This window comes from Eleutherodactylus coqui, chromosome 11 (assembly GCF_035609145.1).
Source record: "Eleutherodactylus coqui strain aEleCoq1 chromosome 11, aEleCoq1.hap1, whole genome shotgun sequence".
Lineage (NCBI taxonomy): Eukaryota > Metazoa > Chordata > Amphibia > Anura > Eleutherodactylidae > Eleutherodactylus > Eleutherodactylus coqui.
In genome coordinates, this window is record NC_089847.1 from 37,137,744 (window position 1) to 37,281,922 (window position 144,179).

The 144,179-nt window shown below is 46.1% G+C and overlaps 4 protein-coding genes across 5 annotated transcripts; 2 read left to right on the plus strand and 2 right to left on the minus strand.

Annotated features, from left to right (window-relative positions):
* Positions 1 to 6,949: 6,949 nt before the first annotated feature.
* On the minus strand, positions 6,950 to 20,050 carry NUDT21 (nudix hydrolase 21). Its single transcript, XM_066583835.1, has 7 exons — positions 19,803 to 20,050; positions 16,993 to 17,193; positions 16,752 to 16,815; positions 13,073 to 13,162; positions 12,908 to 12,983; positions 10,789 to 10,903; positions 6,950 to 7,199 (listed from the first exon to the last, which is right to left on the minus strand). The coding sequence occupies exons 1-7, from the start codon at positions 19,916 to 19,918 to the stop codon at positions 7,178 to 7,180; spliced, it is 684 nt and encodes a 227-aa protein (XP_066439932.1). The 5' UTR covers positions 19,919 to 20,050; the 3' UTR covers positions 6,950 to 7,177.
* A 30-nt stretch (positions 20,051 to 20,080) lies between these two features.
* Positions 20,081 to 51,004, plus strand: OGFOD1 (2-oxoglutarate and iron dependent oxygenase domain containing 1). The gene is made up of 13 exons (XM_066583834.1): positions 20,081 to 20,281; positions 24,379 to 24,524; positions 26,149 to 26,195; positions 26,786 to 26,886; positions 28,558 to 28,674; positions 36,636 to 36,727; positions 46,931 to 47,059; positions 47,142 to 47,255; positions 47,631 to 47,710; positions 47,785 to 48,020; positions 49,064 to 49,192; positions 49,420 to 49,478; positions 50,573 to 51,004. The coding sequence occupies exons 1-13, from the start codon at positions 20,128 to 20,130 to the stop codon at positions 50,732 to 50,734; spliced, it is 1,566 nt and encodes a 521-aa protein (XP_066439931.1). The 5' UTR covers positions 20,081 to 20,127; the 3' UTR covers positions 50,735 to 51,004.
* A 3,490-nt stretch (positions 51,005 to 54,494) lies between these two features.
* Positions 54,495 to 102,987, minus strand: BBS2 (Bardet-Biedl syndrome 2). Of its 2 annotated transcripts, none has more exons than XM_066583837.1 (18): positions 102,929 to 102,987; positions 96,396 to 96,520; positions 95,175 to 95,402; positions 93,098 to 93,223; positions 90,919 to 90,981; positions 89,605 to 89,682; positions 82,246 to 82,350; positions 81,333 to 81,419; positions 79,260 to 79,395; positions 73,630 to 73,769; positions 73,401 to 73,548; positions 70,526 to 70,697; positions 69,210 to 69,339; positions 62,126 to 62,257; positions 61,903 to 62,040; positions 58,472 to 58,584; positions 56,838 to 56,986; positions 54,495 to 55,802 (listed from the first exon to the last, which is right to left on the minus strand). In XM_066583837.1, the coding sequence occupies exons 2-18, from the start codon at positions 96,510 to 96,512 to the stop codon at positions 55,696 to 55,698; spliced, it is 2,169 nt and encodes a 722-aa protein (XP_066439934.1). In that variant the 5' UTR covers positions 96,513 to 96,520; positions 102,929 to 102,987; the 3' UTR covers positions 54,495 to 55,695. The 2 variants fall into 2 exon arrangements, with proteins under 2 accessions (XP_066439934.1, XP_066439933.1); XM_066583836.1 differs by lacking the exon at positions 102,929 to 102,987 and adding an exon at positions 98,201 to 98,297.
* A 21,764-nt stretch (positions 102,988 to 124,751) lies between these two features.
* On the plus strand, positions 124,752 to 127,869 carry LOC136582663 (metallothionein-like). The gene is made up of 3 exons (XM_066583841.1): positions 124,752 to 124,899; positions 125,186 to 125,251; positions 127,642 to 127,869. The coding sequence occupies exons 1-3, from the start codon at positions 124,869 to 124,871 to the stop codon at positions 127,731 to 127,733; spliced, it is 189 nt and encodes a 62-aa protein (XP_066439938.1). The 5' UTR covers positions 124,752 to 124,868; the 3' UTR covers positions 127,734 to 127,869.
* The last annotated feature ends 16,310 nt before the right edge of the window (positions 127,870 to 144,179 follow it).

Here is a 144,179-nt window from a genome sequence, read left to right on the forward strand (position 1 = left end):
AGCCACATTACCCCCCCTAACAGTGTCATGCAGCCATATTACCCCCTAACAGTGTCATCCAGCCACATTACCCCCTAACAGTGTCATCCAGCCACATTACCCCCTAACAGTGTCATCCAGCCACATTACCCCCTAACAGTGTCATCCAGCCACATTACCCCCCTAACAGTGTCATCCAGCCACATTACCCCCTAACAGTGTCATGCAGCCACATTATCCCTCTATCAATGCCATCCAACTACATTACCCTCCCTAACAGTGTCATCCAGCCACATTACCCCCTAACAGTGTCATCCCACCACATTACTCCCTAACAGTGTCATCCCACCACATTATCCCTCTATCAGTGCCATCCAACTACATTACCCCCTAACAGTGTCATGCAGCCACATTACCCCCTAACAGTGTCATCCAGCCACATTACCCCCCTAACAGTGTCATCCAGCCACATTACCCCCCCTAACAGTGTCATGCAGCCATATTACCCCCTAACAGTGTCATCCAGCCACATTACCCCCTAACAGTGTCATGCAGCCACATTACCCCCTAACTGTGTCTTCCAGCCACATTACCCCCTAACAGTGTCATGCAGCCACATTACCCCCTAACTGTGTCTTCCAGCCACATTACCCCCTAACAGTGTCACCCAGCCACATTACCCCCTAACAGTGTCTTCCAGCCACATTACCCCCTAACAGTGTCATCCAGCCACATTACCCCCTAACAGTGTCACCCAGCCACATTACCCCCCCTAACAGTGTCACCCAGCCACATTACCCCAACTGTCCCAAATTGACACACAAGCCGTGAGTCAATTAAAATAAGCTCATCACACCCGTCAGTGACAAGTGACCGTCTTATTGATTATTGCTGTAAGAAAACTGTTTTCCTACACAACAAAATGAAAAACTGACAAAAACATCAAAAACGTATAGTGAAGGTAAATGGCAAAGGATTCTAGATGTTACATATGCTGACTGCCAATGGCAACAAAAGGAGGCGCTACACCTCATATAGATTCTGGGCGGTCAGGTTCCTGAACTCCTACTCCACTACAGATAATCCATTGTGACAGTAGTTGTCGGACAGCCTGCTTATATCTCGGTAATCAGATAATGGCACTTGTAAAATGCAGTAATTTGAAGAGGGGGATGTGCCGGGGTGTAGACTATAAAAATATTCATTAAGATGCCGAGGTGGATAAGATTACGTGTTACACAAGACTCTAGAATGAGTCCCATCAACATGTCTACAGCGGCTAGAACACCCTATACTTCACATTAACTGGAGACGGCACAGACGTCTAATTGGACTGCCCTGCATTATAATGCTAAGCTCCATCCTGCAATGTGGAACCGTATTATGGCGTACGTGATCCATTCAGCAAACACTCTCTGATGAATGGCGCCTGCCTTCTGTTGACCGTGTTATTGGACAACTGCTGAGAAAGTTGAAAAAAATTAAAGAGATTTTTTAAGGATTAGAATAACACTCCAGTGAATTGCAGTACCGCACCCAACCCGTGGGAGGTGTGGCATCGCTTTTTGGAAGAAAACAACCATGTTTTTAGAATTCTGGATACCACCTTAAAATTAGCTTTTCAGCTTTGCCACCTTTTATGGAACTTCTTTTGGGGTTGTCCCACTTTTAGAGGTTTTGCTGCAGGAAGCAGACAGCTCTGTACATTGCGCAGTGTTCGGGTTGCATTCACTTCAATAGGACTCCACCTGCAGTACCAACCCAGGCCACTGCGCAATGTATAGCGCTGTCCTGCGGCAAAACAGCAAAAAATGGGAAGCCTTTAGCATCAACTCTACAGTCAGCCCATCTAATCCCTTTTCGTGGCTGGGCTCACACCAGAATTAGTAGTTTCTGTTTGGCATATTCCGTTTATGCCTTTGGGGTGCAAATTAATGCATAAATGCAGGTGTGTTCATAAGACCCCATAAAAAAGGTCACAATGTACCCCACTACACCGAAAGCTTGGTCAAATGTGTTACACCTTTATTAAAAATTAACATCCACCTCTCCACCTTTACAGTAGCCTCTAGGTGCATTTACGTAAAAAAAAATGCCCAGGTTTTTTTTTTCAAGTTCTCTCAAAGCAGATGGACACTTTTCATATTTTCTGACCTGACATTCTAGTTTGTCCCAAAGATGTTCAGTAGGGTTCAGGTCAGACTCTGTGCCACCGGTCCAATCATGGAACATCCATATCCTCAAACCAATACAAACCAGCATTGGACTTGTGACAAGGTACGTTGTCTTTTTGGAAGTATGGCTGACCATTCCCAGAGTATTGCCACATTGTCAGCAGCACATTATTGGCTAGCATGTCAGGGTATGCCAGTCAATGGAAGCCGTCTGATCCGTGGCGATCCCAAAATATCAATTTCGAAATCTCTGCAAAAATCTCTGCACTGCACGCCGGCTGAGACACTCACCACGGATCCAGACAGGTGAGGATAGGGTCTCTGGCCGGCATCGGGTCCGATTCCACTGCGAGATTTCGCAGTCAGAATCCAACCCAGCCCTGGGCATTAGGCCTTTGAGTGAACTTGCCAGAAGTTTGCAGGATGAATGGAGGAAAATACCAACTGAAGTATACGAGGGGCTGCTGATAAGTCTTTGGCTTTGTGTTCTTTTTTTGTTTCTATGGTAACGAATGTTACATCACATGAAAGCCTTATGTGTCTAATATATGTTATCAAAATGTTGTGTTTGTAGCTTATGGCAACAGTGATCTCGGCACGCCAGAAAACAAAATGGCGGAGTCTACGGCGATATTCACAGCAAATGAGAGCAGAGGAGTGATAAAATTCTTGTTTCTGCAAGGAAAGTCCGCGAAGGATATTCATGGTGATATGTCGCAGACATTGGGGGATCAATACCCTTCATATTCTACAGTTAAGACCTGGATTGCAAAATTTAAAAAGGGCCACTTCAGCACCAATGATGAGGAACCTCATACTGGAGGATGGGCGAATTTCAGCTAAGGGAATAGCAGACATCATGGGGATTTCTGGTGAACGTGTTTGTGTCATTATCCATGAACATCTGAACATGAAGAAGCTATCTGCAAAGTGGGTCCCCAAATGTTTGACAACAGATCAGAAAAGCATGCGAGTGAAACCTTCCTGGTCCATTTGTCAGCGTTTCTGGACTGATAAGAACTTCCTGGATCGACCGGCCACTATGGATGAGACCTGGATTGATTTGTATGACCCTGAAACCAAGGAGCAGTCAAAAGGGTGGAGGCACAGTGGTTCTCCTCGCCCAAAGAAGGTCAGCCACTAAGGTGATGGCGTCTGTGTTCTGGGATAAGGAGGGCGCGCTGCTAGTGGACGACCTTCAAAATAGTTCCACCATCAATGAAAGGTATAACATTGAACGTTTGGACCAATTGAAGGCAGCTCTGAAGGCCAAAAGGTGCGGCAAGCTGTCCAAAGGAATCTTGTTCCTGCAAGACAACGCCTCCTCTCACACTGCACAAGCGAAACTGGTGGTGGAGCTAGGCTTCCAGCTGGTTGACCCCCCACCTTATTCACCAGATCTAGCTCCCTCCGACTATCATCTGTTTCCAAACCTGAAGAAACACCTCAAGGGTACTAAATTTCACACCATTTCTGATGCCATGGCTGCTACGGATGACTGGTTTGAGGCACAAACAAAATCCTACTTTTTGCAAGGCTAACAGAACTTGGAGTACCGATGTAAGAAGTGTGTTGGCATCAGTGGAGAGAATGTGGAATAAATGTAACGTTTCATCTTCCTATCTCAAGCCAAAGACTTATCAGCAGTCCCTTGTATTAAATTTTAGTAGAAAGTATATCACAGAGAGTATCCAACATCATTAGGGCCAAAAGAGCCCCACTAAGTATTACCATATGGAAATAAGTACTTCTTTTTTTTTTTTTTATAAATTCTTTATTTATTGCATGAACATATACTTTTACAGTCATGTTGTCGTTTTCGGAAATCCGAGTAAGTCTATCTGCACATCAATTCTAGTAACTGTAGATTTGGAAAGAGAAATTTTTGAAATATATCCGGACTATAATAATTTTGAACACTTGAAGACTGCTTAGTGGTCTTCTTGAATAATCATCTGGAACATTTTTTTTACCAAATACAACTGGGTTGTCTTATATTGAACCAGATGAACCGGTTTATCTAATAGACTCACAGGACACATGAGGGTTAGACGCTTGGGGGGGGGGGGGGGGGGAGTTGAGGGAGAATAGAGAAGGCGAGAAAAAAGAAAGAGAAAGAAGGCGAAAAAGAAAAAAAAAGCAATTCCCCTTGTGGGGGGGGAACGACTAATGAGGAGATCGGGTTATAACGGGAGGGGCCAGGGGGGACGAGATATGTATGTGGACTTGTAGTTAGTTCAGGTGGGTTGGGGGCTGAGTAACGAACGGTATTCTTCTCAGTCTTGGAACTCTATCCAGTGATACCAAGTTTTCTCAAACTTTTCTTGCGTACCCTTAAGTGTTGCAGATAGGTCCTCCATCTCCATGATCCAATAAGTACTACTTCTGATTCTTACTTAGATGTCCAATTACTTTCGGTAGGATAGTGTACACAAGATGCTGTATAATCGACTGATGAGTTGTTGGGTGGATTAGTATAGAGAAATACTGTGTTTAAAAAGAATTACTTTCAGTCACGGCCTGCCTATTGATAAAGGGGGCTTCTACAGGAACAATGATAGATTTGCTAGTTATTCATGGTGGAAGAGTCCTATACTTGCCCAACTATAATCAACGTGGATGTCCAGGACTACAAGGTGGAGCACTGACCACATCACACCTCCTCTTCTGCTATACATTAGCTTCTTCTACAATAAGAGAAGACCTGGCTTGTGTACATAGGAGAAAGCAAGAGAATGATCATTAACAAGAGGACTTTTTTGGGGGGGGGGGGGGGGTAGTATGAATGTCCAATCAGATAAGACATTCTGAAGAAACGCTTCATGTGGTCATCAGGAGTCACCATGATGATTGAGCACTTTCTCGCGCCAAGTCACTCGTTCTTGTACCAGCAACAATTATTTAGGCCAATCTGAGTTGGGTGAATGATTACGTTTGCCGACACACGCTACACGTTCCAGAACTCCATGTTCCATCCAGAATTTTCTATGTGATTGCGAAACAAATTAAGCAGTTGTAGACTCTAACAATGTAATGAATGATTCAGATACCTTTGTGGAACTTGGGGTTAACATGAGTGCTCTGCTGCTTCTGCAACTCCCATATACTTGAATGGAGGGCCCTGCACATCTGCATGACACAGTAACATATGTTAAATACTACTTTGGATTGCTCAGGTGTCCAATTTCTTATGGTAGGATAGTGTAATTGAAATCTACTCCAGAACAGTTCTTCACCGGGAGAAAAGTTATTTAAGTCTTTTATTTTTCTTTTGTACATTAAAGTCTTCTTTAGTGTATTCCGTGACCAAATAAATTGTTAGGTGATCACCATGTATAGAGATACTATAGCATCTCCTATGTATTTTGGTTAGTGAGCTGCTGTATAAATACACCACATCTCCATGCCAAGCTCAAATTTGCACAGGAATATATGGGGTATTCCCATGTCAACTCATCATGGCTGAGATAAGAATATCCCCCTGTACACCACTGCCTGGATGGTCAAAATTATAGACACAGCTTAGCAGGCTGTGCTACCGTGCCCGTTACTCCCGACCACCCCCAGGATGGCGTCAGGGGAGTTTAAGTCATCAAGATAGGTATGGACCCACCTCTAGCAGACGTTTGTCCATATGTTATAAAAGTCCAAGATGGGAACACGCTTGGTTGTGCCAAAATATAAAGATATCCCCTAACAGCAACTTTATAATCAGCAGGAGCCTAATCACTGGGATCTCTACTGATCCTCAGAACAGGGGTCCCAATAGTCCCCACGTGAAAGAAGCAGAGGAGCTGACACTCCATTCATTTCAATGACAGCAGTGAGATTGCCAAGCATTTGTACTTGCTAATTTCTGGTGCCATTATTGAAATGGAAATTGTGCAATGGGCTCTTTCGGACCCCTAATCTCAGGGCGAGTGAGGGTCCCAGCAGTCAGACCCCTACTGATCATAAAGTTATCCACAGCATAGGGAATAACGTCACATCTTGACACAACCCCTTTACATCTTTAGTATAAAACCCATGCAGGATGAAGAGGAAAAAGTGCAGAAACCAATAAGGGCGCGTTCACATCTATGTGGAAGCCTCCAGCGCAGATCTGGAAGATATCCGAGACAAAATAGCGCAGCATGCTATGCCATCTTGTCCAAAGTCGTACAGCCCCAAGGACAGAGCTGAACGGTGAAAATGTCCCAAGACACAGATGTGAATAGGGTCTAAGAGCGCAAGTTGAAATATATAAGACATGGCAATGCTTGTTAATGTGCTGCGTCAGTGTGCAGTCCAATGCGAATTGCACCCAAAGTTCCTCAAGCGCAACTCCCACCTATGGCTATGGTAGTGTGCACCTTGCCTTATTCTGATTGCTAGATTTAGAGTTAGGAAGGATTTTTTTCCCCTCATATGAGGCAAAATTGGCCCTTTGCCTTCCTCTGGCTCCGCACTGTAGTATTATAGGGCGGACTTGATGGACCTGTTTTTTCAGCCTTGAACTCTGTATGTACCGCACTGCAAGTGTGGAGGCTACTTGGAGACATCATACAGCAGGCCTCATATGGCGCAGCAGTATGCAGTCCTAAGCTCTCGCTCACAACCTGAAGGTTGCAGGTTCAATCTCCGCTTGGCTCAGGTAGCCAGCTCAAGGTTGACTCATCCTTCCGAGGTCAGTAAAATGAGTACCCAGCTTACCTGAAAGTGCTGCGGAATAAGTTGGTGCTCTACAAATAACAAGTCCCTTAACACCCCCCCCCCCCTTTCGAGGGATAATCATATTGGTAACAAACTGACAGGCAGAGGAAAAAAAAAATCTTTTAATTGTGTAAGAAAACCAAAAGGAACATGAAAAAATAAAAGCAGTAACACATCTTGCTGCGGTGTTTGTCGGCACAGTCTATCTATAGTGACGGCAACAAGTCAGGTAAACTTCAGAGGAAAGATCAATACGCCACAGTTCCCACATTATAAAGCTGTTCTCACAGAGACCGCTTCACCCCCACATCGTTATCCCAGACATCACACAATCAGTTGTAGATAAAGTTGAACCTGCGGAAGAGATGAGACATTAATATGGGACAGAATGCTACAGGATTTCCTCCATCACAAATTAGAGAGAGACAGAAAATTGATGGCAGAAGACCCCTTGGCCCATCAAGGCTGTCCTTGGATTCATTCCTGATGATTTTTCTTTAGGCCTCATTTTCTTTAGGAAAATCAGATCCGCTGCGAATTTGTAGCGCGGATTTGGGCTGCGGATGCACTGTAATTGTCTTTTATTTTTCACCTTCGAGTGATCAATGTATTCCTATGGGGCGCGGATCCGCATGCGGGAAAAACGCTGCGGATTTTAATTCTTATTTTCCCCGTGGACATAAGGCCTTAGGATAGATCTAGGTTTATCCCAGCAGCTGGAATTCATGTATTGTTGATTTTTCAATCACATCTGCTGGAAGTTTGTTCCGAGCATCTACTACTCTTTCAGTAAAAAAGAAAATACATTTCCTGAACAGTGAGAGCCCAACCGCTGGGACCTCCAGCAATCCTGAGAACAGGGCTTCCAAAGGTCCCCACGTGAAAGGAGCACAGGATTCGAGTGTGCGCCAACACTCCATTCATTTCAATGACAGCATTCAAGAATGCCAAGCCTTGTACTTTATGTTGCCTCTGATGTTTTCCAAATAATCTCAGATTGAGCCCCCTTGTTCAGCTTCCTGATAAATCCCCTCCCCTCCTGAACCTTATACATACCGTTACCATACATAAATCTTTCTATCATGTCCCCTTCTCTGCAACGGTAACATAATTTTATATTATATTAATTTAGTTTTTTTTTTCTTCATCATGTCCTCCTCTCCCTCCTGTAACATATATAAAGGTTTCCATCATGCCTCCCCTCTCTCCTCCTGTAACATATATAAAGGTTTCCATCATGTTCTCCTTTTTCTTCTCCTGTAATATAAATATATATATATATAAAGGTTTCCATCATGTCTCCCCTCTCTCCTCCTGTAACATATATAAAGGTTTCCATCATGTTCTCCTTTTTCTTCTCCTGTAATATAAATATATATATATATATAAAGGTTTCCATCATGTCTCCCTCTCCCTTCTCTCCTCCTGTAAAATATACAAAGGTTTCCATCATGTCCCCCTCTTCCTTCTCTCCTCCTGTAACATATACAAAGGTTTCCATCATGTCCCCCTCTTCCTTCTCTCCTCCTGTAACATATACAAAGGTTTCCATCATGTCCCCCTCTTCCTTCTCTCCTCCTGTAACATATATAAAGGTTTCCATCATGCCTCCCCTCTCTCCTCCTGTAACATATATAAAGGTTTCCATCATGTTCTCCTTTTTCTTCTCCTGTAATATATATATATATATATATATATATATATAAAGGTTTCCATCATGTCTCCCTCTCCCTTCTCTCCTCCTGTAACATATACAAAGGTTTCCATCATGTCCCCCTCTTCCTTCTCTCCTCCTGTAACATATACAAAGGTTTCCATCATGTCCCCCTCTTCCTTCTCTCCTCCTGTAACATATATAAAGGTTTCCATCATGCCTCCCCTCTCTCCTCCTGTAACATATATAAAGGTTTCCATCATGTTCTCCTTTTTCTTCTCCTGTAATATAAATATATATATATATATATATAAAGGTTTCCATCATGTCTCCCTCTCCCTTCTCTCCTCCTGTAACATATACAAAGGTTTCCATCATGTCCCCCTCTTCCTTCTCTCCTCCTGTAACATATACAAAGGTTTCCATCATGTCCCCCTCTTCCTTCTCTCCTCCTGTAACATATACAAAGGTTTCCATCATGTCCGACTCTCCCGTCTCTCCTCCTGTAACATATATAAAGGTTTCCATCATGTCCTTCTCTCCCCTCTCTCCTCCTGTAACATATATAAGGGTTTCCATCATGTCTCCCCTCTCTCCTCCTGTAACATATATAAAGGTTTCCATCATGTCTCCCCTCTCTCCTCCTGTAACATATATAAAGGTCTCCACCATGTCCCCTTCTCCCGTCTCTCCTCCTGGAACATATATAAAGGGTTCCACTATGTTCCCATCTCTCTTCTCTCCTCCTGTAACATATATAAAGATTTCCATCATGTCCCCCTCTCCCCTCTCTCCTCCTGTAACATATATAAAGGTCTCCACCATGTCCCCTTCTCCCGTCTCTCCTCCTGGAACATATATAAAGGGTTCCACTATGTTCCCATCTCTCTTCTCTCCTCCTGTAACATATATAAAGATTTCCATCATGTCCTCCTCTCCCCTCTCTCCTCCTGTAACATATATAAGGGTTTCCATCATGTCTCCCCTCTCTCCTCCTGTAACATATATAAAGGTCTCCACCATGTCCTCCTCTCCCTCCTCTCTTCCTGTAACATATGTAAAGGTTTCCATCAGGTCCTCCTCTCCTCCTGTAACATATGTAAAGGTTTCCATCAGGTCCTCCTTTCCCGCCTTCCACCCTGTAACATATATAAAGATTTCGAATCATGTCTTCCCTCTCCCTTCTTTCGTCATGTAACATATATAAAAGGTTTCCATCATGTCCTTCTCCCTTCTCTCCTCCAGGCCGCGCAAATTAAGTTTTTTTTTTTAAGTCTTTCCTTGTTCTTGAGACTTTCCACTGTAGCTGTAGACCGTCTTTGGACTTGTTGTTTTAGCACTGTCTTTCTGTAGTTGAGGTCTGCAGAACTGAACATAGTATTCCATATGTGGTCTTATCAGAGCATTACACAGCAGGATCACAATCTCCCTCTTTCTAGTGGTTATACTTTTAGCTATGCAGTGTAGCATCCTACTTGGTTTCTCTGCTGCCAAAGAGAGACCACAAGTGCAGCTTATTCATACTAAGGGTTGTGAGCAGCCCCTGCAGGAGGTATGTGGTATTACATATGGTGCCCATTCAAATGAATGTCATACAGTACATGGTCATGTATTATAAGTGTATTTAAAGGGGTATTCTCATCTCAGACAAACATGGTTGAGATGGAAATACAGCCTCATACAATGTAGCCACTGATTTCCGTAACTCACTTAAATCCGAATGGGAGTTACAGAAACAGCATATGGCGGGGAGCTACATGGTTTCTGTAATGCCCATTCCGCTTCATAGAAGCTACACAAACAGCATAGAACAGCCAGTCTAGTTGTTTCTGTACTCCCAGCCACAACAGTGAGTTAGGTGAATCCTGATGTGGGTCCCGCATCTGTCAGACATTTATGGCATTTCATGTGGATATGCCATAATAAGTCTGAGGTGGGAGAACCTCTTTAATATTAGATAATGATGTACGTATTTAAACCATATAAAAGTAGAAGTACACTTAAGGGCGTATTCATACTGGCAAATTTTCAGTCTGCATGCTGTCCGTGTATTCCACAGGCAACCAATGCACATATTACAGCCCATAAGGCTATGTATACCAGCAATTTGTCACATGTGTAAAAAAAAAAAAAAGTGGCTTCATATCCTATTCTAGTGTGTTTTCACAGCCAGGAATAGGACATGCAAAGTCCACTGTCCATGGGGATCAGACAGTACACAAACAGGTGTCCATATGCTGCAAGACTGGGCGTATCATGCATATGTCCGCCCAAATAAGGCTAAATTACCTGCTGAGAAGCTGTGGGAGGCTGGAAATGATGGGTCCGTAACCAGGGGCATTGTCATATAATTCAAACAAAGGGGCAGCAACAAGTTTGTAATTTTTTGGAACTGCAAATAGTGCTAAAAGACAACAAAAAGAAAACATTATTAGTAAATCACTTTCCACTTACATCTCTTCTTACTGATGTATGCAGGGGTATAAGGAAAAGGCAAGCAAATGGACTGGACTAAAGAAACCTAAAATGTATAGACTTTTCAGACTAGACCACTGACATCATACACTCCGGATACAGAGCATCCAGCCATGCCCAGTCCCATGTGTGACCACTCCAGTCCTGCGCTGGTCGTGTGGTCCTAATAGGACATACACGTGGGGGTTGCCCGCATGAGATAACCACTTTAAAGCTTTGGATTGTTTAATGCTTTCTACTTGGGAGATTTTACAGAACCTTAAAATGACATATCAGTAGATTACATCAAGGGTGCGAAGCTCTGACCAACAAGCAGCCAGACCGCTCTCATAGTCATGACTTGTCAGGAATCATAAAGGGTTAGTTGCCTCATACAAGCCTTCCATGATCAAATAGTTAAGAGTTCTGGAAAAATTGGTTTAGAACCAAAAGAGTGATCATTTAATAAGCAGTGGGACATCATCAGTCAGGATACCAGAGGGGCTCCGGACTTATCAACTCACACTGAGATGTCAAGTAGATGGATCAGTTAAAGTGGATCTAACTTTCCACAATAAGCTGCCACGTGTAAATGAGGAATAACACGCTTTCTACCTATTATATGACTTGTAGCCTGTATTTTCCTTCTGCAGGGTGTTTATCTGATTCTCAGTCCTCTCAGGACCGGTTGGGGGAGCCTGGCTGCTGTGTTGTGTTCTATATAGACTACAAACAGAGCACTGCAGATCCTGCTCTGCCTATAACACCACATAAAATCCTGTTTCAGTCCAGTGTACAAAAAGTGTGACCAGCAGAGATATGATTTATGTAGCTATTTTTTTATGCATGTATTCATTTCATTTTTCACGTGTGGGGAAAAGAAAAAAAAACAAGAACGCTTCGTTGATTTAATGCGTAAATTAGCAGTAAATACCTATGTGTCATGTATATTCACTGCACATTTGCGCAATCCCATTGGCTTTAATAGGCTATGTTAGTCCGCAATACAGACAGAAATGGAACATGCTACAATTTTTTTCATGCACATGAAAAACCTATGTCTGAATACCCTAATGCAAATCCATGGGGTTTCAGCTCTCTGTATTACGTGCGTAATGGTGTGCACAAATACATCTGTGTGAATGACCCCCTTAAGGCCGCCTGCAGACGAGCGGTTCAGATCCGGGAGCGAGGAGTCTCGCCGCGGGACCCGACCTGAGCGCCTGCAGGGACGAGTGCGTATTCACCCGCGCCCTGGGCTCTTTCATGTGCCGGCTGCCGGCGCATGTGCAGACCGGAGCCGGCGGCAGGTGAATGGCGTTCCTGTGAGGGGCTCTGCGAGCCCTGCACAGAAATAGGACATGCCGCAGTTTGTTTGCCGCGCGAGATTTCGCGCGGCCATCTGCATAGGATTGCGTAAGTTAACACAATCCTATGCAGGCTTTGAGTGGGGGAAATCTCGCCGCGGGATTTCCGCCTGTGTGCAGGCGGCCTAAGAGTGATATTTCAGCACAAAAACACCATTTTAGGTAAATAAAGCAAACAACAGTTTGTTAGTTATCACACTGACTATCATAAAGCACAAAATGTTGGAACAGTAGGTGACCAGTTGAAAAACTGAGGAGTTGCAGCTGCGAACACAGCAAACACAAATCTATACTAATCTAATCATGTAAATAGAAAAAAACAGTAAGAAAAGTAATAAGTAATAAATGAGTGAAACGCTGAAGGAACTTATGTGTATTAACTGCATCAGAAACAGCTGTGTAGGAGGCTTAAAACTTGGTGAGAAACAGCCAAACTCTGCTACAAAGGTGATGTTGTGGAAGACAGTTTCAAGTCACAGGTCATACGCCACGGCAAACTGTGCACAGCAACAAGACACAAAGTTGTTATACTGCAATAACACGGTCTCTCCTAGGCAAAGATTTCAAAGCTGACTGGGGGTTCTCACCTTTTTCCTGAAGTTGCACCAGGAACAACTTCTTATGTTCTTTTGGTTTTGTAATATGTGCAGGAATATATGGATACTGTGAATACAAGTGGATATGATAAGCTGATAGACAAAACGTGATATTATATCAGCCTTTATAGCTTAAGCTAGACTCTAAGGACAAACCTGTGGCGGTTCAAAGTTTGGCCTCCACCAGTTACCAATGCAGTCATCAATGACCCAGTCCTGCTGAACCCCGTCCTGACGGCCAAGAATCTGCAGAACGAATAATATAGGCTTCAGGATTACATTTGTCAGCATATTTTGTACGTGCCGTTTTATAAAGTTTGACATATAATAGAAACAGAAATCCACGGAGGTCTCCAACAATCACTGTAACACAGAGGCAAACACACTTGGGAAACACTCAGCCGCCACCAAAGGGGCCCAGCACTCAGCCGCCACTGGTACTGGTGTATCTGGTCTCCACCGGATGTATGGGTGGAGAGGTGGGTTGGGCGGCCTGTCATACATGGGACGCCTAGGTAATGCCCATAGTTGATGATTGGTTGCCGTTGACACACCTAAACACAGAAACATGTATTCGTTGTCCTCTGCTCACGGCCCCGCTGTGCGTGTATGTGCCTTGCGCTGCCAACCCCGCTCTCCACTCGCACAGTGTCATCCCTCCTGACACTGCAAACACTGCTATCACACTCCATGCTTGCGCTCACCGCGTGCATACATCCGGCCCTCGGTGTGGGCCAGCCAGGGCTTTTCCGCCTACTGTGTGGTGCAGTAGGTGGAAGAGCAGCAGGGACAGCGGGCAGGAAAGAAGATGTGCAGCCGGCGGCAGAGACAGTGAGAGCCATGCAAGCACAACATATGGGAGGACGACGCTGGAGACAATGACTGCCAGCCCACGGTCGCATATGGGAGGCCGACGGAAGGTCTCATGGCAGCACAGCCGCAAAAACAGACCCACAGGCTCATAAACCGCAGAAGGTAGGAGCACAGGGACACGTACAGTACAGCCGGTAGGTGACATGGGCGTCTGTTAAGGTCAATAGTGGCAACGCAGGTGACAGAAAAAAAAAGTAGTGCTCCGCAGCACAGCTGGGGGGACAGCCTGGAAAGCGTCCCCCATTCATCAGTCTTCCCGTCGGCCTCCACAGAGTGCTGGCAGCTGGAAGTATGTTCCCGACCGGACAGGAATGCAGTCAATCGTCAGCTAGGGGCCTGGCGGGCGTTCCCTCTTGCTAAGAGCTGTCAAACCCCTAGCTTACGGTGTCGACAATATACACCCGTATCATCCCCGCCAATGGGGCCCAGCGGTCAGTCGCCGCCAATGGGGCCCAGCGGTCAGTCGCCGCCAATGGGGCCCAGCGGTCAGTCGCCGCCAATGGGGCCCAGAGGTCAGTCGCCGCCAATGGGGCCCAGAGGTCAGTCGCCGCCAATGGGGCCCAGAGGTCAGTCGCCGCCAATGGGGCCCAGAGGTCAGTCGCCGCCAATGGGGCCCAGAGGTCAGTCGCCGCCAATGGGGCCCAGCACGGTGGGGATTGTTGACATTTGGGCTTCCCCATTAATTTAAACCAGGGGTGCACAACGTTTTGTAGTCTGAGGACCACATTTCCATACTGAACCACTTCCAAGGAAGGCAGTGGTATTCCCATCTGAGACATTTATGGTATATCCTAAGTATATGTCATGATAAAATCACAGCACGTTCCACTTCCAGGACTCCCACCTATTTGGAGAATGGGTGTCACCTTTCCCCCAATCAGCACTCCAGAGAGGAAACAATGCCTGTGGCTCTCTCTATTGTAGAGAATGGATGTCGAGGTATTGGCCTGGCCTTTTATAAGTCCTATAAACTACAATGGAGAGAGCTGCATGTATATACAATGCCTCTAGCTCATATACACAATTCTGGAGTGTCAAACGGATCAAGAGTCTTTATTCTCCTAATATACATAGGAAACCAGACATGGCTACACAGTGCACCATTTAGTACTTGTCCTAATATATAGGGGACCCAGACATGGCTACACAGTGCACCCTTAGCACTTGTCCTAATATATAGGAGACCCAGACATGGCTACACAGGACATCCTTAGTACTTGTCCTAATATATAGGGGACCCAGACATGGCTACACAGTGCACCATTTAGTACTTGTCCTAATATATAGGGGACCCAGACATGGCTACACAGTGCACCCTTAGCACTTGTCCTAATATGTAGGGGACCCAGACATGGCTACACAGTGCACCCTTAGCACTTGTCCTAATATATAGGAGACCCAGACATGACTACACAGTGCACCCTTAGTACTTGTCCTAATATATAGGGGACCCAGACATGGCTACACAGTGCACCCTTAGTACTTGTCCTAATATATAGGGGATCAGACATGACTACACAGTGCACCCTTAGCACTTGTCCTAATATACAGGAGACCCAAACATGGCTACACAGTGCACCCTTAGCACTTGTCCTAATATATAGGAGACCCAAACATGGCTACACAGTGCACCCTTAGCACTTGTCCTAATATGTAGGGGACCCAGACATGGCTACACAGTGCACCGTTAGTACTTGTCCTAATATGTAGGGGACCCAGACATGGCTACACAGGACATCCTTAGTACTTGTCCTAATATATAGGGACCCAGACATGACGACACAGTGAACCCTTAGTACTTGTCCTAATATATAGGGGACCCAGACATGGCTACACAGTGCACCCTTAGTACTTGTCCTAATATGTAGGGGACCCAGACATGGCTACACAGGACATCCTTAGTACTTGTCCTAATATATAGGGGACCTAGACATGGCTACACAGTGCACCCTTAGCACTTGTCCTAATATGTAGGGGACCCAGACATGGCTACACAGGGCACCCTTAGTACTTGTCCTAATATATAGGGACCCAGACATGACTACACAGTGAACCCTTAGTACTTGTCCTAATATATAGGGGATCAAACATGACTACACAGTGCACCCTTAGTACTATCCTATTATATAGGGGACCCATATATGGCTACACAGTGCACCCTTAGTGCTTGTTCGAATATATAGGAGACCCAGACATGGCTACACCGTGCACCCTTAGTACTTGTCACAATATATAGGAGACCCAGAGATGATTACACAGGTCACCCTTAGTACTTGTCCTAATATATAGGGGCCCAGACATGGCTACACAGTGCACCCTTAGTACTTGTCCTAATATGTAGGGGACTCAGACATGGCTACACAGTGCACCCTTAGTGCTTGTTCGAATATATAGGAGACCCAGACATGACTACACAGGGCACCCTTAGTACTTGTCCTAATATATAGGGACCCAGACATGGCTACACAGTGCACCCTTAGTACTTGTCCTAATATATAGGGGACCAGACATGGCTACACAGTGCACCCTTAGTACTTGTCCTAATTTATAGACCAGACATGGCTACACAGGGCACCCTTAGTACTTGTCCTAATATATAGGGGACCCAGACATGGCTACACATTGCACTCTGAAAACGACAGGTACATTTTAAAGGAAAGCCTGTTTTAGTAAATACTTGTATTCAACATATTGGATCTCGCTTTTTTTTTTTTGTGCGTCCACCGATTTACCCCTTCCGGCCCTGGGATATCCTCCTGAGGATAGGTCATCAGTACTAAAAGGGGCTAAATGATCTGAATACACCTTTAATGGGTCTCCCAGCCGTCAATCTCCCACCAATCAAATTGTTAATCTCTGAAAAGGGGATAACTTTCAATCTTGGCCCAACCCCTTTAAATATTGAGAAAATCTCAACCACCAACATCAATGCATTTGGTAAGAAATAGAAATACATACATACCTCGGTCATCAGGCGCTTTAACCCTTCTACCTCGTCCTCTCCAGGGTTTAGTTCTCCCCCGGGCCTGGTGAGAAAGTTAATAAATTCAAATTTAAAAAGATGCAAAAAAAGGGGCAACTGCACTGCTGCACCCATTATTCTAGATGTCGCCCCGCACTGTTATACAGGTGACATATAGGAGACGGCACAGACTACTTATAAAGTGTATGTATAGGACAAGCGCCCTGGAGAATCAGCTTACAGTTTGAAGAAGGTGGTCCCCAGCTGCAGTAACAGAACGTGGGGTAGTCTGTGCTCATGTACGATCAGGACGCCCTCCACCGTGCGCCTCATCCCGATCTTATCAAACTCCTCCCGCATCCGCTGGAACCGTGCCGCCACGGAGCTATCCTTCTCATACAGCGGCTCCTTGGTGCCAAACGTGTAGTTAGTCAGTGGATACCTGGAAACAGAAGGTAAATGGGATCACTCGGTGTCCCGTGGACAGGAAGTTCTCTCTGCACTTTGTTAAAGGGGTTATCATACCAAACCAAGTCATCTTCCATCATCCTATCTGATTGGTGGGAGCGACTGCTGGGACCATCAACAACTCTGAAGGTCCCTGAATGAATGGAGCAGAGGTTAAACATGCATGCTGCTATATTCATTCCGGGGCATCGGGACAGCCGTTTTCAGAATCGCTGAGGTCAGACCCCCACCAATCATATACTTATCCCTTTCCTGTGGAGAGAGCGAAACCGCTTTAGTATAGCGCATAACTTATCCTGTACAGTTGAATTACAGACTGCATTATAGTCCAGAGCTGCACTCCCTGTTCTACAGTATTCTGAGCTAGTATTTCCCAGCATTCCCTGCTTGCTCAGTGTCTTCAGAGTTCTTAGGGCTCTCTAACGCGAGCGTTTTCTGCAGGCGTATCTCTCGTGCGGGGGCACGCAGCTGTGTGTAATGCATTGTGTACCGACAAGTCCCCATACACTACCTTGGCTTGTATTTGCGCGTAATACGTGCCAAGATAGTGCATGTTACGGGGTTGTGATGAGACACTCCCATAGCAAATAATGGGCAATTTTTGAAGAGGAAGAAATAAATAAAAATTGATTTTATATATATCTCAAATCACACAAAAATGGGACACGCAGCGATTTTTCAAACTTAGACTATTAGTCAGCGAAAAACTGTTAAAGTTGAATGGGTTCTTGTCCCGTCAAGTTGTTTCCATCATGCAATAGGACATAATGTACGCGGTAAAAAGGAAAAAAAACAAAAAAAAACAATGCAGCCTGAGGCCTCATTCACCCGGCATAATTTTGCTGCAGATTTGCGCACGGATTCCGCAACACCCTAGCATTCTATTAAACGCTATGAAAGTTCACGGCGCAGATGTTTCCGCACACGTATTTCCACATTGTGCTAAAATAAAACGGATATTGTCAATTCTTGGTGTGGAAACCCCACAGAGATTTACCGCATCGACTAGCGCTAAAGCCGTGTGCGGATCCATACGAAAATCAGCGGCAGATCTGAGGTTCGGCGTTCTGCCACAGATTAAACGGTCAGATGCGTGTCAGAACAATCCAACTGGTTAAGGCCTGTATGATGGAGGCCTAAGGATACCGAAGGAGAAATCACACCATAGTAGCTAGTCACGTTGTTCCAGCTCACTAAATGATGCGACTAGTCAGTGACGATCGCTCTTATCAACAGCGAGGCGTTAAGCTTTGAACGACTGCTTGCTCACAATGGAGGCAGCCGTCCAGAAGAGATCTTCGCCGCACTCCACCTGCAATTAGCGAATGACTATCGCTCCGGTATGAAAACACAAGAACAATAGTCGTCGCATCTGGAAGTGCCCGGTCTACCTGATGACTGGGGCTCCGACTGATACTGAGCAGCGGCTGCACAACCGCACTGCAGCTCCATCCACTTCAATGTGGCCTCCAAAGACAGCGGCATGCAAGTGCTCAGCTAGCTCCGTTGGTCCCATTGACGTGGATGAAGCTGTAGAGTGGCTGTGCTGCCACTTTTCGATCGTTGCAGGTCGCTCCTGACCATCATTTCCCAGATCAGTTGAAGGCCGCCTGCACAAAAGTGAATTTGCATTGCGGAATCTGAAGCGGGCGTCCGCCTTCAGATTCCGCAGCAAACGCCGCCCATAGCATGCTATGGCAAAACGCAACTTCCTTTACACGAACGGAAAACGAGTGCAATGCTGCGATTCTGTGCATCCTCCATCCTGCTAACCTTCCGTGATCATCATTACGGAAGAGTCATGAGATTTGCGTCATCGCCATAGCGACGGCGTGGCACAATCTGTGCATCGCATGTGTACCGGCCAGCACATCCGCAGCACAGATTATGAAGCCGGCGGACAAGTACGCGGGGGTCACCGGACGTTCACAGGGTCGATTCCGCTGCAGGAATCCCCCCAAATGCAAAATCCGACCCGGCCGTGTGCCGTAATCGGGTAGTTGGGGTACTTCCAGACGGACGGCTGTTGCTTTTGTGCTTTCATATAGGAGTGATAGTTGTTCACAGTGGAACGCTGCTGACCATCATTCCCGGGATCGCTGGTCATCAGACCCCACCGATCAGCTACTCCCATGACTTAAAGGGGTATTCCAGGCATTTACTGTTGTTGACCCATAGGATAAGTAGTTGATCATCTGAAGTCCCCTACTTGGGATCGTCCCCGATCCTCTGCCACTGCCGCAGAGCCAGATGTCCACCTTAGTGGTTAGTGCAGTAAGTGTAATAGAAAGGCATCACCCCCATTGAAATTAACGGGAGCAATGCCCTCCATTACACTTCCAGCCCTGACCACCAATGCGAATGTCCATCACCACTGCACTGAGAGCAGGCCGTAGAATCAGCTGATCGGCAGACCCCTGACGACCTATCCTGAGGATGTCATTAACATTAAATGCCCAGAATATCCTTTAATTTCATGGGACCTCCCCCTTTATCTAATTCACGACAAACAATCATTTTCCTGGACTTCTGCTGCTGCAGACGTTCTATCAGCACCAGTATCAGCATGCAGTAGGTGCTCACAGGTTTATGGTCCTCTCCAGGGTCAGGGGTTTGGTCTGCGGCAGGTACTTGTTCCCGAACTGATTGACTCCTCTCGGCCACCCAGTCTGGGAGCGGTTGGGAGGAATCACCGACATGCTGCGTCCCCCGGTGCCGATCCTGCAACTGCGAAATCTCCGCCAAAACGATTTACTGAGCGCTATGGAGAAAGACAACGGGAGCGAGGAAAGCAAATCGCCCCACTTCCGGTTACGACAGGAAGTGACGTCATAGCTCCGCGCCGCCGTCGCCGAGGATCATGGGAATTGTAGTTCTGGTGTAGGTAAAGTTGCAGTGAGTGGGGAAAATGAGCGAAAAGCGGAGACACACCGCAGAGAGAAATAGAGGAAGCAAGAAGGGCAGGCGGGAGGTGAAGGCCGAGTTGTCCGCTGCTCTGGGGGTGCAGGCTGGGCGTGAGGAGGCCCGGAGAGCCTGGGAGAAGAGGCAGGCCGCCCGGTGTGGTGAGTGCGGACACGTGCGCTGCTGTCAGTCTCGGCACTACTGGAGTTCTGTGCGCTGCGTGGCAGATGGATGGAACGTTCGAAAAGGAAATCTATCTTGGTTGCCCCTAGCAACCAATCAAAGAGCAGCTTTCATTTCTTATTCTGCTGAGGGAAAGTGAAAGCTGCGCTGTGATTGGTTGCTATGGGTAACACAGACAATATTCCTCTTAGACAGTTTCATAAACCTGGCCAGATGTTTCAGAATGTGCGCGGTCAGTGACGGCGGGGACAGTGTAATAATGGCGACTTCACGCAGGACGTATTCACTGCGCTGGGAAATCTGCATCTGATCCACCTCTAGATAATGCGGATCTGCCCGGGTATCCACTTCTGCATCACACGGGTTGACATCTGTTACCAAAATCCACAGCTTGAGGCTCCTTCACACTTCCGATCGCGATATCGTCACAGCAAATCGCGATATCGTCACAGAATCACAGCAAAATCAAAGTTGTGTTCAGGCAATTTAAGCGCTGGTGGTGCTATTTTTTTTTTGTGCAGAATTGGGCATCGCTGCCACCCGGGATTATCTCACACGGTAACATCGCTCGTTTCTCATGTTAAAAATGCATTGCACGAAAATCGCAAGTTCGTGCGCTGCGATAAAAAGGAGGCTCCATAGGGCTAGAAAAAAGACGCGATTTTTATTTTTTGATGCAACGTCGCATGAGTGAAAACACTGTAATCTGAAGGAAACCACTGAAAATCATTAGTTTCATAGTTCTGCATTTTCATCACTCTCTCATTGCGCAATTTTATCTCAAGTGCGAAGGCAGCCTAAGGCCCAATGTCCACGGGCGCATTTGTTTTGCGGGACCCGCACGAGGCACCCGCAAATCAAGCCGCCCATAGGCCTCCTTCCCTCGAACGGATTTCCGCAGCGTAATTCACGGTGGAAATCCGCTGCGTTGCCCGCAGCTATTAGGTTCTATTGAACCTAATAGCTCAGTGCTCTCGGTGCGGAATTCCGCACCGTGAATTCACCCGTCCTCACCCGCGGCATGCTCTATTTGCCGCGGGTGTACGCGCGGACAGCTTCCATTGCAGTCAATGGAAACCGTCCGTTCACGCTGTCTTCCGCTGTAGCACAGCGGAAGATAGCTGAAAAAGGCTTCCCCGGCCACCGACGCCGCGTCATATGACACGGCCGCGAGCATCATGTGACACGGTGAGCGTGTCACATGACACGGCGGAGGTGGGCGGGGAAGCGTCATGCGGGAGCAAAGACGCCGGATCCGCAGGTAAGTATGGGATCTCCTGGGGGGCGCCGTGACGGGCACCGCCGCGGAATTTCGCGGCGGAGCCCGTCACGGCCGTGTGCAGCCAGCCATAGGGATGCATTAGCATCCGCAAAATAATTAAAAGCATGCAGAAGTAATTTTTTTCCCCAGCGTGTGGATCGCACGCACAAGAGAAAATCGCAGAAGCATCCATTTTTCTGCGGATCCCACACTATCGACTTCCATTGAAGTCAATGGAAGCAGTCCGATCCACGGCACACCCCGGCTGACACTGTGGACGCGAATCCGCGGGAAAGCAGGAGTTAAAAAAAAAAAAGTACGGCCTCAGATTTCCATCATCCGGGCTGTAAAGTCTGCAGGATTTGTCGCAGCATTTAGAGTACAAGGTATGCGGACCGGATCTAAAACCATCTCATCCGGCAGAGAAGTTCTGTGGGGAATCGGCAGCGTATGCGCTAAACCCCGCAGCTTGTAAATCCACGACACGTGTATTCGCTGCAGCGACACAAAGACCTCTTCATTGTCACTTTTTATATAAAGATCATCATCATTTTCCAACCTTAAACCCGTTAGTGAATGCCCTATAGCGTTCTTACATCCTGCAGATGTGCGGCTCATCGGGGCCGTTAACCCTTTAAGGCTGCCTGTCCACGGGTGTTGTGGTATCCTGTGGGGCATCTCCGCCGCGGGAGTCGCCGCCGGGGAGCAGGAGCCAGCTGATTAATTTCTGCCGGGGAGAATCGAGGCAATTCGCAACACGTTGCGCTTTGCCAGCCGCGAGCAGAGAATCGCTATGATTTTCCGCTCGTGGACAGGGGGAGGGGCTTCAGATGGGATACATTTTCTAGATGTAGTAGAGGTGAAGGTGCACAGGACAACGCTACAATTATTTCACCTCTTAAGGACCAAATGTAATAAATATACGACGCTTGGTACTGTGCTTTAATCCCGGCCGATGGCAGAAGAAAAGCGTGGGATTAAAGCCTCTGCTGCTGCAGTCGAGCAGGATGGGTCCTCAGCTGTCACACACAGCCGAGGACCCGGAGGAGAAGGAAGAAGTGGTTTTTAACCAATTCTCCTTTACCGGGTACATAGCTGCACATTATTAGCTAAGAGCTTAGAGCTTACATGTTACCAGGAACGTTACTGGGAAGTAGACTCCTCTAAACCAGCAACTCGGAACCGTGCTAAGACAGAGTATCTTCTCCAGTAGACCGCCAGGCATGACACCTCCTCATCCTGTCACTAGAGCTTCCAATTTGACTTGAGAAAATGGGACCTTTTTCTACTATTCTAATACAGATGATCACATGTCTGCGCTCCAAAGTCTCCCAGACAGAAATGTCAGCACATCTCTGACATGAAGATCAGACCTACAGTATATTGTATCAGAGCCGCACATTATTGTAGAAGTCAGAAGTATTCGCTCCTCCTTGTTGTATGCAAACTTGAAATGCCTCTTCCAGCTATAAGCTCATTCTTCTACCCAAGATAAGATATGTCTTAAGAGTCCGCAGACATTCAGCATGTCGCTGTGTGTGCAGACACCAATAAATCCCTCTTCCCAGACATGGTTATTTATCTGTCCTGAACAAATGACGGGGCAAAAGCCATGTCTGAAGTAATTACACTCAGTTATATACCTAACGGAAGGAATAAAAATGGAATTGTATCTAAATAATCATACATTCAGTATTTTTACTGACATGCCCCTGTTACAGCAGAGCAGCTGGGTCCTTGCAGACCCTGATCAGCTCTATTAAGGGTGCATTCAGACGACTGTATATCGGCCGGGTACTCACGCCTGGCCGATATACCGCGTCTCTCTCTGCAGGGGGAGGAGGCTGGAAGAGCCGGAAGCAGTGCTCTGAGCTCCCACCCCCTCTCCGCCCCTCTGCACTATTTGCAATGAGAGGAGGCAGAACGGGACGGGGCTAAGTTCTGGGAATTGGCTCCACCCCCGTCCCACCTCTCCTCATTGAAAATAGTGCAAGGAGGTGGAGAGGGGGCGGGAGCTCAGAGCACTGCTCCCGGCTCTTCCAGCCTCCTCCCCCTGCAGAGAGAGACGCCGTATATTGGCTGGGCGTGAAAACCCAGCCGATATATGGTCGTCTGAATGCACCCTAAGGCCCATTTAGACACAACGATTATCACCCAAAAGATGTCTTTTGAGCGATAATCGTTGTCATTTACAGCGCAAGATGATCGCTCAAACATTGAGCGATCACCTTGGGCTCCAGCTGTTCCCTGCTCCAAGCGCCCAGCAGTGATACAGCCGAGTGCTCTGAGCGGAGGATGCAGAGGACAAGCAGGGTGTCCCCGCATGTCTTCTGCATCCAGCTGTTATACAGCCCGGCGCTCCGAGCGGGGTATGGAGAACAGAGCTGGACCGCTCTGTTCTTCATACCCAGTCTGTCATCAGGGAGCGGGATACAGCTGAAACACTAGTATCAGCTGTATCCCGCTGTGAATCCCTAATAAGCCTCATCGTTGTCTTACAGCACGTTGAAAGACAACGATGAGCGACGGCTTAACAAAAACTGCACGATGTCAGTGCAATTACACACAACGATTATCGCTCAAAAGACGGTTTTGAGCGATAATCGTTGTGTCTAAATGGACCTTAGGGTGCATTCAGACGACGGATGCTACAGTGGGAAAGTGTGAAATAAAACAGCCTGCTCCTTAAGGGGTTAAACCTCATTTACATGGATGACCTGTACCGACTCCAGGGGTCACAAGAGCCCACTAATCCGTATATGGTGGATATCTAATGGATATACGGTATAATCTTGTCTTTCTGTTCCCTCGCAGGATCCGTTATTTTGGACTTCGCCCCCTTCCAGCATTGTGTTATCCACTCCTTCATTGAAGACTCCACATTCCTTGATGGGCTGAAGGAAGAATTACTGGCCTTGCGCTTCCATGAGAAATCCAATGATCTGTACAAATTCCAACAGGTACAGCAGGCGGCCTGTACATTGTGTGATGGGTTTACCCACCTGTTACTTTCCTTCTATTACTTTACTTATATCTTCTGTTGTTTAGGGAATACTGCCACCACATGGCCAAACCTGATATTACAATAGCCTTTTACTTTCCTTTCCCACAGTAATGATTCCCTAAGGTTGGCATCACATGACCGGATTCCTAATGCAGAATCCGTGCTCGGACAATCCGCAGCAAATCGCACACATTGAAAGGCATGTACTTTAAATTTTTTGCTCACACTTGAGGATACGAATTGCGTATTCCACAAGCGGAGGAAAAATAGCGGCATGCTCTATTTTGCTGTAGACCCCACGTGGACAGCCTGCATTGAAGTCGATGGAGGCTGTCCAACCCGCAGCCTATACGCAATTAATATTATGTATGGGCTGCGGGGACCCGTGTCATCGCCTAGCGGCGGCGCAGTAGGTACAGACATGAAAGAAGAAAAAAGTCTGTACTGCGCATGACTGTCTGCGAGCCGCCATGGTCATCTGCAACGCAAGGTCCACGTGAAGCCGGCCTAAGGGTATGATTACACATTGAGGAGTAAATCGACGGCATTTACGCAAATTTACAAAATGTGCAGCATGACTATCGTCTACTGTGTATTCCCTTCTGCTGTAAGGGAAATGGATTTGTTAACCCCTTATGGACCAGGGTGTTTCAGTCCAAATGGGTTTACAGCCCTAATTTTTTCAGGTACCATAACCATTTTTGCTGCATTTTTTCCATATATGTGTGTGCTTTTTTTTTTTTATTCTTAGTTTTATTTTTAAGATTAGTATATGTATTCTAAAATAAAGTGCAGGAATGAGTTCCTCATTTTGATATACTTTGTATAGTCTTGATTTGGTTGGCAGTGGGTGGTCCATTATATTATTTTAATTCTATTCTGTAATTTTTATTTATTTTTGTAATATCTATGTTCCCCCGTGACATTATAAGGCTTCTGGGAGTAATTCTCATTGTTGTTTTTGTTTTTGCTATATTTATTTTCTTTTATGTCACACTTTTCCATTGTAGCTGGGGCGTCCATATGAGCCCCAGTTACAGGGAAAACATCCCCCTGTAGTGACCAGTCACTGGCGGAACTGATCTGGATCTGCTATGCCAGTAGGCACCCGGTGATCACGTATTCGCTGGGTCAAATCCAACTTCTCTATTCACTACAAGTGGTTAAAAGCCACTTCTGCCTTCTCTTCAGGGTCCTCAGCCGTGACCAATAGCCGAGGACCCAACCTTCAAGATAGCGGAAGCAGGAATTTTAATCCTGTGTCGTATTTTTGCTATTGACCAGAAATAAAGCCCAGAAATATGTGCCCTAAGTTTACGGCGCTCGATCCTTATCGGGTTAAAATCTCGTTCGCTTACAGCGCTGCAGAGTTCCGCTTTGTGTGAATTCTGTCAAGACGTCCCGTTTGTAACCAATCCTGGGTGAGGGACAAGCTTCCTTTTGTCCGCTGGTTAGTACAGGAGGGTCATTTAGTTCAGCTACAGGACATTATGGATATTCATTAACACAAATGGAATACGTCCTCGTCAGTGACTTGTGATCGTTGCTGTATAACTCCGTTTTAACTTTTTGTCTTCTAGTCTGAGGATCTGAAGAGCAGGAAGGAGCCGCACATCAGCGCACTACGGTGAGAGGACTGGAATGCTCTTAAAGGGATAGGATAGGCTATCCATATCAGATCCGTGGGGGTCTGACACTTGCCCAAGCATGGCAGCCCCTTTGGACAGTGGATGCGGCAAGTACTGCGGCCTCTTGCTTGCTTACATTGCTCAATACACTTTGCCCGTTTATTAGCAGCTGTGCTGGGGATTGTAGTGCTGTCCCATTGACAACGCTATAATGACGGATCTGCAGGGAGAGTTGAGGGATATTGGGCGCACAATCAGGAGATGTCGACGGGATGCCATAACCCTGCTGGAAAGTGCTAGCTAAGGGAAGAAATAGGAAGTCATAGAATCATAGACTGGTAGAGTTGGAAGGGGCCTCCGGGGTCATCGGGTCCAACCCCCTGCTCAATGCAGGATCACTAAATCCTCCCAGACAGATGTGTCCAGCCTCTGTTTGAACACTTCAATTGAAGGAGAAGCACATCCCTCTTTATCTGCTGTGTGGCGGTCCCAGACATAAAGTATCCTCTCCAAGTGCCATAATGTATCTCTCTCCACCCCCTCACCCCCCTTCACATTTCTCATTTGTTTGGTCGTCCTCCTGTTTCAGCAACGTCCTGTTTGTAGACTTCCGGCAATGGCTTTCAGAGGTGACCGGTGTGGAGCTGGAGACCACGGTAGACATATCATGTGCGCAGTACAACTACACAGGTAAGCGCTGCACACATCCTATCCGTGACGCGGTGCGTGGATCACCAGATGAGAATGTCATGCTATAAACTACATTAAGAGGGAGATTTTCCTTGTAGAAAAGAACTATAATTTGCATCATATTAACAGATGACCCTTTAATGACCAGAAGAACATATGTGTCATTCTAGATAAAGAAAGTGGCAGCATCCATGGTGCGATTTGAAAATGCTTTTAATTCCTCCAAACGATAAAACAACGTTTTGACCCTTGCGAGGTCTTCTTCAAGTATAAAATTGACACCATCATGCAGCATTTAAATACAAACATTATCTAATGACCACACCAATCACAGTAAGGCTCATACTCCTAAGGTACCACCCACTACAGAATATACACCAATGTTCCTTATCAGTAATTACTGACGATATTATTCCTCTTTCCTCCCACTGTTGTCATGGCGATCAGCGCGTCCAAGTCTTATTACTGCGCATGCGCCATGACCCATCTTCCACTGCAATATGCCGGAACTCAGCGGCACCTCCGTCTTCTCCCAGAGTTCCGTTGCACACGCGCGACATCTTCCGGGACTTGGAGACAGCTAGCGTCGTCATAGATGCCCTCAAGACATTCCCACGCATGCGCAGCACTCATACAAGCCCCGCAAACTCCATCTTGGATTCTGGCAAATCAAATCTATCTTCCAATCATACTTTATATCCTCAATTTACCAATTGCTATCATCTTATTTAATGCCCGATGTTTATAAAGTGCTTAAATTTATCATAAAACCATGCATATAGAAATCTTCTCATGTAGATTTGTGCCGCAACCAATGCGGAGCTCTACCACAAATCGTTATCCTATCATTTCAAGCATTTAGAGAGATCTTTTTCTGATGAGTATAGATATTTTTATTGTCTTGTTTTGGTCAAAATTTGGAATCCGGGACATGTACAATAAAGAGTCGTCTACATCCACAGCGGGATTTTCTCAGCAAATATGCGATCAACGCATAACGGCACTCGGTGTAATCTGTAACCATAATCTGTGAAAAAAACAAAACCGCACATAATTAAAATCCTATGGCAAAGGTCCTTACAGTGCGGACAATCCAACAGATCTTACAAGTACATAGCAGCATTATATTCTTCATTCAGTCCCCGTGGGGTCAACAAAAATATCCAGCGCAATTCTTTTTTAAGAGCCTTCTCCCTATCACCACCTCTTATCGAGAAAGGGACCCCATCGATCACCCAAAATTTCAGTTGACTAATGACCAGACGACCACAAGTGCTGAGACGTTATTAATAGAGATGAGCGAGCGTACTCGGAAAAGCACTACTCGCTCGAGTAATTTGCTTTATCCGAGTATCGCTGTGCTCGTCCCTGAAGATTCGGGTGCCGCTGCGGCTGACAGGTGAGTCGCAGCGGGGAGCAGGGGAGAGCGGACGGGAGAGAAGGAGAGAAAGATCTCCCCTCCGTTCCTCCCCGCTCTTCCCTGCAGCTCCCCGCTCCGTGCCGACACCCGAATCTTCAGGGACGAGCACAGCGATACTCGGATAAAGCAAATTACTCGAGCGGGTAGTGCTTTTCCGAGTACGCTCGCTCATCTCTAGTTATTAATCCTCTGGTATATGAATGAATGTAACACAAGACCTTGCGTTGAATGTCTTTACTTCCACACCCCAGATACTCTGCTGTGCCATGACGATGAACTGGAAGGGAGGAGATTTGCTTTCATCTTGTATCTGGTTCCTGAGTGGTCCGAGGCAGATGGGGGGACGCTGGACCTGTACAGCACTGATGGTACGTGGCCCCTTCTCACTCCGATAGTCTCTTAGATAAGACTTGTAGCCACAGGTTGTTGGGGATTTGCAGCCTTGTAGCGTCGGACCCCGTACCGTTAGACACATCCCATGTACTGGAAAATCTGCTCAAAGATAAAGTTATGCTTACAGCAGATTTTATTTCAAAATGTGTTTTATTAAATTTTTCTGAGGTACAAACAGTATGAAATTGAAATTTTCTGCAGTACGTACAGTGTGAAATTAGAGCTTACAATAGTACAAGATTTGTGAGAAACCTCTTCTCGTTTGACTAAGCCGCCGTTAACTCCGTGCTTCGGGAGGACGTCAGACTTGTCCTTAATGGCTGTTGTTAGTAATATCGCGGCATAGACCTTGCTGGTGGTCTTTACTTGGAAGCAGTTTACCCGTAAAACTTTCCCACTCACCCGCCCACCCCAATCAATTGCTATCAATACCCGCTTGGTATAGGCTGAGTGTTCTATAACTTATTACTTATATAACGTTATGAACTTTAAGTAAAAGAAAACAAATCACAAAAACCACAACAAAACAAAAACAAAACAAAAAGGGAGAAGTAAGAAGGATAAAGAGAAAATAATAACATTGTGTGTGTACATATATAACAGACAATAAGGAGGGGGAAGAAGATGGGGGGGAAAAGGGAGGGGGGGGGGAAATGGTCCTGGTCCCGTTTCCATGGCCCCGTACATAAAACATGGGATTAGTTAGGCAAAGCTCCACTCACCAGCCACTGTCCAAACCCCGTGGTTTTGCGGAATGTCAACCAGGGCTCCCATGTAGCGTGGTATGCTGAATATTTCTCGTCATCTTTTGCTCTCAACTCTTCCATATGGCCTATCTCGTCCAGGGCGGTCACCCAGTTCACCCTTGTGGGGGGTTCACGGGATCTCCACAATCTCGGTATCACTGTTCTCATAGCTAAGAGGAAGAATCTTAGGGAGCCATTCTTGTTTGCTCTTATTGACCCCGGAAGGATCGACAGGAGGGCCATCTCGGGTGACAGCACCAAAGAGTCCCTGTTCAGGGCGTTATGTAAGAACTCGATTTCCCTCCAGAGTGTCCTGACCTGCGGGCAGGACCACCATATGTGTGAAAGTGTGCCCACCTCTCTCTGGCACCTCCTACACAGATCAGACACCCCAGGGTAATATTTAGCCAGGCGCACAGGGGTGCGATACCATCTCGTTAGCAGTTTGTAGTTGAGCTCCTGATGGCTGCTCGAGATTGTCATCTTATGGGTCAGGCATATGGCCTTGGCCCAGTCCTCCGTAGTCAGCTCTCTTCCCAGCTCCTTTTCCCACGCCCTCTTAGACCCACCCCCAGGGTCCAGTCTCTCCCCGGCCACCAGAAAGCTATAGACCGCGGAGATCTCTCCTCTTGTCCTCTGAGGTCCCCCACACATCCCTTCGAAAGGGGTGTCCGGTGCCGTCAACTCCAAGATCGGACCCAGGGCCCGTACATAGTGACCAATCTGGTAGTGTTGGAACCACGCGCCTGTCACCCGCACTCTGCTCCCCAAGAGGACGTCCAGTGGTATTAGGCCCTCTCCGTCCACCACGTCCCTAACCCTGGGCAACTCCACACCCAGCCCGTCCAGTATGGGCAAACCTATGTCTCCTTGAGGAAAATCTGGGTTCCCTCTCAATGGTGTCCAGGGCCCGGGGACTCTCACCAGGCCACCCCTCACCGCGAAGCTGTCCCACGCTTTCAGTAAAGAGCTTATAAAAGAGGAGACTTTAACGCCCCTCCTTCCTAGCCCGCCGCGTAGCCAGAAAAGTCCCCGGATCCTCCCTGTCGCTAGCTCTTGCTCCAGTTCTACCCATCGTTTAGTTGTCCCCTCATGTACGACGTCTAGCACCGTTCTGCAAATGGCAGCTCTATAATAGAGTAGCAAGTCCGGCAGACCCGTTCCGCCTCTTTTTTTTGGTTGGGTCAGTAGTCTGTAGCTTAGGCGCGGTTTAGTTCCCCCCCACACGAAGTGTGTCACTGCCTTTTGCAGTTTTACAAAGAAATTCCTCGGAACTTGTATGGGTAGTGTTTGAAATATATACAGGAGTTTAGGAAGGGAGTTCATTTTAATGACGCTAATCCTGCCAAACCACGAGAGAGTCATTGGCCTCCACCTCTCGAAGTCTTTTATCATAGCAGAATATATAGGTTCGTAATTTAAGTCATAGGTCTTCCCGGGGTCCGTAGGGAGTATCACCCCCAGGTATCTAATGTTGTCCTCTCGCCAGCTTAGGGGGAATAGGTGTTTAAGCCGCGTGATTTCTGACGTCGGGAGTGTAATATTTAGTATGTCTGATTTTTTCAGGTTGATCTTGAAATTGCTGACCCGACTATATCTATCAAACTCCTTGAGGATAGCGGGCAATGCCCGGTTGGGGTTGGTAATGTATACTAATAGATCATCAGCAAACAAGGCGACTTTATGCTCCTGCTTCGTTGTTTTGTAACCCAGTATTTCCTTGTTTTCTCTTAAGGCGTTCGCCAGTGATTCCATAACCAGGGCGTATAATGTCGGGGACAGCGGGCAGCCCTGTCGCGTTCCGTTCTTTATGTTAATTGGGTTAGATAGCCTCCCGTTGACGCGTATCTGTGCTGTTGGGTTATTGTAAAGGGCCATTATCCAGTTAATCACCCTATTGCCCAGTCCGACTTTCCTTAACGTAGCCTCTAGGAACCTCCAGTTTACGCGGTCGAAAGCCTTTTCGGCGTCCACCGAGAGGAGGCAGAGCGGGATATTTTCTTCTCGTGCTCTCCCCATTAATGCTAGGGTCCGTATCGTGTTGTCCCTAGCTTCTCGTCCCGCTACAAATCCTACCTGATCTCTATGGACTAATCCGGGGACGATAGGACGTAAGCGCGTGGCTATCGTTTTAGCGAATAATTTGGTGTCAACGTTTAATAAAGAGATTGGGCGATAATTTCCGCAAGCCATGGGGTCTTTACCTGGTTTTGGGATAACTGTAATGATCGCCTGTAAGGCTTGGTACGGGAATGGGCATCTTTCAGAAACTGCATTAAAGGCTCTGCCCAGGAGAGGTACCACCAAGTCCCCACATGTCTTGTAGAACCTAGGGGTGAAGCCATCCGGCCCCGGGCTCTTCCCTATTTTCAAATTTTTAATTTCTGTTAGTATTTCTTGATCTAACATGTCTTCCTCTAGTAGCTCCTGTCTCTCTATTGGGATCATTGTTGGTGCATGTTTTTGTAGGTATTGGTCTATCGCGGTTGTTTCGACTGTCCCCCCAATGTTGTATAGCTCGCCATAGTATTCTCTGAAACATTCCAGAATGTCGCTTGTAGCGTGGACCTTGCCCTTGTTTACTGAGTTCATTGAGAAAATATGTGCCTGGCTTTCCCGCGGGTTTAGCGCCCTAGCCAACCAAGAGCTACATTTATTGCTATACTCATAATATCCTCCCTTCGCTCTATCCCTCAGATGCAGATAGGTCTGGTCCATAATCCCTAAAATTTGCTGGCGTAGTGTTGATATCTCCGCTTTTAAAGACGGGGATGCGTTAGTCTTATTGGCCTGTTCCGTTTTTTCCAGCTGGGATATCAAGTTCGCCAGTTTAGCTACCCTATCCTTCTTAAGTCTTGACCCGTGGGAGATGAAGACCCCCCTCAGGACGCATTTTAGGGCTTCCCACTGGATGGTTGGGGAGGTTGTGTCCGTTTTGTGGGTTTCTATAAAAGATTCTATTGTTTGTCTGATCTCCTGCAGGCAGCAAGGGTCGCCCAGGAGGTTGTCATTCAGTCTCCATGTGTTTAGTCCCCTTACCGCCTCCCCACCCAATAGGGCCCCATATACAGGTGCGTGGTCCGACCAGATGAAGTTACCTATAGAGCACCTAGGTTTCCAGTCCAACAGGCCGTGGGAGACAAATAGATAGTCCAAACGTCCATAACTATTATGGGCGATGGAGTGATGGCTAAAGTCCTTGATCTCCGGGTGTAGTGTTCTCCAGAGATCAACGAGTTTAAGCTCGGATAATCTTCTCCGCAACCTACGCAGGGCCACCGGGGAGAGACTGGACTTACCCGTCGACGCGTCCAGAGCCGCGTCCCAGACCAGATTGAAGTCGCCGCCCAGCACTATGTACGATCCCTCTGCGAATTGGTCCAGTTCCCCCATAACCCGACATCCAAAGGCAATCTGACCTGTGTTGGGGAGATAGACGTTAGCCACCGTTATTATGCGGCATCCTAGGTCAACTCTGAGAAAGATGTATCTGCCCTCGGGATCCGCCCTAGAGGCCAGGACTCTGTGGGGGAGATTCTTATGAATTGCAATGGACGTGCCACAGATTTTCTTATCTGGGTGTGTACTGTGGTACCAGCTTGTGTAGTATTTATTGTTACTCTTAGGAATGTGGTCTTTTCTATAGTGCGTCTCCTGTAACATGACTATCATAATTTTCTTTTTATGCATATGGGACAGAACTTGGCCTCTTTTGGCCGGGGCGTTTATGCCTCTGACGTTAAATGTGCAAAAGGATAGGTTTGTCATGGTGGTATATTGACGGTTGAGCAAGGTGTTATTGCTGTCCATGGGCCTCGGGACCAGGACGAGGGATAGAAAAAGGGAGACATTAATAGTGGGAAGAAAGTAGGGGAATAAAGGGTGGGGTGACAGAAAATGAACATTCTGTCGACTAGGTCACACATTCCTAGTCTAGCTGGCGGGGAGCCGACCATCGGTCAGCTATAGACGGCACTGTCGTGACGTCAACCCGGAGAGAAGGGGAGATCACCGAAACCAAATGGCCCGGGCCTCCCGCCATCCCCGCCGACAAACCCTGAGGTCAACCATATGGCTCGTGTCTTTAGGCAACTTTGATAACAGTAGTAACATAACAACAATGATAACATAGTAGTGCGCATAACCAGTCATCAGGCCTTCAAATAACGTTGCAGTCTACTGGTTCATGACCATGCATATTTAGCGCTGTGGGCGTGTCCAGACGGCGCTGTAGGTCTAGAATCGGCGGCTCGCAACAAGTCGCCAGGAATCAGCTACTTTGGTCGTGTGACAATCAGCGTTGTGGTTTGCTGGTGTGGTTTCTGGGCCCAGGACCCCGGGGTCCCACCTCGTGCCAGGTGTCCCTGGGCCCAGATATGGGTAGTGATGGAAGGTGGGGCCAATCCGGCAGTGCCACCATTGGGAGCTCCAGAGTGCCTAGGAATCTAGGGAGGTCAGCTGGTGATCTAAAAGTTCCTGTCTTGCCATTCCTGGTGGCCGTGAGCTGGAAGGGGTAACCCCACCGGTACAGGATTGTGTTAGCTTTTAGGACATCTAGCAGGGGTCGTACGGCTCTGCGCAATTGCAGGGTGCGTCTTGCTAGATCTGAGTAGATTGCTATAGGGACCCCATTGTGGGTTAGAGTGTCCTTTCTGTCGCGGGCGCACTTCATGATGGCCTCCTTTTCTTTGAAATAGTGTATGCGGCATACGACATCCCGTGGCCTATTAGGATCATCCGGTTTGGGGCCTAGAGTCCTGTGTATGCGATCGATTACGACCGGTTGGTCAGGGCTGCGTTTTAGTAGAGAGCTAAAGAAATTGCGTGCCCAGTCCTCTAGTTGGGAGGGTAACACCTCCTCGGATAAACCTCTCAGCCGTAAGTTATTGCGCCTGTGGCGGTTCTCAAGATCATCGATATGTGCCAATATGTCTGCCATTTGTAGGGCTTGCGCATTGATTACTTGGCTGTGAGTATCAAGTGTGGAAAGGACTTTTTCCTGTGTCTCCTCCACCGCGTCTACGCGGTTTCCCACATGTTTAAGCTCTTGATGTAAAAGGGATAGCGCCTCTTTGTGTGAGGCCTCCAGCCTCTGGAAGTCCCTTTTTGTCGGGAGAGATCTCAAGTGCTCTTTCCAATTCCAGTCATCATCAGATGAGGAATCGCTTGGGGAAGTCTGGCGGCCTGGTGTATTTTTTATTGTTGTGGCGCTGCTCCTGCGTGTTTGTTGTGGGCGACTACCACTCCCACCTGGCAAGGTGTGAGTGTCCCCTGGATTACTTAGCTGCTGCAATGCTCGTTTTGCATCTGTGCCCCCCTTGTGGTTTTGTGGCTGGCTGTAACTCTCTGCTGGGGGTTGTGGTGTAGCAGAGCCCTTGGTGTGGTCTGGGCTCCCTTTGTTATGTGTGTGGGCTGCACACAATCCCTTGTTCTGGGAGTGCATGTGCCCATCAGGGAATTCCTTGTCTGCCCCCTGTGGTGCACTGCTGTGCTGGGCTGAGCGTTCGGGGCCCCCCTCTGATATGGCGGCAGTCCGTGGGGAAGATACAATGTCCCCCCCGTCAGCCCCGGAGCCCGCACCCGGTGTTTCATTGCACTTATCTGTCCCTGGTGGTGCTAGTGGTGCCAGCGCTCCTGCTTCCTCTGCTCCGCTTGTCCCCCCGCTGTCTCCGCTGGGCTCCATGTGCTTCGGGTGCACGTGTTCCGGCGCCATCTTGGATGCAGAAGCCGGCGGTCCGCGGCCGCTGAAGAAGCGTTCTATGCGCCGCGGCTCGTCCTCCGCTGCCTCCTGTGTCTTCCCCGCTGTTCTCCTCTTCCCCATGGTGCTCTCAGGTGACTTTTCGTGCCGTCTGGATCACGGTAGGCTGTGTTTGCCGGCGGTTGCTGCGGGAACCCGGCAGGGACGCGTCTCACTCCGGCATCGGCAAGCTCCGCCCCCTTCTTACAGCAGATTTTAGTGTTTTTTTTTTTTCTTTTAAGATAACTTTTTATGCTGCCCAGACCACAGGTAACAGGAACACGGGCAAATACACCCATTCGGCCCATGTATGTTTTATGCTAAAATGCTGCTGTGAGAGCTTTCAAGTTGAAGGGCCAGGCTGGACTCTTCCCGCCCGTGTCATTAGGACTGACAGCTACTCTCCCTGCTTGTGTATGGAGTGAGGGTTGTCAGGCTTGATGACATGGGCGGGCAAAGGCCGGCATGGCTCGCCTCTTTGACTTAGAGCTCAGCTGGAATAAAGTTTTATGTAACACTTTTAACCCATTAAGGACGCAAGCTTTTCTCTTTTTTTTTTTTTCCATTTTTGTTTCCATTTTTGTTTTTTTCCACCCTAATTTTCTAAAAACCTAGCTCTTTTATTTCTCCATTAATGTAGCTGTATGAGGGCTTGTTCTTTGCGGGACGAGTTGTATTTTTCAATGGTGCTATTTAATGTACCATATAATGTACTTAAAAAAAATTTCTAAGTGGAGTGAAATGGAGAAGAAAAACCAAAATTCTGACATCTTCGTGTGCGTCTTATGACATAACCTTATTCTATGGGGTAGTATGATTACTACAATACCAAATTTATATCGTTTATTTTTTTGCTGTGCTACTTTTATTTTTTTTTCACAATTTCTCACAATCCCCCTCTATACGTATCCCGAACCTGCAGGACGTAACTACGCCCTGTAGTGTTAAGGGGTTAAGTTGTGTTTTGTCTTTTTTTTTTGCTGACACTCGGCAGAATTCCAAAATTAAACCTACATGGGTTGTGTGTGAATATGAACACGGAGTGACATACATGATAGTAGGCTTGTGAACTGACCCAGCCAGCAGACCACAGCTATAAAAATCTGTTGATGGTATGCCAAACCAGAAGGCCCAGGAAAATCGGAGGTGTGTGTGTGTGTTCGTGTGTGTTCGTGTGTGTGTGTGTGTTCGTGTGTGTGTGTGTGTTCAGAAGTGAAAAAGGTGACATGTATAAAATCCACTCAATAGGATCGCACCCCCAGTGATTTCGGGCTCTCAGGGGTCACTACTATGCCTGGTCACCTAAGCAGATGAGGTCCTTTTGTGTCTCTGTGGATTCTATATGTACAGTTGATTTGTTACATGAGGGAACTTTGACGAGAGAGGGTATTGATGAGTACATCGTGGATGACTGATATAGAATAGTCTGACCGTTTGTCTTTATCTTTCCCAGATAGGACACAACCTGGATCTATTGTGAAGTCTCTTGTTCCATCTTGGAATACTCTGGTTTTCTTCGAGGTCTCTCCAGTCTCTTTCCATCAGGTAGCAAATGCAGGATGAGTAATGGCCTACATGTTTTGCATCATTCTGTCTCCTCAATCTTAAATGGGTTGTCCCAAGAAATAAAGTTGTCCTCTATCCACAAAATAGGGGATAATTAGCTAATTGTTGGGGGGGTCCAACTGCTGGGAGACCCGCCAGTTTGGAGAATGGGGATCTGGATCATTATCTATTGAGTGATGCTCACACATGGGCAGCACCGCTCCATTCATTTCAGTGGGATCAGTGGACACCGCTGAGAGCTCGGACTCTGTCTCCAGCAGTCCCTTTCAAAAGAGTGGAGCGTTGCTGCACATGTGCGGCCAATGGTCAGCTAGTCATCCTCTTTTCTGTGGATAAGGAATAACTGAATTTATTAGGACCATCCATTTTAAAGTGGTTTTCTCTCACATCCACCATATCCTTCATGGTTGGCTGCAGCAGTCACTGATCGTGGTCAGCAGCAATCACCGGCCACAGCAGTGACCTTTTATAGCCAGTAATTGGCTGCAGCAATTACATGTCTTGGTCACCATCAAGCAGAAAGGACAGTGCTTGTGAAGCAATTTTAAGTCATAGGACAACTCCTTTAACCCCTTAACACTACAGTACGAACAGCTGCGTCCTTCAGGCTCAGGGTATGTATGGAGGGGAGATCACGGGTTGATCTCGTTCCATACAATGCAGGTGCCGGCTGTTTCTTACAGCCGGCACCTGTCCACAACGGCTCCGATAAGTCGCGCTGCTCATTGGAGCTGTTAACCCATGAAATGCTGCTGTAATTTCTGACTGCGGCATTTAAATCCACTGAACAGTGTTTGTGGGTCCTGTACAGCCCTCTGCGATGAGATCGCAGGTTGCAGTGCGGTTGTCATGGCAGCCGTGGGGCCTTCTGAAAGACAGTCTGCAATCGCAGCTCTGTGGCCTATCAAGCCAAGCCCGTGGTGTGGCTTGATAAAACGCCTGTCAATGGCGGTTTAATGCAATTTTATGGCATTGCATCATATTGCAGGAGCGATCAAAGTCTCACAAGTGTTTGTCCCCTGTGGGGGCTAAAAAAAAAAAAAAAAAAAAGTTTTACTAATTAGCTAAATAAAAAGTAATAAAAGTTTAAAAAAATAAAAATAATCTTTTGCTGTATTTATAATAAAATAATCTAAATCCTAAAACATATTTAGTATCGCTGCATCCATAAAAGTCTGATCTTTCAGAGTAACGCATTATTTATCCCACACTGTGAGCGTCGTCAGAAAAAGCTAACACAGTCAGAATTGCCCTACTTTGGTCACCCCCTATTGTAGTAAAAAGCTATCAAAAAGCTGTATGCAGTCCAAAATAGTACCGATAGAAACCACAGGACATCCCACAAAAAATAAGCCCTCACACGACTATATAGTTGGAAAAATAAAAATATTATGGCTGTCAGAAGACGGCGGCAGAAAATAACTTAAAAAAATGAAATATCTTTGCAAAAAAAAAAAAAACATACAGCGAAAAAAATATATATAAATTGGATATCATAGTAACCGTACTGACCCATAAAATAAAGTTATCAGGTGATTTTTTTTTTTTTTTGTTGCAGTGTGCACGTCGTAGAAACAACACTCGCCCAAGAGTTTTTGGGGTATTTTTTTTGTTTCACTCCACTTAGATTTTTTTAAACGTTTTTTCTATACATTAGGCCGCCTGCACACGGGCGGAAATCCCGCGGCGGGATTTCCGCCACTGAAAGTCTGCATAGGAGTGCATTACAATACGCACTCCTATGCAGATGGCCGCGGTTTGGCCGCGCGAAACTTCGCGCGGCAAACAAACCGCGGCATGTCCTATCTCGCAGAGCCCCTCACAGAAACATCACTCACCTGCCCGCCGGCTCCGGTCTGCGCATGCGCCGGCTGCTTGGCAGCCGGCACATGAAAGAGCCGGGGCCGCCGGGAGCGGGTGAGTACGCGCTCCTCCCTGCAGGCGCTGGGGTCGGGTCCCGCGGCGAGAATCCTCGCTGCCGGATCCGACCCGCTCGTCTGCAGGTGGCCTTATATGGTACATTAAATGCTACTATTGAAAAATACAAGTAGTCTAACAAAAAACAAGCCCTCATACAGCTACGTTGATGGATAAGTAAAAGTTTTGTGTTTTAAAAAAAAAAAAAAATGGCTGCATTCTTAAGAGGTTGAGGACTAGAGATGAGCGAGCACCAAAATGCTCGGGTGCTCGTTACTCGGGACGAAATTATTGCGATGCTCGAGGGTTCGTTTCGAGTAACGAACCCCATTGAAGTCAATGGGCGACCCGAGCATTTTTGTATTTCGCCGATGCTCGCTAAGGTTTTCATGTGTGAAAATCTGGGCAATTCAAGAAAGTGATGGGAACGACACAGCAACGGATAGGCAGGCGAGGGGCTACATGTTGGGCTGCATCTCAAGTTCACAGGTCCCACTATTAAGCCACAATACCGGCAAGAGTGGGCCCCCCCCCCCCCTCCCAACAACGTTTACTTCTGAAAAGCCCTCATTAGCATGGCATACCTTAGCTAAGCACCACACTACCTCCAACAAAGCACAATCACTGCCTGCATGACACTCTGCTGCCACTTCTCCTGGGTTACATGCTGCCCAACCCCCCCCCCCCCCCCCCCCTGCACGACGCAGTGTCCACAGCGCACACCAAACTGTCCCTGCGCAGCCTTCAGCTGCCCTCATGCAACGGCACACTCATGTCTATTTATAAGTGCGTCTGCCAGAGGAACCGCAGGCACACACTGCAGAGGGTTGGCACGGCTAGGCAGCGACCGTCTTTAAAAGGGGTGGGACGATAGCCCACAATGCTGTACAGAAGCAATGAGAAATATAATCCTGTGCCACCGCCATCAGGAGCTGCACACGTGGGCATAGCAATGGGGAACCTATGTGCCACACACTATTCATTCTGTCAAGGTGTCTGCATGCCCCAGTCAGACCGCGGTTTTTTATAAATAGTCACAGGCAGGTACAACTCCGCAATGGGAATTCCGTGTGCACCCACAGCATGGGTGGCCCCCTGGAACCCACCGGCTGTACATAAATATATCCCATTGCATTGCCCAACACAGCTGAGGTAGTAATGTCGTGCTTAATGCAGGTGGGCTTCGGCCCACACTGCATGCCCCAGTCAGACTGGGGTTCTTTACAAGTGGACAGATGTAGTAACAACTCCCTGTGGACCCACAGCATGGGTAGGTGCCAGGAAGCCACCAGCGGTACATAAATAAATCCCATTGCATTGCCCATCACAGCTGAGGTAATGTCGTGGTTAATGCAGGTGGGCTTCGGCCCACACTGCATGCCCCAGTCAGACTGGGGTTCTTTACAAGTGGACAGATGCAGTTACAACTCCGTGTGCACCTACAGCATGGGTGGCTCCCTGGAACCCACCGGTGGTACATAAATATATCCCATTGCAGTGCCCTACTCAGCAGAGCTAACGTCAGATACAATACAGGTGGGCTTCGGCCCACACTGCATGCCCCAGTCAGACTGGTAATATGTACCTTAAAGGGGTTGTCCCGCGCCGAAACGGGTTTTTTTTTTTCAACCCCCCCCCCCCCCCCCCCCGTTCGGCGCGAGACAACCCCGATGCAGGGACGTACAGAAAGCTTACCGGAGCGCTTACCTTAATCCCCGCGCTCCGGTGACTTCTATACTTACCTGTGAAGATGGCCGCCGGAATCCTCTTCTTCCGTGGACCGCAGCTCTTCTGTGCGGTCCATTGCCGATTCCAGCCTCCTGATTGGCTGGAATCGGCACGTGACGGGGCGGAGCTACACGGAGCCGGCATCCTGCACGAAAGGCTCCATAGAAGAAAGCAGAAGACCCGGACTGCGCAAGCGCGGCTAATTTGGCCATCGGAGGGCGAAAATTAGTCGGCACCATGGAGACGAGGACGCCAGCAACGGAGCAGGTAAGTAAAAAACTTTTTATAACTTCTGTATGGCTCATAATTAATGCACAATGTATATTACAAAGTGCATTAATATGGCCATACAGAAGTGTATAGACCCACTTGCTGCCGCGGGACAACCCCTTTAACAGTAACCTCGTTGGTGGTAATGTGGTGGTGACTGTTGACCTGGTAGCGCGTTTTTATGTAGTTGGTTTTCGGAATGTGGCCAGGATTAAGTGGGCCGTGGCGGGGGGATGGTGGTGGTGCTCTCTTGTTGTGTCGTTAAAGATAAAATTCTTGGACTGCCACCAGACGGACCAATGCAAAGGTATTTGCCAAGAATGTTTTCATTGTTGGAGGAGGAGGGGGATGTTTTGGAGGCACTATGTGTCCTCTACACGTGTCCGTGGTTATATGCAGCTTAACAGTAACAGCGTTGGTGGGAAATGGCCTCGCCGCCATCATGTCTTTGTGAAGCCTCTGTTTCCACACCCCAGTGACATACCATTAGCAGCGGTATAGGCAGAGCCCAGAATTATTAACATTTCAGCGGTAGCATTAGGGACAGGCCCCACTAACATATCACTAGCAGCAGTATAGGGGGAGCGCAGTCTTAGTTCCATTTCAGTAATAGTAGCACTCAAGACAGGCCCCAGTAACATTCCCATTGCAGCAGTTTAGGGAGATAACAGTCTCTTTCACATTTCAGTAGCTGCAGTATAGACAAGGCCCCAGTTACATTTATGTAGCTAAAGTGTAGGCCAACCCCACACACCTTTCTGTACCATGAGTGCAGGCGAAGGACATAGAAATTACTATGATTACACTGTAGGTGAGGGCCCCAAAAAATTGGTGTACCAACAGTACTAATATACCTCAGAAAAAATTGGCCATGCCCAACCAAGATGGCAGGTGAAACCCATTAATCGCTTTGGTTAATGTGGCTTAAGTGGTAACTAGGCCCGGAGGCAGCCCAGTTTAGCGAAAAATTGGTTCAAGTTAAAGTTTCAACGCTTTTAAGAGCATTGAAACGTATAAAAATTGTTTAGAAAAATTATATGAGTCAGCCTTGTGGCCCTAAGAAAAATTGCCCGTTCGGCGTGATTACGTGAGGTTTCAGGAGGAGGAGCAGCAGGAGGAGGAGAAGGAATATTATACACAGATTGATGAAGCAGAAATGTCCCCGTTTTGGATGGTGAGAGAGAATGATGCTTCCATCCGCGGGTGCAGCCTATGTATTGCTTAGGTATCGCTGCTGTCCGCTGGTGGAGAAGAGAAGTCTGGGGAAATCCAGGCTTTGTTCATCTTGATGAGTGTAAGCCTGTCGGCACTGTCGGTTGACAGGCGGGTACGCTTATCTGTGATGATTCCCCCAGCCGCACTAAACACCCTCTCTGACAGGACGCTAGCCGCAGGACAAGCAAGCACCTCCAGGGCATACAGCGCGAGTTCAGGCCACGTGTCCAGCTTCGACACCCAGTAGTTGTAGGTGGCAGAGGCGTCACGGAGGACGGTCGTGCGATCGGCTACGTACTCTCTCACCATCCTTTTACAGTGCTCCCGCCGACTCAGCCTTGACTGGGGAGCGGTGACACAGTCTTGGTGGGGAGCCATAAAGCTGTCCAGGGCCTTAAAGAGTGTTGCACTGCCTGTGCTGTACATACTGCTCGATCTCCGCACCTCCCCTGCTACCTGGCCCTCGGAACTGCGCCTTCTGCCACTAGCGCTGTCGGATGGGAATTTTACCATCAGCTTGTCCGCCAGGGTCCTGTGGTATAGCAACAGTCTCGAACCCCTTTCCTCTTCAGGAATGAGAGTGGAAAGGTTCTCCTTATACCGTGGGTCGAGTAGTGTGTACACCCAGTAATCCGTAGTGGCCAGAATGCGTGCAACGCGAGGGTCACGAGAAAGGCATCCTAACATGAAGTCAGCCATGTGTGCCAGGATAACACATGGCTGTCTTCACTAGGAAGATCACTTTCAGGATCCTCCTCCTCCTCCTCCTCAGGCCATACACGCTGAAAGGATGACAGGCAAGCAGCATGGGTACCGTCAGCAGTGGGCCAAGCTGTCTCTTCCCCCTCCTCCTCCTCCTCCTCCTCATGCTCCTCCTCCTCCTCAACGCGCTGAGATATAGACAGGAGGGTGCTCTGACTATCCAGCGACATACTGTCTTCCCCCGCCTCCGTTTCCGAGCGCAAAGCATCTGCCTTTATGCTTTGCAGGGAACTTCTCAAGAGGCATAGCAGAGGAATGGTGACGCTAATGATTGCAGCATCGCCGCTCACCACCTGGGTAGACTCCTCAAACTTTCCAAGGACCTGGCAGATGTCTGCCAACCAGGCCCACTCTTCTGAAAATAATTGAGGAGGCTGACTCCCACTGCGCCGCCCATGTTGGAGTTGGTATTCCACTATAGCTCTACGCTGCTCATAGAGCCTGGCCAACATGTAGAGCGTAGAGTTCCACCGTGTGGGCACGTCGCACAGCAGTTGGTGCACTGGCAGATTGAACCGATGTTGCAGGGTGGCAGCGTCCGTGTGGGACTTGCGGAAATGTGCGCAGAGCCGGCGCACCTTTCCGAGCAGGTCTGACAAGCGTGGGTAGCTTTTCAGAAAGCGCTGAACCACCAAATTAAAGACATGGGCCAGGCATGGCACGTGCGTGAGGCTGCCGAGCTGCAGAGCCGCCACCAGGTTACGGCCGTTGTCACACACGACCATGCCCGGTTGGAGGCTCAGCGGCGCAAGCCAACGGTCAGTCTGCTCTGTTAGACCCCGCAGCAGTTCGTGGGCCGTGTGCCTCTTATCTCCTAAGCTGAGTAGTTTCAGCACGGCCTGCTGACGCTTGCCCACCGCTGTGCTGCCACGCCGCGCGACACCGACTGCTGGCGACGTCCTGCTGCTGCTGACACATCTAGATTGCGAGACAGAGGTTGCGGAGGAGGAGGAGGAGGCGGGTGCTTTAGTGGAGGAAGCATACACCGCCGAAGATACCACCACCGAGCTGGGGCCCGCAATTCTGGGGGTGGGTAGGACGTGAGCGGTCCCAGGCTCTGACTCTGTCCCAGCCTCCACTAAATTCACCCAATGTGCCGTCAGGGAGATGTAGTGGCCCTGCCCGCCTGTGCTTGTCCACGTGTCCGTTGTTAAGTGGACCTTGGCAGTAACCGCGTTGGTGAGGGCGCGTACAATGTTGCGGGAGACGTGGTCGTGCAGGGCTGGGATGGCACATCGGGAAAAGTAGTGGCGACTGGGAACTGAGTAGCGCGGGGCCGCCGCCGCCATCATACTTTTGAAGGACTCCGTTTCCACAACCCTATACGGCAGCATCTCAAGGCTGATAAATTTGGCTATGTGGACGGTTAACGCTTGAGCATGCGGGTGCGTGGCGGCGTACTTGCGCTTGCGCTCAAACACTTGCGCTAGCGACGGCTGGACGGTGCAGTGCGAGACATTGGTGGATGGGGCCGAGGACAGCGGAGGTGAGGGTGTGGGTGCAGGCCAGGAGACGGTAGTGCCTGTGTCCTGAGAGGGGGGTTGGATCTCAGTGGCAGGTTGGGGCACAGGGGGAGAGGCAGCGGTGCAAACCGGAGGCGGTGAACGGCCTTCGTCCCACCTTGTGGGGTGCTTGGCCATCATATGTCTGCGCATGCTGGTGGTGGTGAGGCTGGTGGTGGTGGCTCCCCGGCTGATCTTGGCGCGACAAAGGTTGCACACCACTGTTCGTCGGTCGTCAGGCGTCTCTGTGAAAAACTGCCAGACCTTAGAGCACCTTGGCCTCTGCAGGGTGGCATGGCGCGAGGGTGCGCTTTGGGAAACAGTTGGTGGATTATTCGGTCTGGCCCTGCCTCTACCCCTGGCCACCGCACTGCCTCTTGCAACCTGCCCTGCTGCTGCCCTTGCCTGCCCCTCTGAAGACCTGTCCTGAGTAGGCGTTGCAAACCAGGTGGGGTCAGTCACCTCATCGTCCTGCTGCTCTTCCTCCGAATCCTCTGTGCGCTCCTCCCTCGGACTTACTGCCCTTACTACTACCTCACCGATAGACAACTGTGTCTCATCGTCATCGTCCTCCTCACCCACTGAAAGGTCTTGAGACAGTTGCTGGAAGTCCCCAGCCTCATCCCCCGGACCCCGGGAACTTTCCAATGGTTGGGCATCAGTGACGATAAACTCCTCTGGTGGGAGAGGAACCACTGCTGCCCAATCTGAGCAGGGGCCCGAGAACAGTTCCTGGGAGTCTTCCCGCTCCTGAGCATGTCATTGTAGTGGAGTGAGGAGGCTGGGAGGAAGGAGGAGCAGCAGACAGAGGATTCGGATTTGCAGCAGTGGACGGCGCAGAACTGTGGGTGGACGATAGGTTGCTCGAAGCACTTTCTGCCATCCACGACAGGACCTGCTCACACTGCTCATTTTCTAATAAAGGTCTCCCGCGTGGACCCATTAATTGTGCGATGAATGTGGGGACGCCAGAAACGTGCCTCTCTCCTAATCGCGCAGCAGTCGGCTGCGATACACCTGGATCAGGAGTTCGGCCTGTGCCCACACCCTCACTTGGCCCTCTGCGTCCTCGGCCGCGTCCACGTCCTCTAGGCCTACCCCTACCCCTCAGCATGCTGTATTACCAGTGATTTGATTTCCCAGCCAGGAAATAAATTGGCGCAAGCCTGCAGGCCAAATAGAATTTGTTCCCTTTTTTTTTTAAAGGAAAGGCCCACTGACTATATTCAATCAATAATAAATGTGTTGTGGCCCTGCAGTGTGTCACAGAACTGCAGTCTTGCACTGTTATGAACTGCAGCAGAGCGGTGATTTCCCAGCCAGGAAATAAATTGGCGCAAGCCTGCAGGCCAAATAGAATTTTTTCCCTTTTTTTTTAAAGGAAAGGCCCACTGACTATATTCAATCAATAATAAATGTGTTGTGGCCCTGCAGTGTGTCACAGAACTGCAGTCTTGCACTGTTATGAACTGCAGCAGAGTGGTGATTTCCCAGCCAGGAAATAAATTGGCGCAAGCCTGCAGGCCAAATAGAATTTTTTCCCTTTTTTTTAAAAGGAAAGGCCCACTGACTATATTCAATCAATAATAAATGTGTTGTGTGGCCCTGCTGTGTGTCACAGAACTGCAGTCTTGCACTGTTATGAACTGCAGCAGAGCGGTGATTTCCCAGCCAGGAAATAAATTGGCGCAAGCCTGCAGGCCAAATAGAATTTTTTCCCTTTTTTTTTTTAAAGGAAAGGCCCACTGACTATATTCAATCAATAATAAATGTGTTGTGGCCCTGCAGTGTGTCACAGAACTGCAGTCTTGCACTGTTATGAACTGCAGCAGAGCGGTGATTTCCCAGCCAGGAAATAAATTGGCGCAAGCCTGCTGTTAAACTTAGCTGGCTGCGTATGATTTTTTTTAAGTTCTCCACCCAGCACACACGTACCCAGAACGCTGAGGACTGTCAGAGGCAGGCCAAATAGAATTTTTTCCCTTTTTTTTAAAGGAAAGGCCCACTGCCTATATTCAATCAATAATATATGTCTTCTGGCCCTGCCTACACAATTCTGTCCCTGTAGTATTACTGCAGGGCGCAATGCTCTGCACGGCCGATTTGGAAAAAAAAACACTGCTAACAGCAGCCTCCACACTACTGCACACGGTTAGATGTGGCCCTAAGAAGGACCGTTGGGGTTCTTGAAGCCTACACTAACTCCTAACACTCTCCCTGCCTGACCACCACTTCTGTCCCTGTAGTATTACTGCAGGGCGCAATGCTCTGCACGGCCGATATAGCAAAAAAAAAAATGTGCACCACTGCAAAAGGCAGCCTCCACAGTACTGCACACTGTTAGATGTGGCCCTAAGAAGGACCGTTGGGGTTCTTGAAGCCTACACTAACTCCTAACGCTCTCCCTATAGCAGCTCCGGCACCAGCAGCACTGTCCCTGATCTCTGTCACAACCCATCTGAGGCGAGCCGCGGGAGGGACCGATTTTTATACTCGGGTGACATCTGATCTTCCCAGCCACTCACAGCAGGGGGGTGGTATAGGGCTTGAACGACGCAGGGGGAAGTTGTAATGCCTTCCCTGTCTTTCAATTGGCCAGAAAAGCGTGCTAACGTCTCAGAGAGGAAAGTGAAAGTAACCCGAACATCGCGTGGTGCTCGTTACGAGTAACGAGCATCCCGAACACCCTAATATTCGCCCGAGCATCAAGCTCGGACGAGTACGTTCGCTCATCTCTATTGAGGACACATTTATTGTTTCATGCATATTTCTTCTCATTATTTTGCAGGTTTCAGAAGTGTTATCTGAGGACAAGTGTCGCCTGTCAGTCAGTGGATGGTTTCACGGATCCTCCTTGGAGCGCCCCCCTCGGTATCTGGATCCTGCACCTATCCGTAACCCTCACATCCCACGTGATGTAAGATTAGAACATTGCTGCAGATTCCAATTATAAACTTTTTAGTATATTTGTAATTTTTTTTTCTTCCGATTCTCCACAGCATGAAATCCTGTATGAGTGGGTAAATCCAGCGTACCTGTCATTTGAATATCAATCCCAGATTCAAGATGAATTTGAAGACTCGTCTGAAATTCTTTTGAAGGACTTTCTTAAGGTCTGTCTATTGGCTGTTCATCTACTATGCAGAGGCTATGTACATGTAGTCCCATGTTGTGAAGATGGAGGTGGCCTTTCCTAATATCATAACCTCTTCATCACCTGCATAGTAGTATCATTAGCCACCCAGCTACCTGCATATATAAACACTCCCTCTGCTATATGCTACTATGTCCAGCAGAGGGAGTATTTCCCTTTTTATATAGATGACACTATTCCTCTGTAGCTGTTGTGTATAATGCAGAAGGCAAGGAGAACTTCATATTTAAGGATCTAGAAAAATAGAATATTGCTAGAGAAAGACTTGCATGTCCTTGGAATAAAATGAATTTTTATTCACTTTTATAATCTTATATTATTGTCTGATTTTCAGGAGGAGAGGTTCGGTGCTGTGTGCGCTGCGCTGGAGACCCAGAGTATGGATTGGGAACTTCTAGGCCCACCCGACAAGAGGTGAAGATGTGGAATATTTGCATTTATTTCCATCACTGATTTGTACTCCACTTATATTATCTCTGTGATTTTAGATGTTATAAAAAAGCAAAAGGAGAATTACCCGATGTGTTATCCTCCTGCATGGACTTCCTGCGATCTGAGGCCTTTTTCCTGTTACTCTCCAACCTTACTGGTCTCAAGCTGCATTTCTTGGCTCCGGACAATGAAGATTCTGATGAGGGTGAAGGTTCCTCTGGAGACCATGCAAGGTCCTTAGCACAAGGAGATAGAGGAGTGGAGCAGGCTGGTGCTGCTGCTCGTTCACAAGGTGAGTGGAGGAACTACTTACCTTACCAGGCCCCTTCAATGATTAAATGCCACCTACAGTTTATTCCATGCCTGAGATGTGAACTGTAAGGATAGTAGGTCCATCTCAATCAGCATACGCTATTCTTGAAGGACAGGTGCTAAGAGTCTGATCGGTGGGGGTCCTGAGAACAGGGATCCCGTGTCCCCATTTCTCCTCACTGCGGGCTCATTGCACCTCTGCATTGACGAAGACATGGAATGGTGCAGCAGTCACACATGCATGGTGCTACTCCATTCCTTATCAGCGGGACTACCAGAAATGGCCTGAGTGCTTGTACTCCACTATTTCTGTCAGCCTCATTGGAGTGAATAGGGCGGCACCATGCATGCTCAGCCACCAAACCATTCAATCTCTACGTTACTGCGGGTGGTACAATGAGGGAGAGAAGGGACTCCTATTCTCGAGATCAGTGGGGATCTACGTTATGAAATCCACACCAATGAGCCTTTTCTCAACTATCCTCTGGGAAGGTGATACAAGTCGATCGTGGGAATACCACTTGAAGCAATCAAGATCATGAATGATCAGGGCAGTCGTCATATTGCTTGAACTTTTGCTTCCTCCATTCTGCCCCCACCTGGGACATGAAAAGTAATTGGAAATCTTGTCCGTGAATGGAAACCGTTTTTAGATCTAAAGCATGAGCTCTGATCATGTCCAACTGCCACGGGTGCAGGTTATATTCTATGTATCGGAGTGGTTTCTCCCTGCATCTTTGTCAGCAGGACATGACTAGGAATGGTTTCATCTAGAGGTAAAGCTAGATCAGAGATGGGATGTTCAGCCTCTGCATGTAAGCTAGAATGATTCCTAATCATTGATGGCCAGCAGAGATCTTCAACTGTTTAGAATTGAAATGCAATTTCTATTCCAGTAGCAGAACTTTACCTTCTACATTAAATACACTTTGGTTACGTAAAACTGGAAGGTAATGTATTGGTGGAGATTCTGGTTGGAATGTATATAATTTCTTTTCTTGTTTGTCTAATTCTCTTGTACAGAGGACCGAGTCCCCACATGCACTGCAGAGCTGAGGCGCTGGGAGCATGGGCACTACACCATGATACATGACAATGATGCTGAGCGCCAGCAGTTCGCCCTGGACCTCCTGTTGTATTGTGGATGTGAAGGTCGGTATTGCACAGACTTGTAGTGGTTGGGCTGCAGCACAACTTTCATTGTTTCTTATTGGGAAAATTGACAAGCAACCTTCTGACTGTTGCAAAAATTGCTGACACTGTAAGAAAGCTTGCATCATAGCCTATTGCTGGAGTACAGGCCGCCAATCTAGTGCAGAGGAAAACCTTTGTGCCCATATGTTGCATGCTTTGACACCTTTCTTTTTTTTCTGTTGCAGACTGGGAAGCGGAGTACGGAGGATTTACTTCTTACATTGCAAAGGAGGAAGATGAAGAGGTAACTATGGGCGGCTTCTTAGGGTTGAAGTCTGGGCTTAGCTTAGACAAGACAGATGTAGGTTCTTAGTGTTACCTTTGCACCCCATACTATCTGCTCTGTGCAGGTAGATAAATAGTGTGAAAGGCCTGCACCCTTTTTAAAAAAAATAATAATTTGGGGGACATTTGTGTGACCAGAGTGGCGAGTAGGGAAACTAGATGTGACCACTGGACCTTTACTCATATATGCCCCTCTTAGCCTGCAATCTTCTAGGGTCCATTTACACGGGACTTTTGTCAGTTGTCCAAGCGATTATTACTCCTGCTTTCACACAGATCGCTCAGTGAATGGATGCAGAGTGCGCCGGAGATCTCTTTGGGCCGCCCACCCCCTTTCACGTTCAACGGATGCTCTTTCATAGATGAATGACTGCCTGTTACACAAACAGATCGTTGTTTGATAGAAATTATGTATAACTTCTAATTTTTTATTTTTTTTTGCCTGCAATAACTAAATACTGAACAAAGTATAATCCTTCGTGGCAGCGGTTACACTGATCTATCCTGCAGATTTTGGCAATCCAATGAAAATCTGAATGATTGTTCCACGGCTTTTTCATTAAATATATTTATAGCCTGTACACAGGATAAATGTATGATCGTATGGGCGGCACTACTGAGACTCCAAGGGGTCACAAGAATGGTGGTCCCAACGTCCCCTTAGTGAATGGAGCAGTGGTGCATCCATGACCATCACTCTATTTGCTGTCTATTGTGAGTCCCACAGGGGTGAATGGAGAAGTGATCACACATTTGCACCACCATTCCATTCACAAGGGAAACATGGGGACCACCATTGTCGCCTTCTCTGGCGGTCCCAGTGATCATAGATATATCACTTATTCTGTAGACAGGTGTAAATGAGTTTAGCGGTATAACCCCTTTTTAAGCATGGGATTTCTGTTGTCCATGGTCCTACAACATCTGCAGTGCAGCCCGTGAGCTTTCCCATATGGCCTTGCATGCTTCGTCCATGTACCACGCTCTCTCCCTCGTAAGTATCTCCTCTCGGCTTCCAGCTAATCCTGCTACTAAGCCCTTGTGTCTCCTCAGCTCCTTACAGTCTATCCAGAGAACAACTGTCTGGCCTTGGTTTACAGAGACAAAGAAACCATGAGATTCGTGAAACACATCAACCATAGAAGTCTACAGAGAGACGCCAATCACCCCAACCACAGAGAATTCTGGGACTTTGCCTTTGTGTACTATGAGTGATAAGCTGGTTATTTTCTACCCTGGACACTCTAGTATGCCTCGGTGCAGACTGTTAATTGTCTCTTTATGAGGCTTTAATGATCTCTGTGTGTTTCTCAGCTTTGATGAGTAAAGTGCATCGGACATCACTGATCACAATGTGCCTGAGGCCAACAACTGTGGCAGCAAGCGATGGACATGTTTCCTGTTTTTTTATGGTCTCTGCTTCATGTAAATATGAAATCTGCGTCTTCTGAATGAAATATTGTGTATTAAATGTGTTTATAGGAAGGATTTAGTTCTGGGAAATAGCTGTGGCTCTTCATCACATTTTACTTCCACTTAGTCAATGGGATTGTGCAACTGTCAGTTGTGCGCTTGCAATATGGGCAGACCACACAATTGCTACTGGGTGTGGAATACCCGCCCTCAATATATGGCTCCGCCTCCACACCTATCTCCCAACGGCACTTTGGTGCCTTATTTAGTTGGAAATCAGTATTTCCTGCTTGTATGGGAGATGGAGCTTAATCCCAGCCAAGCCCACTGCTAGGCTTTTCGCTTGCGAGTTGCACCGTCCGTGCAGAACTTTGGAAGTATGCAGTGGGTTCAGGAGTCAGTCGATCAAATTCTCCATTATCCTTGTGTGGTGTCGGTTGGACTGGAGCTGCTCCAGCCTGAGAGGAGTCAGTCAGAGAACCTGGGGTTAACTACCAGTGCCACAACATATTGCAAAAATAAGTGATATTTTTTTACTTTTTTAATGCTGTAGTACTTGAATGGCATAAAAAGCTAGAGAGTGTGTTTTCTCATGTTTATGCAGCCCCACAAACTAATATAAAGGCTGCAGGTGAGGGAGGGATTCTAATTCTCGCTGTGGGGCTCCATGGTTTCTTAGTACACTCCTGGCCACAATGGGTGAATGAGAGAGTTGAGCAAAGTTAGATTTTTTTTCTTTTCTTCTAAAACCCCTGCCCGCTGAGTTAATATGCCCCAGTGGTGAGAATACAGGTTGTGTATAGATGAAGATCTACGAGTTTCTGCACTGAAAACACCTTTAAATCAAATACATTAGCTTTAAAATTCAGAAAGCCTAACATCGTGATCAGATGAACAAGCATTTTGGGAAAGACTAGAGAGGAGCCTTATGAAAGCTTTCATCCTTGACAACAGTCTATTGGCTTTCACTTAGTCATTATTTAATAAATAAATCACAGAAAATGGCCATATACTTACTAAGGAGGTCAGATAGCTGCATCCTCACAACATGCAGGTAGCAAACAGCCAAATGAGGGAGCTAATTACACCTGTGAGGGACACCGATGAGACAGCCACTCACACAGCCTCTTAATATAGAGGGGGGGGGTGGCTGCTTAATGTAAACTCCCACACAGAGTGGATACAGAGTGGCAGACCTTCTGATACATGTAGTGCATCACGTAGACCAGCAACCTATTAATGACGCCATAATAGTTTGGCGATTTGCCCTGCACCTCAAAAAGTGAACCACATTGGTACTGCCAGCCTGGGCAGTTTTAAAGCCACGCTGCCTGTGAATGAGCGATAATAAATGCAAGGAATTAGTTCGATTTTGGCCAAGATACATCAGCTCACTAACCGTGTCAAGGTTTCTTGCCTGTAGTGAGTCCCTACACTAATATAATACATCACAGAAGGGGAAATATAAAAACAATCACAGGAAATGGCCATATAGTTACTAAGGAGGGCAGATAGATTATCTGCCCTCCTTAGTCAGTAAGTATGTGGCCACTTTCTATAATTGTTTTTTATATTTCCCCTTCTGTGACTAATTTATGATATAGGAGGGATAAGCTTGCCCCGGTTTTGCAGCCTTGTCATGCTTTGATTTTTGAAAAATTGCTGCAAAACCTCCCTTTTTCTTTTTTTTTTTTTTTTTTCTTTTGAAAAAAATCGGAAAAACACAGATGTGGGGAATTCATTGATAAAAATCCAAGTGGAATTACTTTTTTCAGTGATACACAGAATGTAAAAAGAAATATAGTGAATTGGAAGTTTAATAGTTTTTCAACCAAGGTTTTGCAGGTATTTTGTCGTAATTGACAACAGGAAATGCAGCCATATTAGTTGCCTCATTTGAACGAGTCTGAAAAAAAATATTGAAACGTGTGGATATTAAAAGGCACAACTGATGGGGGAGGTTTCAATAAATAACCCAGTTATTCTTTATTAAATAAATTTAAAACAGCCAATATTAACATGTTTCAGGGATGCAGCCTCTTCTTCAGAAACTGCTTTGCTTTGTAGTGGAGCAGGAATCAAGTCTCCATCCAAATGCGGCACTTTGCTCAGCTGTTTCTGAAGAAGGGGCTGCGTCTGTAAAAACAAGTTATTGGCTGTTTTTAATTATTAATAAAGAACCAGGTCAGGGGCATAACTATAGAGGGTGCAGGGGGTGCGGTTGTACCCGGGCCCAGGAGCCTTAGGGGGCCTATAAGGCCTCTCTTCTCCATCTAGGGAACCCAGTACTATGAATAAAGCATTATAGTTGGGGGCTCTGTTACAGGGTTTGAATTGGGGCCCAGAAGCTTCAAGTTACGCCTCTGACCCAGGTTAATTAGTCATTGGAACATCCTCTATTGATTAGCGTTGCACCCTTTAATGTCCACGATTTTCAATACTTTCCTTCCGTCTAATTTCTAAGCTCTGTTTCACATTATTGGCGATTAGTGGACTGGCCGCACCTTATCCTTCTCCATACGGAAGACTAATTTCTCTGCCTAGTGTCAATAAAAGTTACTCCACTCTTTCATTTGAACTAGTGTTTTAGCAGTAGAGGGCAAGACTGTCATTGTGTCGGCATGTCATATCCGTATTGGGCCGCATGCACACGGTTGGTCGGATTCTGCAGGCTGAATCTGGCTCTGGCAGCAGCGGCGTCCGTGCATGCCTGCTTTTCTTCAATCTTTGTTGCGGATAGTCCACACGGCTTGCTGAACATCTGCAGTACAGATTGCAGAAGGGCCGGGGACTGGACGGCTTCCGCATGAAAAACGTGCCAAAAAAAGAGCATGCTGCGGTTTTTTTTTCCTCCCTCCCCTCTGTGCGTAAGTGGAAACCACCATTGGTTCTGCTCGTGTGTATGATGAATCACTTTTCCAGAGCATGCCATGAGCAGTATTGCCATCAGTGTGTGTGAAGCCTCAAAGGGACAGGTTTTCCACCAGTTTCTGAGTAGCCTATTCAGTTCTGACAAGCAATATGGCTGCAAACTTAGTGAAAAGCAGCAGGGTGTTGCAGCAGATTGTGACCTCAAATAGGATGACAACTGCAGCCAGAGCGCCTACCGAGCCCAATTATCTCCAGTGTCCTGCCTTACCATGATGATGAGGACAGAAATCAGCAAACTGAATTATTACTGAAGTGCGGCATAGGAGTTTTTTTATTTTTACCTTTCCTGCAATATGGGACTTAGGCTGCCTGCCCACAGGCGTATTTTCATTGCATTCCCCGCAGGGAACGCAGTAAAAGCTTTCCATAGCATTGCTATGGAAAGCGCTTCCCCTCCCCCTGTCCACGAGCTGCAATTTGCAGCATGCTGCAAATTGCCACGATTAGCTGCGGTCAGCCTATCTGCCAGATAGGCTGACAGCGAAGATCTGTCTGCCAGGCTCCTGCTCGCGGGGGGCGGCTCCCATGGCAGAGATTCACCACAGGATACCGCAACATCCATGGACAGGCAGCCAAAGGCTGTAAACTACAGCTCTAACTAAGAAAGGAAACGAGTCAAGTGAAATATCTATAAAGACTAAACTTTAATGCACAACATGACTATAAAAAGCTATAAATATTCAAAAAATAAATATAGTATCCACAGGTGTAAACTCTGTGGGACCCTGATGAACATGTAATAACTTAAGGGAAGACTCTGGAAAGAAAAGTTATGCCAAGTGCAGGACACATGGATTCAAAGACCACTAAAGATGGGCCATGCACCGCCCTTACACCCTGCACCAAGCATAGTACAATGGACGGCCACTTTATTAGAGCCCCGACCCTTTCATGATATGAGTTTTTCTCTCTATGGAAATTAAACCTGTGATCCCAAAGTGCAGCATAAAAACAGGGGAGCACGTTTTTCACAGTACAGTTTCAGCGTGAATCCACATTGGAATTGGAAAATCGAGCCACCTGAGTGACTTTAAACAAGACAATGGTCGTCGGTGCTAGACTAGCGAGGCCAGGATTTCATATGCTGCCAACCTTATGAGGTTCTCTGGTGTAGCACTGTGTAAAGTATACTGAAAATGGGGTGATAGAAGAAAAACATCCAGCAAGAGGGAATCCTGTAGACGTGAACAACTCCTCAAGGAAAAAGGGTCAAAAAAGGATGTCAAGAGTCGTTCTGACGAGCAGACAATGCAGTCAAGCAAATTGCACCTGGTCTGATGAATCCAGATTACTGTTGCACCATGCTGTTACAAGGGTCAGGATTTGGCGCAAGCAGCATCAGTTGACAACCCCTTCCCATCAGCTGGTTAGAACATGTCAGTACCTTCATCTAATTTGTAAGCGTCCCGTCTGCTTGGGCCAGTATTCATGCAGGATGATATAAAGATCTAGTGGGATCTATGCCACAACGAATTGCTGCAGTTCTGAAGGCCAAAGGAGGTCCAATGCACAACTAGATGGCGCTCTCTAATAAAGTGGCTATTCAGTGTGTATCGGCATTGCCCAGAGTATTCCTTTAATATAAAACCTATTACAGCATTAAACAAAACACAAACAGACGAGGAACGACGCTTTATCCAGAATCTTCCCCGCGTTCCAGGCTGTTCACAGTCTATCCATCTTGTTCTGTGCCTGAAGAAAACTGTTACACCCAAATATTCCCGCAATCCTTCGGTGAGACTTCTTATGTCAGATGTAACAGTTTGTAGTAAACCGCTCACAACCTTTTGGTTTCATGCGTGCTGTATCACGGTCGTCCCCACTCCTGAGGACTAGGACGGAGTAGCACCCACACGCATGATTCTGAACAAGGCATTGATGTTATTGCTCCGGATTGCGTCCCGGCATGCGGTGATCACCTGGGCTTTGGGTTTGCCAACTAGTAAAAAGAACACAAATTGTTCAGTTGCATGAATGTACATCAACAATACTCTTAATGCTTCCGAATTTCTATTATCCATAAAATAAAATGTCTCAGTTCTTAAGGGAGAGATGGGGGATATAACATTGATGGTCTAAACATTAGTAAAGGCCATCAGTGAGCGCTCTGCGGAGGTCCAGTGCCAGGTATCCACACTATCTACAGAAAGAAGGGGCCCTGGCACTCTTGTGACATAGTGATGAGATTGTTCATGTTGAGTAAGCTGCAGTACCAGACACAGCCACATGGACATTATGTTTGAGGTCAAGCCCCGACAGATCACACAGTGATAGTCCATCAATGTTATATCTCTGAAATCTGTTTATGGTTTTAACCAAGCACTCGAAAACTTTTTTTTTTTTTTTTTACCCCAAGGTTTCACCCCTAGTGACAGAATGTGCCATCCTCATCATCCCTCCAGAAATGTCATGATATGACTTGCTGAAGACTGTATGTAGATTGTGATAGCTGCTGTGCATTTTTGGCTATGCAAACTCAACAGCTCTCAGTCCCATCAGCCCTGATGAAGGATAAGTGACTACCAGACAATAATGTATCATAACACATTGAATAGCTGCCTAATATCGTGGGCAGAAGATTACAGTCCTAAGCTCTTGCTCATGACCTGAAGGTTGTGGGTTCAATTCCTGCATGGTTCAGGTAGCCGGCTCAAGGTTGACTCAGCCTTCCATCCTTCCGAGGTTCGTAAAATAAGTACCCAGCTTGCTGGGAGGTAAAGAGGTCTGGGGAAGGCAATGGCAAACCACCCCGCAAAAACAGTCTGCCAAGAAAACGTCACAATGTGACGTCACCCTAGGAGTCGGTCATGACTCGGTGCTTGCATCAAGGGACCTTTATGTTTTAGCTTACTGTGTCCCAAAGACATTATACAATGTAAGTAGATCCTTACAAAATTAGCAGGAGTGTTGGATTGGCCATCAAAAATGTCTATGAGCTGCTTGCCTTCTGCAGTTAAGGTCACCTCTCACGTACCTCGTAAACGTCCTGCTCGCTGAATAGCCTGATTTACACACTTGAGGTTGTTCAGTAGTTCCGTATGGTTGTTACAACGAATCTTGTAGCGATTGATCAGGTCTTTGTTGAGGTCGTAAAGTTCAGTGTAACGATTTTTCATGTTCTTCCTGTATCATTAAGAGGAAATTTGGTGATCTTCACCTTTCCTTTAAATAAGCATAACAACTGTAACCATTCTTAAAGGGGTATTCCCATGTCAGCACTTCCTGACCAAGATGAGAAACACACGGCTGTTTTCCTGGCCATCTTGCTGGGTGTTAGAAAAATAGCAGAGTGCGGCAGCCTTATGCCATTTGTATAACCCTCATTAAAGTAAATAGAAACAGCGTAAGGCTGGGTTCACACAGGGCGGATTTGCCGCGGAAATTCCGCGCAGAATTTCACCATGGCAAATCCGCCTGCGGCCGCTAATCTCGGTATTAGCCAGCCATGTGGACGAGATTTCTCAAAAATCTCATCCACACAGGACGGCTAATCCGCTGCGGTAAGTCAGGCTGGAACCGCGGCTGCGGCGACCACAGCCGCGGCTTCAGAAGATGCAGCATGTCTATTTATCTTTTCTTTCCGCTGCGGCCGCGCTCTCCTCTATGGGAGCGCCGGCCGCAGCGGAAGAGCGAGCGGCCAGGCCGCTTCAAAGCCGCCGCGGGTTTTTCCGCGGCGGTTCTCCCAACGGACATCTAGCGGTTTTTGCTGCAGCCAAACCGCGGGATTTCCGGCGGGAATACGCCCAGTGTGAACCCAACCTAAAGATACAGTGCTCAGCTGTTTCAATAACACCCAGCAAAGGTGGTCAGAAAACCAACCACAGGATTCTAATCTCAGCCAGAAAATGCTGAGATGGGATGACCCCTTTAAGAGAGCGGTAGATATAAATTTATACCTCTATTGAAAATTCAACCTATTTCCGTGTATACTGCTTATTTGAAGCCTTTACCGTCAAAGCTCAGCCATTTGTGCTGCTGACTTCTCACAGTCACATTCTCTACGAGCCTGGTAGCTCACATTACACATCCCTCTCCTCTCTCTTATCCAAGCCAACACTGTACAGAGAAAGACTGTTGGGTGGAATCAGTGCCGATGCTGCTGTGATCACAGGTACTAACTACCATGTTCTCTCTGAAGACACTCATACAGCTTGCAATTCCCTAGTTGAGTGAGATATTCAACTTATTGTCTTATTCCCTCACTATTTTTCTTTCTGGAGGTATGCTTCAGCTAGATAAACATAGAAAAGTACTAAAACCAACTAGACCAAAGCTACTCAACAGTTAAAGAGAAACTAAGTCTAGATGTGAAGATGGATGTCAAGTACTGTTCTTTGTAAGCAGCTACATACACAAGTAGACACATAAACTGCACTTTTATAAACGTATTTCGAATTTCAAGGTCTACATTGACTTAGCAAGTCAATGGGTTTACACAGTGAGAAGGACTACTGGTATTGTAATGCAATGGGTTCCTACTGCTATCTAGTTGACCTCCTAGGTGACAACAGTACAACAGTTCAGATAGCTTACTACTCCAAGCACAATTTTAGCATCGTCCCTGGTGAGTCTATAAATTTGACAGAAGAAAAGGGACAAAAAACTCACATGTCCCTCATGAGGCGGGAGTCCTCGGCCTGCACTAGCATGCTGCGGATTAGGTTAGATTGATCTGCCATGTCTGCAGTTAGCTTCTGATGTACAGAGTGGGAGTCATCTACCTGTGAGGGGAAATAACATATAGTATGTGGTCTAACAGATCTACAACCATTTTAGTTATATGCAATTATCCTCCCATCAGACCAGAATTAGTACTTGGGAAGTTATGGCTTCTGTCCATAGATTACAAAGCTTAACATGATTCCATTCAAAACAATACCTACAAGTGATTTATTTTAATATCAGAAATGCAAGTAGATAAGACTGTCTGTCCGCTGTCTCTAACACCATGTCCCCCCTTGTTCTCAAACTTAACCTCTCAAAAACGGACCTCCTTGTCTTTCCGCCCTCAACCAGCCGACCTCCCCCAAACATCTCCATATCAGTATCTGGCACCATCATAACCCCCAGACAACACGCCCGCTGCCTTGGGGGGGTCACACTGGACTCTGACCTCCCCTTTTCCCTCCCATATCCAATCCCTGGCCCGAACATGCTACCTGCACCTCAGGAACATTGCTAAAACGCAGCCGTTCCTCACCACGGACATGCTAGAGACACTCTTTGTCGCCCTCCTCCACTCCCGACTCGACTACTGCAACTCGCTGCTCATTAGCCTTCCCCGCACCAGACTCTCCCCTCTCCAATTGATACTAAATATGGCAGCTAGACTCATCTTCCTATGTGCGTCTGTGTTACTCTATAATATAAACCATATGATGGGATATACGATTTATATTATAGAGTAACACAGACGCACAGTATAGGTTAGCGCATGCGCAGTTTACAAACGGGCTGATAGCCTGATGCTTGTTTTAAAAGGGGGAGGGGGGAACGTATTCTGCCCATGCGCGTTACCACTGCACATTATGAGACTGTTGGATGTGATGCTTTGCGTGTATGCATCATCATGTGTGTTGTGGACTGTTGGATGCGTAGTCTCGCACATGAGCAGATGTGACGTTTGGACTTTGACAGCATGTTGGGCGTTGCTCCGCTCCAGGAGGACGTCATTGATTGTGTATGCGGGGTGACTGTGGAGGACGCCGGCTGGACAGAGATACACTGATCATTTAAGATGCCAAACAAGGTGACAATGGTATGTCTTTATAGTCAACTGTGTTCCAGTGATGATGCCCAAGTGTTTGCATCTGTCACCGTTGCTCAGATAGCCTATTGGATTTAGGCTACACGGAAGGGTTGGTTTTTATATGTTAAATCACTTCATGTCTATTGGTGAGGGATTCTTATATATTATGTATGTTTATACTATGGGCACTAGCTTGACAAAGACCGCAGTAGCGGTTGAAACGTTGCTATGGCTGTATGCATTGGACTAGAATAAAGGAGACATCTTTACTGATGTGAAGTATATGCAATTCTTTGAATGCACCCACATGCTGCTCTTCATCTTCATGCTTTTTGGAAAGTCTTTTGGATTCAGAATCTAAATCCTATGCATGTGCGTGCATCCCAAGTGGGATCTGTAACCTCCCTCTGTGAGTATTTTGCTGTGCTGTTGACGATATGTATATTTTTGTGAGACTCCTCTTCATATCCAGTCGCTTCTCAGATGCCTCTGCACTATGCCAGTCGCTGCATTGGCTGCCCATACACTACAGAACTCAATTCACACTCATCACCTTCACCCATAATGCTCTCTGTGCCACCGTACATTGCTTCCCTCCTATCCACATATCACCCAGCCCGCATGCTTCGCTCTGCTAACACACTCAAGACTAAACACCCCTCTAATATGAGCCTCACATGCTCACCTCCAGGACTTCCCTAGAGAAGCACTGATTCTCTGGAATGCACTACTCCAAAACATCTGAACAATCCCGATGCATGGAACTCCAGACACGCCTTAAAGATGCACCTCAGGGAGGCATACCAAAACCTACTGATCTAGTCCCCCCACCCCCACAATATGCCCCTTTTGACTATCATGCACACTTTCTGCCCCGCACCTCCTGCACTAGCCCCACTCCGTTTGTGTCCTAAAAACTGTATATCGCATGTTATTGCCTCGTGTGGTGCAGAGTGGTAAGGCACCAGACGACCTGAAAAATGCGAGTTCAATCCCCGTGTGGTTCAGGTAGCCGGCTCAAAGTTGACTCAGCCTTACATCCTTCCGAGAACGGTAAAATGAGTCCCCAGCAAATAAATGACCTGAAAACGCTGCGGAATAAGTTGGTGCTATACAAAAACAAGTCCCTCTCCCCCCCTTATCGACACATTGTTGTATCCCCCCTTGCTCCACCTACTGTCACAAATAAAGATTATACAATGCTCGGGTGAATGTTGCAGACCTTTCATTTGAGCAATCAGCACCCAGACCCCCACTAATCAAAACTTTTAACATGTCACTGTGAAATTCCGATCCTCTCACACGAGTTTCACGCACAATAGCAGATCAGAAGTGTTTCCTATTGATTTCAATGGGAAATCTTGCATCGCACTGCATGCGAGAGCCATGCAATATATTTAAGGTCCCATTGAAATCAATGGGTGACGCCTCCCGAGGAGTGTGAAAAAAATAAGACATGCACCGTTTTCTTTTTCCCTGCAGAGCATTGCAGTGAGAGAAAACATTGCCCATTTGTATGACTGCATTCAAAAAAATGGAGTTCATATTCGCGCAAGTTTTGTGAGTCTTGCAACGGGATTCTCGGCCGTGTGAAACTGGTTTTGGAATCGACTGCTGGCATTAGACATCTTAATTACTAAAAATACGCAATGCTACATGTGGCCTTTGTCTAATACAGTTTTAATCATACAGACATACCGTGTACATTGAAAACATACAAGCACCATTGCTGGAACAGCGCCATTTTTGTCATTACCACTAATGATACTAGGATGGGTACAAATCTCCCATCTGCATGTTGGTCATTAGAGATGAGTGAACGTGCTCATTTAGGACAATTATTCGATCGAGCATCGCTTTTTTCGAGTAACTGCCTACTCGGACGAAAAGATTTGGGGGGCGGGGTGGAGCGGGGGGTAACAGTGGGGAACAGCGGGGAGCTCTCTCTCTCTTCCCCACCCACTTACCCCCCGAATCTTTTCGCCCGATTAGGCAGTTACTCCAAAAAAGCGATGCTCGATCGAGTAATTGTACTAAACGAGCACGTTCGCTCATCTCTATTGGTCATTCTCAAATTAACATTACCCCTTCTTTATTTCTATCTAAGATACATGGACCGCACTAAATTATAAAATATACATGAAGGCCCCTTAATTAGTAACTTGCTTAAATACATATATGCTGCTATGAATGAACGTGCATTTTAAAAATGTATGATTGTAATGTTGGAAATGCTGCTTTAGTCTGGTGTCCCAATGCAACTTGTGGTGGAAATGTCAGCAGAACTCACCTTCCCAAGCACCTTCCGTAGCTGATCAAAGTATTTGGGGAAATTGGCCTCTACTGGGAGGTCTTCTATAGCCAGAAAGGTAGCCATGGACTGAATTATATCTCCAGCAAGGTCAACGTCATCAGTTCGTAATGTGATCTGCCAGCACAAAACATTGTACACAAAGTAAAACAAGAGACAGCTACTGCTCTAGATGTGACCTACAGTAGGAAACCGCATTCACCTCTCCATTGGGCTTCATGTTAAGAAGAAGGGTTCCAGAATCACGGAGTGAGGTGAAACAAATCTGAAATGGAGCGCTCTGCACCTCTGTGTCTTCGGGTAGCAGGAAGTTCTGGTTCAACCAAAGGACCACCTTTCAAAAAAAAAACAAAAAAAAAAACTTTACTGAGAGGTTAACATTAGTGTTCATATGACCTATTCTCCTGTTTCCCAGCCTTTCCCACCATCATTCTGACTGACATTTTTCACCATTAGTTTTGTGCTGTTGTTGAGGTCCTACTTCTAACATATATAATATGTAAATTAAAATTGTAAAACCATCTTTTTTTTTTTAATTGAAAGTATTTTTTTATTGAACTTTTTCCACATTTTACATATCTTTATAGCATTTTTTGTATACAACTGGTTTCCCCTCCCCCCCCCCCCCCCCCCGAGGTCTCTCTCTCAACATTTAGTCCTTTGAATGATCTGTCCCTGTATGTTCACAGTCCTTTATCATGAACAATATTATCAGTTCCTGAAACAAGCGTTTATTCTTTAGTCTTCATGTTGCTTGTCTTTTTTCTGTTTTCTTTTTGGTTCAGGGGTAGTTGTTTTTGCTGCTTACAAGGGGCAGCCATATACCTTCTGCCCATTGTCTGGTCTCTCTCTCTCCAATCCCTCCTATCCCGTCCTACCCCGTTAATCCTTTCCACTTTATTTTACAGCGTAACAAACTTGTAAATGACTCTATCTTGTTTAATAAACTTTATGTATACCAAGTACGTGCTTCATTGTGTCTTATTTATTTTTGCACATTAAGTCCCCAATTTACAGGTGTCACCCCACACGGCTCACCATCCCACTCCTTATATGCCTGGTCCACCATTATTTGTTCGGCTCTGGGCATGTATCCATCTCAGCCATATATCCTGATATTTTTGGCTGGTCTTACATTTGGTGTATATACTCCTTTCCCACGGTAAAATTTGGTTGACCTTGTTTTTGAATTCTCCCAGCGTGGGTGGTTCTTCATCTAACCAGCGCTGGGCTATTGTCTTTCTAGCTATGTACAATAATCTGGATACCGCCAGTTTTTTCTGGTCATCTAACGCTAGGTCCTGTGTATATCCCAGAATGCACACATATGGTGTAAAGTCCATACGTATGCCAAATGCCGCATTTATTGTGTTTCTTATTTCCACCCAATATCTGTGCAATTTCGGACACCTCCATAGCATGTGGATTAGGTCCGCCGTGTGGGTTTTGCACCTTACACATACCGCAGAGGTTCTTATTCCTATATTATACAAAAAGGCCGGGGTGCGGTACACTCTGTGTATTAGGAATATTTGCGATACTCTGTGCGACTCGCTCAGAGATAGTTTGGGTGTCATTTGTAGGATTTCCTCCCAGTGCGACTCCACAATGGGCCCTATGTCTGCTTCCCATTTTCCTTTTGTTGGTATCGGGTTGCGTGCGTTAATCGTGTCCTGTATGTGGGAGTATAATACAGATATTTTTCCCGCTGTGGTGGTGGCATTGCCTATTATATCTGCTGCTACATTTATTGTCACTGTTATTTCCGCCGAGTTCTTTTCTGCTTGTATAGCGTGTCTAAGCTGTAGGTATTTGTAGAAGTCGCTATTGGGGATGTCATAGTTCTGTCTTAGCTGCTCCAGGGTTTTCAGCTCTCCCCCCTCCAGTATCTGGACCATTCTCCTAACTCCCCTGTCTTTCCACCCTTGGAAACCTTGTAGTTTTTTGATTTCTGGTAGGTATGGGTTGTTCCATATGGGGGTATACTGTGTGCAGTTTTTTATATCGAGCATGTTTCTGGTCTTCCACCATACTTTATGTGTCATAATAGCGTGGGAGCATTTTGACCGTTTTTTTTAAACGCTCCACGTTCCACAGTTTCGAACAGGTGCGACCCGGTAAAAAGATTTTTAAGGATTCTGAAGCTGGCGTCTTGTGTCTCCTCTGTCTCCCATCCCCTGAGGTGTTGCAGCTGGGAGGCCATGAAGTATGAGAACGGGTTGGGCAAGGCTAGTCCGCCCTTTTCCTTTGGATTGTATAGTAATTCTAGTTTTATCCTAGGTGTCTTCCCTCCCCATATGAGTTCTCTAAATAGTCCCTTGACCTTGTGGAAGAATTTTTGTGTTATCCAGTGTGGGGAATTGTGTATTAGATATAACAATCGTGGCATCCATATCATTTTTATAAGATTCACTCTTCCTATAATTGTCATGGGTAGTTTTTTCCATATGTGAAGTTTTTGTTTCCATTTTTCCATAAGTGGTTCTAGATTTATTTTCCCGTACTCACTGACCTCTTTCGTAATTTTAACTCCCAGGTATTTAATTATTGGGGTGCATTTCAGGGTTATTTCTCTTTTGGCGATTTGCGTTTCTGGAATGTCTATTAGTAATATTTCGGATTTAGTCCAGTTGATGGTGAGTCCCGAGAAGGCTCCGAATTCTTTTATTACTTGCATCGTTGTTTTCAGAGATTTTTCCCCATCCCCTAAAAATAATAGCATGTCATCCGCTATCAAACGCCTTGGCCGCATCTAATGAACATATGATTCTACCTCCGGTGTTGTCTACGGGTATTCGTAGGTTTAGGAATGCCCTACGTATATTTGTTGCCGTTGACCTTGCTGGTATAAACCCGCTCTGGTCCAGGTGCACCAGGGCGGGTGCCACTCTTGTTAACCGATTGGCTAGGACTTTAGCTATTATTTTAACGTCTGCGTTTAATAACGATATTGGCCTGTACGAGTCCATCAACAGAGGGTCCTTTTCCGGTTTTACTAGAATTATTATTTTTGCCTTTCGCATTGTCCGTGGTAATTTCCCTTCCCGTTCCGCCTCCGCCATTGTCTCTAGGAGTTGTGGTAATAGAATATCTGCATATTGTTTGTAAAATTCTATTGGGAAACCGTCCTCCCCTGGGGCCTTGTTATTTTGCATGTCCTTTACCGCCTCCTGCATCTCCTCCAGATCTATTGGTGCATCTAGGAACTCTCTCTGTTCCTCTGTCAATCTATGTGTTGCTATACCCGCCAGATATTCCTCAATTTGTTGTATCGTTTTATCCAGTCTCGAGAAGTACAGGGAGGAGTAAAATTCCCGCGCGGTCTCTCTTATGGATGCTGCATCCCTGACAATCTCACCTTGTGTGTCTTTTAGTTTGATGATATACGTGGGGCTAGTTTGTGCTCGGGCTATAACTGCCAGCATATGTCCCGTTCTTTCTCCCTCTTCGTAATATGCCTGTTTCCGGAACCCATTTTTGGTGGCTGCTGTGTCCAGTGAGTATTTGTTGAGGGCCTCTTGGGCTTGTTTCCATAAATTGAGTGTTGTTATATTTTTCTATTTTATATAGTTTTCTTCCGTTTCTTTTAATTTTTCCTGTAGTTTTTGTCCTCTTTCTCTATGTCCCTTCTTTGCCTGGGTGATTTGCTGTATATATACCCCCCTCATATATGCCTTCATGGCCTCCCAGCAGACTGTCATACTTGTGGTATCTTTGTTTAGAGCAAAATATTCCTCTAGTGTTGTCTTCACGTTTTCCTTGCTTATTATGTTTAGCCAGTGCGGATTCAAGTTCCATCTCTTTTGGGGGTGGCTATCAGTGTTACTGTGCTGTAGGTCCAGACGTAGCATGGAATGGTCAGATATAACTCTTGGTGGGTATTCTATCAAGGTTATATCCCTGTATATCTGAATATTCCCCACTGCTAAGTCTATTCTAGATAAACATTGATGTGTAGTTGAATAGCAGGAGTATTGATTGTGTGTGGGGTATTGCGTTCTCCATATATCTATCAATGATATTTTGTTTATTAGTTTACCTAGTGGTGTCAGGTTCCTTTCTTCGTTTGTGTTTCCTGCCCTTAGTCTGTCCTGTATAGGGTTAATGACTGAATTAAAGTCTCCTATTATAAGGACTGGGATGTCCGGTTTATCTGTTATGAATCCTATTACTTGCCGCATTGTCGTGTTATTATATGGTGGCGGGATATATACTGAGGCTATAATGCATGTATAATTGTAGATTCTACAGTGTAGGCATATAAAGCGGCCTTCTGGATCAATTTTTCGTGAGAGGCATTTAAATGGTATGTTTCTGTGTACCACTATACTAACCCCCCTGGAGTACCTCGTGTGTGTGGAGTGGAAGCTCTGTCCCATCCCCCCTATTTTGAGCGTGTCCGTATTTTCTTTTGATAAATGTGTCTCCTGCATACATAAGATAGCCGGGCCTTGTTCCTTGATAACTTGTAATATTGCTGATCGTTTTGTCTGGTCACTCATGCCTCGCACATTCCATGAAACAATCCTGACCTTACTACACATTTTCCTTGTTTTTTACCTTCCTCAGGGTTAATATTCTCTGAGCGTTACCACCCCTTTTTGTTTTTGTGAGTGAGTCGCACTGTTTGTGTCTTACCCGCGTCACTCCATGTATATGTATGTGTTCTACTGTCAGTTTTCAACCATGGGCCTCTCCAGCGGGATTTTGGCCTAACCCCCTGCATCCACCAATACATACATTTATCCGCCTTTACTGTGCACATTTTCATTATTTGCAGTATACTTTTCATTTGTACAATCACATTAACATTTCTTCCCCTTATCCCTCCCTGAACCGTAAAACCATCTTTAATACATTATTTTTATGTGGAAATATCAGCAATTGAAGCTACAAACACAAAACATGCAGTTGTGTTACTGCTAGGAGCTCATGACAAAATCTCTCATTTCTGTTATGTTGAACAGTCTATAGATCCAAACTACCATCTTAATCTTCACATCATAACTAACTAGAATTACGGCTTATTCACACGTCCGTATATCGGCCGGGTTTTCACGGTGTCCCTCTCTGCAGGGGAAGGAGGCCGGTTGGGCCAGGAGCAGTGCACTGAGCTCCCACCCCCTCTCCTCCTCTTGCCACTGTTTGCAATAGGAGGGCGAGGCAGGTGCAGAGCTAAGTTCCGCTCCTGCCGCGTCCCATCCCATTGCAAATAGCGCAGAGGGTGCGGGAGCTCAGTGTACTGCTCCCGGCCAGCCTCCTCCCCCTGCAGAAAGGGACACCATGAAAACCAGGCCGATATACGGACGCGTGAATAAGCCCTTATGGTGGTGGAAAAGCGGAAGTGTCATGTATCTTCGCACAGAAGTAAGATGTTGGTTGCACCTGAGGAGACAGATCTACCTCCCTGTTCTTGAGTGCTAGTGTCCGCGGAATAGATTGTGTTACATTTCAAGTGCATTTCTCCCCTTTACTTCCCGTTTTATACCCAGCAGTCATGGATATTTTATTTCATTTTACTTTATGCATGTACCTATTGTTTATTACGCATCTGGTCTATCAGCGTTACTGTTCATTGTTTTAGTATGCACCTTTCTTAATGCAGTGTTGTGCTGTCAACAACACTATTGTTTGCGTTCTGTTATTTCATAATTTTGTACTGTTACATTTTCGAAAATTCAAAAAAAAGGGTTCAATTTATTGTACTGGTAGTTTATAGAAGTGGTGATATCAAACATATTTTTTTAACTATTTTTGAAAAAAAAAAGGAAAGAATTTTGATATCTTTTGGACTTTTTAATTTACTTTTTTTTTTAACATCCCTGCAGAGGACTTGAAGCTGTGAGCCCATGATCAACCTGATGATATACTGCAGTATTTCTGTACTGCATTTTATTATCTTTTTTCATGGCTATCACAAGAAATGGCAGACCCAAAGGCCACTGCCTGGAAACTGGTTGCTATGGCAATGCATGGGCCCTCCACTATTGAATGGAAAAGGATGATAACATCACAGTGGGAGCTCACTCCCTCTGTTAACTCCTTGCCTGCTGCAATCAACATTGTGGCATGTCAGGGATTAAAGGTAGGGCTCATGAGATCAGAGTTCTTTGTAATCCTTGCTGTAGCAGGACTTCGGCTGTCAGTTACTGTCGAATCCCACTGCAGATGGTGTGGGTTCAGCTCCCAAGCCTACACCATCTACGTACATGTTGTACATGTACATCATTGAGAAAAATGGCTGTTAGAGCTCTTACCCATTGACGATAAGACTGGTACTGGTGTATTATCTCGCCACCGGAAGTTTCGGGTGGGGACTTAATACAGCAATCTTGACAGTAGGTGACGCCCACAGCTAGTGATTGGCTGTGGGCGGTCTCAGTGTCCCGGACCTCTTACTGCTGCCATCGCCACTCCTGCCATCACTCACCCACAGGCAGTGGCTGCAGATCCCCGACGCTGCTGCCATGCGGACACCTGGCCCTCTGCCTGCTCCACTCGGCGCTGCAGAACCCCAGACGTCTTGCTGCTGCTGGCGCCGCTGCCGCCATCACTTACCCCCTTTTTCTCTGACATGCTGCTGTTCTGCCTGGGCTGCCAGCTCCGTGCTCGGCTCTGCCAATCACAGTTTTCCCCCACATGTCGCCATCTGCAGGCGACTGTTCCTGCTCTTCAGCGCTGTAATCTGTGCTCTGGTGACAGCGACCGCAGGGGGAAGCAGAGCGGGGGACAGCTGTGAGCGTGGGGACATGCAGCGGCCGCAGGGTGAAGCGGAGGACAACTGTCAGCGCAGGAACATGCACAGTGGGGAGCACAGTGACAGCGGCCGCAGGAGCAAGAGGAGCGGAGGACAGCTGTGAAAGCGGGGACATGTGTGACCTGCAATGCCCATGTAGGTATGAGCGCGGCAAAAGCAGGGGACACAGTCTCACCTGCCAGGGCCATTTCACCAGGATGTGGGATGCCAGGGGGAGCGTGCCTTCGAAGTTCCCCATGTCCTGCTGTATCTTGTCTCCCACTCCAGAGTTAGGGGTGTGACAGGGGTGTTCCCTCCTGGTGACAGCTGTCACACCCCTAGCTTCCGGTGGCATCAAGATACACCAGTACCAATAACACTTCCCTGCGATGCGAGAGTGAAAACGCATGATAACGAAACCAATGATTTTCAATGGTTTAGTTCTCATTTGCGGTTTAATTTCCCCTTTCAGCACACATACCCAAGGGTATTAGAGATGTAGCATTTCCAGCTTTAATCTAAACTGCTGAAGATCCTGCGCAACACTTACCCTCTGAACCCGCTCATTGATAGTGAAGGTGACATGGCTGGAAGGCTCTGGGGTAGTAGCAGGGTTACCAAGCACGTACATGGAGAAGCGAGGAAGCTGCCTTGTCAGCTCAAAGACATGGAACTGTACACTGTCCACAAGAGAAAAGGTCAGTGAAGAGTGCTAAATACGGACAATATCAGAAACGCATTACAGTGACCCTCCAATCCTGGACAAACAAAGATGACAGCACAAGCGTTCGGGATCCCTGCCGATTAGCTGATCCTCTGGTCCGCTGTCAGTGCAGTGGGGTCAGATGTCTGCATCTGCAATCAGGGCTAAAAATGTAATAGACAACTTCATTTCCATTGAAATCCATAGGAACAATGCCTTCTATTACATTTCCAGGTCTGATCGCAATGAGGAGACGGAAGTGTAACTGGAGGCTTTGCTCCCATCAATTTCAATGGGAGTGAAGCCATCTATTACACTTCTGGCCCTGACCACCAATGACAACATCCAGCCTCGCTGGACTGGAGGATTAGCAGATCCCGAATGGCAGATCCCCACCGATCAGCTATTGAGAACCTATACTGAGAATAGGTCATCTATAGTCAATGCCTAGAATACCCCTGTAATATTGCTAGGTTCTGCCAGCTTGCATCCTGTATATGGGAAATTGTAGGTGTAGCAAACAAATGATCACACTTTCTAGGAGGACAATTAAGTGATCCCACATTTCCAGGGTTGTAAGAGGCATAAGTATCATCAGTTTAGAGTCTATGTATGTGTGAAGCAGGCAGCTATAAGCATGCCATCACCAATGATGGGGGCAAGAACTGATGTGTATCTAGATACGTGAAATCAGTTGCCTGCCTACAATAATTCATGGAATTACATGAATAAATACAATAAATTATATTTATGCAGATAGCACCCAAACTATGCTTATTGCACTTATCAACTACAATGTGAAAAAGGGGGCTTAGATTGGATGGTGCCCTGTACATTACCTTCCATAGACACATGCCCTTCATAAGGTACTATATGGTGCCCAAATAATAGTGTACAAATATCCATACTATATACTGTCCGAGCTACACGGATCATCAACTAGGCAATGTACAAGTATCCCGTGTCCATCTTTCTCTAGGTTTGGGCATTAGGTACAGGGTTGGCAGTGCAAGTGCTGGGTGCCCAGGCATTGGTTCAGCCGTGCCCACTTCAGTAGTCACAAGTGACGCACCCTGTGCCACCGCACACATATAAGCTTGTCAGTGTTCATAGTATTCTACAATCTTAAACAGTAGTTTTCTTGATACTTGGTGTAATCTTACCTGCTTCTGTAACCCACAAAAGCCTTTATGTGCAGATCCACAGGGACATCTTTAGGAGGGCAAATGGGAACTCGAATTCGACCAGTGAGATGTTGGGCACTGGGGTGTACAACATGGCTCTCGCCCTCAAATATTCCCTCAGCAAAGATAAGTACTGCACGTATAATTGTGTCTATGGAGAAACAAACACACTGCAAGTAAGTAAGGTTATGCTACTAGTGACATCATGGCTTCCATTTCTGTTCACAGTGGATTTCACCCCTGCAATGTAAAATGGGCAAAATTTGCTTTAACACAATGTGGATTTTGCTGCAGATTTGCTACGTATTTATGGTGAGATCCATAGTAGAAAGATTACGCCATGTGTGGCTGTTCCCTAACTGTAAGGAGCCATGCACTTATGTGACCATCACACGACCAAGACAGATTTTTGTTGCCCATTAGGTGACATCAAGCATGTGATACGGAAAACAAAATTGGAAAATTGTAGAACTTTTCATTACACAATGGAATAACAAATCAATACTCACTAGAGATGAGCGAGCGTACTCGCTAAGGCAAACTACTCGAGCCAGTAGTGCCTTATGCGAGTACCTGCCCGTTCAACTCAAAAGATTCGGGTGCCGGCGGGTGAGAGCGGTGAGTTGCGAGAGTGAGCAGGGGGAGCGGGGGGGAGAGAGTGAGAGAGAGATCTCCCCCTGTTCTTCCCCGCCGCTCCCCGCCCCCGCTTGCCTTAGCGAGTAAGCTCACTCATCTCTAATACTCACTTTGCAGGTGTCATCAGGGTCCCGGCCGCTGATCTCAGGCGCTGCATCAGGCTTCTCCTGCACTGACAGATCATCTATTGCTGTAAGTAATGTTTGAGAACCCCTCCTCCAGCAATAGATCACTGTGATTGGTTCTCAGTGCTGGCTCGATGCCCAACTACAGCAATTTATTGACTGACTCAGCCAATCAGAGCTTGCTGGCTGCAATTTTTTTCTTCCATCTAGTGTAGCTAGTGCTGATTTTCAGGTAGGACTTATATTTCTAGCCATCCCCCTGAAAATCAGTGTGCAGTTAACACTGCCAAAAACGTGGCACCAAGTTGTGCTGCGTTTGCAGCAATGTTGAAACCACTGCCCATTCGTTTCAATGGGCGATGCAGGGCTGAAAATGGCCAAAGAAAGAACATGCATCACTGTCAAAGCGCAGTATTTAAGATGCTGCGTTTTGACGCTTGAGTGAGCAGCCCCATTTTTAAAAAATGGGAGCATTGTACAGCGTTTAACGCTGCGCTGAAAAGGCAGCGCTAAACGCTGTAAAAAAAGGTCTGTGTGAGGGACGCCTTGTGTAGTGGAAGAATAATGTTCTCCTCCCTTGCCCCTATACCTCTTTTAATGCACCCCAAGACCTTATTTGCCTTTGCAGCAGCTGACTGGCATTGGTTACTCCAGTTTAGTCTACAATACACTAATACCCCCCGGTCTTTTTCCATCTCACTTTTCCCTAGCAGTTCCCCATTTAGTGTATATTGGTGACATCCATTTCTCCTGCCCATGTGCATAACCTTACATTTATCAATATTGAACTTCATTTGCCATTTTTCTACCCAAGCCCCCAGCTTGTCTAGGTCCATTTGCAGCCGTTAATTGCCCTCCGTTGTATTAATTATCTTAATTTTATATCATCTGCAAATATCTATATTTTACTACAGAATCTCTTTATCAGGTCATTGATAAATATATTGAACAGAATGGGGCCTAGTACTGAAGCCTGTGGCACCCCACTAACGACGGTGGTCCAATCAGAGTACGAACCATTTATTACCACCCTCTGCTCAGAGGGACTGGCTGTCTGCTCATTATAACTAAGTGGCCACTTCTATCACAGATCATGGCCGATGTGGAGACAGAAAAATGAGCCGACAGCCAGTCCCACAGTGATGACATCACTGATAATGGAGGGAGAGCAATACCACTTGACCATTCATCGGAACTCAGACGGAAGGGGCAGTAACTCAGCTGGAAGTTGCAGCAACTCAGACGGAAGTAGCAATTATGACTTCACTACTCCGGGTGAGTTTTTACAGTCCCCATGGCACAAAATTTGTGCATGATGGCTTGTAGGAACATTTATTTGCCCAATTATTGAGCCATGTGAATGTGCATACGTTTGTCCATCGTCTGATGGGGGTTTTATGTGGGTATAAAAAGATGTGCTAGTTGGCAGCATACCTGTAAACAGAAGTGGGTTGCCAATGAATGCATTATGTAAGGGGATGAATGGTCGCACTAATGATCATTTGGCCCTATACTAGCGGTTATCTGCGCATGTAAAAACCACTTAATTAGTGCCAGTCAACATTGCATTTTGTCAGTTGGCGCTCGTTAATGGGTATATCGTTTTGTGTATTATGGGCTGTCAAACACGGACAAGACCTTGAATAGCACCTCACATAGCCAAGACTTTAAATACTTCTTGTAACACTATTAGAAAGGGGGGAAGGGATGGAAGGCTGAGTTAACCTTGAGCCGGCTACCTGAACCATGCGGGGATTGAACTCACAACCTTTTGGTCGTGAGCAAGAGCTTAGGAATGCATTCTGCTGCCTTAACACTCTGTGCCGCACGAGGGAGGGTAAATAAGTTTGCAGAGATTTGCAGAAGAGCCATCAAGCTCCACCATTACACAGGATGTCGTCCTCACCATTTGATGTAGAAATGCTGAGCTCCACATGTGCAGGCTGCAGGTCTGAGCCCATGTTGACAGCAAGAGCTTAGGAATGCATTCTGCTGCCTTAACACTCTGTGCCACACGAGGGAGGGTAAATAAGTTTGCAGAGATTTGCAGAAGAGCCATCAAGCTCCACCATTACACAGGATGTCGTCCTCACCATTTGATGTAGAAATGCTGAGCTCCACATGTGCAGGCTGCAGGTCTGAGCCCATGTTGACAGACAGAGCGGTCTGTAGCTGGGTGTTTGCTGGAATCACTCCCATCTGACCATCAGGATCGCTGACTTGAAGCCGTAATTCCCCCTGCTACAAAGAACAATCAGCGATCAGCTCCTCCGTCCCAATAGCTCTGTGCACTGTAATGTACATGTAAGTTTCATGATGAACCTTTGAGTTCTCCTGGTAGTTCTTCAGCTCCAGTAAGAGGTTCTGCTTCTTCTGACTGAGTTCTCGGACGAGTTCCTGCTCCACACTTGTATCCATGAGACTCCCCGCAGTTTCCTGGCTGGAGGGAAGGTAGCCTCTCACTGCAGGCAAAAACACAATTGTCAGTCATTTACCAAATCATCAGCTCTTCAGACTAATTGTAACTCAATCCTTACCATACAGCAAGAATTAGAGGGCTAGATTGGGCACTTAATCCCCTGCGGTATTGCTCAGGATAGGTCATCAATAGGTGATCGGTGGGGGCCCGCTGCTCAGGATCCCAGCAATCAGTTGATCTTACCACTTCACCCCCAGCCCTGCATTCACTGTAGCATCTGTACGTTGACAGCTCCGCCCACAGTGTAGTCAGAGCCGGAAGTGCAATAGAAGGTATAGCTCCCATTGATTTCTATGGGAGTGTAGCCTTCTATTACACTTCTGACGGTGGGTTGGAGCCAGAAATGTCATAGAAGGATTTGCTTCCAGTTAAATCAACGGGAGCTATACTTTCTATTGCACTTCCAGCTCTGAACATAATGCAGATCTCCAGCCCCAGTGCAGTGAACGTGGAGGCTGAGATCAACTGACTGCTGGGGGTTCTTAGTGGCAGACCCCCACCCATGGCCCCCACATTTTTTTCAGGGGCCACATTACTAGAATACCAACTCAGTCTCCTAGGATGTGATTGTTATACTTACTGGGGTCCCTGCTGACAGTTGGTACACCTCCAAAGCTGGTGGTATCTCGCTTTAGTACAGTAAAGTGGGAAGCCACTGCTGCAGAGCAGAACCCAGGCTGTCAGTGTGGACCCGGTGATTAAAATCACATCCTCAGGTTCCTTTCATGTCCCTACAGCACCTTAACTTAGATTACATGACAAGGTAACATGTGCTGTGTTTTGCCATTGGTATCAGAAAAAGTATTTTTTCTCCTGGTCATCCGAGCCCTCCGTAGGCCAAAGTCCTCTGGCCATGGGTAGGGCTTCCCCATTCCCCATGTGTGAGTTATGCCCTCGCTGTTCAACTATTGACTTATCCTGAAGATAGGTCATCAATACCACAAGAGGGTGTTAAATGCCCAGAATACCCCTTTAAGTTTCAGTAGTGGCCTATTCTGACCCAAAAGTGGGTAAACTAAATGTGGACCTGTCATCAGGCTATGTAATCACTCCATTGCTCCTTTCAGCGGCGAGTGATGGCTCCCTGCTGTATCTCTACATACAAAGCTGCCCATCAGTCACTGACGGACGAGGACGAGGGGTTCTCTGCCAATCAGCTATTTGCTAGGTCTGCTGTCAGTGCTGGAAGCATATAGCGCTGTCCGTATTGCAGTGGTCCAGGTTGGTAATGCAGGCACAGCCTTCAATGGGAGCTGCGTCTGCAGTACCAACACGGACTGCTGTGATGTTGACAGCACTATCTGCTTCCAGCGCTGTCCACAGTGATGGTGGCTCACCAAACAGTTCACTGGCAGGGACTCTAAGCGGCAGATCCCTGCTGATCAACTATTGATGCTCTGTTCTGAGAATCGTAAATGTCCTGGACAATCCCCCTTTACCATTCCCAGCACCATTGATTTAAGGCCTTGTTCACATGGTGAATTACGCTGCGGATTTGAAGAGGATTCCACGCCGATTCCGCATCAAATCCACAACAAATTTACAGCATAACAGCTTTCCATTCACTGCAATGGAAATCTATGCTGCAGTTTATACGGCGCAGATTTTCTTCTATACGCAAATTTGAAATATGTGCGAAGAAAAAAAAAGTAACATGTCACCTCTTGACACAGTATCCACATTGCGCAATTCAATAGATCTTAAACCATGTGCAGATCCACTGCAGAAATATGCAGTTCAGGTGGATCTGGCGCAGATTCCACCATGGGGACCTAGCCTTAGTTGCTAAAAAAAATTAAATTGGTGTGGATGGGGAGTATTTACATATATATATATTTATTTTTTAATTAAAAGATATATGCTGGACGGATGGTTAAAACTTGTGAACAGGCCTTGATTAGGGAATGGTCATTGTGAGTCCAGCTGCTGAAACCCATTTTGCCTGTCACAATGTCAAACCCGGGACCTGACAGCCCCTATTTGCAGGAACAAGACATGTAAAAAAAACACTTGTAACGCCTCCCTCTCATAGGGCGTTTGCAGTGCTGCGTTACTGCAGATTCCGCCCCGTTTCAGCAGCGCTGGCATACTTTATGCCAGCGTTTTGGCAGCATTTTCAGCTCGGCTGAAAACGCAGCCAAGAATGATGAAAAGAAAAAAAAAAAAGCCATACTCACCTAGCCTCTGCAGTCCGGGTCGCGGCCGCTGGTCTCTGCCGCTGATCCAGGCTTCCTCTGCACTGCCAAGTCTATTGCCAGAGGCCAGGTTTGAGAACCCCGCCTCCGGCAATAGAGTGCTGTGATTGGTTGTCGGTGCTTGCTCGGTGCCCAATCACAGCCCTTCATTGACTGTCTCAGCCAATCAGAGCTTGCCGGCGCTGATTGGCTGAGACAGTCAATGAAGGGCTGTGATTGGGCATCGAGCGTGCTGACAACCAATCACAGCACTCTATTGCCGGAGGCGAGGTTCTCAAACCTGGCCTAAGGCAATAGACTTCTGAATGCAGGGGAAGCCCGGATCAGCGGCAGAGACCAGCGGCCGCGACCCGGACTGCAGCGGCTAGGTGAGTATTACTTTTTTGTCTAACTGGGACTGATTTTCGGGGTAGGGCTTCTATTGGAAGCCCTCCCCCCGAAAATTGGCGAGCGGTTAACGCTGTCAAAAACGCGGCACCAAGTGTTGCTGCGTTTTCAGCAGTGCTAAAACCGCTGCCCATTCATTTCAATGGGCGACGCAGGGCTGAAAACGCCCCAAAATAGAACATGCATCGCTGTCAAAGCACAGCGTTGGAAGGCGCTGTGTTTTCAGCCCTGTGTGAGCAGTCCCATTGAAATGAATGGGGGCCTTGTACAGCGTTTAGCGCTGGGCTGAAAAGGCAGCGCTAAACGCTGTATAAAACGCCCTGTGTGAGGGAGGCCTAACACACTTTTGTTTTCAACTTTGCCCTCATTCGTATGCTATTGGCACTGAAGAACCTCACCACTTCCTGATGCCATCCCAGCACAATGGCGTGTCATGTTGTCTATAGTGACATCACGGCAGGAATGATGCCAGAGAGGTGCGTATATTGAATTTTATATCACATTTTGTTTGTTTCAAGAGATTGCCAAATACATTATCCTACCAAAGTAATTAGACACCTAAGCAAGAATCAAAAGCAGTATTTATTTCCATATGGTTAATGCATATACGTGATATACTTTCTACTAACGTCTGATACACTTCAGCTGGTATTTCCTTCCATTCATCCTGCAAACATCTGGTGAGTTCTCTCAAAGAAGATGTATTGGCCAGTCTACAACGGTACAAGGATTGGGTATGTGAGCAATGGAAATCAGATGGAGGTACCTGAGTGTGGAGGAGCCTGGGAAACGCCTTTGACCTGAGTGTGTTGTGCCAACAGTTAAAGGGGTTGTCCCGCGCCGAAACGGGTTTTTTTTTTTTTTTAACCCCCCCCCGTTCGGCGCGAGACAACCCCGATGCAGGGGTTAAAAAAACAAACCGGAGAGTGCTTACCTGAATCCCGGCGGTCCGGCGTCTTCATACTCACCTGCTGAAGATGGCCGCCGGGGTCTGCTCCCTCCGTGGACCGCAGCTCTTCTGTGTGGTCCATTGCCGATTCCAGCCTCCTGATTGGCTGGAATCGGCACGTGACGGGGTGGAGCTACACGGAGCCGGCATTCTGCACGAGCGGCCCCATTGAAGACAGCAGAAGACCCGGACTGCGCAAGCGCGGCTAATTTGGCCATCGGAGGCCGAAAATTAGTCGGCACCATGGAGACGAGGACGCCAGCAACGGAGCAGGTAAGTATAAAACTTTTGATAACTTCTGTATGGCTCATAATTAATGCACAATGTACATTACAAAGTGCATTAATATGGCCATACAGAAGTGTATAGACCCACTTGCTGCCGCGGGACAACCCCTTTAAGTATGGCAGAGTTTCCATTATGTTCTGGGGATGTTTTACATGGCATGGTCTCGATCCCTTGGTTGTAGTGGCAAGAACCATGAACGTGGAGGTGTACCCTAACAATCTAGACAATAAAGTGCTGCCGACAATGTGGCCATATTCTGGGAATGGTCAGCAATACTGCCCACAAGACAACGCAACTTGTCACAAATCCAACGCTGTTTTACATTGGTTTACATACATTTATATGTATGTACCACAATTGGACTGGCCTGTGGAGAGTCATAATCTGAACCCCACTGAACATCTTTGGGGTAAACTGTAAAGTCAGGTCAGTAAATAAAAACAGCATTCATTTTCTTTGCAAGAACTCACCAGACATTTACAGGATGAATGGAGGGAAATACCAGCTGAAGTGTAACCGACGATAGTAGAAAGTATGCATGGATAGTATCGGATGCCATTAGGGCCAAAGGAGCCCCACTAAGTATTAACATATGGAAATAAATACTACTTTTGATTTTTCCCTCAGGTGTCCAATTACTCTTGGTAGGATAATGTATTGTAAGAAAATTTGCCTTATTCTCTCATTCATTACTAGTAAATCACTGATCCTTTTATAATCTTTATGATGTTGACATGACATTTATCCTGCCCACATGCTCTATAAGGATAATAACAGGGATAAACCTAGTGAGATGATAACAGGATTTGTATTCATGTAATATTATACCAGTTACCCAAATTCTGCATAGGTCAATAGGAGATAGGGGAACGCTCCAGGCCAAACTGATGTATTGTGATATGCCAGGTGCAGGGTGCCTGATCAGGCATAGAAGACACCAAGCTCTCAGGCTGCACTAGGCATAACTAATGGCCCTTTTACACGGGACGATTATCGTTCAGATTCGCGCACTCCCGCAGAGAATCTGAACGTTAATCGTCTCATTTAAACGCATGCAGAGACTGAACGAAGAACTGTTCAGTCTAAATAGCAGTCATACGCTTTTGAACGACTGTCTGCGTACTGTGAATGGAGGCAGGCGGGGGGGGGGGGGGGGGGTGAATCCCTTAAGCCTGAAGTGTTTCTGAATCCTCCAGTGCTTTCTCACCAACTTAGGCTTCATGTCCACGGGCGGGTCGGATTCCGCATGCGGTAGCCCGCAGTGTAATCCGAACCTGTGCCCAGCCGGCATCCGTGCGTACCTGCTTTTCTCCTTCTCTTTCTGTACTGCTCATGGTCTACACGGATATGGGCAGTATAGTTTTAATTTTTAAACTCCTTCTTTTTCCGTGGAATCCCTTGCCCGTCCACAATTATCATTGCGAACGAGCCGCGGGTTGAACGGCTTCCATCGACTGTAAAATGGAGGATGCTGTGATTTTTCATCCGCGATCGGAAACCGCTCGTGTGCATGAAGAATCATTTTTCCATAGCATGGCATAGAGGGTTATTGCTGCGGAATTGGAGGACGACGCCCCCTCCGGATTCCGCAACAAAAATTTGCCCGTGTGCATGAGGCCGTATGCTGGCAGCGTATACACCATTATATGCTTACCTTCGCCATCTACAGAGCAGCAGATAAGTTGGGTTTTCCCATCCATGCGGTAATCTCCTTCTACCACACCAGCGATAGACGATGAGAAATTATCCTTAAAAATCACCTCTCCTGTGCGGTCGCTGCGGGCGTCCACCTTTAAAAACAAAATCCCCAGTAATAAACAAAAGGACATTATGTTACCAGCAACAGGTGTAAATACAATGGGGCCAATTTATCATTGTAAAAGTCGGGTTAAAATGTCGTCAAATTTGGCCCATCTCTTTTCACGCAAACAAATTGTAATTTTACACCATTTTGAAAAAGTAGGAGGGGCTTGGCCACTCGACCCAAAAGATTTAACTATAACGTACACCGTAAACTTGCATAAATTATACAGCAATCTTCTCCAGCTCATAGTGTTCAGGACGGTCTGAGGTGCGCCATATGCATTAAGAGATGTGTGCCTTTTGATACATTTGCTGCATCTTATTTCTGAAGGGTTCGTATTTAGACTGCAGTTTGAAACGCTAGTCGTTAACAAATTCCTCCCAATGACTATAGAATGATGAAAGATAAGGAACAGGCCAAAATATACTAAGTATCAATTACACGTAAAAAGGTCAGAACGTTATCTGGTGCCATAAGTTCAAGTTTGTGCTGCTCTTTGCTAGCCATGGCCAGTGCAGTTAAAGGAAATTGCCTGGGATGGGGTCTATCTCACACATATAGCTCCAAGTTAGAAACACACATATCTATTTTGTTGGCTGGCTGGGCGAGAGGTCTAGGGCGTGGGTCGAGAGAGACACAGCACCAAGTACAGCGCTTCCGAAAAAAAGCCTCAGCCTGATTTTTCAGCATTTTCAGAGGCTTGAAATATAACCTCTACCCTGAAAATAAGCCCTAGTTACACTACATTAAAAAAAAGAATACATTACCAAGCAGGCTCGATCCAGGTTCTTTTTGCTGCTCTCCAGAGCCCCAACGCTATTCCCGCAGTCTTGGCCCCCCACACGATCACTACCTGTTTATGGGATACATAAATCCTGCACTGCACTGATTTGATTCTTCGAGGGCTGCTAAGCGAATCAATGCACTGCTCGAAGAACCAATCACAGCCATCATTTCGAGGAAGCAGAATTTATGAATTGGCTGAGCCACCACTTAGTCAATCCATAAATCCCGCCTATACGAAGCAATGGCTGTGATTAGCTGAGCAGCATGCAAAGGATCAATCACAGCCTTGGCTTCGTGGAGGCAGAATTTAGGAATCCCAAAACCAGGAAGTGATCCTGTGTGGGCGGGCGAGGATTGCGGGAACCATGTCATGGCTCTGGAGAGCAGAAGGGAGGACCTACTGGACCGAGTCTTCTGGGTAAGTAAAATAAGACATTCCCCGAAAATAAGCCCTAGCACCTCTTTTGGGGCAAAAAATTATATAAGACCCTGTCTTATTTTTGAGGAGATGTGGGAGACATAAAAGGCCATGCATGTTCTTATGGAAAATTTGGCATGCAAATTGGAGATGTTACAATGTCTGCTCAAGGGTGGTCAGTAAGTGCTTTAATAGCAGTGGCTACACTTAGGGATATTCCTACAATTTAATTTTTATCACCTACCCACAGGTGATAAATCAACTGATCCCATTGGGTCCCATGTTCCCCTCGCTTCCTCACTGCACATCACACACAGTGAGAAGGATCTTGAATGGACTGGTGGTTGATCATGCACGCTACTGCTCTATTTAATGCTATGGGACTGCCAGAGATAATCCAGTACAAGCACTCAACTATCTCCAGTTTTACTGAAGCAAACAGAGCAGCAGGGGGCATACTTGGCCGCCACTCCATTCAAGCTCATCCTTGTTGTGGGGGCTGAAATGCGGAGGAGAGGGGGGCATTTTTGGGATTACTGGAGGTACCACCAGTGAGTTTCCACCCGATCACACTTTTATCACCTATTCTGGGGATAAGTGATAAAAGTCAACTGTGGAATAAGCTAGTATCTAAAACCACTACTCTGTATATTCACAACACACAGATCACCGGTAACATGTATGGATGCCATATTACCTGGAGAAAGTAAGACACTCACCTTCCCATTGGACCATCCCGTGATCAACTCACAAACTCCATCAGAATTAAGGTCGAAGGCATGTATGCTCATTGCAAGGTTTTTAGACTGAGGATGGAAAGATGTGGACAAAAGTTCATTTACAGACATTTATTCAAAGCAGGAGATCAACCATCAGATTTTTCCATTTTGGAGAGTACGTATCAGTAGCAAAGTTCGGCGAACTGTCTCATTGTATAGAAAGTCCCTTGTGAGCTCATGTTTATAGCTGTAATTCAAACCCTTTACTAATCGCTTAACCCTTTCCAATCCACTGTCTGACATCTGAAGACATTATGATTTAAGACTGTACAGCTTCGATGTTGAAAAACGTCCGTCGGGGTTCTCTTACTGTATATTGCCAGCCTCTCTGCTGTCGGAGCCTATCCAACATGTCACCTCATGCAGTACTGGCTTTAGCCAGCAGATAGCGCCATTGTATAACAGCAGAAAAAGAGTAAGCGCCCTAGGAAAACCAGAATACAAATTGGATTGGAAAGGGTTAATTACTCTTCTAAGTCAGTCTAAAGGAAACCTGAAGCATTATAAATGTCCACTAACTCTGCACTAGCCATCAAATGTCAAATCTGGAATACTGTAATGTCTTTATTGTCTGTTCTAATGTATAGTGAGGGGGTGGGGGTGGGGCTCCACACACTGTCCAATCAGCATTGACAGTTAGACTCTGTCACACCCCATTGACAAGCTTACTTGTAACACCCAGTTATCACTTTATTCATAAATATTTGAGAGGAATAATAGAGTAAAGATACTGCGCAGAGTTATAAGAAATGATGCTCCGGAATCGCTATTTCATGGGAAATAAGGGTATATTATCACAGAAATGTCAGGAAAGCCAACAGACCCTCAATGTCTTACAAATGACTAAACATACCTTTATCCTCCAATACCGCGACATCCGTTCATACACCCCAACCGTACCATTAGACAGTGCATACCCAAATCGGCTTGCATACATGGGGCACATAGCTGTGATTGTCTGAAATGAGAAGGGTTATTAAAGGTCTTCTAATAAAACTGCAGCCCTTACAGCATCTGAGACTCTGACGCAAGTCATTTAGTTAACCCCTTTAGGACCAGAGATACTTAATTTTTTTATTTTGTTTTTTTTTATCCCACCTTATAAGAGCCATGACTTTTTTACTTTTCTATTGACATGTGGGCTCATTTTGGTGGGACGAGTTGTACTTTTAAATAGTATCAATGTACCATATAACGTGCGGAAAAACTAATATATTATAAGTAGGGGAGAAAAATGCAATTGCATCATTTTGGGGGGGGGGGGGTTTACAGTGTTCATGATGCAATAAAAATTACGTATGAACTTTGTTCTATGGTCAATACGATGATGGCAATACCAAATTCATATATATTATTTATGTTTTTATCAGTTTCAAAAAAATGAAATTTTTTCTTAAAAGAAAATTGCATTTTGGCACTATATTCCGAGACTCGTAACATTTTTAATTTTCTGTCAATTGGGCGGTGTGAGGGCTCATTTTTTTTTTTTTAAACTCGTTTTATTGAAAACATTGTATTTTGTACAACAACTGAATAAAGAAAACTTTTGGTTACATCATTAGCTCATTATATTCCTAACAAGTGTTTTAGTACATTCTATTGACATATTCCTTTGTTACATTTTCCTCTGGTAATATAATTTCTTTGTGGTGTCGGCGGAGGGTGTGTTCCTTTGTTAGCCCATCTAAGTGTTTCTAGGCATCACTGTTCTCAGCAAATTATGGAACTGGTTCTGTGTGTACACCGTACTTGATGACCCACACCATCTTTCCCACACTTTATCGAATTTTTCAGGGCATTTTCTATTTTTATATACCATTTTTTCATATGGCAGAACGGCGTTGACAATGCTCTGCCACTTTGTGAGTGTCGGGGGGCGCCTGTCCATCCAGCGTAAGGCTATTGCCTTCCGGGCGTAAAATAGAACCTTTGTAAGAAATATCCTGTCATGATATTGCCATTGTTCTTCGTCTAAGATCCCCAACAGGCACACTGCAGGATCGTGTGGTACTGGTATTCCCAATATTTGTGTTAGAAACTCTATAATCTCTCTCCAGTATGTCTGAATATCTACGCAGTTCCATATCAAATGGTTGAAGTTTGCATTGGGCATTCCACATCGGTGGCAGCGGTTGGTGGTTATCCGATTCATTTTATGAAGTCTGCTCGGTGTTAGATAACACTGATGTAAGATATATAGTTGTGTTAGTTTGTTATTTGCCGCCGGTGATACTGTGGTGTATATGGACATGGCCATTTCCCAATCTTCACTAGTGAGGGTGGGAATAAGTTCTCTCCATCTCTGCATTACTGTCATTGGTATGTCAGGGGTTTTAGCATGTAGTAGATGGGTATACAGCACTGAAATCAGGCCTTTGGGTCCTTGTGTTCGCAGTACCCCTATCAATGGATACTGTGAAAATATTTGTCTAGGTCCTGGAAACTGTGCGGTCAGTGCGTGTCGGAGTTGCAAATATCTAAAAAATCCCGCCCTTGGGATCTGGTATAGCTCTTGCATTTGTTCAAAGGAAACCAGTGTTTGGTCCCTATAAACATGCTCTAGTGTGGTAACTCCTGAGTTTATCCAGAATTGTTTACCTGGCAAATTCACCAAGTGTGGTAATGCCCTGTTGTCCCACAGGGGAGTCTCCAAGGGGGTGTTCTCTTGTCTTGTTAGTGATTTGCATATCTGTCACACGTTCACTGCCAGTCTGTGGACTGGCAGCATTTGTTTGGTTATCAATTTTGGTTTTTCCAGGAGGATCCACAACGAAGTCTCCTCGAGGAAGTACATGAGATGGTGCTCGGAGTTAGGGAGAGGCGCACCCGACAGCCAATGACGGAGATACCTGACCTGTCCCGCCAGATAATATAGTTTAAAATCTGGTAACGCCATACCTGCAATTTCTTTAGGGCGTTGTAGGGTATCCAGTCGTAGTTTGGCTCTAGAGTTTCCCCATATGAATGACGTTATTAATGAGTTAGTTTTTTTAAAGAATTTCTGTGGTATAATTGTTTCTGTATGTTCTAGGCAATATAAGTATTTAGGGAGTATTATCATTTTTATGAGGTTTATTCTGCCTGCTACAGATAGTGGTAGGGTGCTCCAGCCTTTCAACTTTTGCTGCAGAGTTGTCAGCAGGGGGGCAATATTTAACTCGAGGCTCTGGGTGTGTTCTCTGGTGATATATATACCAAGGTACTTAAATCTGGGAGTGATTTGTAAGTTACAAAATACATCCCCCGTCTGCCATCCCTCTGATCTTAGGGGCATGAAAGCGGATTTTTGCCAGTTAATGCATAGGCCTGAAAAAATTCCAAACCTGTCTATTAGAGATACGGTCAGTGGTAGGGTGTTTCTAGGGTCTGACATATACAATATTATATCGTCCGCATACAAGCCTATTCTATCCTCTCTGGGTCCGATTTGAACGCCTTTGTATGAGTTGTGTTGTCGAATTCTCAGGGCTAGGGGTTCGATTGCAATTGCAAATAGAAGGGGGGAAAGTGGGCATCCCTGTCGTGTCCCCCTGTGTAGTGGGAAGGAAGTGGAGACCAGGCCGTTTACCGTTACCCTTGCGGTCGGGGCTTTGTACAGGATGGTGACCCATTTTATAAACGTTTCTCCAAACCTGAATTTACGCAGCACCTCTATCAGGTACTGCCACTCGACGGAGTCGAACGCTTTAGCCGCGTCTAGTGAGGCCAGGGCCCAGTCTGCTCTCCACCTCCACCCCACCTGTGTGATTACCTGTGTTCTTCTGATATTGTCCGATGTCGATTTACCCGGGATAAAGCCAGATTGGTCCGGGTGTATAATTTTCCCTATTATTTGGTTTAGTCGGGTCGCTAGTATTTTAGTAAGGATTTTATAGTCCGTGTTTAATAGGGAAATCGGCCTATACGAGCCGCACTCCTCTGGGTTTTTGTCTGGTTTAAGTATGAGGACTATGTTGGCCTCTAGCATCGATTCTGGTAGGTGATGTTTATCCAGGATGTATTTGTATAGGGTAAACAATTGTGGTATTATTTCTTTTTTGTAATGTTGATATATTTCCACTGGCAACCCATCCATTCCCGGAGTTTTGTTTTTAGCCATCTCATTTATTGCTTCTTCAATCTCTTCCACTGTTATGGGGGAGTCAAGTAGGGACCTATAGTCGTCTTGTATTTCTGGAAATATTATGTCATTTAAGTAGGTCTCTAGTTCTGCCGCTGTGTAATTTACCCTTGATTGGTATAAGTCTTTGTAGAATTGCTGAAATCTATCTAGGATTTCTTTCGGGTCTGTAAGCACTACTTCCTCGGTTGATTTAACTCGCAGTATGGTTGGGGGAGCGGTTTCCTGTCTCGCCATATAAGCAAGTAGTTTACTGGATTGGTTTCCTTGTTCAAAAAAGGACTGTCGGGTAAAGAATAGATTCCTTTGGGCTTTCTCTTTCAGGTATAATAAGTAGTCTCTGCCTGTCTGAAGCCATTTATCTCTTTTAGTGTCTATAGGGTCAGCTATATAATCTCTTTCTAGTTGTTGGCATTGCTCTGCTAAAAGTTCACCTTCACGTGCCGTGGCTCTTTTGACAAATGAAATTGAGGACCTTAAACAGCCTCTAAGGTATGATTTAAATGCCTCCCATACTAGATTTATGTCTCCATGCGTCTCATGTGCCTCATAGTATATTTGGATCTGGTCCGGTATGCGGTCATTAGGTCCAAATAATGAAAGCCAGAATGGGTGCACCCTTGGTCTCTTGATTGTGATTGGGCCTGGGTTTTTAAGGGTCATACGTATTGGCGAGTGGTCTGAGATACCTCGAGGTAGGAACTCTATTGAGTCTATTTTAGGGAATAGTGAAGGGGACCCGAATATATAGTCTATTCGGCTGAGAGCGTGGTTGTGGGCTGCATGGCAGGTATACTCTTTTTGCTGCGGGTGAAATGTTCGCCATAAGTCTAGCCAACCCGTTACCGAGATAATAGAGGCCAGGCGAGTCTTGCTCGCATCTCCCTCCCCCCGAGCACCACCCCCAAATCTATCCAAGGCGGGATCCATCACCATGTTCATATCTCCCATACAGACAACTGTTGCGTCTGGAGAGAATGATGCAAATTGAATGCCGTCTGCTAGAATGGTTGTTGTTGCCGGCGGCGGGTTATAGTAACATAGTAGGACATATGGGTCATTGTTAATTTTAGCTCTTACAAAAATATATCTGCCCTCTGTGTCCTTCTTAATCTGTTCCACCTCCCATCTAAGTGTTCTTCTTATTAGTAGAGACACCCCCCTGGAGTATGATGTGTGGTATACATGCGCGGACCATTGTACCCATGGCTTCAGTAAGACTTTTGTGGTTTCAGGTGTAAGGTGGGTCTCCTGTAAGCACAGGATGTGTGGTCGCCAGGAGCGCAGCAACGTGTTCATCGCTGCCCGTTTCCTAGTAGACCCCATGCCCCTGACGTTCCAGGATACAAAGACTATCTCCGCCATTGGCTAAGAGATGTTAATCTGATCCGGATACTATTCCCCATGTTATTCTGCCCGTCAGGCGACCCCCCCCGACACTCAATTGCATTTTTATCATCTATCATGTAACAGTACTTCAGCACATTTTCAATATCATCATAGAGCACTTGATGCATACAACTTAAAAACATTTTGATAAACTACTATCAACTGTAACTCTCAATCAACCTGTAATTAACCAGATTCGAAGATTATCTTCTTTATCACATACGTATTCGTGGCAACCTGTATTTAGGGGGTACCTACATAGTATAGCTTATTACAAGACTATACTTGTGGTATTGTTGTGTTGTTAAATCAGTTATGTGGACCGGCATTGGTTAGGCTGTCATTTTCTGGGTGGGTCCCCTTAAGGATAGGAAGCATATGGGGAGGGGGTTCTAAATCACCCCGCAAGACATCGACGAGGGGAATCGGTGGAGGAGGAGGATGGGGGGGGGGGTTAAAACAGGTGAATCTCGCCGGGGCCGTAGAAAGGGAAGGTTTGTCATCTTCTCCTGGGAATCGTAGATTACTTGTCTGCCACAGATAAAGAAAGTCTCGGTTCTGTGCCATTTGGCTAGAGTGTTCTTGTGGCGTGTTTAGAGGATAGTCACTAGTGTGCAGTTAGGAACTGTAAGGGAAATGTTCATCTTTGTGTATTGGTCTCTGCACCTAGAGAGGGGAAAATAAATGGTTATGTATACATTACGGCCCTTCTGGTCGTCGTCTGGTGTTCAGCCAATTTCCTGCTTCCGTTGGTGTGGAGAAGAAGCGGGCACGGTCCCCGTCGATCACCCGCAGTCGAGCCGGATACACCATCGAGTACGGGAGCTGCAGATCTCTTAGTTGCTTTTTGACTCCGAAGAATGTTGCTCGCTGCTTTTGGAGATCAGCTGAGAAATCCGGAAAAATGGACACTGTGGCGTTGTCATGTCGCAGGGGCCCTCCCTTTCTGGCAGCTTGTAGGATTATATCCCTGTCACGGGAGTTGAGCAGCTTTGCTAGTAGAGGTCTGGGTGGGGCTCCTGGTATTGGTGGCTTCATGGGCACTCGATGCGCACGTTCAATAACAAAGACTTGCGATAGTCCAGCATTGGGAAAGAGTTCTCGAAGCCAGCGTTCTATAAATTCTTCAGGTCTTTGCCCCTCGGCCCGCTCTGGTAGCCCCACTATGCGCAAATTATTGTGAGGGCTCATTTTTGTGGGGTGAGCTGCAGTTTTTAATTGTATCGTTTTGGGAAACATACTTTTTTTAAAATCACTTTTTATTCAAATTGTTTGGGACTGGAGGTAACAAAAAAAACGCAATCATGGCATTCTGTACTTTCTTTTTCAAGGCCTTCACCATGCAGGATAAATACTGTGATTTTTTAATATTTCAGACTTTTACATACACGGTGATACCAAGTATGTGGGGTTTGTTTTCATATGTGGATATGGGAAGTGAGGGGAATGAGAAAAGTTTGTTTTTTTTTTACTTTAAATATTTTCTATTTTTTTTTACTGTTAAAGGAAACTTTATTGAATCTTTTTTTTTTTTTACACTTTTATTTAGTCTCCACAAGGAACTTGATCTTGTGATCATTTGGTCACGTGTACCATATACCGCAATACTTAAGTATTGCAGTATATACATTTTTTTATGTTGCCTATGAATCCCTGCCACGGGCAGTGCATGGTAGGCATCTATGCATGGCAGTCCTGGAAGCCTTCAGTAGGCTCCAGACTTCCATGCTAGGCTATTGGCACCCCCTGACCATGTTGCAGGGGCTACCGATGGAGCATGGGAAGGGGTCCTCCCTTCCCACTGAAAGTGTAGATGCATGGTCAGCTTTGACCATGGCATCTAAACAGTTTACTATTGCGATCAGAGCTAACTCTATGACTGTTGCCGTCAGCTGTCAAAAACAGCCAATAGCTGCCAGGTATAGAGCGGACTCAGATCCTGAGCCCACTCCACACACCCTTCATTACCGCATGACGTATAGTTACATTATGCAGTTGGGAAGGGGTTAAGTGGTTTGTTTAATATAATTTCCAGTAACATAAATGTCATAGGAGTATCAAAGTGGTTGAACACTCCATATAAACCACTGGTAGTCCGAGATGACGGATTTCACAAACATGATCTTTATAAATATGGCATGTGAGAAGATCATTTTGATTGGACATCTCCTTTAACCCCATAATGACCACTCACCATAAATGTACAGCAAGCAGTAATTGGTCGTACATGGAGCGAGCTCGGGTGCTGAGCCCACTCCATACCCAATGGGTGCTGGCTGTTTCTGACAGCTGTCACCCACCTCCAAAGGCCTGCAATTTCAGTTAGCTCTGACTGCGGCTGTTAACTGTTTAGATGCCATTGTCAAAGTTGACAGTTTGTTTAAGCTGGAGTCCAATTTGACAGAAAACATCTAGTCTTCCATCAAGGAGAGATTTGGATAAAGTTGACATGATCTACATTTATTCCCTTTATGTTTGAAAGAACTTTATGAACTTCTTAAACAATTGGCAAAGTTCTCAGACTTTAAGACTGGAACCCACAATGCTCCGCTAGGAAGAACATTACATTGAGGCGCTCATTAGACTACACTTATAATTACACTAATCTGCTTTTCTCGAATGCTTTTTAATGAGTGATGTAAATGGACCCATAAGCAGCTCAGCCTGACTGTTCCCGCTTACAGGTAACACATCTACACTGACCTCCGTCTCTGTCATTTCAGCCACAATCTCATCTTCCTTGAACACTCGTATGTCAAAGTCTTCAGATCCTACAAGAAGCTGTAATAAGAAATGAATAAAGCTGTATATTAATACTTCAAGCAAATGGCAGCACATATAAATTGGGTGAACTTCGGGACATACCGGTACTCATCCCTAGGGCAGAGGACCCCTCTTCCTCCCTGAAATGTTGTCACTGCACCTTCTATAGAGTATTGAGCCGCAGCACATATACTCAACCGGCGATCCATACAACTCCCAATCAGCATAGAGCGGGAGGTACACAGCGAACAAAGGCACACCTCCCTGCAAAGTTATTGTCTAGTCGCTGAAGGACAATGATTGCCAGATAATTAACCAACCAGCAACCATTTTTAGCTGAACTGAAACAAAGAGACTAATGAAAGAATTCTCGTTCGTGTCTACACTAAACACCTACTGCTTACATCTGCTCTATCCGACAACTATTTGGATATGTGTCCCGTGAAAAAGCTACCTTAATGGGTTTGTCAAGGACTATTTTGATTCTATTAATGATTGACGAAGCTCCGCTGTTTGAATCCCTGATGATCAGCTAATTACCAGCACCACTGGCACTATAGAAAGCACAGGAAGCAAATCTCGCTGACCATTGCACAGTGGCCTGGTTTGGAATTGCATTGAATTCAATAGGAGTTGTGCCTGCAATACAGACCGGGGCCGCTGGACTATTATCATATGTGTGATATGATTCCTGTGCTTTCCATAGTGACTGTGGCACTAGTAATCAACTGAGTGGCGGACCCCTGCGATCAAGAGAAGAAAAAAATCAAAGTTCTAGGCAACCCCTTTAAGACAAGTTTCACATCTGGGTAAGAGAGAATTGTTAGAAGTCTGTGGAGCCGCGGAGTCTATAACAACTTGGCTAATCATTTGAAGGGACACCGGACGTATGGATCTTCAGCGCTGATGCAGGAAAAAAGTAGTATTACATGGCTGCGATAAAAGGGTTGCCATCTATGTAATACATGGGTGGCATGATTCCGGCAGAACAGGGGCTGTCTTATAGAGTGGCTCTCCATTCTGGCTCATATAGGGGGTCCTGAGCGTAGACCCTCCTCAATAATGTCTGTATAAGCCCTAATATGGGATTTGGACTCTTCATAAAACAACATCTATAAGTAAAGCAAAAAAGAAACCCCATTTCTTCTCTGCAAACGAAGGCCTATCCACTGCTGACGGTATTATATGCGTAATATACTGCGGTGTTACATCAGTCATAATCTCTGTAATGTTGTATGTATAAAGCCAGCTTACCTCTTTTTTCCCATCTCCATTGAAATCGCACAATGCTAGGGAGCGCACATTGTCTCCTGTCACCTAAGGCACATTAAATATGGAGTGTTAGACATGGCAGCTTACGGGCCACATAACGGTTCATACAAACAGAAAGTCATGTCACAGATTACAGCCTACGGAAGAAATATAAGAAAGTGGGCTTCCCATCTACTAGGCAGAACAGATTTCATGGAGTTCTGGGTAATGTTTTACTTTCCATGATGTGCGGGGGCAATGAGCTGTTCCGCCAGATTAGTCAGTCACCAGGGACCTGGCCTACTTAACAAAAGTCATTGAAATTATATAAACAGTAATACTTTAGAGCTTACGTCTCTATTGGAACCCATTACGATTAAGGTCCCCCTCACACGGGCGTTTTTATACAGCGTTTAGCGCTGCATTTTCAGCGCTGCGCTGGACGCTGTACAACGCTCCCATTAATGTAATTGGGTCCGCTCACGCAAGCGTCAAAACACAACGTTTTCAATGCTGCGCCTTGAAAGTGATGTATGTTCTATTTTTGGCCATTTTTAGCTATACGTCAGTCATTGATATGAATGGGCTACAGTTTAAGAGTAGCTGAAAACCAGGAGGGGGCCTTGAAATATAAGCCCTAACCCAGAAATCAGCCCTAGCTACACTAGATGAAAAAAATAAAAGCAATACTCACCTAGTAGGCGCCGTCTGGTTCCCTCCCGCTGCTCTCCAGAGCTCCGGGCAGGCTTCCCTGCACTTATCAGCGCCGACAAAGTATCTCTTAGTGGTAATGGGGATTGAAATCCCCGCCTCCAGCAAGTGATTGCTCTGATTGGTTCATCAAGCGCTGGCTCAGCCAATCAGAATGCACTGAGCACAGGTTTCGATTGGGTGAGCCAGCATTTGATGAACCAATCAAAGCAGTCGCTTGCTGGAGGCGGGGTCTTCAAACCCTGTTACCAGCAAGATATGCGCTGTCAAGAGGCATGCCAGTGCTGCTGAAACCCCAATAAATGCAGTGTTGAAAAACGCTGCATTTCTACAAACGCCTGCGTTATTGAGGCCTAAGATTGATGTATAATCTATGAAAAAAGCGGAATACTTTGAACTGATCCTGAGTAAGGGTGGGTTTACAAACACAGCCATTGTCCGAAAAGTCACTCAATACAATGAATGTAGGCGACAGTTGTTCTGTATAAATACAGCCGCCAAGAGGTTGGCGAGCAGAATGTGTTCACTAGGCGATTTGTTTCAGTTCCTCTAAAAATAGTTGGTGGTACATTAATCACTGTCTATCAAGGACTCGTCAACAACTTTGCAGGGAGGTGTGCACTTCTTCTGCACACCTTACACCCCCAAACTAATCACCAAATTACATTTCAGCCCATGTAAATGCTCCCAACAATTTGTTCAATGATCAGAAATTTGAACAACAATTGCTTTAGCGACTGTTCAGTTCTCCCGCGTGAAGCCACCTTTACAGCCATTATTATACTTCAGAGCTGCATTCACAGTTCTGCTGGCTGTCATAACATACAGTCAACAAGACTGTTATCAGCTTGAATAAGATTTTATAATGAGGCAGGAAAGCTACTTATTGCTACTGGTGTCTGGTGTAAAGACTACACTTCCCATAAGGCAAATCACTAAACCAAGCTCTGTAAAGACACTGATCAAGCAGGGAATTCTGTGAGATTTCAGCTTTGAAGTTTTCAGAACTGTGATTGTAGTTCTGGAGTATAAAAAGGGCCGTAAAGATCACCATACCTATTATACAAAAGTTGTCTGAAAACGCAGACTTTGGCAGGATCGGCCAACCATCAGATGTGTATGGGGCCTCCTGACTTTTCCCTAACAGATGATGTTGAGGGAGGGAGGAAGGAAGGGCACAATGCATTTCAATGCCTGATCCTTTTGCTCCCCTTGGAGATAAGTCTCTGTCAGAGGAGTCTGGCTGCAGTTTTCTTCCCTGTTCCCATGGAAAACATATTAGTGCACGGACAAACCGATCAGTCATGTGTATAGGGGAGCGGGAGAAACAGCTTAGGTCAGACTAAGAACAAGACAAGTAATGCATTTGTAAAGTTTGTTAAGTAGATTCATTTATATGTAGGCAACAAACCTAAGCAAACCGCCATCATCTGCCATTTCTGATAACACAGAAGACTATGTATTGTCCTACCGTCCAAAAGACGTCATTCCCGCGGCAGTCAAATCCTTGCAAGGCACAGTTACCACCAATAATAGCAAGGGGAGAAGGAATTTCCCCCAAGGATCCAAGGACGACTGCATTGGCTCCATCTGCAATCTAAACCAATTGGAAAGAGACAAAAATGAGAGATGTTGGTATCAGCATATAATACATATCCCGCACCTCCGGGGCTGCCAACCAGCCATAAAGAGCCTGGAGATATATGTAATGTGTCCGCGATCTTGTGCAGGTTATTAGCATACTAAGTATCATTGTACATGTGTTGTGTATCTGTGAATGTGTCTACAGGTATTCTCACTAACAGATATATCATTAGTAACCTTTATGATGTATTAGGCTTTTTTTGTAAAACATGTAGGCTATCCAGAAAAAAACAAAAATACAAATATGGCTAGCAACCTTGAGTTGCTTTGGCCAATCAGATAGAAGAGGAAGTTATATTAAAAGCAAAGTAACCAACAGTTAAAGGGGTTGTACTTGAACTTCAAGTTATCTTCTATCTGATTGATCAGTGGGATTTTCACCACTGCGGCCCCCACCGATCTGAAGAACAGGACTCCCGTGTCCCACTCTTCTGTCATTGCAGGAGTCCCTACCCACCACAGTGACAGAACTCTAAATGGAGTACTGGTCACACATGTGCGGTCAGCGTTCTATTCATGTCAATGGGGCTGATGGAAATACCCAAGTGGGTGCCGCTCAGGTATCCCTGCAGTCCCACTGAAAGTGAATTGAGTGCTGGTGCACATGTGCGACCGCTGCTTCATTCAGTCTCCTTTGCACTGCAGGTGGATGCACTTATCTTACAGTGAGGAGGACGGGGCACATGGGACCTCCATTCTCAGGATCGGTGGGGGTCTCAGTGGTGAGTTTCCTACTGATCAGAAAGTTATCCATATCCTGTGGATAGCACATAAATTGAAATTTTGGTGCAACCGCTTTAAAAAGGTATTCAGGTCTCATCCAAACATAACAGGTCTGCTCGCTATGATCACTAGTGGGTGGGATTACAAAAGAAGCTGAAATGACAGTTCTAGGCTGTTTCTGTAACACCAATAGAAGTGAATGAAGTTCCGTGAACAGAATAGCGCAATGGGGACTATTTACAAACGTAAAGTGTTCACCAACAGCGTTCATAGTAGCAGTAGGTGGGATTGTACTAAATCTCATACACAGGCTGAGAAAAAAAATCTGTAGTGCAAATTGGCTCTTAGTGCGGATTTCAAATCCTCAACATGTCAATGTATACTGTGGATTGCCGCTGCACTTTCCAGGGTGTAATCCACACCAAATCCTTCTAACACATGTGGATTTTACCATGGATTTACTGCTTTGGAAAATACATCCAGTGTGAGCATGCCCTTAGGCTATGTTCACACAGAGCGGAATTTGCTGTGGAGTGTCCGCAGTGAACATTCCACAGCAGATCCACAACTCAAAATCTGCTCATCTGATGCGAAAGTTGGAGTGGAATTCACCCCCTTATTTGAAGCGGTGGAATCCGCACCACCACTCTGATACTAAAATTGGTGTGCTGCACATTTGAGTAATTCTGCACCGCATGTCCACTTGCACAGAGCATTTTTCACCAAGGGTGTGGATGATCAATCTCATGCACATTGCTGCTACTATAAATGCAGCAGACTTCCTCCCTTCAATTGAAATCTGTTGCGGATTTTGGTACGGATCTACACCAAAATCCACAACATGTGTGTTCACATGGGGTGGATTTGCCATAGATTTGATCCAGGGATCATTCTGACTGCCACTAAGGAGTCGGGGAAGGAATCCCCTTCCCCCCCCCCCCTTCCTCAAAATGGGATAAATTGGCTTCTACCTCATTGGGTTTTTTTTTTGCCTTCCTCTGGATCAACATGAGGGGTGGAAACAGACTGAACTGGATGGACATTTGTCTTTTTTCAGCCTAACTTACTATGTATGTTACTTTGCAGCAAATTCCTCCCTGTGTGAACACAACCTAAAGGTTTATTAAACTCCGCTCAGAGCTGGTAAAGCGCTGACCATACAATCAATTCTTTACAATTACCTCTTTAAAAAACAGGTCAGAATTGTTATGGACGTCATAGGCCAAGAGGTTGGTTTGGGTTCCCACTATCAGCGAGTCGCAGCCCAGTTGAGGGTCCAGCACTCCAGCAGTCAGACAGCTGACATTTTGGTTAATGTTTAGTAGAGAGATATCCGAGTCGTGACTGCTCTGTACTAAGCGGTTTGTGGAAAAACGCTGGCTCCGAGCATGAGGATTATGTATGAAAACCTGTAGGAAGGACATAGAAACACTGTCACATATATAGAGTACAACACACCAAACACCTATTCTAGCTCCCGAAATCAGTGCTATGACGATTGGCATTTTAGAGTTGGCGCCCCTTACAATTATCCCAGCCCCACAGGACAGACAGAGCTTCCCTACACCCAGAAGAAAACAGGATAGAAGAACTAATGCTGCCATAGTCATAAAATGGTTGTTGACCATCCATCTCCCATGGGCACAAAGAATGGGCAAGTGAGAATCCAACATATCTGATCCTTCCATAGCTGAGCTGTCCCAATACACATTAGATTGCCAACAAAGTTTATGGCAAATTTACTGTAAATGCGTTTCTAAGGCGTCTTTGTTTTTCTCTGCAGCGCTGACTCCATCTTGAGTTTTTGTATTCTATTCCGAAAACTGCATACGGGTGGAAATCTTAAAGGAACCGGGACATAATCATAGAGGTGGAGAATTCTCTGGTCTCCACAAGGTTTCCATCCCTCTCGGCTCTGGACCCCCTTGTATGAAATGTACACATTCTGATTCGACTCAGGTTGTCAATGTAGTACATGGCCACCACGTAATAATATGTTGGACTAATCAGTCTCACACAGTAGAGGCAGACAAGGCCTGGATTAACCCTTTCCAATCCACTGTCTGACCTCTGAAGACATTAGGATTTAAGGCTGTACAGCTCCGATGTTGGAAGACGTCCGTCTGGGTTCTCTTACTGTATATTGCCAGCCTCTCTGCTGTCGGAGCCTATCCAACGTGTCACCTCATGCAGTACTGGCTTTAGCCAGCATATAGCGCCGTTGTCTAACGGCAAAAAAAGAGTAAGCCCCCTAGAAAAACCAGGATACAAATTGGATTGGAAATAATTAATGTCTATAATGGCAGAATAAACCAACAAAATGATCCATGAAGATGGTGGCATGGTGCTCCGTGGTGTCACACCTACCCTGTGACACTGTGACTTACACCCCATGGTCATACCTTTCCAGCTTGGGTGGCTGCAGTCAGACATGGGTGCGTCCCATCGTATTTCCCGACAGCCACCATGCGAGGATTGATTTTGTGATTCAACTTCAGGGTAAATATTGGAACAAGCATGATGGCTCCTAGCAAAGAGATAACAAAATATTCATCATAAAACGTATATAGGATTACTGGGAGACGTTGGAAAACAACTAATCAGAAAAAGCTGAAGGAAGGTATTCACTAAGTCACTGCGTTGTGAGACGCACAGAAATCGCACATGAAAAAATCTCATTAACTTAAAAGGTTTTAATTTATTTGCATGTTCTTTTCTATCGGACCCGGAGTCCAGGATGGGAGAATTGCAGCATGTCCTGTTTTGGGGTAATATCATCCATTATTTTCTAGGGAAGCATGAAAAAAAATTACATGTGCATCAGTGCAGTTTTCTTGCAAAACACTTTGCACTTGCATAAAAAATTGCATGTTTACAGACTGATATCGCACTAGCCTATGTAAATACAGTCTAAAGGTACAATAACAGTACTAATTGGGGAATTGCTAGTTGAGAAATAAATTCCTTAAAGTATTTGCAAAGGGATGTATGAGTAGAAAAAACGTTCTCCCTTTTTCCTCAGAAACAGCGCCACTATTGGCTCTTAGACAATGTCTGGTATTGCAGCTCAATCTCCAAAGCATCCCAATGATACCAGACTACTGGATGATTTCTGATCGCTCTTTTGTGCTGCCTATTAACTGCTTCTCCATGACTGAACGTTTTTTGGCACTAGGGCTAATTTCACATTGTCAAGTGCGATATCGGTCTGTGAAACTCGTCCCAATATCGCACTGGGCCAATATGCAATTTACCCGCAGATGCGAGTCGTTTTTGTGTCAAAAATGCCACGAATCACTTTGGGGAAGAAGCGATCCTAAGAGCGTGTCTTTCAGCTCTTTTACTGCATATAATCGAGAACGATACTCCTTCCCCCATATTGTCAATTTGTTACCATACCAATTGACCACTAGGGGGCAGGATCCCTGACATCGGCTCTAGAAGATATCTAGTTAAACTGTATATGAGCTCAGTGGTTGATGGGAGTATAGAGCAGGAGAGAAAGGTATATCATAGAACTTGTGTACAGAGCAAGCTCAAGTTCTTGTCCCAACCCCAGATGTTTCACCATGTTACACTGGGATTGTTGAACAATGATGAAATTGGATTTCTTTCTGCATTGGGGTTTGACGCTGTTTAGACAAGTTTTGTGGCATTTCCATATAATCAAACTACTAACGACGACCTGTCCGTCTGTGCGTGAGTGGGTTTGTGAGTGACTTACATGCTCCGCCCCTGATCACATGATGGTAACGTCATTAAAGGTCCTTCATTCCCAGTGAGAGAGTTACATGCTCCGCCCCTGATCACAAGACGGTGACATCATCACATGTTCTGTAGGTGTTTGTTAGTATTCCATAGCAACTGAGGATGCAGGAGGTTTGTCGTTCACCCATAACCTGCACAACAATGCAGGACCTGTGACGATGTCACCGTCATATAATCACGGACGGAGCATGGCATTATCACAGGTCGTTCTGCTTCTGATCCCTGTTGTATGGATGAATAATCTATGTAGCAGAGCTGTCTGTGTGACGTGCATGTAGCACAGCTGCACGACCAGAAACACTGATACTATAATTTCCTAATAATTACTAGTCCATTTAAAAGAGTAGCGCCACTCTTGTCTACAGGTTATCAGGACAGCGCCTCTGCCAGGGGTATGGGATGCTGATAACAGACATGAATGTACAGGAAAGGGACTAACCTGGCATTAATGGCCAACCTGGAAGGCTTAACTGTCACGTCTTTGGTCCGAGCCCACTAAAAGGTAGGGGTAGTCATTGATGGAGGTGACACCCTATCTTGGGGAGATCTGAAGGAGAGCAGGCACAGAGAATTCCGAGATATCAATATCGGGCGAGAACAGTGGTAATTGTTAGGGTGCAACTTCACCAGTGTTGTGTTCTAAAAGTGACACTTACATTAAGAGAGGGGGTCTGCGTGGATACCCATAGACACCCCCCTCACACAGTCTAAGGGGGCAGAGTGTTGTGAACAGATAGTGGAGGAGTCCAATCCAATGAGGGTAATTTATTAGTTAAAACACAAACCCCACGGTTACAGGTGGCGGTGTCATTTATTGCAGCTCAGCTTGGGTGATTATGGGTTATACTCTAAAATGTCTAAGAACAATGCGGCCTTTCTGTAAATGCCAAAAAATTAGTGACATCGTGCCAGGCATAACAGTGAGGAGTGGGCACACATATAATGGAGGCTTTCACCATAAAGAGGAGCTCAGGGAAAAGCAACAAGAAGATGAAGAGATATGAGAAAAATGTGCAACAGATGGAATTACAGAAGAGAAGGATATCAGGGAATTAGGACTAATATCTGTATGTACTCTGCGCCTCACCCATTGAAAGAACATGCCTGCATCTACAGTACTAACGCCTTGTAGGATCCGTCCGCCTGATGTCACATTGAAGACCAAGTAAAGTAATCCCATAAATAACAGCTCTGTATGAACGCATCAGATAGGGGAGCTTCCCACCTGTCCCACCTCCACGGACCACCATCCGCGTGCTGTCCCACCTCCACGGACCACCATCCGCGTACTGTCCCACCTCCACAGACCACCATCCATGTGCTGCCCCACCTCCATGGACCATCATCTGTGTGCCGTCCCACCTCTATGGACCACCATCCGTGTGCTGCCCCACCTCCATGGACCATCATCTGTGTGCCGTCCCACCTCTATGGACCACCATCCGTGTGCTGCCCCCCCTCCATGGACCATCATCTGTGTGCTGCCCCACCTCCATGGACCATCATCTGTGTGCCGTCCCACCTCTATGGACCACCATCCGTGTGCTGCCCCACCTCCATGGACCATCATCTGTGTGCCATCCCACCTCTATGGACCACCATCCGTGTGCTGCCCCACCTCCATGGACCATCATCTGTGTGCCGTCCCACCTCCATGGACCACCATCCGTGTGCTGCCCCACCTCCATGGACCATCATCTGTGTGCCGTCCCACCTCCATGGACCACCATCCGTGTGCTGCCCCACCTCCATGGACTATCATCTGTGTGCTGTCCTACCTCCACAGACCAACCAGCCTTAGCTCCTTATAAAAAAAAAAATACTAGCGAATGGGACTTGGATTCTTTGTAGACCTCCGTACAAAATATGGACAGGCGTCGCTGCTGTTTTTCGTTCTAAGGCTAGGTCTAAAGTCGACCGTAGATGTTGGATAGAACAATCGTTACCCCAATGTAATTACATTCATTTCAGTTCATTCTGGCCATTACAGTCGTTCAAAATGAACAAGCATGTCCAATGAAGCCCGGCGAACGATGAAGATCTTTCACAAATGATCATTTACACTATATACATTGAAGCTCTAGCAACCAACCAGTCTGTCACCGGTCACCCAAAAAGATCATTTGTTGTTAAATTTCACTGGAAAAAACATTATTTTTGGCAAGATTGTCTCTTTAGTTCAACTTTTAACTCATGTATATGGCAATCATTAGTCCAGGCAGTAAATGATGAGCTGCCCTTGCGATACGTCATAACGTGGAACAAAACCTTAAGGCCTCCTTCACACGGGCGACACCGCATCGCTGCGAGAAAATCGCAGAGATATCGCATCGCTGCACTGTGCGATTTTTGAATCCCTGGGCAAAAGAGAAGAAGAAGATCAGTGCTGGGACCCGGGGAGAAGATGCGGCCGGGCTGACAGCACGGGAGAGGCGATTGTAGATGTTTTTTTTTCTTTTTTCCGGCAGTTAGGGCTTAGATTATAGCTTTGACAGTAGCATTTCCTACTGTCAAAGTTGCATCGCATCGCATGCAAACCGCGTTTTCGTGCGATGCGATGCAACAGAGAGCAAGGCTCCATAGGGAAACATGGGCTACAAAACCTAGCGTGTCGCGGGCATATCACCGGACCTGCGAGGTACGAGCATGCTACAAAACATCTCATATGTGAAGGAACCCAAAGGAAACCACGGGCTTCTCATACATGCGATTTGCAGCATTGTAGCAACGCTACAAAATCACGCGACTTTGTTGGCCGTGTGAAGGAGGCCTAAAGTGTACCAGTTGTTTCAGGTGACTTTTCAGAATAAGATGCCGTGTGAGTGCATGAGGAATAACACTACTTCTGGCCATTATATGATGTGTATCCTGCATTTATCACCAGTTTTCTCCTTTGCAGGCTCCATCTCTAATTCTCAGTCTTCCCCGAGGTGGAGGGTGTACACTAGCTACTATGATGTCTCCCATATGCTGCACACATAGGGGGGCAGGGTCTCTTCTTCCCTATTCCATTCACACAGTCTGAAGCAGCCCCTTCTCTCCATTCCATAGACTTCTACGGGCAGTATGTAACCTGATCCCTCAGTGAGCTGAAACTTGTGGGTAGGAAATGGAAATTGCAGTGTGCTCTATTTTACCATGGATTCTGTGCATATGAGCTGCATTGATCTCTATGGATGCGTTTGATCCGCAGTGCATGCACAATTAACATTGTGTATGGACACCGATTCGTATGCACGCTGCTAGAAGGCCAGATAACAAATGGTATAAAGAAAGCAGGAATTTGGGGACAGACAAGGCAGGGCACAACCATCATGACTGTCTGCAACCGCCGCTTATTCTCCTGGGCTCTTCCTCCACAAGAAGAAGTGTTTTAATTTTTTTTTAAGTAGTTTATACTACTTCTAAAATAAGTAGTATAAACCAGCCAAGTCCAGAGAGCCGTATCCCGTTCTGAAGGCATGACATGAAAAATGGACAGGAAGCTTACGCGTTTCAGATTCTTAGTCACCGCCACAGTTCTGTCTTTTTTCATACGCCTGTGGGTTTTATATCACTTAGGGGTAATTCAGACGGCCGCGATTCCATGGTCAGCACACGCCCCATAATAGCCTGCGCCAGTATTTGGATGGCCCAAAAAACTGTAGATTTCCTAATCGCCTCCATTTTCACAGATGATGGTAGAACATGCAGTGTATGGGGGAACATCGCAGAGTAAATTGGCACTTCAACAATCCCAGAATTTAAATTTGGTTATAGGACTTTTAGGTTTTCGTGAACCCCGCGATTATACTTCTATCCCCTTTTACGATGTTCACATTGCAGTAAAAATGACATTTTATCTTTATCCTGCGGGGCAGCCCAAATACAAGGGTACCAAATTTACATAGGACTGCTGAAATAACCATAAAATATCTTTAAAAAAAAAAGTTGCCTTCTGCTGCCATCATTTTACCCCCGTAACGTTATTTTTTCGCGGACCAGGTTCTGTAAAGGCCATTTTTTTTTGCGTCATGACCTTTAATTTTTATTGATGCCATTTTGAGGTACGGGCAACATTTTTTCTTGGAGTCAAGAGATGGCAGGAAAAAAAAAGCGTAATTCTGGCATTGAAGGCTTTTTCCTGAGGGTATTCGTCCTGCAGGATTAATAATGTGAGGTTTTACAAAACTGGACTTTTACGGACAGAGCAACGCGAGATGATGACTGGTGAAGGGTTTTTTATGACACTTGCACTTAATTCTACTATTAATTAATAAAAAAAACCTTTCCCAAGTATTTTCAGACTTCGCTTTTGCCCCGTAGGGAACTTGTTCTTGTGATTGGCTGATGGCTTGTACTATAGTATTGCGTCATACTGCGTTCTGACCCTCCTTCTGTTAAGATGAGCCCGCTCATGGCAGCGCTGGGGGGCCTTGAGAAGGACCGAGGCTGCCATGACACCCGGACGGCACCTTGCGATCTATTCAAAGGAGAGTAGTTAACGCTCGGGATCCCCAAAAAACAATTGGGGCATTTAAAGGGTTAACAGTCGCAACTGGAGCTACGCCCATTGGCAGGTGTCAGCTGTCAAAGATGGCGGACATTGGCTGTGTATGTCGCGGACTCATAATGGCACCCCATGTACACCGTACTAGTCCCAACAAAACAATATGGCGGCCCCACTTCTCCGACTACCGGATGCACGCCGTCTTTAGTAGGGAACGGATAGGCGAAGACACTATGCACAGCTGGGATTGGCCAATAGCAGGTAGTAAGAGGGCCATCTTGGTTTTCTGAGACGAGAGGGTGAGAGGTCTCACCACTGAGACCCTGCCAATCAGATTACTATCACCTATCCTATGGGAGAAGGATATAAGATATGATATGGGCTCTGTGGATATACAGCAGTATATATATATATATATAACCCATTAGTATCTTCCTCAGCTCTGCTACATTATATATACACAACTGTCTCCCGCAGTCACGTGACCCAGGCTTCAGCCTGCAGGTTAGGAGATAAAGCAGAGTCCTCCTGTCTCCATGGCAACCAGACCGGCAGCGCCCTCGTCCCCTCCCGGCCCTGTCACTATGTCCTCCAGGCTGCCCACTGCTGCTGCTCTCATCTCTCATCACACCTGCCCGTCATCTCACCGCAGCACTATAACCTCACCCCATAACTCACCGCACACAGACGCAGGATCCTGGGGGCTAAAGGACCTGTGATTACGTCAGGACCATGTGACTAGTCACATGTGTGGGAGGAGTGCATGTAGCAGAGCTGTGTCTGCATGTCGTGCTTATACAGCAGTAGTGTGTTTGTTATGTTTGTTATTTTAGTAACTGCAACTAGTATTTGCATCCTCGACAGTATCCTCAGTAGTGATAGTGGTCCTAATGATAGTGCCCCAGTAGTGATAGTGGCCCTAATGATAGTGCCCCAGTAGTGATAGTGGCCCTAATGATAGTGCCCCAGTAGTGATAGTGGCCCTAATGATAGTGCCCCAGTACTGATAGTGGTCCTAATGATAGTGCCCCAGTAGTGATAGTGGCCCTAATGATAGTGCCCCAGTAGTGACAGTGGCCCTAATGATAGTGCCCCAGTAGTGACAGTGGCCCTAATGATAGTGCCCCAGTAGTGATAGTGGTCCTAATGATAGTGCCCCAGTAGTGATAGTGGTCCTAATGATAGTGCCCCAGTAGTGATAGTGGTCCTAATGATAGTGCCCCAGTAGTGATAGTGGTCCTAATGATAGTGCCCCAGTAATGATAGTGGTCCTAATGATAGTGCCCCAGTAGTGATAGTGGTCCTAATGATAGTGCCCCAGTAGTGATAGTGGTCCTAATGATAGTGCCCCAGTAGTGATAGTGGTCCTAATGATAGTGCCCCAGTAGTGATAGTGGCCCTCATAGTAATAATAGTTCCCCAGTAGTGACAGTGGCCCTAATAATAATAATAGTACCCCCAGTAGTGACAGTGGCCCTAATAGTAATAATAGTATCTCAGTAGTGATAGTGGCCTAATAGTAATAATCGTGCCCCAATAGTGATAGTTGCCCTAATAGTAATAATAGCAGTGCCCCAGCAGTGATAGTGGCCCTAATAGTAATAATAGTGCCCCCAGTAGTGATAGTGGCCCTAATAATAATAATAGTGCCCCCAGTAGTGATAGTGGCCCTAATAGTAATAATATCGCCCCCAGTAGTAGTAGTGACCCTAATAGTAATAATAACACCCCCAGTATTAGTAGTGGACCTAATAGCAATAATAGCACCCCCAGTAGTAGTAGTGACAATGATAGTAATAATAGTGCCCCCAGCAGTGACAGTGGCCCTAATAGTAATAATTGTGCCCCAAGTAGTAGTAGTGGCCCTAATAGTAATAATAGCACCCGTACTAGTAGTAGTGGCCCTAATAGTAATAATAGCGCCCATACTAGTAGTAGTGGCCCTAATAGTAATAATAGTGCCCCCAGTAGTGATAGTAGCCCTAATAGTATCAGTGCCCCCCGTAGTATCCCCAGTACTAACAGTGGCCCTACTAGTAATAGTGGCCCCAATATTAACAGTGCCTGCAGTAGTTAGTGCTCCCAGTAGTAATAGAGGCCCCAATAGTAACAGTGATCCTGGTAGTAAAAGTGATCCCCGTAGAAATAGTGGCCACAATAGTAACACTGCCCCTAGTAGTAACAGTTGCCTTATTAGTAAAAGTGTCCCCAATAGTTACCATGATCCTAGCAGTAATGTCATTATTCTTTCAATGCAAATGTCAATGGGACTTTCTAATGTTAAAAGCTCTGTAATTTGAATGATTAAAAACCACGTACGATCCAGAATGTACATTATTTATAGAATATATGATTATTATTCTTTTTTGTTAAAGGGTTCTTATAATCTAATAAAATTGGGTTGAGCATCTGATATGACTTGTATTGAGTTCCCTGATATGGTGACCGTGTTTGAACTTGATTAATTTCAATAATACAATGCCAAGTTTTAAATATAATACCTAAGATGCACGTGCCATTCACAATTAATTGGATTACACTTACACACACACACACACATATATATATATATATATATATATATACACGCACGCGCTATTATACACAGACCTATTTATCTTTTTAGGGAATTGTAATACTGGGACGTAACAAATCCTTGCGCAATAGTTGGCTCTGCGCACGCGCAGTAGTCCATCAGTGCCCATTACTGGTGTGGGCAATTGTTTGATTGGACTAGGTTTGTCATGCGCAGTTGTGCGCTGCGACTGCCGTGTCTGCGCATGCGCAGTGGTCTGTGAGTGTCCATTGCTGGTTAGGGCAGAGCTCTGATTGGATTGGGCTTGTCCATGCGCAGTTGTGAGTTATGAACACCGAGGTATGTGACAAGTTCATCCATTCTGTGTATTACTCATTAACTCTGGATTTCCTTTTGTTGACTATCAACTGTGCTGCATGATCCTGTGCCAATTGCAATTGGAGGGTGAAGGTGTGTTTGTTCATTGCTGTTTTTATTGGTCACTATGGTATATGTCCTTTGTATATTGAATTCCTGAGAAGTAATGTTAAAAACGCATCACACAAAAATCGCAAAGCACGAACTTGCGATGCATTTTTAACATTAGAAAGTCCCACGGACATTCACATAAAAAAAAAATGAAACGTTAAAAAAACGCATGTGTGTGGGAGCCCTAATAGTAACAGTGGTCCTAGTAGACATAGTGGCCTCAATAGTAACACTGCTCCCAGAAGTAATAGTGCCCCTAATAGTAGCAGTGACCACAGTAGTAATAGTGTCCCCAATAGTAACATTTCCCCAAGAACTAGCCCCTATTTTAATAGTATCCCCAATAGTAATAGTGGCCCTAATAGTAACAGTGGTTCCAGTAGTAATAGTGCCCCCAATAGTAACAGTGGTCACAGTACTAATAGTGGCCCGAATAGTAACATTGCCCCAAGAACTAGCCCTAGCAGTAATAGTGCCCCCAGTAGTGTTTCCAATAGTAATAGTGCTCCCAATAGTGTCTCAACAGTAAAAGTGCCCCCAGTAGTAGCCCCAGTAGTAATAATGCCACCAATAACATCTCCAATAGTAATAGTGCACAGGAAGTGGCCCCAATTGTACTATTGCCCCCACTAGTGGCCCCAACAAGTGTCCACAACAGTAATAGTGTTCCCAGTAGTAACAATGGCGCCAGTAGTAATAGTGGCCACAATTGTAACAGAGCTTGCAGTAGTGAGAGTGGCCCTAATCATAATAGTGCTCCAAGAAGTGTCGCCAATAGTAATTGTGCCCCCAGTAGTATTCCCAAAAGTAATAGTGCTCCCAATAGTGGCACCAACAATAACAGTGCCTCCAGTACCGGTAGTAGCCCCAGTAGTAATAGTGCCCCAAATAATGTCTCCAATAGCAATAGCGCCCCAAGAAGTGGCACCAATAGTAATAATGTCCCCATTCGTAACATTGCTCCCACTAGTGGCCCCAATTGTAACAGTGCCCCAAGAAGTAGCCCCAATAGTAATAGTGCCCCCAATAATAATAGTGACCCAGTAGTATTCCCAATTGTAGTAGTGCTCCCAGGAGTGTCCCCAAAAGTATCAGTGCCACCAATAGGAATAGTGGCCGCAATAGTAAAAGTGCCCCCAAGAAGTTGCCCCAATAGTATTAGTGCCCCAGTATCGACCCCAATGGTAACAGCGGTCCCACAAGTAGTAGTGTCCCCAAGGCTGTGACCCCTGACCTCTTCTCCCAGCGTCTGCTCTGCTTACAGGACGTAGACACCAGGAGGAGAGGTCAGGGTTTACAATAGCGGCGGTGTAGACAGAGTGAGTGCCATACTAGTTGGTGCGGGTGGCTGCCTGGCTGCAGATGCTCTCAGCTGACATACCAGTAAGTATTAAGTACCAGCACCAGCCTTTGGACTTGATTACCGGCTCAGTGGCAACCCTAGTTGGAGATGTTGCAAATCCTGTTAGATTTGCCAGAAGAAAAAAGCGCATCATGCTAGCCTGACGGACCCCATTATAGGTCACAAAGAGTCAGTGCTAGGGGGTTACAGTGTCCTACTCTGTTCGCGGAGCAGAAAACGGCACGCCTGGCCAAACGGAACTGTCATATGATGCAACCGAACAGCACCAAACAGATAAATGGGTCAGTTCTCTTAGTGGACGGCTGGTGTTTTGGCGTATGCTCAAATGCACACGTTTCAGTGCAACATATTTGCGTGATGAATGAGGGTGATTTGTGTGCGTATGGGTGATTTGTAATCTAGTTCTTTAGCGCAAACACAGCATGTTCATTTGCATACGGCAGACAAACGCGCCCCAATTTAAATGGCTTTATAGTCTAATGAAGTCCCGCAGATTTGCGGAGTGTATTGCCCACCTCCCATAGACTTCTATGGGACCTTTGCTGCCTAGGAAAATAGAGCATGCCCTATTTTTTTGTGCACGGGAGAAATGAGCGAGCAAAATCAAGAAATGAGAATGAACCCCTTGAAATCAATGGCTTCTATTCTCTGCGCTCCTGTGAAGGAGCCCTAAGGTACGAATTTGGATGTATAATGTGAGGGCAGGGAGAAAAAAAACACATCAAATCAGCCATTGTTTTTTGTTTTTTTTTTACAGCATAAATGACCCGATACATTTTTTTCTGCATCTCAGTATGATTACGATGATACCAAAATTCTTTTTTTTTGGTTATGTTTTTCCATTTTAGCAAAATAAAACCCCTTTTTTTTAAATTATTTTTTACATTGTTGCATTCAAAGTACCACAACCTTTTTAATTTTTCCATAATGGCTTGACGAGCCATAGTTTTTATTGGTAGCACTTTGGGGTACACACAGCTTTTGTGATCACTTTTATTGCATTTTTTTGGGAGGCAAAATGAACAAAATAGGCATTTTGCCTCTGTTTTGTAGGGCTTATTCCCACGATCGTATATACGCTTCCATCTAAGCAGTCCCCTCCTTCCCTCCCACTCACTGGCTCTCTGCTTCTCTCCTCCACTCCTGCATTTGCAATGGGTTGGGGGCGGGAGGGGCGGAGCTAAGCTCTGCTCTGTCCTGCCTACTCCCATTGCAAACCGCTCGGAGAGGAGGAGAGAAGCAGAGAGGCGGTGAGTGGGAGGGACAGTGTATATCAGCAGGGTGTAAAAACTCGTCCGATACACGCATGTCTAAATAAGCCCTTAGGTTTGTTTTTTTTTTTACAGTTTTTGCAATGCAGGATATAGTGTGTTCACTTTGTTGTACACATCATTACGGATAGAATGATACAAAATATGGGAGGTTTAATTTAAATTAAATAAGAGAGGAGGTACGCAAAAGTTTGTTTTTTGTAATTTATTTAACACTATTTTTCTTTTTACTTTTTTATGTTCCTGTAGGGGCATTAAACCATAAAAGCTATAATCGCTATGATAATGCATTGTGATACTTGTGTACTGAAATGTATTATCGCTCACAGTAACTATCATAGGCCATAGCAGGCTTGGACATCAGTGTCAGGCATCCAGTTGCCATGGCAACCCATTGGCCCTCTGCAATTACATAGCAGAGGGATGATGACATCACAGTGGGAGATTGCTCCCTCTGTGAACCTTTTACATGCTGCGATCTACATTGACTGCGGCATGTAAGGGGTAAACAGCAAGGATCAACGTTCTCAATGACCCCGCTGTTGTGACGGGAGGCCCACTGCCAGTCACAGCTGGCTACTGATATTGGATGGCGCAGGCTCACTTCCGAGCCCCTGCCATCTGCAGGATGTAAGTTCACGTCCTGTTGCGTTAACTACCACCCTGACAGGACGTAAACTTATGTCCTGTAGCATTAAAGGGTTAACAGAATTCAGCGATGAAGACTCCAAACAGAACCTCCAAAGCTGATGTGAACGAGGTCTTAGAACAGGGTGGTCTAGAGAGCTATTCTTGCCATCAAAAATATTAAAACTCTGGTGAACCCCATTAAGGTCACTACTGTCAGGCAAGACAGAAAGAGTGGTGCCCCCAACAGCCCAGTGGATTTACTATACAATGACCAATCACTGCACTACCCAATAGTTTGCTGATCTTGTGGGGCGATTGCAGCTTTCAGGCATCAAGGAACAGATTTTACGAGGTGGAGAACATCCTCCATGCTCGACCCATGCCCGCTGCAGCAGCTCCGTCAGTTGGGGACATTTTGAGGATAAGTGGGAGTGGATTTCACAGACCTTTCCAGCATATCCCAAGCTTGTTCAGTTGGGGTTATAGTTCGATGAGTTTGGGAGCCAAGACAGTGTGGAGAATTCATTGTTGTGTTCCTCCAACCATTTTGCTACTTCCTAGTGATCCAAACTCAATGACCCGGAGCGTTGTCCTGCTGTAAGATGGCATTGTGGTCAGGAAAAATTTTCTGAAGATATGGGTGCAGATCGCCAGCTAACGGGTCCTTACAAGACTTAACATTCAAGGATTGTGACATGATGACCAGTGGTTCAAGGCCATGCCAAGAAAACACTCTCCACTCCATGACACCACCACCAGCCTGCTGAACCCCAATGGTGCACCAGTGAGATACAGCTTCATTCTGTTTAAGCCAGATGCAGACCAGGTTATCCATATGATGTTTCAGCAGGAAATGGAATTCATCACTCCAGACGACCTTCTGCCATGTGTCCGAGGTCCATTGATGGCTTTCCTGGGCGCATATGTTGGCCATGACTTGGGGTTATCAGTGGCACCCTTATTGGTCTTTGGATACTAAACCCCAGTCAACGCATTTTTTCTAACCGTCCCACTGTTGTTTTGCTGGGTCATTTGATCCACTGTGGCACTGGCATATCGTTACTGATTTCCCAGAAGTGCCACCTGACGTTCGCCTCTGGGATCAACCACACATGGCCTGCCACTGTATGATCTGTTGAATGTCTGTCCATGGTTCAATCAGTCTTGGTACACTCTTGCTGCTGTGATTTTAGAGATCCTGGCACCACATCACCGGGTACCAACAATCTGTCCGCAGTCAAAGTCACTTAAGTCACCATGTTTACCTGTGACTACCAAAATGTTGACTTCTGCTGCGCAGAGGAGAGGTCAGCATAATGTCTGAGAGCAGATCGTGAGGTGGCATTACTGATCACAAGATATAACGTGCCAGCTGTTCCTAATGCAGTCGTCGTTCAGTGTACAGCCTATAAGGTACGTCACTGGAGGCCCACTATATGATGTACATATGCCATAATAGGGCATTTGGATAGGGATTGTTGTCATGAAAAAACTCCCATAATGCACAGTTCCTCGTGTATTTGTTAGCTATGTTGATTTTTCTTGTCACGTTTTTGTTACTTGTTTTGATAGTTTTGCTACTTTCTCTCGTACTTCACACATACTATATTATTACTCCACACGCTGCTGGTCCTTCTTTGTCCCCATTCAGCTCTAGAGGGTGAGAAAGTGCTAGAGACTTGCTGGTGATTCAGTCATATGATTCACAGTGCCATGATCTCAGCCCTCGGCATTCTTCCTGCTTCCTCCCTGCTGCCTAGTGACAGTATACTGTGGACGATTCATTGCCACAGGAACCGTGTGCAGAGACTCTGAGCAGAGAGCCGGGTGCAGAGGAGTTGGGAAATCACTGGGTTTCAAACAGATCAATAATTGTAGGGTTTGTATTGTGACCTACACTGAATAGCCAGTTATTAGAGACCCCCATCTAGTAACATACTGGATCTTCTTTGGCTTTCAGAAATTTGTTGTAGTATCATCCACAGATATAATAATAATAATCTTTATTTGTATAGCGCCAACATATTCCGCAGCGCTTACATAGACAGGGGGAATACAGAGAGACAAAAGTACAAACATTACAGAACCACGGTTACATAGTAATCAGTTGATTGATACAAAGGGGTGCGGGTCCTGATCCAACGAGCTTACATACTCTGAATAGTGGGGTGATACAGAAGGTAAAGGGGCTGGAGATGTGCACCGTATGGCGGAGATGTACACGGTATGGCGGGGTGGAGAGTGAGGGATGCTATACACATAGACAATGGTCAGACATTTAGCCGTGTAACGGCAGAAACGGTATGACTGCAGGAGCGGTTTATGATGGCTAGCAGGGATTGCAGTCAGTAGGTCAGGGAGCATGTTATCAGGCGGAGTACAGAGGGGTTTGTTTAGGGAATGCAGTATGCCTCCCTGAAGAGGTGCGTTTTTAGAGCACGCCTGAAGTTCTGCGAGTCCTGGATTGCTCGGGTAGCCTTTGGTAGATATCAGAGGACCCAGGGTTTGCCAGGAAAATATTCTCTATTAGGTAAAAAGAAAAAAAAGTTTGGTACCGTGTTAGCCAGTAGAGCAAAATGTGATTATTTGGTTTCTCTTACTGAGAACAATCTTGTAGATATGATACCTTTTAATGGCTAACAAAAATACATGATGTTATAGTGAGCTTTCGAACCTACTTAGGTCTCTTCATCAGGCATAATGGAATGAATCCGAAGAGCCACCAGGATACCCAGAGTGAGTAGAACTAAAAACCAAGCGACTGTCAGGCCATGTAAACAGGAGTCGCTCAATCTTTGGCTTACGTCCACGGGTATATGCGTAAAACAGTGTGGGTTCCCCGCGCTGTTCTACACATACACAGCCCTTTCGCTCTGCTGGCAGAGATCGTGTCTGGGCTGAGTATGCACTGCGCATGTCTGGGAATCTGGCGTCATGGACATGCACAGTGTGATTTTTTTTTTTTTAATTCTCTGCTATGTTCAATGTTGTAATGCCTGCACAGCAGTAGCGTTTCTATACAGAGCCCATAGAAGGACCCCTTATTATACGCAGAGAAATAGAGCATGCTGTGATTTATTTCTCTTGCATATGTAAACACAGTGTCCACACACTGGTGTGCATGGAAGAGTGAAAGCCCGTTGACTTTCACTGCCTACATCCACCACGTATTATGAGTGACTCTTGATTAGTGTGAATGGAAGCGGGTGGCCAGAACGATCCCCAATCGCTGTGCCTCCATTCACTTGAACAACTGTCGCTCCTGTGTAAAAAAAAGGCACATGAGTAATAGTCGCGGGGACAGCTATCAGGTGCTAATGTGCCCAAAAGTCATACTATACGAGTATAAATGGGTCTTAAAGGGGTTTTCCAGGAAAATACTATTGATGACCTATCATCAGGATAGGTCATCAATAGTTGATCGGCTGGGGTCCGCCGCTTGGGATTCGGACCGATCGGCTGAGCGGGCGCATGCTGTCAGCGCTGCAAAAACACAGTTCAGAGCAGAAGCCTCCGCGCCGACCTCTATGTAGTGGCCGACGCTTGTAACTACAGGCATGGCTCTCATTGAAGTCAATGGGAGCTGTGCCTGCATTTACAAGCGCCAGCCACTACATGGCAGGTCGGCGCGGAGGCTTCTGCTCTGACTTTAGTGTATTTGGAGCAGAAGTCTTCATGCCGACCGCTCATATAGTGGCCTGGCACCTGTAACTGCCAAACGACGCACCCCAGCCAATCAACTATTGATGACTTATCCTGATAAGTCATCAATAATATTTCTCTGGAAAACCCTTTAAGATCTCATGATAGCAAGCACTGATTTTGGAGTTTGCCTTTTGCAGAAACTGTGCCACTCTTGTTTATAGGCTGTGTCTGGTATTGCAGCTCATCCCCATAATAGGAGATGGACCAATATTCCAAGGTATCCCCTTTCCACAGGATAAGGGGTAACTTGCTGCTTGGTGGGGATCTCACTGCTGAGACCACCACTGATCTCAAGAATGCGGATCCATTGCTCCTCGTCCTTCTCATTGCTATGTTACTGCACCCCTTCTCCAGACTGAAAGGAAAGTGCACCAGAACTCCATTCACCTTCAGTGAAATTGCTAAGCTACCCGAGCGGCATCTGCTCAGGTATTTCTGCCACTCCCATTGAAAGGGATGGAGCGCTGATCGTGCATCCTGAACTGCACTGTTGAACAGCTCCATGCATGTATTGTAGCAGACGGAAGCCACTTCTGTGGGGACATAACACGTTTCTGGGCGCTATATTGTGCTGAGTTTCACAGCCCAATATCGCACTTAGCCTTAGGGCCTATTTACACGGCTGTAGGTGTTTTTACATGCGCCCGCCAGCACTGTAAAAACGCTTGAATGGCAGGGGCCCGGTGCATATACGCCGAGGCCGCAATGCAGTTGAGCATGGAGAGACATTCCCCCATCCCTCCCCTTCGCCGGCTCACCTCCTCTTTCCTCCCCTACGGCTATTTGCAATGGTAGGGGGCAGGACAGGGGGTGGAGGTTAGCTCCCATCCCTTGTCCGCAGCCAGCAGTTAGCTCGCTCCCCCTCCCATTGAAAACAACGGCAAGGGGCGGAGAGGAGAAGAAAAGGGGGGGGGGGGAGTTTAGCAGTCACGCTGCTAAACCCCCTCCCACCTCCCTTCTCCAGCAGCTAACATAGGCTTCCATAGGAGTCTATGCTGCCGTTGAAGTAAAAGCGCCCGAATGGGCTCTTTTACGCCACGGAAATACACCAATACATTGTAAACCAATGCATCAAAGGGCCAGCGCATATCAGCCGGGCATGAACACCCGGCCGATATACGACCGTGTGAATAAGCCCTTAGAGAGAAGCAGAAACCCGATTGCTGCTTCTCACATGCTACTCTTTAACTTTGAACTCTCTCTCTCTCTCTCTTACAGAGGCCTGATGAAATCCATGTTTTTGGGCCCCATGAGACCTGTGCGCCATATCATTGTGTAGCGCATCTACAGCATCCGAGGAGCAGGCCCTCAGTCAAGGAGACAGCGGGGTAGAGAAATACCTTGTCACGGGGCTCTACCATCTCCTCCCTTAACCCATTTAGTGGCACGCCTGGAAAATTTCCTGGGCTTGCTGCTCTGACCATGCAGTTAAACCCCAGAATATTTCTGTGGACAGCTGAAATGCTGGCCAGGACACAGTTATTGTGCCAATGTACATGTTTGCCACTTCGAAGTACCTCAGGAAAATCTCCGGGGTTTGCTGCGCTGACATGGAAATAATAAACCTGCCACTGAAGGGGTTAGGCCTCCTTCCCACGAGCGTGACGGGGTCCGCCGCGTAATATTACGCAGTGAAGCCCGTCACGGCGCCCCCCAGAGCCCCTATACTTACCTGCGGGAGATAGCGTGAAATCGCTTCCCCGCCCACCACCGCCGCGTCACCGCCCGTCACCGCCCACCACCGCCGCGTCACCGAGCGTGTCACGTGACGCGGCCGGCCGCGTCATTTGGCGTCAGATGACGCGCGGCGGTGGGCGGGAAAGCGGTTTTTCACGCTATCTCCCGCTGGTTACAGCGGGAGATAGCGTGAACGGACGGCTTCCATTGACTGCAATGGAAGCCGTCAGTGCGTACAGCCCGTCCTCACCCGCAGAAAATAGAGCATGCTGCGGGTGAGGACGGGAGAAATCGCGGTGCGTAATTCCGCGCTGGAATTACGCATCGTGAGCATTGTGCTATTAGGTTACAATAGAACCTAATAGCTGCGGGCAACGCAGCGGATTTTCGCCGCGAATTACGCGGCGGAAATCCATTCGTGGGAAGGAGGCCTTAAGGGTTGCTCGGGACCCGACCTCGTTACCGACGGGGAGATCACGTATTAGCAACCGTGGTTACCTGAAGTCCAGTTTTTTTGTTTTGCTTTTTTTTGTTAGTTTTTTTGTAAATACTTTTTTTTAATAAAAGGAAATATAGCATACAGTTTCAAAGCAGTACTGATATCACAAACTTGAGATTACATTGCATGTATATTTCAATGAAGATGTTTGATAGAAGAAAGGCTCACCGCGGAGATCCGTCTGCTGGCTCCTGCTCCCGGGCGGCGGCTCCCGCGGTGGATCTCGCAACACCCGTGAACAGGCAGCCTAAGTGGCATCACTAGGTAAAACTGTGGACTACCAAGGCTTCCACATAGACTTAAACTTATCATGTGATCTGAAGGTGAAGCTTGTCAATTCTTCAAACCTACAAATTTCGTTAACTTTAGCAATAGACTGAGTGGGAGGGGCAGGTTGGAGCCATTGTAGGGATTTGGTCGTCATTATAAGGTGAGTAATTAGGTTCGTCCTGGGAGGCCTATAGTTGGACCTGAAGTCCTCTCTGTCACTTGTGACGCCAACATCCCATTCTCTGCTGTGAATCTTTCAGATGGAATAAAATAGTCCACGCACACAGAGTGTCTTTTCTGAAAGAGAACCGGGAACATTTGGTTCTGTCCGTTTTCTTAAACGATGTTAAATAACAATAAAGCAGTTCTTACAGTGGTGACGGTGGGAGGATTCTCGGGGTATTTGTACATCCACAGTCGCAGTTATCTGTGGGAACTTTCTCTCCCTGCAACTCTCCTGTCAGTCACTCACTTGTTACTCGCTCTCTGGCGGTTTCTCTCTTTCCCTCCGTACACCCGCGGTTCTTGCACGGCTTTTAACCTCATCCAGGATCATGCACTCTTTGGGGCTAAAGGGTATGGGGAGTCTGTTAACAAAGGAGAGGCCCAAGCAGAGCAGCAGACCACGTTTCGGCCTCCTCCATGCCTCTCTCCTAATCTCATCTCATCTCATCTCATCTCATCTCTACAAAAGCTTGTGACCCCTCTTTTATATGACACACAGGACAAAACTATACATTTTCCAGATATGACCAGACATTAACCCATTCATGCCTGCAAACATCCAATACACATAAATCTGACTTATTCAACAGGCAAGACAGTGCACAAGACAAACATAAAAATATAGGTGCTGGACGGGACCCCCAACTCTGGGCCACCACACATCTATACCTTACTATTCAAGAACACTACTGTTATTTCTGTATAGGACACCAGTATTGAGATATAGCGCTGGGTTAGGCCGGTCTTACATCTGCATTGCAGCCTCCGGTCGGAGGTTCCGCTGCAGATCCGACTCAAAACACTCAAAGAGAAGCACTGCATGCAGTACTTTTTCTCGTGTCTAAAAAACGGGTAGCTGGGTGGAAACTGAGCAGAACATGTGATCTATTTGGTACTGTTCGGTTCCGTTCTGAGATGGAGCCATGGGGCATAGGGATTCCCCTTTCCTGCTCCCCAAACAGAAGAAGAAAGCGGCCAGATTTGGATTGCGAAATCCGCAATCATCACCATTAGAGATGAGCGAGTATACTCGCTAAGGCACTACTCGCTCGAGTAATGTGCCTTAGCCGAGTATCTCCCCGCTCGTCCATAAAGATTCGGGGGCCGCCGCAGCTGACAGGTGAGTTGCGGCGGGGAGCGGGGCAGAGTGGGCGGGAGAGAGGGAGAGAGAGATCTCCCCTCCGTTCCTCCCCGCTCTCCCCCGCAGCTCCCCGCCCCGCGGCGGCACCCGAATCTTTCAGGACGAGCGGGGAGATACTCGGCTAAGGCACATTACTCGAGCGAGTAGTGCCTTAGCAAGTATACTCGCTCATCCCTAATCACCATGCGAACAATCCGTGGAATTCCGCATCCATTAGCAAGAATAGAACATTTGCATGTCCGTTCACATGAACTGACAGCGATTGCAATTTCCGTTTGCCAAAAAAAAATTGCAGCATGTTCTATTTTTGTGAAAATTCCATGTGGGCGGCTTCCATTGAAGTCAATGGAAGCCATCCGACTCGCAGCTCTTCCACAATTGACATTGCATAAAGGTGCGTATTCCGTGTCATCACCTAGTGACGGTGAGGGAAAAGCAGGGATTTAGAAAATAAAAAAAAAAAAGCCGTCCAGACCATCAACATACAGATTAAATACAGGTTTGCGTGGACGCCGGCCGGGCACAGGGTCGGATTCCGCTGCGGGTTCCCGAAAGGCAGAATCCGACCAGTTTGTGTGCTGGCAACCCTGTATATACAGACACCAAACAAGTAACAATATAAATATATTTTTATGCATTTACTAATGTATAAGTTAGAGCGCACTTATATTACATTCATGGCGCTGCACAGTGCAGGACACAAATACAGAATAATACATAGTAATATATAATGATGGAAATGTCTATTACGACTCACTAATTGTGAGTCGTAATAGACATTTCCAGAAGACTAGGAGCCTGTGGCGGCTGTGCGGACCGCTGGGATCCGTGCTGGGGTTGTTTACTGTTTGCTGAGCCGTGTGCAGATGTCTGAAGCTTTGGCTCGGTCTCCGCAGGAGCCGTGTGCACAGCCTGCCACCTCTTCCCCATTCACCTGCTACTAGAGGAAGCTGCCGGATCATTGCTGGGGCAATATAAGTTATCAGCCAGTCATCTCTTGGATTCCGTAACGTTGTGGAGTGTGAGAAGCTGCACTGTAATAACAGGAAGGGTCATCAATCATCTTATTATAACTCTATTTAGTAAAAGTCATCCTGTTTAGGGGGTGGAGGAATCATCATGGCGATCTGGCCTTAAAGAGGCTCTGTTACCTACTTATAGTCCTATAAGCTAAGCTTATGAGCTGAAAGTAGCTGAGTGGCTGAGACCGGGGAAGTAAGGGTTATACTTTACTCCCCCAGTGTGAGCATGCTTGTGTGTGGTTTTTTTTGCAAATACATGTGCACGCAAAAAATCCAGAAAAATGCTCACACAAAAACGTAACACACAGCGCGGAAATACGCAGCACAAATGCACGTGTAAATACACTTCTAACCGTCTTAAACGCTGCACATACGGAATGTATTGCGCATGTACAGCCTTTCAGACCGCCGTATGCGCAACAACGCTCAGCGGCACGTAGTTGCTCATGAACGGCATTTTTTATCCCCCTTCTCAAACTCGGTGTTGTAACACAGGAGTTTAAAAAAAATAGTGGGAAGATGGGGCCGGTCCTATCTTTTGTTGTACGTACAATTAACAGGCAAGAATCCCGATAGTGAAAATGAAACTACTGAAATCAATGGTTTACTTTTGTCCCATTATGCGTCCATGATTATCACAGTTGCATAACGGGAGAAAAATTTGTTTATGTGTTTAAGCCCTGACTTCATTCACAATGTGCATAATGCGCGGTGAAATTACACTTGTGTGAGCTTGCCCTAAGGGTGAGCGACCCATTGATTTCAATTGGTCTATTTACATGTGTGATTTTTCTGTGAGTCCGCAGAAATCTCGCTCATTGTTTGCAATGGTTCAGAAACAAATGTGTGTGAATGCACCCTTAAAGGGATTCTGTCACCAGGTTCATGCTGCCCAAACCACGGCCGCAGCATTTCAGAATAAACACACTTTGAGATTTGAGTCGGAACTGTACTCCAAGTCACAGAGGCGGGCCGCACCGAACTCTCCTCACCTGCATCATGCGGAGTGACAGCTCTCTCCCCTTTTTGTGTACATGAAGTCCAATATGAATGGCAGCAGACACACTCCAGTGCATTAAAACAGGCTTCTCTTTATTCCATCCATAATATAATACAGGCGACGTTTCGGCCATTACAAATGGCCTTTTTCAAGCATGTATCAACTCATCACCTTAAATAGTTAAAACATAGGAAATACAGATACACCATTGGTCATAGCAATACTCCTCCTACTGTTTCATTATGCAGCAGCCATGTTAACCCTTTCCAATCGACTGTCTGACGTCTGAAGACATTATGATTTAAGGCTGTACAGCTCCAATGTTGGAAGATGTCTGTCGGGGTTCTCTTACTGTATATTGCACACCTCTCTGCTGTAAGAGCCTATTCAATGTGTCACCTCATGCAGTACTGGCTTTAGCCAGCAGATAGTGCCGTTGTATAATGGCAGAAAAAGAGTAAGCCCCCTAGGAAAACCAGGATACAAATTGGATTGGCAAGGGTTAATACTGGGCTAAAGCACAAAGGTACCAGCCATCAAGACAAACTCCAATATCAATGCAAATACTTTATTCCATTCAAAAACATAGCACTTTAAGGTGGAAATGCGCAATATGCATCAATCTGAATCGTAATGTGCCAATATGGAGAATCTGGATGCCACGATGATGTAGCCCCCGCACACAGAAGGAAGGACCCCGCACCTACAAAAATAAGGAGACAGAATTAATGACAAAGGATCAATGTCTGTACCCACATAGTTAAAAACAATTTACACTCAAAATCATAGCTCAAATATGTGGCAGATAGCTGTAATCAATATTTAACCCCCTCGGTGCCATTGTGTCTAGCGTATGTATCCACTGCAACTCCTTCCGTTTTAATAGGGTTGCCCTGTCCCCCCCTCTGTCTAATTCAGGGACATGATCGATAACCCTAAACCGCAACTGGTTTACGGAATGACCATGTTCTAAAAAGTGCTTAGGGACAGGTAACTCTTTGTTCTTCGTCCGGATCGTACTCTTATGGTGGCAAATACTTTTTTTCACCTCTTGCGTGGTTTCTCCCACATAACCCAACCCGCAGGGGCAGGTTAGCAGGTGTACTACATAGCTAGAGTTACACATAAATCTCCCTCTAATTGGGAATTCTTGGCCCGTTAACGGGTGTCTAAAGGAGTTACCCTTTATTAAATTGCCACAGCTGGCGCAACCCAAGCAGGGGTAGTTACCCCCGCCGTGGAGGAAACAATACATCAGAGAGAATTCCTTGCCTTATGTCCTATAATAACATCAGAAAGTAGCCGGTATACTAAAAAAGCACTGGAATATAGTACAAAGAGGTTGTGATGAGATTAGGGAATTTCAATCTTTTCCTATAATGGCATATAAAAGAGGTAAAAACTTAAAAGATATGCTTGTACGCACTGTAGTGGATAAAAAAAAAGTGGGATTCCCAGGCAGGGGGTATTGTTTATTTAAGGGGGGTAGTGATGAGTTGATACATGCTTGAAAAAGGCCATTTATAATGGCCGAAACGTCGCCTGTATTATATTAAGGATGGAATAAAAGGGCATAGAGGTTTAGTATAGGCCCATCAACTTCTATGGGTCCCATGTTATGGATAAGTACAATTAGGGTCCATAAAACTGAGATATTTTATAGGGTGAATGCACGCAGGCAAATTTGAATTGCAGAATCCGGAGCAAGTACCGCCCATAGCATGCTATGCAAAGTGATTCTTTCTGCACAATTGCGGTTTCCGTTCGAGGATGAAAAATCACAGCATGCTCCATTTTTGCACAAATTCTCCGCGGACTGTGTCCATTGATGTCAATGGAAGCTGTTCGATCTGCAGCCCCTCCACAATTGACATTGTGGAAAGGTCACGGATTCCACGTCATCACCTAGGAGTTTAAGAAAAAAATCTGTACTGTGCACTTCTGACGTGCAGACCATCCGCAGAACAGATGAAGATTCAAGAAAATAGGTACGTGCGGACGGTGCTTCTGCCAGGGGTGGATTCTGCTGCGGGCTCCCACATGCGAAATCCGACTTGCCCGTGTGCACGCGGCCTTAGACTTGCTCTGGTAAAGAAGACCACAAAAACTGGACACTTCAAATGTAATGCTGAGGCTAGTTTTACACAGGCGAGTGCGATATACTCGACCCAATATCACGCTCTCCAACGTGCTAAAAGCCGCGGCGGAGGATCGTGGAGTGTTTACCATTGTTTTCATTGAGTAAACCATGCTTCATACTCGTGTGCACCCTGTACTACATGCGATGCTGTGCTGACCCCATTGAAAACAATGGACAATGTGAGGCGTTCAATGGGAATGCCCAAAGATTGGACATGCCGTGATTTTTTTTCCCACCGTGATGCGGAAAAATTAAAAAAAAAAAAAAAAAATTAAAAATGGCTCCTGTGTAGGGCCCCATTCAGAAGAATGTGTTTCATATTCATACGAGATTTGTGCGTCTTGCAACGCACCGATTTTGCACTATTTTCTCGGCCGTGTGAAACGGCCTTAGGCTACTGTTACACCACGTGTGGTCAGAAGTTTGACTCAGCACTATATCTCACTACAGGTGTTCTATATAGAAGTAACAATAGCGTACGTGGAAATAGTACATGATAGGATTGCCTACGGGCTCCTGGGGGCCCCAGAACATGGATTTCAATTTTGTACTGTGGCACCTGTAAGAGAGAGGGAGTAAACCCCAAATGCAAAGCTGAAGATTAGCATGTAAGGAGCAGAAACCCGCTTTCCGCGTCTCTCTAAATCCGGTGAGACTGCCACTACAGCTCAAGTTTTCGGATATAGTTCCTTTTTATGCATTTACTTATGTATAAGTTAGGGCTCATTCACACGACCAAGCTTTTGGTGCGTATTGCACGTGATGCATGGCTGCGTGATAGGCAGGGAATGAAGTCAATGAAACTACATAGCCTTTCCATTCTCCATTCACATAAGTGTGTAGACCCTACGTTTATGTACGCGCATGAGATCACAGTATGCCCTATTTCACCACGTTCCAGCAGCGTTCGCCCTATTCTTTTCTATAGGCAGCATATGCAGCGCTGTACATACGCAATACATTGTGTCACATGGCGCATGGCAGCGTGTGTGAGATACAGTGCACTGTCTCCCAACTCATGAGCCCTCCCAGACTGGTTAAACGCTGTGTGACTCACGCAGCGTTTTAAGCATAGGGTCGTGTGAATGAGCCCTTAGGCTGGGTTCACATAGGGTGGATTTGCCTCGGAATTTCGCCGCGGCAAATCCGCCTGTGGCCGCTAATCTCGGGATTAGCCAGTCATGTGGACGAGATTTCTGAGAAATCTCGTCCACGCGGGACGGCCAATCCGCTGCGGTAAGTCAGGCAGGAACTGCGGCTGCGGCGACCGCAGCCGCGGCTTGACAATATGCAGCATGTCTATTTATTTTTTCTTTCCGCTGCGGCTGCGCTCTCCTCTATGGGAGTGCCGGCCGCAGTGGAAGAGCGAGCGGCCGGGCCGCTTCAAAGCCGCCACAGGTTTTTCCGCGGTGGTTCTCCTGGCGGAAATCTCGTGGTTTTTGCTGCGGCCAAACAGTGGGATTTCCGGCGGGAATCCGCCCTGTGTGAACCCAGCCTTAGAGTGTAGGACACAAATAGAGAATAATACATAGTAATATAGAATGATGGTAAATATCCGACTGACTAATTGTGAGTCGTAATAGACATTTCCAGAAGACTAGGAGCCTGTGGCGGCTGCGCGGACCGCTGGGATCTGTGCTGGGGTTGTTTACTGCTTGCTGAGCCGTGTGCAGACGTCTGAAGCTTTGGCTCGGTCTCCGCAGGAGCCGTGTGCACAGCCTGCCACCTCTTCCCCATTCACCTGCTACTAGAGGAAGCTGCCGGATTATTACAGGGTACACTGGACCGCTCGTGCAATATAAGTTATCTACCAGTCATCTCTTGGATTCCGTGACGTTGTGAAGTGCGAGAAGCTGCACTGTAATAATAGGAAGGGTCATCATTCTACTTGTATAGAGTCTTGGGTCTTAAACACACGAGTGTATGTTGCAATACACTCGCTCCTGCGCAATTTTTTGCATGGTGTCTCGGTCTTTTTTTTTATTCCCTGCTCTGTTTCACAGTGGGGTTGCGTATAAAAACGCCGCCCATATGCAATTTATTGCATATGGACAGCGTTGTATACACTACCTATACAAATGTACAGGGCTCACGCTGTGTGGTATGCCAAAATATAGAGCACGCTGCGATGTATTTCTTCCGCGTATCTACACGCAGTCCATTGACTTTCATTGACTCCATTAACCACGTATTGCGCGGCACTACATCGCATACGTAACACACAGTTAAAAAAACTTCCCATGGACATGAGCCCTAAGAGCGGCATCACACGATCATGTTTGCACACGCAGGATCTGCACACACTAACACGGAGAATAGAACGCATTGATTTCACTGGGTTCGTTCTTATAAGCGCGTTTTGCACAGCGAAATTGCCGTAGACGTCTATGGTATGTGTGCAAGGGGATGCGTGAAACACTGCGCAAAACGCAGCAAAAGAAGACAGCTGGCCCTTATTAGGCTTAAATAGCCATTTAAATCCACTGAAAGGGTGTGTCACGCATGTGGGAATTGGCCTAGCGTGCGCAAAAATTACAGTAATATGCGCAGGAAAGTGCGCAAAATGCTGATTATGTTGCTCTTCAAACCTCGTTTATGCACAAATACACTGCGCTGCAATGAACATATTTGCGCAAATGTAAGTGTGTCTCTTCCCTAAGTGTATATTCACATTGTGCAGTTGTGCTGCAGTTTTTGGCATTGTGCGCACAGTTTTACTGCAAATTGCTACGGTTATGAGGCTAGCACAGGTGAGGCTCATTAGCACCATGCATTTCACTGTGAAGTAAGGGGGGTGAGCTGTGCCCCACCTTCCCCTGACAATACATAGTGGCTCAGCCACTGTCACAAGCGGCTAGGAGTCGCGCAGTTAAGCCCCACCCCCCTCCCGTCTGGGATTTATAATGCTAGGAGCACTATGTAAAAGACCCCACCAGCGAATCAGCAAATGGCTGGCATGGGGAGGTGTGGAATAGTCACAGGGTGCCAAATACAGAGTGCAGAGAAATGCATATGAGAATCGGGAAGGTCAGGCTCTGCGCCCACTGTGATGTCAGGGCCCTGAAGATGGCCCCTTAGCAAGGGCAAAGACCAGAGGGCTAAGCCTAGTCCTTCAAGAAATCCTAGAAGTTACTAGGAGCCCTCTCTGGCCTAAAAAGATAAATTGTAGCTGCATCACAGCAGCGAGTCATGCAGCAGAACTGAGTGTGAAGAGTGCAGCAGTGGAGAGCAGGAGCAGCACAAGCCTGTCTTAAAGTGGCAGAGACCATTTCTCCAGGCTAGCAGCCAACAACATAGTGCGGAGACCACCAAGTGCCCTGACAACCTGGAGGCCGAAAAGCGACATCTGATGAAGAATCAACTGGACCATTGGGAGGAAGGATAACCATAGCAGGTGGAAAGAGTGGGAGGCTCCTTCCCTGCAACCACCTGAAGGCAGAGGTGCGATGCACGCTTCAAGAGGTCTATGAAACAGAGACCGTGCAGATGAAGAAAGAAGCAAATGCAAATGGCCAAAGATGTGAAATCACTGGCCATGAGGACTCACTGCGATTATTGATTGTAAAGTAGTCGCAGCTCCGTAGTTCAGGTTATACAAGGCCTTGCAGGGTTAATTAGGCAGAGGTCATGTGAGCGTATGATTACTGCATATTATGCGTGGGATGTACGCGTGTGTGATATGCGGTAACTTGCAGTCAATCAAATACATTGTCATAGCAGTTCCACTCATATTTGCATGTAGGAATAGCATAATATGCAAAAAAGAACATGTATTACGCGCAAGAGAGCGCATTATTCTCTATGTGCGTGTAATCAATGGCGCCTATACACAATTACATTACGTTACAAAGTGACAGCGCAGAAAATCTAAATTAAAAAAACGTGGACTGCGCATGACCGCGAGATAAACTGTCATATGCAGTACAATTTCACTACCATACACGGCGATTGGCTGGGGCACTGGCAGCTCCACAGCAGTAAAACACTGTGTGGAAAGGATACGGCTCCTATGGGGGGAAAGAGGTCGGATCGATGGAGGAGAATGTCAAGCTTAACAACTGCTGCATAGAGGTAAGGGCATAAGTAGGGAGCCTGGGAAATGTGCTTCCGCCAAGGAGAAGCGAAAGCTACGAACGTGTCAGCCAGGGACGCTATATGCCGAAAAGTACATATTGTGTCCCAGCAGATATTTAGTGTTCTGTCTCTTTAAAAAAATTTCTGGCATGCAGCAAACAAATCGCACCAATGTAAAAGGTAATGAGTTTCATGCATCTCCTAGACTATTACACGCACATTTGCGCACCCTCCATTGACTTCAAAATAGAGCTTGCTGCATATTTATTTGTGCGCCCGAAATGCGCTGGAAAATATACGCATTTGAACGCACCCATTGCAATCAATGGGCTTTATTTTATTTTTTTTGCTCATTGCAATGCCAGGCAAGGCTTGTATGAAAGCATTTGGTCATCGCTGCACACGATTGTTGATGTTTTGCCCTTGCACACGTGGATGTCGCTCACACGGTGGGGATGTGCTCTGCACTTGGCTGGGTTTTGCACTCCGCTCAGGATGATGTGTATATAAGGAGGCGGCGGTGAAGCTGACAGCATACTGCAGCACTGACACATCTGAGCAGCAAGTAACCGCAGCCAGCTGAGTGGAAGCGACAGCATGGACCCTCATAGTTGTAACTGTGCTGAAGGTATGGAGGGGCTCTATGAGCATGCTAGGACTGGGGGGAGATGGGGGGTGGAGGGAGGTAATGGAGAGCTGGTAATGCTGCGTCATGGGCTGTCTGGGAATACAAGATCTGGAACCTGCTGTTATAGAAACTGCATAGAAATATATGGTACAACCCAAAATGCCGGACTATAGTGGTCTATATAAGAATGTATATATCCTATATACTATTAGATCCGATGAGGCATAAACTCGGATTCTTAATGCCTTGTGAAATATGATGGACTCACTATATTTATGTCTCCTAGGTGGTTCCTGCACTTGTGGGGATTCCTGCAAGTGTAAAAACTGCAAATGCAAGTCATGCAAGAAAAGTAAGTACATGCGTTTGGGGTATGGTCATATGAGGTAGACCCCCTTTTTTGGTGTGCATATTTTGAACATCTGGTGTAATGCAAGTGAATGAAAAATCTGATTCATATGGGGATGGGAGGCAATTTAGGGTGCAATTCAGACTTTAGAATCCGAAGCATGAGCTATGTTACAGATTTCACCCTCTACAATGTAAGGGGGGACGTCTGGGATACGGCTGTAGCTAGATCTACATGTGACATGTGGATTGATCTGCAGATGGCAGATGTCTGCAGTCAATTGGCTACTGTATTCAGCTAGGTGTGAAAACCTGCAGGACTGGAGGATGAAATTGGGGAATATGTACTCATGCAATCATAAGTGGCTACAATAGTGGAGCTTAATTTAGAGGGGAGATTATAGTCTGGTTGGCAGTGGTTTCACTGCTAAGACCCACCAATCCTGAGAACAGGGGGTCCCAAGTACCCCTCTTTCTCACTGCACCCCATTCAGTGAGAAAGAGTAGCGGTTGAGCATGCATGGTGCCACAGCATTTATTTCAATGAGGCTGATAGAAATGGCAGAGTATAAGTGCTCGGCTAGCTCTGGAAATCCCGTTGAAGATAAATGAGGGGGCACCATGCACTTTTGGCTGCTGCTCCATTCAATCTCAGCCTCCCTGCGGCAAGTGCAAGGAGGAGGACATGGGACACATCATTCTCACGATGGTGACTGAGGGTCTCAGACTTCCATCACCTATAATGTGGATAAGTGAGAAAAGATAGTTTTGGGAATGGCCCTTTAAAATGTGTTGCGGGTATAGCCCCACATATTTACCAGTTGTATAAGGGGTCTTTCACACTGGCTGGAATTGGGACACACGATGTACCCAAATCCGCAGCTGTGGATTGCCACACCAAAATTTTCAGGTAGCCTGGGGATTTTGGCACGGAATTTACCATGACTTGTGGTGCGTCCTAATTCTACCCTGTGTTAAAGGTCTCTTAGCCTAATTTCTCACAGGCAAGCATTATATTGGACCGTTAAACTTGGCCTGGGAATGTGTGATTTTTGATTCTTGATTTCCCCCCACCCTCTTCCCCCACGGATTCGAAACGCTTTTGAGTCAAAAACAGCTCACTTCAGGGAAGTAGCAATCCTTCAACGTGGCTTTCAACATACTCTAAGGTCGTCGTCACACAGGCGTATGCGTAATTGCGTGCGCCTGAGCGATGCGTTTTTGCAGAATGAACTTTGTTTTTTTGCACATGGATCTGCAAATTTTACAGACTTTTTGCGCCCGCAGTGCATGTTCATTTGCGCACAGCAAACTAAGACGCACCGATTTAAATGGTAAGGCGTTTCAGATGTGTTCTTTCTCAATTAGAATTCCGCAGCGTATGATGCATCTCTTAGTGTATTGGATGCACATTTACATCTCCGCATTGACTTCAATGGGAAACTTTGGTGCAGAAATGGATAGAAAAATAGAGCATGCTGGATATATTTTTACATGACCTAAATGTGCAGGGCCACCCATCGCCCTAGCTTGGTGTAATACGCACCAAGATAGAACAAGCTGCGATTCTTCTTGCGAGCGGCTTTTGCGCAGTTTGTGTGAGCGGCCCATGGCAGATTGGTACAGCTTATTCCACGAATACGCTTTACCGACACGGTTGTGTGAGCTCGGCCGATATACGCTATCATGTGATGCATAGGCTTGGCATATATACCGTCGGGCGGAGGGAGACAGGGTAGCTCTGCTACCCTGTCTCCCCCTTCCCTCCCCTTTGCCGGCTTCCCTCCTTTCTCCCCCCTCCGGCTGTTTGCAATGGGAGGGGCGGTGCTAGGCTCCCATCCCTTGTCCGCAGCCAGCAATGGGAGGGGATGAGGTGGAGCTTAGCTCTGCCCCCTCCCATTGCAAACAGCCGGAGGGAAGAAGAGAAGGGGGAGGGAGTTTAACAGTCAAGTTGCTAAACTCCCTCCCACCTCCCTTCTCCGGCCGCTGTCATTGGCTCCCATAGAAATCTATGGCAGCGGCCACAGTCCAGCCAGGAAGATAGTTCCAGGGCTATCCTTCCTGCCCGGCGTAAAAGCGCCCGGTCGAACGCTTTTACGCCTCGGAAATATGCCTGTGTGATCTGGTGCATTGGAATCCAATACATCAGATTGTAGCGTATATTGGCCAGTCGTGAAAACACCGACCGATATACGCTCATGTAAATAATCCCTTAGTCTGAAGGATTGGGGAACTGCAAATTAAGTGTTACACAACTACAATTATTATGTATATTGATTTTAATGAACCTGGTGGTCTTCCACAATCTGCTTTAAAACGATTGGTTGGGCACTTTTTGGGGACAATCCCATAATCTGTTCCTGGCAGTAACTTCCTGATTCTCTTTGTTCACAGGTTGCTGCTCTTGTTGCCCAGCAGATTGCAGTAAATGCAGCAAGGGCTGCGAATGTGCAAAAGGATGTGATACCTGCAGCTGCTGCAAGTGACCTGCTGAAGTGCTACCTGTTAATATGCCCTGTATGTAGATTTACAGATTATATCAATGCAGTATGTGTATAAAGTCTGGACAAACTTCCATGTAACTTTGTATCTTTATTTTGATAATAAAGAATTCTAAATTAACTGTCTGATTTTGAGTTGTATTAGATAGGAGAGCAGGGCGAATGCAAGACATTTAAAGGGTACGTGGGTGGGGGTCCTGCACAGCAGAGGAGGCTGTGGGCACCGTGGTGGAAGGTAATGGGGATGAGAAGCATGGAGTTGTCTATTATGCCTGTCAGGCACGGTCCGGGTCCTCCCGCTGCTCTCCAGAGCTCTAGCGCGCTTTCTTTAGTCCTCGGCTGCCGACTGAAGATCACTTCTTGGTTACGGGATTCATAAATCCCGCCTCCAGGAAGCGATGGCTGTGATTGGCTGAGCAGCACTTGAAGAACCAATCACAGCCATGGAGGGGAGATTTATGAATTGGCCGCGTCGTCAGTTCATAAACCCTGCCTCCATGAAGCTATGGCTGTGATTGGTTCATTGACTGCTGCACAGCCATCACATTGGTTCATCCAGCGCTACATTGATTGGCTGAGCAACATCCGAAGAATCAATCAGTCATTGCTTCCTGCAGGTGAGATTTATGAATCCCGTAACCAAAACGTGATGTACAAGCACAAAGGATGGCAGGGAATCGCGTGTCGGAGCAATGAAAGGGACCTGGACCAAGCCTGTTAGGCAAGTATAATAAGACCCCACCACGACATCCAAAAATAAGACCTAGTGCCTCTTTTGGGGCAAAAATGAATATAAGACAGGGTCTTATTTTTTGGTAAACAGGGTATATGTTATCCAGGAATAGTAATAGTTAATTGCCAGTAAAAAAAATAATTAAGCTGCGGTAGGGTAGGGTTGGAATGGCTCGCATATCCTGACTGCTCACCCTCCTCTCCTGCTCTACTGTGCTGTATACTCAGGATATGGGGAGGAGTCAGATGATCCCCTACATAGAGCACCTGATGTCTGGACATTGTAATAAGCATTAGTGATATTTTTGTTTTGTTATATAATTTTCCATTTATTCCAATATAACAAACTGGAGCCCATTGTACATTGACAAGACAAGTCGTGGTGGCCTCCATAAAGACTTAAGTGCCGAAAGAAACCTTCAGTTTACGTGACCTTCTTATAGGTTGTCTTATCAAGTTTAGAGGCCCAGGGTTTAACCAAAATGTAGCAGGACCTCATTAGTTCTGCTGAGTAGATCCTTCAGCACTTTATCACCTGAGGTCACAGCAAACCATTTATCCAAACCAACTAAACAAACCAGATAAACAAAGAGGAGAGAAAATGAGCAGAAAAGATGAGGAAGAATGTGAAGGAGAAAAAGAAAGAAAAAAGGAAGGGGGGGGGTGAGTGAGTGAATTTTTGCTTGTTAACACTTTGCTGCCTGGCTGGAAGAGACGGGTCATAATAAAGCAGCCAGGGCTACAGTATGGGGCAGAAATTACTAAGTGGGGGGCATTATTACTAAATAAAGCCACAGTGGGGTACTGTTCCTTTTTTTTTTTTTTTTCTTTTTTTTTTTTTTTGGAAGTGGGGGAGGCAATTCTGTTTGTTTTGCCATGGAGTCTTATATGTTCTATGCACATCCTTGACTATAATGGGTCATAAGGAGACCCTAAATCACCTGTGCATTTTTTTATAAAGGTGTCATTGGCTACTGACCCAATATAGGGGCACATCTGCTGCCGGCAGGGTTATCGTCTGTTGTTGGCACACTACAATACAGATTGGTAGCTAGCACCTTAGTACAAAGGGCGTTAAAACATAGCGCTACAATAGAATTAGGATAACAGCCGATTGTCAATCTATTCATTCATTTCCAGGAAGAATAACAGAGGTAAAATCTCACATCATATTAAGCCATGCCTGGACCAAGTTTCCCCCAAGCACACCCCTTTTACCTTTCTCGAGGGTCATGGTACAACACAGGTTCAAGATGGCACAGGTTTTCATTCCTCAACAGTATATACATCTCAGTTTCTCATTAGTTCCTCCTGTCAGGAACAAGACACATGACCTTACTCCTATTTTATAAGAATATTTTACAACCTCTCTTTAAAACGGTATAACCACTACATACATCATCACTATTACAACCGTAGGCCCTGACTTCAACTACCCCATAGAGGCAGCGTCCTCTATGCTAAGGTGACAAGGAGTCCCGATTTAGGTGGGACAGTCCCACTTTGGGACTCTGTGTGCCGCTTTCCCCAGGGTCCCTAAGCGGGGCAGTCTTTTGACACGCTTTCAAGACATCGGATCACCATTAAAGTGATTACCAGCCAGGGTGCCGCAGCTGCCCGGCTGGTAATTTGTGCGGTCCTTCGAGATGCACATACGGATGCTCGCCATTGTTGTTGGCGGACGTGTGTGCGCCCAGATGCCTCCTTCCTTCTCTCCTCCTGCAGGTTGCACACTCTTCCACCTGCGGCAGAAGACCAGGAATAGGTAAGTATATTGGTCTCAGAGGGGCTACTGGGGGGTCACTATTAATACTGGGGCTGATATAGGGGACACTATTAATAATAGTATTACTACTGAGGCCACTTTGGGGGTCATTATAACTACTGGGGCTACTGTAGGGGGTTACTATTACTACTGGGGCTGATATAGAGAACACTATTACTACTGAGGCCACTCTGCACATGGCAGCATACCTCAAGCTGACTTAGGGTATGTGTACACATGGCGGAAATGCTGTGGATTTTCCACCCGAAAATTTCCGTGGCGAATTCCGCAGCACTTCCGCATCCAAAAAAAAGTCAAAATCTGGACCATTAGTGCAGATTTTGACTGGAATTAAGCCACATATCTGCAGCTGATTTCATACTATGCAGCGCTCCCCCTCACCTCCTCCGAAGGCTTCCTGCTGTCAGTGCTCCCCGGCTTCCAAGTCCCAGCGACCTGGTCAGGTGTGGTGCTGCTGGTCAGGTGAGGCCATTAAAGGCCGCTGGGGAGCGCTGCCAGCGGGAAACCTACGGAGGAGGTGAGAGAGCGAGCTGCATAGTGTGAAATCAACTGCAGATTTTGACTTTTTTTGAATGCATAAATGGTGTGAAATTCGCTCCCTGTTTTTTTTTAAATGGCCCTGTACTTTTTGTAATGATGGAGGTAAAATACGTCGTGATAAGCCCCGCCCCCTGACCACACCGCTTTGAGCTTGGGAAAATCTGGTCACCGTATCAATTCAGAACACGTCTTAGACATGGCTTACTTATCACGCTATTACAACTTTGGCACCTCTATTCCCACGTTACACATTTCTCTTAACCCCTTAGTGACAAAGCCTGTTTGCGCCCTAAGAAAACAGGCCAGTTTGGAAATCTGACATGTGTCACTTTAACATAGAATAACTCTGTAAAGGTTTTGCATATCAAAGTAATTCTGACATTGTTTTTTTCGCCACATATTGTACTAAATTTAGGTGGTAAAATAGACCAATAGATTTTGTGTATATTTATTAAAATCGCCAAAAATGGGAAAAGTTTGAAAAAATTGCCTTTTTTTCACATTTTCAACTGCAATATGTCAAATATGTGCAAACATACTGTACACATTTTTGATAAGATATATATTTCCATCAGTTTACTTTATTCTGGAAGCACATTGGAAAAACTAGTTTCTTTTAACAATTTAGGAGACGTACAAATTTTAACATTAATAACGAGGAACCTTTTGTCTTCCTTTGCAAAGGCTCATAGATGTCAGAATGATAGATACCCCACAAATGCCCTTATTTTAAAAAATACACATCTTACTGTATTCACTGAGGGGTGCCATGAGTATTTTGATCCCAACGTTTCTTTTTAAAACAATTTAGAGGAGAAAAAATAAAATTTCATATTTTTGCAAACATGTCATTTTAAGGGTGACTACCCACTACCGTTTTTCTCCACTGCGAAATTCGCAGCATTTTTTTTTCCTGCAGGGGTCTATGGGACTTGTAATGTTAAAATCGCGATTTACTGCGCGATCGCGATTTTAGCTTTACAAGTCCCATAGACCCCTGCAGGAAAAAAACGCTGCAAATTTCGCAGTGAAAAAAACTGTAGTGGGTAGTCACCCTTAAAAGACAGTTTTTTTTTCCTATAGTTCACATGAAAATGAGGATTTGCAACCCCAAAATGGATCCCCCTGTTTTTCCTGTGTTCAGAAATATACACATTGTGGCCCTAATCTTATGTCTGTATGCACAACAGGGCCCAAACCGAGAGAAAGAGCAGCCGGTGGCTTTCAGAACAGACATTTTGCTTGAAGGTGTTTCAGGCCCCATTGCATACTTGCAGAGTTCTTGAGCTGCCAAAACGAAGGAGAACCCCTAAAAATGACCCCATTTTGAAAACTAAACCCTTTAACGAATTCACCTAGGGGTGTACTGTGTATTTTGACCCCACAGTTTTTGAATGAATCTAAGCAAAACAGAAAGAAAAAATTACAGTTTTAATTTTTTTGGCAATCAGGTCATTTTAAAAACAGTACAGCACACATATGAATGAATATATGCACCCCAAAATGGATACCCCTGTTTGTCCCGTGATCAGAAACATACCCATTGTGGCCCTAATCTACTTACTGGACACATGGTTAGGCCTATAATGGAGGGAACACCCGTTGGATTTCAGGGCACAACTGAATACATGCCAGGTCCCATTGCAAAATTGAAAAAAAGTGACTCTAAAAATAATCCCCGCCCCCTCCACGCCCTTTTTGGCATTCCATATATCATAGATAAAAGTAATAATGTAAACTGTGTGGTATGTCTCAAAACAGGGGTAATTACGAGGCCTGGTTGGGATGGGCACATGGGGCAATAAAACTGGGTATCCCTCCTTCTCCCATGCTTACTGTAAACCCGACACTTTTTGGGGGGGTATTTCTTGACCTCAGCGGCAGGGATGGAGTGTAAAAAGTGGCGTTCTGTGAGGCTTCGTAAGCTTGCTGAGGTCTGGCGGTCTCACACAGAAGGCGCTCACCAAGCTACCCCTGGAACTGCAGGAAGGCGAGTGTTCCCAGGGCTTCTTGTAAATTACGTACAACAGGTAGCGATCTGAATACCGCCGGGCTCACACGGCCGTATGTGCAATCTGCTTGCGGAGGTCTGCAGCCGATTTCAGGTGTGAGCCCGGACGTAGGCCTCTGTACAGCCGCATAATGTACTGTGTATAACTGCGTACTCACACAGTCGCTTAGCGATGACGTGGGTACCCGTGGCCCGTACACAATGTAGTAGCGTATGGGCTGCAGGTATATCTGTGACCATAGAGCACAATGGGCTCTATGTTGTGGATACCCGCGGTAAAGTTGAACATGTTGCGTTCTGTTTTCTGCGAGTGGATTACGTAATTCCGACCCGCTAATGTGAGTGGAATTTTGTAATTCAATGCATTTTATTGATCTGCGTATTACCACGGATCAGACGCATGTGGAATCTGCAATGTCTATCCTGTTTATCATGTGACCGGGTACTGCTCAAGGAGGCCACCGGTCACTGCTCCAGGCTGTCGGCTACCTTTGGTAGCTGGGAGCAAGGAGATTTTCAAATTTCCCGGGCCCTCCCTAGCTTCTGTGCTTGTGTCCGTTATTCTGTCGATGGGCGCATGCGCTGAAGCTGGGGAAAAGTCCGCAGATCGGATTCCATTGGGATACATTGTCGGAGGCCTTAGGTCAGTAATTTCACCTCCTCTCGCGGATTGGATCCGTGATGGGAGGTAAAACTTTACCGTTTTTTTTTCTTTTACATGATCGCTGTTATCCATTGGATAATGGCGATCACGTGACCAGGTGCCGCATACCACAGCCCCTCCCCCCTGTGAAGTATTCAGGCTCTTGTTTGGTAGCCAGGAGCAGGGAGATTTTAAATTAACTAGCAATCCGCGGCTTTTGCGCATGTGTCCGGCATTCTGGCAACGTGCGCAGAAGCCGGAGTAAGGTATGCGGATAAATCCGGGGGCCTTAGGTACATAATTTCATCTCCCCTCACGGATATAATCCATGAGGGGAGATGAAACAAACTTTTTTTTCACTTTTATTTACTTTACATAATCGCTGTTATCCAATAGATAACGGCGATCATGTGACCGGGAACCACATACCACCGGTGACATTTCAAATATCCTGGTCCATTCCCGTCTTCTGTGCCTGCGTTGTCATTTTTCTTTTGGCGCGCATGCACAGAACACAGTGACAGGTCCTGGAAAGACCAGATCACCACGGGACATCACGGAGGATGGAGGCGAGTAGTTTCAACTTCCCTCATGGATCCGATCCGTGAGGGAAGCTGAAACTTTAAGTTTATTTGACTTTTTATTTAGTTTCATGCGACCCATTGGATAATGGCAATCGCGTGACCTGGAGTCGCATTTCGCGGCTCCTCATGACAGCTCCTGGTTGTTGGCTACCTTCGGCAGCCGATAGCAGGGAGCTGTCACAATCGCAGCCCCCCATGGCTTTAATCCACAGGGATGGCGTTTGTTTATGGCCCTATGGATTAAAAAAAGACTTATCGCAAGGTAGCACATGCCGCAACTTTTTTTTTTTTTTTTGAAACATTGCACATGTGAAGGAAGGCATTGAAATACATAGGCTTCATATTACAGCAATTTCACACGCTATGGGCAACCGCACGCGGCCGCGTCCTGCATAGCGCATATACGTCAAGCTATACGTCATATCCTGCATCACAGAAACGTTAACAATTTACTTTACACTCTATGCATAACATTTACAGGATAGCATTAACCTCTGCAATGCCTTGCATTAACCTGATAAACTATGGTGCCATTTTCACTACATTATGTTAATGCTATCACAATCTTGTGAATCCATCACCCCTACCCTGCCCAAGGATTATACATAAAACAGTCCTGGGGATGGTTGCACACTCGTCTGGATCCTTTTTGCCAGTTTCCCTTTTCCCTTCGTCTGCGCAATATTCAGACCACAGACCTTGGTGACCAGCGCTGCGGGGAGGGAGACTCCCTCTTCCCCCATGCAATGTGGGGTGCTTCAAGGGTTTAGTCGGTGTTCCATCCTTGCACTTGGGAGAGGAGCCTTACTCACGGCTGTCATATCTGTCAGCTGGGAACCGCACCTGTGTAAGGAGGGCGCTATTCAATGCTATCCCCTTACACCTTGGCCAGTATTTTTTGATGAGAAAAACAGCTAAACAGCCAGGAGAAGTCATCATCATGGTCTGAAGAAAGGGAAGTCATCATCATGGTCTGAAGGGAAGTCATCTTCATGAATAAGAAAGGAATGAGAACGACTCCAATCAGATATGTCACCTGTGACTTACTGAATATAAGTGCTTTTTCCGCCTCAGGCCGTGGCTGGCTTCACACGTGTGGACTGGATTCCACATGTGGGACGCCCGCAGTGAATTACAGCTGTAAAGCAGTCGGTCATGAGCGGTAGTTGTTTTTTTTTTGACTGTTTGGATTTCCTGCGTCGTCCCTAAACGATGATGCGGGTACCTGGATGGCCTCCATTGAAGTAAAATCCATAGATTTTAAAATAGAGCATTCTGCAATTTTTCCTCTGTTTGCAGAATACGCAATTCATATCCACGAGCGAAAAAGTAAATTTGCATGCTATTCAATACCCGTGTTTTGCCGCAGATTCCACAATTGGAATCCGCCAGTGTGAAGCTAGCCTGTGTCTGATCAGTCCTGTAGTCGATATTAGTGCAATATGTCGCCACCGGAACTATGCGTGGAGACATAGTGAGTTACAGTAACTGCCCTGGTTACGCCCCAAAGTTCCTGATTGTCTCCCGTCCCCGTCTGTCAGCAGAGGACCAGAAGCTCTGCAGCGGTATGTGTTATCCGGCGCTGGGGCAGAGGGGAGCTGACAGAGCAGGAGCAGCTGCAGTGTGACTGCCGGAGCCACACCCAGGAACTGGCTGCCCAGGAACAGGGGCGGCCACAGCGGCCCTGCCAGAGCCACTTCCGGGAGCTGGTCAGCCAGAAGCAGGAGCGGCCGCAGCGGTACTGCTGCCCGAAGCCGTTTTCAGGAGCTGCCCTGCCAGGAGCTGGAGTGGTTGCAGCGGCAGTGGCGTCGCTGTTTCCAGAAGCTGGACGCCCAGGAGCTGCAGCTACTGGAGTGCCAAAGCCGTTTCCAGGAGTTTGGTTCATTTCTGGTGGGGGGAGTGCTGTAGGACACAGCAGGAGCAAGACGTAAGGAGGGCACATCTGTGGCAGCCAATCAGCAGCTGTGGGCGTTCTCATTCATTCAGGGCAGCCAACCCATATCTCCACCTATTTTTCTGGCGGAGACATACTACACTAATACCCCTGTAGTCATTGTATGGTCTGCAGTAGTATGATGAGTGGTAGTAGCTTTCTTTACTTTTTTAACCCTTAACTCTCTTGTGCCAATCTGGTGGCTGAACACTATAGTATAACTTTGAAAAAAGTGCCCTGGACAAAGCAGTATTTCCCCCACTCCAACACAGACCGCAGCAACCCTGGTACACGCCTCAAACACATTACCTTCAACGATGCTCGAAAGGACAGCAGATTTCCTGCTTTAGAAGTTCATGCCTATTTCACCATTCTCATCTGCTCACTACTGAGACACAAAACGTTTTTGAGAGATGGTGGATTGACTTTCACAAGACCTCCCATGAAGTACAGGCAAAGATGCCAACTAGTTTTCTAGAGATTCAAGAAAGAAAATGAATACATTTTAGGTCTTTTAACCCTTTCCAGTCCACTGTCTGACGTCTAAAGACATTCTGATTGAAGGCTGTACATCTCCGATGGCGGAAGGCATCCGGCAGGGTATTCTTACTGTAAATTACTGGCCGCTCTGTTGTCGGGGGCCTCTCCAGCATGTCCCATACTGCAGTACTGGCTCTGGCTAGCAGATGGCGCCATTGTATAATGGCAGAAGAAGCCCCCTAGGAAACCCTGAATCCCCAAAATTGGATTGAAAAGGGTTAACACAAACAGATCTCACCACAATCTGCACCACAATTGTTAGGAAAATGTTTTTCTTGTTACACATTCTCATAATGTTGATCAAAAGTACAATCAGAAATGTGCACAGTGCTTCAATTTGTATGCAATGATTATTGGAAAAATATACAAATGTGCCTCGGAGTTCCCAAATGATGAGGCTGAGGCCTCCTTTACACAGCTCTATGGGTTTTTTACGCTCTGCCGATCGCGACTAAAAATTGCATGAATGAAGAATATCCCTGAACAAGTCCTGATCTTAATTAGCGTTTTCTCGTCCATTCACACGGGCGGCTGCGCCATATCAGCGAAAAAAATACACTGCAGCGTGGAAATCCCTTGGTCGGTAGAAGTCCTCGGAATTACTTCAAATGCTTACATAGAGCCAGCTGTAATCTTTTTCCAGATGCCAGAAAACTCCCTCCCCTTCACTTTTTTTCAGCCCCCGTAAAAGTCTATGGAAGCCTACAGCGTATCCCGGTAAAAGACCTATCTTCTTACACGCCACATAAAATCGATCACCGTTTTCGGTCGCTGATGTCCTATTTTTCTTGGTGCAATTTTTTTATCTGCCTAAAAATCGCTCATCTGAATGAATACATTAGGAACCCAATGCTAAATCAATTGCGTGAATAAGGATTGATTCTCATAAGTTCCAGTTATTGTCTTGGAAGGCTATCAAGTTTTTTTGTGTAAGTTTATACATTTGATTTTGTGTGTACTTTTCCAGAGATATATATTATTTAGTTATAAAGGTATTTTCCAGGCAAATATTATTGATGACTTCATGTGAGGATAGATCATTAATAGTTGATGGCCGGGGACCCGTTGCTCTGGATCCCTGGCATTTAGCTGATCCGCCCAGCCCATTGTCAGTGCAGGGGGGGCGAACAATGTCATCAGGGTTGGGGGCTATTATACTACTATCACTTCCTCCTCCAACACCGGGATCGGATGTGGTAGTGTAATAGGAGGCAGCGCACCTACTGTGAGGATATATATATATATTGCCATATGTTCTTTATACTTTTATACCTATATGCAAGTTCTATTCAATTCCAAATAAGAAAAAACTTAATCTGTCGCCTTAACATCAGATATTCCAAGGCTTTGCAAGGCTGAGAGAGATGTTTCTAAAAATTCAGAGATGATACCGAACCAGACACGAAGGCCGCGTGTACTTGGCTGTTTTCCCAGAAGCGCCATATCAAGATTTTCTGAACTTTCACTGTCTCAGGCCGGAAATCCGGACTTCCCATATATGGAGAATGCATGCTTGGCCGTTTTCTTAGAATTGAGTGGGTGATTCTTTGCACTGGAGTTAATTGAATACGTGATTTTCTGTACATAAGCCAGAGGCGCCGTAGCAAGATAACGACTGTTTTCACTGTCTCAGGCCGGAAATCCGGACTTCCCATATATGGTTATAAGCCCATCACCCATTGCTGGTGATGAGACAAAGGGTATAAGATCTCATGTAATCTGTAATAAAGCAGAGCCATGTCCCGTGTGAGAAACTATACCAGACCTCAGTGTGGTGTTTTCTTCTTACCGCCGGCAGCGGGGCAAGTGGGGTGGGCCCGATTGGTGCTGTACTTAGAATTACCCTGACAAATGGCGCCCGAACGTGGGGCGACAAAGCCAGAGCCTACAACGCATTCCACCCGGATCCACGCCACTGAGAAGCCGTCCTGCTGCAAACCGGGCCTGATCAACTCACTTAGAACTCCAGGTAAGACCAGCATATATTTATGTTGTGTTTTACGCTGAGAGTCTTGCAGCAGGACTGACTATCTGTGGTTTGTGACCGGACGGGTTGGGTTAAGAGTTCTACACGGTAACTCGTGTGGGCTCCGGGTTTGCCGTCATGGACCACTGACCGTGATATGCGCACCAATAGGTCACCCAGAAACTAGTCTGTAGTTTATTTGTACTTTGAAGTCCGTAGTGTTCTAGCAATAGTGAAGGTTGTTTGTTGTATCTGCAGAAGTTTTTTTTTTTTTCTCTTTCTTTTCATTTAGTCTCACAAGAGAAGGGACCCTCGGTTGTTTTGCCTTATATATGGGGCTAACGATTTGATTTCAGAGAGATGCATTTTATGAGGCTGGTTCCATAGGAGAAGGGACCCTCGGTTGTTTTGCCGGTATATAAGGGGCTAACAATTTGAAAATTAAGAGGGATGCATTTTGTGAGACAGGCTTCATAGGAGAAGGGACTCTCGGTTGTTTTGCCTTATATATGGGGCTAACGATTTGATTTCAGAGAGATGCATTTTATGAGGCTGGTTCCATAGGAGAAGGGACCCTCGGTTGTTTTGCCGGTATATAAGGGGCTGACAATTTGAAAATTAAGAGGGATGCATTCTATGGAGCGTTTTATTATTATTGTTGTTGATGTTCTAATATGCGTAAGACCTTATTAAAGAAGATAGAGCCCCTCAAGGGCTGCCGCCGTGCGGATCAATTGGTGGAGGAGAGTCCCAATCTGTAAAATGTAACAAAACTTATGAAAATGTGTGACACCGACCCACACGATAGATTACAAAAATGGTGTCTGGGAGGGAGGTCTTTAGGACCAAGAGGCACCTTGAAAGACCAAGGTTTGCTAGGAGAGAGAGAGACAGTCAGAGAAAGTTAGGTATGTACACATTATTTGTTTAAGAAAGTATCCGTAAGTGAAATGTTGAAAAGTACAGTAAGTGATCAAGAGGGCGTCAGGAGAGTGTCTATTGAAGGTTATATTGGCAGTTAGGTAGGGGAGAGAAGTATGAGGAACAAGCAAGTCGAGAAGAAAGTTACAATGCATGTGATTTGTTGGCAAAGAAAGAAGAAAAGGTGTATAATACAAGATAGATAATAGAGATATATATGTGTGTATATATATATATATATATATACTGTATGTGCAAATAGTTAACTGAGCTTGCTTTTAGGGGAGAAGGGTTTGTTTACATGTAGCTGCGAGTCTGTGTAAGCTTTTCAAGGTCAAGAAGATAACAAAGCGAGAGAAAATGCAATAATAACCCTGGATAATATCTCTGCTTGCTGTAAAGGAATGAAGGCTTGAAATAAATTTAATTAATTATACTGTCTTAGTAGGCAGGAAATATAGCAATTTCTAAGGTATATTCTTACTTATACAGGGGTTGAAAATGAATGTTGCAAGGTCCCAGGATATGTGTTAATTATGAGTTCAAATGCAGGGCTGTGCAGTCTGTGTTTCATATTCGTAGAGAGATAACAGTTTGTTTTACAAAGGTGGGGGCTTTCAGACTTCACTTTTTGTTCAGGGTCAAATACAGAGAAGTACAGAGAAAGAAAGACAAGGGGGGCTGAAAAATACCCACGCATTCTAAAATACTTCAGCGTTTAATACAGCATATAATAGCTTCAGTAAATAAAAAATATAGAATGTCTCAGTCACTCAGCAAACTTTTTTCACATAATTTGTCAAAGATAGCGCTCATTCACAATCTCATCTCAATAGAATCATGTACTTTATAACATTAAAAGCACTCACCTCAATGTTTTTCAACTGATGTATGTATGTCAAACTTTTTTTGTCCGTGCATCTGCATGTACTGGGACACCTTCAATAGGGGGTGACGGAGCAAACTTGAGAGCATGGATGGATGAGAGTTAGTGACCCGTGTTCGGGCTGTGTGGAATGTGTGATGCAGGTAATGACTGGGGATAAAAGTCCACCCCATGCATGGGACTTTACTTGGTTGAGATGTGGACGTGTAGACTGTTAAGCTGAAATGAGCTGTGAAGAAAGACGCACGCAGCCAATATCGAAGGGGTGGAGCTAGATGATGTAATAGTATGTAATGTTTCATCCCTCTTGCACAAGGGAGGGGTGAGGAGCTTGAGCAGCTAGTAAAAGTTTTTGTTTTGTTTTTTTTTCTCTCCTGTCTCAAATTTGATAAGACATTGCAGGCAGGAACAGACTAATAATGAATTCACTTAAAGGAATATCACATTTCCAATATTAGTAGATGTTTTGTAGATTATTCTGCCCCGATGTAACTCATGTCTGTTATTGGTGCTAACATCTTACAGGCCTTATCTGCATCCATCAAATCTTTTTACAATGTTATAATACCTTGAACTTGGCTACTATTGTTCCAATTGTGTACCCGGGTTCAAAGGGGGGGGAGGAGAAGGCATAGGTGATCTAGGTATTGCAAGTCAGCCATTTTTAAATTTTTTGCAAGCCATTTTTTAATTTTTTAATTTTTTGCAACAAGGTTCTGATCTTTTTGAAATAGAATACCAGCCTGATTGTCTAGCAGTGATGCAACAAGAAAATTTAAGTTTTAAAAAGTTACTGAAAGCCCTTGTTAACAATACATATTTTGAGTTGTTTTTTATAGATGGTACCCAGGGTGATTGACGACTCCACACTGGATATACAGTGGTTACACAACAAGATGTCCTAAAAGCAGAATGTCTCCGCATGTCGCAGCACAAGAAGCGGAACTAAGAAGGCCCTCACTGAGGCGTGTGGAGTGGTAGAAGGTAAGACGGTAAACATTTACACTGACTCCCGGTATGCATTTGGCATAGCTCATGATTACGGCCCAACATGGAAGGCCAGACAGTTTTTTACCACAGCAGGACAGCCAATTGAGAATGTTGCAGCGGTGCAGAGTCTCATGGAGACCCTACTTCTACCTGACAAGGTGGAGAGCTCACACCAATTCCTACACCGGAGAAGCGAGAGGTAATGCCATCACAGGCCACACAGCAAAGGCAGCGGCCCTCAAGCCGTGGAAGAAAAGAAGAAAAGAAGAATTTAACAATAACTTGGACTTTGATAAAAACTTGGACTTTGATAAAAACTTGGACTTTGATATGCTAAAGACTTTACAGTTACAAGCCAGCAAGGAAGAAAAGGAAAAATGGACTAAAAAGGGACGGCATATGGTGAACAGTCAACAGCACTTGCCTACCACGATCCCTGTGCCCCATGATGGCCCAGCTGACGCACGGAAAGACGCACCTCTCAAAGCAGTAATGGTGTCGACGCTTGAACGAGGACGGGTGGCTCCTGGGTTTTCTGTAGCTGCTGCATCATTTGTCCAATTTTGCATGATCTTTGCCGTAAGCAACAGGGCAGAAGTAAATTTGCCACATCACACTTGCCTAGACCACTCTACCCATTTCAGGGATTGCAAATTGGCTACACTCAGCTCCTACTTGTTGGGAAGCATGAATATGTGCTTGTTGTTGTTGATGTTTTTCAGGTTGGAGACCTACTCTGTTACCAAAGTAAATAAGCAGGTAACCGCACAGAAGCTCATGAATGAGGTAGTCCGCAGATACGGGGTACCGGAAGTGATTGAGTCAAACAAAGGTACACACTTCACAGGTGAAATAATACAACACATCATGTCTGTTTAGGTACATTCCAGGCTTTTCACACACCCTACCATCCACGGAGTAGCGGGAAAGTAGATACAAAAGGCAATGGAGGAAATGGGCAAATTTTGAATTGAGTGTCTTCTATTAGTTTTTCTTTTTCTTAGGTGAATACATGCCACAGTAGCTGAGTTTGGGGAATGTTTTTCTTGTTAATTTTGTCATAGGCCTCTCCAAGGAATTGTCAATAATGCATTCTGCAGTCTCTGCTTTTCTCCCAGGTCCTACAGATGAGTGTCACAATCTTAAACCAGGTGACAGGGTCTATGTGAAAAAGTTTGAGAGAGAAACCCGGTTTGAATGTCCTTACCAGATGTTGCTTACCACCCCAACTGCAGTCAAGCTTGAAAGAAAGCCCACTTGGATCCACACTTCGCACTGAAAAAACTCATGATCCTGTATATCCTTTACATGCTATAATGTGGTACAATTCCTCTAACACACACCTTTGACTACTGTACACTAGCCCCGTGTTTCAGGGATCAGAACAAATTAATACAATCAAATGTGCAATATGAAGACTACACTGAGGGTGAGAATCCAACACCGCATCATGCTAAGAAGTTAACGTTCAAGGTGGTAACTTTGATCCACATGTATACATAGATACAATAGGAGTGCCAAGGGGGGTGCGAGATTAATTTAATTCTAGAGATCAGGTTAAAGCAGGTTTTGAGTCCTTATTTGCTATTGTCACTGTTAATAATAATGTAGATTGGATGAATTATATCTATTACAATCGGCAGAGGTTTGTAAACTGCACCAGAGATGCTTTACAAGGGTTAGACGACCAGTTAGGGCCCACTGCATCCATGGCCCTAGAGTGGCCCTGGATATGATTTTAGCAGAAAGAGGTGGGGTATGTAATTTCCTGTATGTGTATTATCCCTTTGATCAAAAAGAGTATGAGTAAGGGACTGGATAATGTGACCAAAATTTCCCTTGTTTGAAAAAGATGAAGAGCCAGTTCCGATAGTGCCAACCACGTACGTTACCAGAAGAATGGAGAAATGTACTAGTACTGCGCCTGCCCCGGTCTCATAAGATGGACTGTCAGTGGACTTCCCATTTGCCTAGGGAAAGTGCAGAAGACCTTAGGTTCCGGCGAGGGTGTTAACTCGTACAGATAGAGGGTATGGATGCCCGGAAATAAGCCCAGGGAATCCATGGCCTCCTTCTGAGGTGAGGTAGGGATCCCCCCCCTCTTAGGAGTAGGGACTTACGGGCAAGTGGAGAAACCCTGACGCAAGGGAGAGACGACCGAGGAAGAGGGCAAGGCCTGGTACTTGATCTCCATATTAAGTTTTTTAGGGGGGTTTGTGAGGATATATATATATTGCCATATGTTCTTTATACTTTTATACCTATATGCAAGTTCTATTCAATTCCAAATAAGAAAAAACTTAATCTGTCGCCTTAACATCAGATATTCCAAGGCTTTGCAAGGCTGAGAGAAATGTTTCTAAAAATTCAGAGATGATACCGAACCAGACACGAAGGCCGCGTGTACTTGGCTGCTTTCCCAGAAGCGCCATATCAAGATTTTCTGAACTTTCACTGTCTCAGGCCGGAAATCCGGACTTCCCATATATGGAGAATGCATGCTTGGCCGTTTTCTTAGAATTGAGTGGGTGATTCTTTGCACTGGAGTTAATTGAATACGTGATTTTCTGTACATAAGCCAGAGGCGCCGTAGCAAGATAACGACTGTTTTCACTGTCTCAGGCCGGAAATCCGGACTTCCCATATATGGTTATAAGCCCATCACCCATTGCTGGTGATGAGACAAAGGGTATAAGATCTCATGTAATCTGTAATAAAGCAGAGCCATGTCCCGTGTGAGAAACTATACCAGACCTCCGTGTGGTGTTTTCTTCTTACCGCCGGCAGCGGGGCAAGTGGGGTGGGCCCGATTGGTGCTGTACTTAGAATTACCCTGACACTACTATCACTGGGAGTGAAGCCCTTTATGACACTTCTGTCTCCGACCCTGATAGGGGAC

Excerpts from the sequence above, each read along its gene's own strand:
- NUDT21 (XM_066583835.1), bottom strand. The coding sequence starts at position 19,918 with ATGTCGGTGATTCCTCCCAACCGCTCCCAGACTGGGTGGCCGAGAGGA. Across the intron at positions 12,984-13,072 it reads CAAACTTTGAACCGCCACAG|TATCCATATATTCCTGCACA; the intron begins GTTTGTCCTTAG and ends TTGTATTCACAG. Across the intron at positions 7,200-10,788 it reads CTCCCACAGCTTCTCAGCAG|GTTCAACTTTATCTACAACT; the intron begins GTAATTTAGCCT and ends TCTCTTCCGCAG.
- OGFOD1 (XM_066583834.1), top strand. The coding sequence starts at position 20,128 with ATGAGCGAAAAGCGGAGACACACCGCAGAGAGAAATAGAGGAAGCAAG. Across the intron at positions 28,675-36,635 it reads GGACCTGTACAGCACTGATG|ATAGGACACAACCTGGATCT; the intron begins GTACGTGGCCCC and ends TATCTTTCCCAG. Across the intron at positions 47,711-47,784 it reads CTAGGCCCACCCGACAAGAG|ATGTTATAAAAAAGCAAAAG; the intron begins GTGAAGATGTGG and ends CTGTGATTTTAG.
- BBS2 (XM_066583836.1), bottom strand. Across the intron at positions 89,683-90,918 it reads ATGGAGATGGGAAAAAAGAG|CTTCTTGTAGGATCTGAAGA; the intron begins GTAAGCTGGCTT and ends TTCTTATTACAG. Across the intron at positions 82,351-89,604 it reads CTGAAATGACAGAGACGGAG|ACAATCACAGCTATGTGCCC; the intron begins GTCAGTGTAGAT and ends TTCTCATTTCAG.
- LOC136582663 (XM_066583841.1), top strand. The coding sequence starts at position 124,869 with ATGGACCCTCATAGTTGTAACTGTGCTGAAG. Across the intron at positions 124,900-125,185 it reads TAGTTGTAACTGTGCTGAAG|GTGGTTCCTGCACTTGTGGG; the intron begins GTATGGAGGGGC and ends TATGTCTCCTAG. Across the intron at positions 125,252-127,641 it reads ATGCAAGTCATGCAAGAAAA|GTTGCTGCTCTTGTTGCCCA; the intron begins GTAAGTACATGC and ends CTTTGTTCACAG.